Source organism: Urocitellus parryii, chromosome 14 (assembly GCF_045843805.1).
Source record: "Urocitellus parryii isolate mUroPar1 chromosome 14, mUroPar1.hap1, whole genome shotgun sequence".
Lineage (NCBI taxonomy): Eukaryota > Metazoa > Chordata > Mammalia > Rodentia > Sciuridae > Urocitellus > Urocitellus parryii.
Window position 1 is genome coordinate 53,359,466 of NC_135544.1, and position 144,179 is coordinate 53,503,644.

The window sequence follows — 144,179 nt, forward strand, 5'->3', positions numbered from 1 at the left end:
ACTGTGGTGGGCTTCTACGTGCCGCATTGGTGTGCATATTACTTTTAGAATATTGATTGCTGGGCCATGGAGGCTTTTATGAGACTGGAGCTCTAACTAGAAGCTTCTAGCTAGATCATCGAGTTGGAGAGTTTCTAGGAGGAAGTTATAGAGGGTAAAGCTGACCCTCCCTGGGCGGGGTCTCTTGGTGACTCTTTCTAGGATTTTCCCAGCAGGGATCCACCTGGCCACGGGCTGTTGTGACATGCTGTGGTCTTCAGAGTTTTTAGAACTGAGGCCTTAGCTCCTCTTCCCATTTATTTCTTTACATCCTTCCTCCCTGCCTCAACCTACCTTTCTGAGACTTCCTTTCAATTCCTCCCCCTCCCACGTTTCCTCCACCGTTTATCTATTGCCCACTTTAGGGCAGTTAGCAGTTGGACACTCTCTCCTAAGGCTTATGGCCTGGTGACTGGGGAGCCTTCTTGTTATCCAACCAAGCAAACCCCCTTTACATCCCCAGACGGAACCTGGCTCTCTGGTTACCCTGGTGCAGACAAAGGTCACAGGAGGTTACAAGGAAACCTGGGAAGGCCGGGAAGATAGAGCAGGCGACGTACTGCATACACCATGTGCTCCGTGTATATTGTGGAGCAACACAAAGGCCTGTGGACTGGAGGTTGATGGAAGAGACGGCAGAATACGTGGGGTTCTGGGATGACGGGTGGGGTCTCTCTGGCTCAATTCATTTGGGGATTAGAAATGGGTGATGTTTGTGAAGAAGGTGGGTTGGGTGGAGAGAAGGTCATGCAGGAGAGCCAGTGAGCACTCACAGGTTATTGTACTGGTTGGGTCAAATTGTGTCCCCACCCTCCCCAAAAGTTAAGTTGAAATCCTGGAACCTGATGCCTCAGAAATTATTCTTATTTGGAAACAGGATCATCACAGATGTAGTTAGTTATGATACGTCAGAACAGAATAGGGTGGGCCCTTAATTTAATATGACTGGGACCCTTATCGAAGAGAAGAGATGCCAGGGGGACGTCATGTGACAACAAGGGCTGTGTTTGCAATGAAGCATCTACAAGACACAGAGTGCAGAGGGTTGCCCGTGACCCATCAGGAGCTGGGAGAGGCAGGGCCAGGCTCTCGGAAAGAGCCAGATAGTTGGAAATACTTTGCTACGGCAGACCTAGGAAATGAATGCAGTTATTGAAGGGAAATTAGATCTCGTGCAATCAATATATGTCTTTTTCCCACATTAAGAGAAACAGAAATATAAAGTGATGAGTGAGAAGCTCAAGAGAGTCAGGAAGCAAGGCAGTGTGACCAAGTGCCACTTCTCCTGGTTCTGCTCATGACAACAGTTGCACTGTCTCTGGTGAAATTAAAACACAAAGAATAGTCAAGATCATGTAGGATTTTTTTTTTTTCTGTAAAGCTAAGGGAAAGTTCCAAATACATTGGACTTTTGGACTCTATTATCTCTTGTCCTAGTAAACATAGATATACAATTTTTATAAATTATATCAAGAAAATCAACTCATGCAAATGTAACTTACAACCCTGCTGTAGTCTATAAATTTCCTGAATTTGAAATTTTAAAAATAGACAGTATCTGCTCTTTTAGGATGCTGGTGAAAGATTGCCAGCTATGTTTTCCAGGAAAGAATGGTCTCATTCTAACAAGATCTCTTCTCATGTTTCCTTTCCATTTAAAATTCTTGATTGGTCTTTGAAAATCACTGTAACTTCTGTGTACACTCCAAGCACAATCCTTCGATTCCTGAATGCTGCATAAAGCTTTTCTTGATACCTCCACACCAGTGGTTCTTAACTAGGGTGATTTTTCCCCATGAGAGGACACTTGTTGGTGTCTGAAGACATGTTTTGGTTGTCACCTCTTGGAGGGGAAGAGCTACTGGCATGGGGTGGGTAGAAGCCAGGGATGCTGCTGAGCATCCTACAACATACAGGGCCATCTCCTCCAAACCAAGAACCATCTATCCAAAAATGCCAGTAGTAGCAGGCTTGCAAAGCCCTGGCCTAGACATCTAAGTTTTCTCCCTCGTGGTACTCCCAGTAGTATACTCCGTGTCTGGACTTGTGCTCACAGTGTCTCTTGTTTTATGTTGTTCTCTAATTGTTTCCATAGTTCAGTGGATGTGAGTCTCCATCCTACTTCTTCCAGCTGTTTGATTTTGGCCACATCAATTTAACTGTTCTGTACTTCAGAATCCCTGCCTGTAAAACGAAATGATGATATTTTCACTTGAGGGTTTTTTTTAATGATTAAAATTAATTCACATAAATAATGGAATAAGTGACATTTATTTAGTGGTTGTCATGGGCCAAGTTTGGTGCTATATTTTAAGTCTATTCTCTCCATGAATCTTTAAGGTTAGTGTAGTGATTACCCCTTCATTCAGTATAGATTCGGTAAATCATGGCCATTTATATAATTATGTTTCTTCTAGATGAGAGAAAACCTACCATGCAGACTCTTGGCCACGGGCATCTGCTTTGTCTGTCTTGGCTCTGGGTCCATGTCTATGGTTGGCAGGGAACTCGCTCAGCTCCATGTATCTCCTCCTTCCAGGACAGTGAGCTTGCCCAGGCATGTCCTTATGGAACAAGAGAACAAGCTTTAGTTAGCAAGTGCATTTATTTGTCACTCTTATTCAGAGACACTGAGCCAAAAGGATATATACAGAGATACTGTCATGCATTACGTAAGATGTTTTGGTCAACTTGAGACAACATTTAAGAGAGAGGTCCAATGGGATTATAATATAACCTGGATAAGTAGCAGGCTATACCATCCTGATTTGTGCAAGCGCACACTATGGTGTTAGCCAAAGAATAAAATCCCCTAATGATGCATTTCTTAGAATGAATTCCTATCACTCAGCAATACATAACTGCATATAGAAAGATTTATTATGAGTGAGTGGCTTACGTGATTATGGAGGCCGAGAAATCCTGTGATCTGTCAGGTGCAATCAGGACACCCAAGAAAGCTGAAGGTAAATGCCCATCTAAGCCTGAGAACCAGGGTGGGCATTGATATAAGTCCCACCTGGATGCAAAGGCCCAAGAACCAAGACCACCAAGGTCTGAAGGCAGAAGAATATGAAAGTCACATCTCAAGCAGAGAACACATGTGCTCTTTAGTTTTCGATCTTTGTGGGTCCTCACTGGATTGGAGGAGGCTCACCTGCACAGGTAAAGACCAGGTGCTTTCTTTAGTCCACCAATTCAAATGTCAATCTCTTGCAGAAGCATCCTTACACACACGTGCAGAAATAATGTATTAGCAGCTACCTAGTCATCCCTTAGCCCTGTGAGTGGCCATCACAAAGCCCATACATAGCCTAGGTCTGCCAACAGTCCATTGATCAGAGCAAGTCACATGCCTGACTCTAGCATAAAAGGACAGGACATGGAATCCCCCAAAGAGAGTTCACGCTGCAAAATGATATGGGAAAGGACATGGTTCAGGGGAGGCAGGCCTCACGGCTGTTTCTGCCACAGGTTTGCAACTCTGACCTAGGCAATCTGTCCCACTCTGGATGCTCAGAGGAAGCACTGGGCCTCTTGTCCACCAGGCAAGTCAGGAGAAGCTTTGCAAGAGGTTCCCTTTCTTGCTTCCCTCCGTGACTCAAGCAGCCCTTGGGATGGGATGTTGAATGTTCTTGGCCGGAGCCCAGTACCATCTTGCTGATGGGTTCCCGGCTGGGGCAGGCCTGCCTCGTATTTTCCAGGGAACCAGAGAAAAAGAGGCCGGGCAAACTCTCCCTTAGCCCCAGCTAATAAAGCATCTGAAGACACAGAGAGAGATATTAAGCCAGGAGGGGGTGAAAAAAAGGCCACTTTGGAAAGCCTTTAGGAAGCCTTCTCTCCCATCTGTTCAGCTCGTGGGAAGGCTCTGTTTCCCGTACTTAAAGGATTTGTAAATTCATTACCAACGAGTAAAATGTACAAAGCACACACAGAGACATCAAGGTCTGACTCACCATCTGCTGGGGAGTCACTTCCATGCAAACAGTGAGATGCAATTCCCCATCAGCGAGAGGCGTGGACACAGGCCACCCAGGCCCCAGATGCCAAATGAGGAAGGGCTCTTCCATGGCACTTCACCGCGCATGGGGAAGGGACTGTGTTCACAGGCCCTGGGTCCCCTCTCTCTCCCCTCTTTCCCTCTCTTCAACCCAGTGTGGCCAGAGGATGCCTATGGTTTGCCATAAAGAGTATCATCTTAGCTTCTGCAGACCCTGGGAGCACAAATGGAGCAGAACGCACTGGAACTTACTGCAGTTCCCAAGCTCTCTGTTGCGCTGGGGCCAGCTTGGCTGGATGCTGGGAGGAAGGGCTGCTGGCAGGGAAATCTTCTCTTCCCAAGCGTGATTCCAGCCTCTGTTCTTGCTGGTTCTGGAGGAGTCCATCGGGGTGGCCCCTGGCAAAAGTGTGAATGAGGCGTGTGTTTGGCTTCCTGCTTCAGTGGCCTCCTGGCTCCCTGCTCTCTCTTTTCTCTCCTAGTAGTTGCATGTGGCCTCTTGACCATAGTGTGCAGGGTCCGGCAGCTCTGGCATCGGAGCCACCCTGGCTCTGCCCTGGGGATAAGGAGCCTCTCTGTTTCAGGGCCTTCTTTTCTCCGTGTTGAGAGCCACAGTCGAAGGGGCCCCAGCCAACTTCCAGCTGCCAGCTGATTGGCTCCTCTGCAGTGATACTCATTGGGCTGTTTCCCTGCCCTTTCAGACCACGGAGCTGCTCATTGGGGGATTCTTTTGGCTCCGCCCACACGACCCAGCCAATCGGCCTCAAGAGCAGGCTCGCCGGAAGCCTGTGGTGGCAGTTGGGCTCTGAGGGAATTCCTGAAGAGCTCGTGTGCTGTGGAGTGTGGGTTCTAAAAATAAAGTTCGTTTCTGCTTGACAAGTGGCTCCTGAATTGTGTCCAGCCAGGCTGTGGCAGCTCCGCTCACCCTGCCTTCACGCCCCGGCTCCAGCACCCCATCTTTAGCTGCACCCATATTCACACTTGGCTCCACCAGGTGCCAATGGAGATTTCTGAGCTCGCATTTTGACGGAGGCCCCAGGCTGGGCCTGCCGCATTCTGGCCCATGCCTCCAGGGAAGGCAGGTCTGATGCTGAAGTCCAGACTGGCAGCTGGTGTCGGCTACTACAGCCACCTCGTCTGCCTCTGTTTCATGCACTGTCGTGTTCCCCCCAACCAGTAGGCAGGCCCTGTGAGCCTTGGAGGATCTCGCTGACCACCCGCCACTTGTCTCCTTCCTCTCGAGTCCCTTCAGTCGACTTGCCCATCGGGAACCCCTCACTCTGCCTGCAGATGCCCTGGCTGCAGATTCCTGCTCTGCCCTTGAGCATGCCATGTGGCCCCTGTCCACCACTCCTCAGGTTTCCTCACTGTGACACATCCCCCAGTTTGTTCCCCCTTCTCCCTCTGAAGGAGGATTTTGAATGTCCATGTCCCAGTAGAGGCAGAAGACAAAGTCCAGGGCCTGTTAATGCCCAACCCAGCCACTCGCTAGTCAAGGGACATTCCATTCGTTCAGTGTAATAATGTGAAGCACAGGGCCAGGCACCTTGCCAACTGGGCCAGCTGGGCAGGACCTCTGCATCGGAGCGTTTGCAGTTAAAGGAAGACAAGAAACAAAATTCACACTAGAAAAAAAATCCTCCAGATAATGATAAATAATTATATAAAGAAAAGAACCCACTGAGTAATAAAAAAAAAATACTGAGTCATTAAGCTGGGGTTAGAGGTAAAGGGGGAACTTGAGGTAAAAACCTAGTGAAGTTCCTTCAGGGTGCTTCCTAGCAGAGATCTGCATCATCAGAAGAAGGCAGTGACCCAGTAACCCCGGCAGGAGACTTCCAGGCAGAGGGATAATAGCCAGTGCAAAGGCCCAGAGTCAACAATGAGTTCTATGGGTTTCCTGGAGAGAAAGAAGGACAGGAGGGTATAGCAGGGAGAATGTTCCCCAGAGGTAGGCAGGGCCCAGACCCCTAAGGCATTAGGTGCTGGGAAACAGTTTAGATTTTATAGCAAAGAAGATGATGAGCATTTGCTAGATTCTATTCAGGAGAGTATTATGATCTGATTTACATTTTGAAGGGAACATTTTTTTTTGCTGGGCTCAGTGGCACACACAAATTGGGAGGCTGAGGCAGGAGGATTGCAAGTTGGAGGCCAGCCTCAGCAATTTAGTGAGACCCTGTGTCAAAATAAAAAAAAAATAAAATAAAAAGGGGATGTAGCTCAGTGACACAGTGCCCCTGGATACTATTTACAGTACAAAAATATGGGGGTGGCGGGGGTGAACATTCTCACTCTTCATGCACATGAACTTGCTGTGAAGTCTCTGGGCTCCATGTCTGTATTTCCCTTCTTGGTTTATAACTCTTTAAGGACTGGATCTAAGTTCCCAGATACTGGTAGAGTTTCTACTCAAATAAAATATTGATTTTTGTGGAATAGTTTGAGAAGTCGGTTCTCCCCACTGTCTTCCCCTGGGCAGAGCTGCTGCGTTCTCTGCTTTCAGCCCTGGCCAAATGCCGCTGTCCTCCAAGACACTTGATGAAGTCCTGGGTCACACTCAAGTGTCTTTTCCTCAGAATTCTCATCTTTCCTCACTGCTCTGCGAAGAGAAAAACAGGAGCAGGCTGGCCACACTCTCCTTAGGAAGGTCGGCTTGCAAGGGATGCCCTTGGCTGACACCCGGGACTGGGCTGCTCCCCAGTTCCCTTGCTTCCCTGGATGATAAGCCCCAACATGATAAGAATGGCTTGCTGTGCCTCCACTGTGTTCCCGGGAGCACCTGCTGTCCTGCTGGGAGGCCAGAGTTTGGAAACATGTGAAGCAGTTTGTGTGGCCCAGACCAGCCCCAATACAAGTCTTGGCACCAGGTCTCTAAGGAGACACACCAGGCAGGGACTGTGCACTTTGGTGGCTGGAGCAGGGAGAGAGCCTGAGGAAGCCAGCAAGGACTCCGCCTCTGCTTTCCCTGTAAGATCCAGCTGCGCATCCTCAGGACCTCCTCACAAGGAGCCTTCACTGTGAGCACGATTTCATGATGAGTTCCTTCAGCACCGAGTGAATATTCAAATGGGATCTTGGGAACCCCGACACATGCACATGAGGGCCCTTAGCATTATTGCGACATCATCTAACTGTCTTTTCCTGTTACGTAACTGATGCTTGGATAGACCTGTACTCTACAGGATCCTGAGAGACAGAAATATGCTTTGTATATATACACTTGAAGCCTCTTAAGACTCCGTGCTCAGGCCTGAGCTGCTGGCAGGTGTCCAGGAAATATCTGTTGGAACAATGAATAAATAAATGAAGGAGACATCAGGTCCACTAGTGGTTGGGACAGTAGCCCCATGGTGACTGGTGGGCAGGGAGTGGAGAAGCTTTAATGCTGTTGTTGTGTCTTATCTCTTGGGGCAGAGGAAAGCCGAATTGATCAGACTTTAGACCAGCTTCCAAGTAATTCCTAGTATCACGAGGCTCTGCTAGAACACCCATGAGCACAAAAGCAAGAACAAATAGTCATGAGACATCCAGATCTGTTTGCAACTGTGTATCTAGAGCCCAGGGATTCACACCCTCACCATTGTGCCCTGAACCAGAGGGCCACAGAACAACTGCTAGTTTGCATATTTGCATATTTGTATAGAGAGGGTCTCATGTGCATATGTACACAGACCCGTCTCTGTTTATTTCCCAAATTAACAACTGGGCATATATGCTTACATATGCATCAAAAACCATATTTCCCACATGCCTGTGTTTATGCAGGCTCATATGAATTTGCAAGGGCTTGAAGGCATCATTACATGAATTCATGCATTTGAAATGTGCAGGCATGTGTGTTTGCACGCACCCCTGCATACCAGAGTGAGCCTGTGTACATATGTGAACGTGCATACTGGTCTCTGCTTATCTGCTTGGTGCTGAGCGCAGACAGCGGCTTTAATAACATCTGCAGCTGAGCGGCTGCACTAACTGCTGTGGCCCCATAGTGCTATCAGGATTGCTTCAGCCCTTTCAGGATTACTAGTGCTCAGTGCAGTTTAAATATATCTCCAGTCCTAATCCCTAAACAAAGATGCAATGATTTCTGCTAAATGTGTTGGATTATTTATTAAGATAAAGTCAAGGATATGGAAAGCCATGTCTGGTGGAACGCTGATTGCCATTCAAGATGGGAGATCATGAAATCAGGTGCACCCTCAGCCCATGGTGGAGGGAGGGGGTTAGAGGAGAGGAAAGCAGCCAGATTCCTGGAGGCAGAGCGGCCACGACATGAATCTACAGCAGCTCACTCAGGCACATGGAGGTTGGGAAGAGGAGAACAACCAGCCTTCCTCACTAGCTGGGGTGCAGTGGGGGCCATTCAGTGAGGATCAGGACCAGGAGCCAAGCCTTGAGTGAGAATGCTCTGTGAGTACCAAGGAGAGGTCAGCAGTTCCTGCTTCAGGGCATCCCCATCAAGCATTGGACCAGGGAATGGAGGAGTCCCTGCCAGCCCATAGATCAGTTTTGGGCAAATAGGAGGATTCCTTCTACTCTCCAGGTGCACAAGGTCAGTCCTGTACTAGGAGGCAGAGTTTGGCAAGTGAATCCGAGAGGGTTCTAGCTCACCCAGGGACCCAGGGTGGGGTGAGAGAGCCAGTGTGGGTAGCTGTAGCTCCTTGAGCACATAAAAAAGAAGGCCAGAGGGGTGATGGTGAGCAAAGCATAGCCCCACCAGGTAGTAGAGAGGCCCAATTAGGAAGCTCAGAGAGCCTGGAGTCTCCACCTCTGGAGCCAAGGTCACTGAATGAGATAAGACACTTAGACACGACTCAGAAAGCCCATGTCTGCAACCTGTGCTAGCTGCCTTGGGGACAAAAAAGAAGTTACAGCCCTTCCCTGAACGGACATGAAATTCAGTTATTAATATCCTTGCCTTTAAATCTGTCATCATTCCATCTTTTTCCTACTTACTCCTACGTGTGATTTTAATATCTTCTTTTGTCCCAGGGGATTTTCCATTCCATTTTATCTCTTTTGTTGAGCTTTAGCTAGAGCTCTTTGTTGTGTTATTTTAATGGTTGATTCGGAAGTGATAGGATATATGTTGAATTTGTCCTTAGCTTCAAGCAACCTCATACCATTGCACACATAACAACTTTTATACTGTAGTATCTGCCCATTTTTCTCATTTGTTCAATGGTTGCCAGATATTTTTCTTCCACCTATGTCAAAACACACCATTCTACATTGCTAATATTTTTCTTTTAAACAGTCAATTATATTTTAATGTGATTTAAATTAAAAAGAAAGAACTTATATATGCTACCTACCCACATAATTATCATTTCCAATAGTCTTCACTCCTTGGTATCAGTAATTTTTTTTCCTGTGATATTTGTGCTTGGTATAGAATGCCAGGTTGGCAGTTTTATTCTTTTAGTGTTTAAAAGATGTTGTTCTACTCTCTTCTTGCTTACATTGTTTCTGATGTGAAATCTGCTATTTAACTTTATTTCCCTGTACCCCAAATCTCTTTACCCTGATTGTTTTCAAGTTTACTCTTTTTTTTTTTTTTCCAGTATCAGGGATTGAACTCAGGGCACTTGACCACAGAGCCACATCCCCAGCCCTATTTTATATTTTATTTAGAAACAGGGTCTCACTAGTTGCTTAGCACCTCACTTTTGCTGAGGCTGGCTTTGAACTCGTGATCCTCCTGCCTCAGCCTCCCCAGCCACTGGGATTACAGGCATGAGATACTGTACACAGCCCAAGTTTACTCTTTATCACTCATTTTGAGATCTTTGATAGGAAAAACATTTAGCACAATTCAATATATCATAAAAGCTTTCAGGGAAATTTTCAACCTGATAATGGCCAACTATAAAATTCTACAGATAACATCATACTTGATGCTTTCCTCTACCATCAGGAATGCTGCTCTCGCTGCTTCTGTTCACCATTGTACTGGAGATTCTAGCCCACACAATAAAGGAAGAAAAAGAGTTGAAAAGAAGGAAAGAATATATAGATGACGTAAGAAACTGTCAAAATGAAGATCCATGTAGAAAATCTAATGGGATATTAAAAATATATAAAATACTATTAGAACTAGTGAGTTTAGCAAATTGTAAAATAGAAGATCTGTATATAAATATCAATAGTATTTCTATCAGCAAATAACAATCACAAATTGAAATTTTAACAATGCCATTTATAATATCATCAGAGATATAAAATACTTAAGAATGAATCTGATAAATAATTTCTCACACACTGAAAACTACAAAAACTTGCTGAGAGAAATTGAATAAGTCCTAAATAAATGGAGAAGCATACCATGTTCATAAATCTGCAGATCAATATGGTTTAGATGTTGCCTCCCCTCAAACTGATCTTCAGGTGCAGTGAAATTCCAATAATAACCTCAATAAGTTTCTAGGTAGACATTGCCAAGCCAAGTCTGAAATTCATATGGAAATAGAACAGCCAAATGATTGACATAAAACATTTTGAAAAAGTTAAAAGGCTAATATTACCTGATTTTAAGACTTACTATAAAGCTGTAGTAATTAACAGTGTAATATTGGTGTAAAAATGTATGCATTTTCAACTGGACAGAATAGAGTGTCTAGAAATAGATCCATTCAAATAAGGACTGCTTCATTTGCTTTTACAAAGATACAAATGGAATTACTTAATAAAAGCATAGCCTTGTCAGCAAATGGTGCTGGAGTAGTTGAGCATCCACATACAAGAAAATAAACTTTGATCCATATCTCTCAGTATATTAAAATTTTAAGTAAAAAGTGACATCAATTTAAGGATGAACCTCTGAAGTATTAAACTTATAGAAAAAAAAACCTAGGGAAAATCTTTGAGATTTAGGGTTAAGCAAAGATTTCTTAGGCATGCTAAAAAGACTGATCCATAAAATAAATTGATAAAATGGACTTCATCAAAATGTAAAACTTCTGTTATTTGAAAGAATCTGTTAAAAGAATAATAAAGCAATCCACAAACTGTGATAAAAATTTGCCAAATATACACCTTATACAGGACTTGTACTTGGAATATACAATGTACTCTCCCAACTTTATAATAAGAAAACAAATACATTTTAAAATTGGGCTAGAGTTTTGAACAGGCATTTTACCAAAGAGATGTTCAGATAGGAAAATGGCAATTGAAAAACCACCAAATGATATTAATCAGAAATCATGTGCAAATTAAGAACACAGTGAGAAGCCCCTCCACACTTACATACTTAATTACAAGTTAAACCACAATGAGATACTACTCATAATTCCATAGAATAGAAACCATGTTACCACACGAAACTCTCATAAATTGCTATGAAGAATATAAAATGTAAAATCTCTTTGGAAAACCATTGATCCAGCCATTCGATTCTGAGATATCTACCCATGGGAGAGAATAGCATATATCCTTACAAAGACTCATGCAGAAATGTTGGTCGGAGCTCTATTTGTAATAGCCTCTTGCTGGCAACTATCTCAATGACCATCAGCAGGTGACAGAACAATCCCACTGTGGTCTGCCCACTTAATGTAATACCACTCAGCTACGAGAAGAAATAAGTCACTAATATACACATTAGCATGAATGAATCTGGAAAATAATTGCTGAATGAAAACACAGACCAAGAAAGGGGGTCTGATATATGATTTCATTTACACAAAATTATAGAATGTACCATCTAATCTATAATAATGGAAAACAAATCAGGTGCTCCTCGGGGAGCATGGGTCAGGAGAGTGAGGAAGAGCAAGAAGGAGGAGAAATGGCACATGGAAACCAGGGAGGATGGTATTTATGACTGTGGTGACAGTCTCACAGATAGAACGCACACAAATTTAACACGTTGTTCACTTAAATATATATGTGCAGTTTATTGTATGTCAATTATATGGACAGGAAGCTGTCAAGTAAAATAAAAATAAAATAATAGATGGTTTTTGGGTAATTGATAGCAGAGGTAAAAGGCTTATTATTATAATGGGCATCTACAGAGATGGTCTATTTAGGGACATACCTATTTCTTGATTTACTCAACATGTTATTTATATTATAAACTGATGCTAAAAAAAAAAGGCACCGATCTGAGCACTTATTGTTCGTCAATTCAACCTGTGTGTGGGAAGGGAACCCAAACAACCAGATGTGGGAAATCAGGCCAAGGAGAGGCTCAGATGATTATTGGCAAATTGGGGATGTATTCTAGGAAACTTGAGGATTTTTTTTTGAAAAAAGTAGTGAATATTACTTTTTTTGAAAAGACATCAAATAACTCGTTCCAAATCATCCTCTGCCTTGAGCGGGAGCCGAGCCTTGCCCTGCTCTCTCCATCTGGCCTGTTTCATAGGAGAGATGCAGGAAATCGTGCGTAACAAAAGAGCTCTGTGGCTCTGCCGGAAGAGCCGCCTCCCACTTAGACAGGCTCCCTCCTGCTCTGGGAGGAGCTACCCCCCCCCAGGACACCATGACTGGGGGACGGGCTCCCCCAATAGACAGCAGAACCCGGACATGTCATGGGAGTGGACGGTGTGGTCAGAGAGCCCTGCGGACTCCAGTCCAGACACCTAAGGATAGTTCCCAGCGCTGCTCAGGGCTCCCTTTCAGCAACTTGAAAATGGGGGAAGCCTGGGCTGTCTAGGAAAGAACCTGTTTTCCTGTGCTTTACGGGTTTCCTCACCTTATTTACCAGCTCATTGGTCCTTCTCAGCATTTCCAGGGTTGGGCTCCGTCCCCTTCTCTCTTGTGGTCTTAGCCTTAGCAAAACGAGTCCCTTTTAGTTTGATTTATCCTATTTAAAAAAAATATTTTTTTTTTGAGAAATAACTTCATTAGGAGATCCAGAGAAAAACAAAACAGGTTAAAGACAAAGAAATTGTGGGATAACAGAGCCAGGCGCTTTATCTTCTGGAGTCAGGCTGTATTAGTTACCAGAGTTTAATGGGCACCAGGGTCCCACTTCTTAATTTGATTGCCTAGGATCTCAAGGCCAGTTCTGGCCTCTCAAACTCCACACCCAAGGCTGATTTCAATTTGGGCTGATCCTGAGTCATAATTGACAGTGTGGAATAAATCAACAAACATGTACTTCCCTGAGTTCCTGTGAGTCCCCGGCTGGACGGCTGGACCTTGTTCAGGTGGACAACTGTTCCTCCTGGTGAAGGGTCTCCTTCAATCCTAGGCACTTCCCTATTCTGTCCCAGCTCCACAAGGCAGAGGTCATGCCTGTCTTCTCTGGCTCTATCCCCAGGTCCCAGCACGGCATTCAGCAGGCTGCAGGTATTCAGTAAGACATGTTAAATGCAAGCATACCTTGAGCTCCAGTTACCTGCACTAGCTCAGCCCATCTGCCTGTCCACCTCTCCTGTGGTCACTGGCAACTCTGGCTTCAAGAGCTTCTTACCTGACCTGCTGGTTATCCTTTGTGAAACCTGATTTTAAAAACTTGTCAGCCATCTATCTGGTTTGGCTTCCAACTCTGCCATGTACTTACTGCCCAATGGGGCTCATGTCAACCACCATTTGAATTCTCACTTTTCTGATTGGTAAAGTTGGTAGGAAAATCGTGATTTGAGTCATTTAGAAGACTTATAAAAAGATGCCTCTTCTAAGCTTCTCTAGTGTTTTATAGTCTGTACAGGACTATGCATAGGTTAGGTTTTGGAGAAGAAGATGTTTGCAGATCCTAGTAGGGAGCCCTCCAAGCCTCTGGGATTTCTCTGAGAGGTGAGTTCTGATGGGCCAGAGTGAGAGGAGGAGAGCCTGTGTGGCTCTGTTACAGGAGGAGAGATGTCCCCAGAGAAGGGTTCAAAGAGTCCCAGAAGAGAGGGGGAACTCAACTCAGAACAGCAGGGTTCGTGGCATACATGACAGAAAAGAATTTCAGTGTAAGCCAGACAAAGGCATAGACAGAGGTCTGTTTAGGAAGGTAGATGCACCTTCAAGGGAGAAGGCAGGCTGTCTGGAGAGGGAGAAGCAGCCCTGACTTGGGCTGGGGTCCAATATTTATAGAAGGGCTATACCAGGTGGTGGACTGGAGGTGGATCCAGGGTGGAGCTGTATAATTTTGCGTAGGTTTTCCCAGCTTGTGCATTGCCTTCATTTTACAAGAGCATAGGCCAAGGGCATGGGCCAAGGGCAAGGGCTAAGGTTTGCAACTGTGTTTTCAGTATCTCAGTGGCTTGATTCTGCATTTCAGTGGCTTAAGGGTGTCTCCCTGAAGGTTGCCTATTTTTCTCTCCTTATCCTAAATCCCTATCTCAGATCTGCTCCCCCCATCACCTCTCTCAACCCAGACTACCTGCAGGAAGCAGCTATTCTCTGTGCCTCTGTTCCATGTGTTTAGGGGAGCAAGCTCCATACCCAGAGCTGCCTGGGCTGGTGGATAATCCCGTCGAGGGTGGAGGGAAATAAAGTGGGCTGACCCCACCTGCTTGAGTTGTAGTTGCTGCCTCACTTTCATTGGTGATAATCGCATTGTTCTGTGTCTTCTTATCTGTCAGTCTTCAGGGCCTCTCTCTCTCAGTTCTGATTTTAGGTGGGGGAAAGAGATATTTTTAATTGAGTCCCTTCATTACCGACATGGGTCAGTTTTGATTATTCTTCTTAGGAGCCATCTCAGAATTCTATGCACTTGGAATCCTGGGAGTGGCCTGAAGCTACCCCTACTCCCGAGTAGCAGGACTTGAGTTAAAGTCTCTAGAAATTCCAGGCCAAGAGCAAATTGTTGCTTGGTGCCGTGGAGAGGGACCATAAGAGCCAGTTCTCTGTTTTCTCTTCCCCGTGCCCAACCCTGTCCTCCTTCCTTTGCCTGTGCTTACCAGGGTCCTGACCAGTCCACCCAATCTTCTCCACCATCCCGTGCTACACTCACAACCCCCAACCTTGATTCAGGTCTCTCTTTAAATCTCCCCCAAGGACACGTCCCCTTCTCTTGGCATCTGGTGATTGACGCTCTGGGTGAAGTGAGCGGAGCTGGTGTGTATGAAGGGCGCTCTGGAGAAATAAATTGTGCGGAGGATGAGAGAGAGCCCTGGGAGAGGTGCTGGCTCTAGCAAAAGACATAAGGACCCTGGAGGCTGCGCCCAGCCCTCTGGTGAATGATAGAGCTGTCCCGTCTGAGTTACTGCCACATGCCCGATTATCATTTTGAATAGTTCAACATGGCTGCAGGAGGAGCAGGCAGGAGCTCTCTGCAGCCATTTGAATAATCTCCCGGGGCTGAATTGGGCATGGGGTGCTCCCGGGCATATGGATACCATGACACAATTTAGCAAAAGGATTAGTAAAACTAATCACATTTTGAGCATGTTTGAGAACTTGGCAGGTGAGAAGTCAGAGAGTGAGCCAGAAAGTGGGCTCCCAGGTCCTTGGGTCCCCACACTTGGTGACCAGCTTTAAAAGCTGCTGTCTACTATATTGACAGGATACAGGTTAGATGTATAAGGGGACTCAATATTTAAAAAGTCAACTTCAGAGGTTGTGCCGTGTGGTCCTAGGATCACTGCAACCCGGGGTCAGCAGACTGGCTTGAAATCCTAGATTAGGTCCTGACTAAGCTATTGGACCCTGGATAAATCTCCAGACCTCACCAAGCCTCAGTTTCCCCATCTGTGAAGTGAAGAAGACTAGAACTGCCGTTCCTCCTCCAAAGTGACCTTGTGGGGATCCACAGAGATAAAGCATCTGAAATGACTTTAGAAGCTGTGAAAGCATTTTACAAACGTGACACACTGTAGGTTTCTGCAGCCATCTCTTGCCTCCCTTTGGTCCTTCTCTCCCTGCCCTTTCATTCCGTGGGCCTTCTTGCCACCCACTTAGTTTGTCCCAAGGTGCCTTATGCAGGACTCCTCCACTTTCTGCTCATATTCTCCCCAAGCACAAACCCAAACTTTTTTATGGTATTCATTTCCCTGGGGGTGGTTGGTTCCTCATCCATCCAGGGTAAAGGGTTCTTTCAGAGAAAGGCAGTAATGACACCATTGTCACTTTATTGTTTATGCATGTATGAAGGAATGATCCTTATAAACTTGAGAATTTGGGGCAGGGGTCAAAGATCAGACACCCTCAAGTCCTCCAAGCCTGGAGGCCAGGTTTGGTGAGAGGGCTCAGAAAACGAGAATCCACAAAGGTCACGCCATTCTGGAGCCTGTCCCCTGGCACATGCCCACTGTGGAGAGCAAAGGGGGTTTCCATGTGCATGTAACATTTTGGTCTCAGCGCAGAGTCTTAGAGAGCCTTCTGAATATTGCATTCAGGTTTGATTTGCCTTTGAACTCTCTAGTGTTTCTCCATACCAGGAATGTCAGACTGAAGACTCAGAACACAGTGCTGAAGCCCAACCTATCGCTGGTCTTTACATGCCCTGTGCTAAAGGGCCCACAAGGAAACCAAATCTTACATTGAAGTGGAGCATCGTTCATACTGTGGTGGATGCTGCGGATCGATCGAACAGGGAGGCTCTGGGGGAGCTCAGGCCGGGAAAGAGAAAATGGCATGGGATGCAGGAGAATTCCACCAAGACGGCAAGAATTCCATCTTTTATTAATCTCTTTTCTCATTGATTGGTGAATCATTCATTCCTCCACCAAAGTGCCTTGTCTTCTAGTCTATTCCAGCTGCAGGGATGCAGCATTTTAAGAAGAATGGTGAGATGTTTGAACTGAGCCTGGAGGGAAATGGAATATCTTAGTAGGAAGAGAGAAACAAGAGTGACGACATACTGTGGCTAAAGGGACATCCTTGGTGAGCTGCGGCTCAGGGTAGAGTGCTTGTGTAGCCTGTGTGAGGCACCGAGTTCAATTCTCAGCACCACATAAAACTACATAAATAAAAATAAAGGTTCATCCACAACTATATATGGAGAGAGAGAGAGAGAGAGAGAGAGAGAGAGAGAGAGAGAGAGAGAGAGACATGGAATGATACGTTAGTGGTTAAACAGGGAAAATGAGGGGAAAGAGAGAGAGAGATGAGGCCAAAAACATGGATAGAGTTAGAATTCAGAGGATGTGACAGATCAGACTCGGGAATCTGGGCCTTCTGATGCAGAGGGGAACCACCTGGGTTCTTAGAACAGAGGCATGACGTGATCAGACCTGTGGCACAAGAAAGCCAGTCCTGGGCACCACATCAAGGACGTGGTGAAGGGGTAGGAGAGGAGGCCCAGGCGGGGAGCAGGGTATGAAGACACCTGCTATCGTCATAGCAAGACGTGGGCAAGACAATGGCGGGGACAGGGTTGAGCTGGGAGCAGGAGATGCTCTGGAAGAGGAATTATTGTCACCTGGCAGCCACTGGGTTGTGAGGCTTGAAGACCAACTTGGATGACCAGAGGCATGTAGTGAGAAAACCAGCGTCAAGAGCGGGAGCAGAGGTGGAAGAAGAGGGGCCCTGTTTTGGCCACGCCAAGTTTGATGGTTTGCTCCTGAGATGTTCAAGAGAAGGTCTCAAAGCAGGCAGTGGGCAGACCAGCCTGGAGCCCAGGAGAGCGGCAGGCCGTGCACAAGGCAGTCTTTGGGGACGCTGGAGTCTCTGTCAGCAATGGGAGGCTCCAGTGGGGAAGAGGCTGAGGAGCAGACAGGAGCTACTTTCTTCCCTCTTCTCCTCTCCTCTTTCTCTGTGGCATTTTCTTTTCATTCATGTGATTCCTCAATTGAATCAGAAATACCTGTGCTAATTAGAGAAGTGCCAATTAAAACTACACTGAGATCTCCTCTCACTCCAGTCAGAATGGCAATGATCAAGAATCCAAGTAACAATAGGTGTTGGTGAGAATGTGGGGGAAAGGTGCACTCATCCATTGGTGGTGGGACTGCAAAGTGGTGCAACCACTCTGTATGGAGATTCCTCAGAAAACTTGAAATGAACTACCACTTAACCCAGTTATCCCACTCCTAAACATCTATCCATCGAAAGGACTTAAAATTTCATACTCTAGTGATGTGGCCACATCAATGTTTATAGCAGCTCCATTCACAATAGCCAAGCTATGGAACCAACCTACATACCCTTAACAGATGAATGGATAAAGAAAATGTGGCACACACACACACACACAATGTGTTACATACACATAAAAAAAACCCATCAGTGAATGGGGATGAACCCTAGCGATTAGTAGATATTTGTGAATACTGACTTCTTAAGATCATGGTGGCACTAGGGTTTTGTTTTGATCTTTTTTCTTGCTCTACTCCGTTCAACACGCCTTTTCTACTCCCCACTGGTCAGGTGGTTTCCATCCCTGGGTCCACAGCCTGATATGCCCCTGTCTGCCTTGCACTTTGCTGAAGCACTTTTTTTCATCAGAAGTCACCTTTTTTCTCCTCTTATCGAAGTCTTAGCTTCCTTTGGGATCAGGCACGAGACCCAGATTCTCCAATCATCCCAGCCCATTCCAATCGATCACTCTGTTCAATAGACAGATAACACACTCACGTGAATGTTTAATCATATGTCATCTGTATCTGCTTCTGAATGATTTTGATCAGTTGCCGTCTCCTTGCAGGGAGCATAGTCAGTCGTAACTAAATCCAGAGCTGCAGGAACAGCTACCCTCAGTCCTTACGCCTGCACGTCTCCTGATCTTTCCTTCCTTCTGTGTTATAGGGCTTTCCTGTTGTGTGGATCTAGGTCGTTGGTGGAAAGAATGATGAGTTCTAGAAAGTTCAAGATGTGATCATTAGAAAACTGCAGCTAAAAGAAATAAATGGCTCGAGAAAAGTTGGAGAAAGAAATGGAACAGCCAGAACTGCGTGGGCTGCACATGATTGAGTTTTTGAGAATCTGGGGAAGTGTGTTTGTGGCCGGCCTCTCGGCGGGAGAAATGGGGAGAAAATGGGTGGCGATGCCTTGGATATTGTAGTTTGTCATCACACGGCAAATCTTTGGGGCATCTTACAACTATTTAAATTGCTTTTTCTTTTGTTGTGATTACAAAGGGATGTGGTTGTTTTTCTATTGCAATTAATAAGGTAGGAAATATATTACAGCTAACTGTGTCAACAATATTTCAAACTCTTATTGTCATTGAGAGGAGTGAACAGTCCCTCGGACATTTGAGAAAACAGAAATCAATACAGTTTTTAATGAACATGGATCATGTGCCTTCCTTGTTCTAGGTACAGTGGGCAATTTACAAAAACACCATCACCCAATCAATAAAAATATTATTTAAAGTTTTGTATAAGAGACATCTAAAAATATACAAGCGAAGAAAGTGGCCATTATTCTCATGGTACCACCCAAAAGATGACATCTCAGCATATTTGCCCTGAGCCTTGCAGGAAGACAGAGAGGAGACAGTAGAAAGTCACCCAGGTCATGCTATCTGCAAATAGCGTCACATCATTCTAGAAGCTTCTGAACACATCTATAGACAGAAGGGACAGTCGGGCTGTATTCTAGGAAAACAGGATCACACAGAGTCCCACTTTAAATTTAATTTTTCTCGATTTTAAAAAGAAGCTGGTATTAAACTGCAAGGATTCTGAACTCCAAATACTTGTGTCATCACCCCAGGGCACAGCTTTTCCCAAAAGAATCCTTTAAGTTTAAAAAATAGAGAGTGAGATTAACACACATTAAGAGGCCAGTCATTATTTTTAAGTCATATTTTCCCATTTAATCTCTCTGTCTCTCTCTTTAAAATTTAATTTAATTTTGGTCATCTAGGTTCACGGATGATCATGTGGGCTCCTTTGCTAATGCCAGTTGTTTGATTTACAGAGATGTCTATTATGTTCTTGATTCCAAAGTTATTTACTGTTTGTGAATGGTCAGACAATTTATTTCTTTCCTTTAGAGTTTCTTCTTGCTTTTTATGTTATTTTATTGTCTTTTCCATGAGTTTGTTATTTAATGGTAGTTTCTTATTACATTATTTTATACTAGGGGTCAATGACCTTTTTATGTAAGTGGCAAGATGGTAAATTTAGGGGTTTGTGGGCCACAGTTGGAAGGACTCGGCTCTGTCCTGATAGCATGCAAGCAGTCTCAGGGACTACAGCAGTAAATGGGTGTGACCGTGTTTCAGTAAAACTTTATTCACAACCATGAGTGCAGGGCCATTTATAACTCCTGCCCTGGTTTGGTGTCTGATGGCCATCTTGTGTGTAGGGGAGGGAAAGGGGGACATTTTTCTTTTGAAAACTAATTTTTTTTAGAAAGCAAGAGAGAAAATTCGTAGAAGCAATTTCAACTGATTGTATTAACCCAGAAATGCTAAAGTGTTTTCTAGTTTTTTGGGTATCAACCTTCTGATTATTGCAGATCGGGCACTGTGTTGAGATGGGTTACTAGGCGGACCAGTGCTACCAGGGTTGTATGTCAATAAAAAAAGCTTGGGCCCACAAACATGAAGAAACTTGCCTGAAAATGCATGGAAGATTTGTCTCAGAGATGAAACTTGCTCTTAGATTTTATTTTATTTTTTTTGGCTAGGGTGGGGGTGGGGAGTGGTACCAGGGATTGAACCCAGGGATGCATAACCTCTGAGCCACATCCCCAGCTCTTTCTTTTCATTTATTTGTTTGTTTGTTTGTTTATTATTTTGAGATGTGATCACACTAAGTTGCTTAGGGCCTCACTATGTTGCTGCAGCTTGTTTTGAACTCTCAATCCTCTTGTCTCAGCCTCTGAGCCGCTGGGATTACAGACATGCTCCCCCATATCTGGCTTCATAGATCACTTTTGTATGTGTGCTTGTTTTTACATTCTTTATATTAAGGAGAGGCTCACAAAACATAAAATTATGCATTTCATTCTGGAATTTCACAGTGCTGCTTGCCCCCACCTCTACTTAGCTCACGAATACTTTTATTATTCCAAAAGAGGCTCTGTACACATCAAGCGTCCACTTCTCATTCTCCGTTTGCTCCAGCCCCTGGAAACCACTGCTTTGCTTTCTGACCTTATGGATTTACCTGTTCTCGACATTTCCTATAAATGGGATTATATAATACATGAGCTGTTGTGTCTGGCTTCTTTCACTTCTCACGATGTTTTCCCTCCATCCACATCGTAACATGTCTGGGTTCTGCACTTCTCCCTTCATTTCTGGCTGAAAACATTTCAGGGTACTCACATACCATCTCTTGTTTACCCATCTCTCTGCTGATGGACATTTGGGCTATTTCCACCTTTTCTTGATTGCAAGCATCACCGCTGTGAAGGTGTATGTAGATGTATTTGTCTGAGTCCCTGTTGTCAACCCTTTTGGGTGGATCCTAGGTGTGGGATCGTTGAAGCATATGGAAATTCTATGTTTAACAGCTTGAGGGACTGCCAGATTTTCCCCCAGAAGCTGAATCATTTTAGATTCAATGTACGAGGGTTCCAATTTCTCCACATCCTTGCCAACACGCTATTTTCTGGTGTTTTGTTTTGGTTTTGGTTTTAGTTTTGGTTTTGTGAACACAGATTTTGATTTTCAGAGCTCTTATCTCAGGAGGTTACCAGATTTGTCTTCAATGTTTTTTACTAGTTTGAGTTTTGTAATTACAGCACCTGGCATATTTCAAAACCAGATAATCCATATCATTAAATACTATATTGATGTATTTCCTCCTAAAATTATGAATTCTCATGGAGTGCGTGCAGATCTTAATGACAATAAATTTCAGAATGTTATCTGAACAAGTTATTTGTAATTTACTTTAAAGTTTAAGAGTTGTGTTTAAAATAAAAGCTAAACCCTTTTATAATTCTCCTTCTAAGAGAAATAGGAAGGCCGAGTGCCCATCTGCTGGGGTGGATGTGGGGGTGTTTACTTCCTTGGGTGGATATTGGACAAGATGGTTTCTATCGTCATTTTCCAACTACATTTTTAAAATTAGAATTTGAATATTTATCTCTTTCTGAGAATGTACAAAACCCCGAGAATACTCTAGCACATAACTTTAAAAACTAAGTTTTGCTTTCTCGCCACACGAGAAGAGAATGGAGCTGGTGTCCAAAAATCCAACCAGGGTGGGGTGGTTATGAGTCAGGGTGCTGAAGTTCACTGCTCCATGGATAAGGGCCTCCCCAATCAGTGGAGTGTTCCAGACCATCCCTGGGATCTGGCAAAGGTTAGCTGGCCCATCTCTTCAGAATCTGCAACTTCACAAATCTGCCAGGAGAGCTGGTCAGGCACACTGCAGCCATGCCTGACCCCCCGCAACCCCCACTCCAGCAAGGTGACCTCCAGCTCTGACACACTTGGACCTATCCTGGAAGTCACCTGGCTCTTTGAGAGGACATACCAATTCTCCTTGGTCAGACAGCCTTGTCCTAGGTGCCCTGTAAGGACATTTTCAATGGAAACCTTCTTGGAGGTGGACGTTGTCCCAGGGAAGGGAGGTCTCTCCCTGAAGGTGGAACCATTGGAAAGCCCCATGGCCATTACAAAATATGGGCTGGCACCTACCTCTCCCCATGAACGGTGCTGCAAGTCAAGTAGGCCTTTTGCAGTATATACATATGGAATGAGGTTTATTTATGAGTGGGAAGAAACCTATAAAGAAGAGTTATTAAGTCCAGGAGGAACTGATTTATATCATAGTAAAATTCAGACTATAGTTCAGCCAGGGAATGACAGCTTCTGACAGGTGTCCGTGAATAAATTCCCCTTCCTCTAAAGCATTTTCCTCTCTTTGCTAGCCACTGGCTAAATTCTTCAACGGGCTCAGGAATTTGCCCTTTCTGCCCTTCTCATTCCCCTCTTCTTCACGATGATCTTTACTGAGGACGGGAGCAGGACAGCCACACAGCCAGCCAGCTTTGAGGAAGCCCCAGGTTGGCATCACCCCATGCAGTTTTAGGAGCCTTGAAGTTGAGCCGTGTGTCTTCGGGCTGGGGGAGGCTGGCTAGGAGATCTGAGGAAGCCAGGGTAGGTGTCAGCAGAGATACCTGGCTTCTGTCAATAAATGTGCAGAATCACAGCATCCCCCAGGGCTGGAGGCCACGAGTCCTGCCTTTTAAGACAGTTGGTAAGAACTGTTTAATGAGATGTTGGCCTCCAGCTGCCGTGACCTCTGAGAAGCCCAACACACTCAGATCTTTGGCCCAAAGTTCTGCACCCGAGGATACAACGCTGGCTGTCCTCTGTGGACACAGATGACTGGGGCTTCTTTGGACTCCAGACTTATCTGCATTCAGGTGGGACACAGTGTCCTTCCGGCATCCACTGCAGTGGCTGGTGTCTGCATGTTTAAATGCTCTGAAAGCACAGACGCTTCTATTAAATGAAGTTGGGATGTGGAATGCATAAATATGGCTAGGCGTCATTCATCTTCCGTCTATCTATATCTGTATCTATTACCATCTATCTATCTATCTGTATCTATCTATCCATCTCATCATATTTATAACAATATTTATTGCCTGTGTATTTGTCTATTAACATGCATAGAAATACCAAGTCCATAACCAAAAACCTCATTACAGAGCCTGATCAAATGGAAACTTATGATTAACTACATCCCTTCCTTCTTTAAAACAGCTCGATATAGATGTGCTCATTGATAAGAGCAGGGCTGAATATCATACATAGAGAGACCCCTGAGAGGTTTCAACTTACCCTGGTAGTAGCCTGCTCGCATTAACATTCCCAACGTAAAGGATTGCCTGCAGCCCCTGATCCACTGGTGCTTCAAAAGGGAAGGGCAAGAGGTGGGTCGTCCTGACAGCTCCCACCTTGGGAAGCGTGCTCTCAGAACTCTCAGTCATTACTCAAATAACCATGACCCATCTAGAAAGAACGGAAGAGTCTGCTTGCCTTCTGTTGGCAGAGCTGATGCCCAGACTTGTCTTGGCCACGGCAGGTCATCTCTTAGGATGGACCATTTCACCATCTCTTTTCAATTCCAGGAAGCAAGCAAGTCACTCATATTCTGTTTTAGCTTTTGCCCCGAGCTAAAGAAGGGAGGCATTGCTATTTTCAACTATAAGGGTCTTGCTAGAGCATAAAACGTGTGTGGCTCCCCTGTGACAGGTTCTCCCTGGGAGTCAGCAGGAAAGGACCATATCTGTGACAAATCCTTGAAATTCTAGGTCATTTTAAACACAGTTCTGAGTGTGCCTAGCTAGGTGGTATCCTCTTCCCACCTGTGAAATGGGGAAAACTCAAGTAAGACCTCATCTTAGGAGAACCTTCTAGATCTCTCTCTTTTCCTCTGTAAATCCTCTCCATATTTAATGGATCATTTCCAGTTATCGATCTCCCATTAGCCTTTCCTGATCCCCCAGGCACAACTGACATCTCTTCCTGATTATCCACACCACTCATTATCTGTTCCAGAACATGTTATATATATTTTATTTTTCTCTTCAACTTTCCCATGTTTAAGTCTTAAGAGTCCAGCAAGTTGAGAGAAGACCCCTTGCCACTTAGACTTATCTCCAAGTTCCCCAGGATTCTACATCAGTGCTGGACGTGGAGTGAGTGGGGCTCTAGAAGCAAATCTTGGTACGGGTTGATCCTGATGCTCTGCCCAGGTTATCAGATGTCTGAGAATTATCAGCCAGAGACCATGGCTCTCATGAGGGTCCTCTTTTATTTTTATTTTTTGGTACTGGGGATTGAACTCAGGGCACTTGACCACTGAGCCACATCCCCAGCACTATTTTATATTTCATTTAGAGACAGGATCTCACTGAGTTGCTTAGCACCTCGCTTTTGGCTGAGGCTGGCTTTGAATTTGTGATCCTCCTGACTCAGCCTCCGGAGCCACTGGGATTACAAGCATGGGCCACTGCGCCTGGCTCCTAGTACTTCTTGATGTGAATTATTCTTGCCCAAAAGATATGTTGGCCTTGATGTCTTTGTCCTGAGAAAGACAAGTGTCTCTGCTATGTCCCCGAGACAGGGTCTTGCTGGAGGTTGGGAGTAGTGGGGAAGAAGCTCTAGAAACATCTGAGAGGCCAGAGAGGCTGGAACACAGTGAATGAGGGAGAGAACGGTTAAAGCTGAGGTCAGGGAGTTACCAGGGACCAGGCCACAGTGGACTCCAGGATGGACTCTAAGTGGTAGAAACGTCTGGAAGATTTTGAGCAGAGGAGTGATACGACCAGTCCTGAATTTTGAGAACTCCAAGGTCCTGTCCCCTTTGAGCTTCCCTGTCCCTCCTGGCTCTGGCTGGCTTGTGCAGGGCAACTGCCCCGGGCCCTGCCTTTCTCCTCTCCACATGGCAGTGGCCCACCAGGCCAAAAGTGACGCTCAGTGACAAGTCCAGTCCCAACAAAATGGTGATGGTAGCAAAGTAGACTTTCTATCTCTTCTTGTGTTCGTTTGTTGACATTATTTTGTTGTTGTTGTTGACATTGGACATTGTTGGTGTCCCCTGACATGACTGGGGACAACATAGATGACCAACGAGGCAGACGGAGGGTAGAATGGGGTGTGTGGATCTAGGTGGAGGATGCTGGAGAGGGCAGAGATTCCAAGCTCCTGCAGGGCCGCCGCAGGCAGGACCTTTCCCATTCTTTCCCTCAGGGTGTCCCGTGTCCTCTGCCCAGGAGCCTGTTCAGCTCTGGGGAGATGGACTACTCCCAGACCTCTCCACCAAGGCCAGCAGAAGGCTTCTGCCTGCTCGGCCCCTGCCCTGCTCTCTCATCACTCCACAGCCTGGTGGCCTGGCAATCTCTCCCCTTCAGCACCGGCAGGGACGGCATTCTTTAGAGGTGAAAGTACAGTTTAATTTCTAGGCTCACCCAGGCGTGCACTGGGCTGCAAAGGACCCGATAATGAAATATTGCTGGTGCATATTTGATAGTGCGTTGAGCGTGCCTGGATGTAGCATGGGCGGAGTGAATGTACTCCCACAGGGGGCTGCAGCCCTGTCTCTCTGAAACGGGGTGACGGGAGGATGTTGGGGTTCAGCCTAGCCAGGACTTGCTCCCTGGGTTCTTCATGTTCACTGACAGCCCCTCCTCTAAGGGAGAGACCACTCCTTCCCATGCCTCGTCCCCCTGTGAAGGGAAAGGATGGAGAGAACAGAAGAGAAAAAACAACAGCTCCCCCCACCCCACCCCTCTGCCCCGCACCTCCTTGCTCTGCTCTGAACCGAGATCCTATAGAGAATGGTGTTTCTCTCATTGAGGTTTCCCAGTGACAATAGGGTCAAAGAAAGCATTTTTCAAAAAGAGCTTCTTTTCTCAATTTATGGCAGAGCATCCAGTAGCAAGCAGCAAAATGAAATAGGTCTCTGTTATCTCTCCCCCAAAAAGAGACAGCCCGTACAGGAGAAGGAGATAATTCCCGTCTGGCTTTTATATGCCTCATAAAACGCATTGTGCAGGCATGTAAAATATATGGCACTGGGCAGACACACATGGGGTGGGAAGGGACATCGCCTGGCTCCCCATGCATTTTGGGCTAGCAGACAGCAAAGTGGAGAGATTTTTTCCCCTCATTTCTTTCTTTTTTAAAAAATAAGGATATTGATAACAGAGAAGCCCCCAAACGCAGCCCTTGTGTTGATGTTCCCTGGAGGGTGGAGGTGGAGAGGAAGAGTGATCATAATAAGATGAGGAAAATCATAATGTAAACAACGATTCATTTTTCACTTTGCCCAACTATGAGTTGGCTCTCAAGGTGCTGGACCCAGCTCACACCCTGTTAGTGCCGGAGAGACAGGGTCACCTCCCTCGTGCAGTCTGACAGGGTTTGGTCTGCCTGGTGAGGGTCTACTTGCAGGACTCAGCTCAAGTCAGACCTCACACACGTGTCTTAGGTCGTTGGGCCCTCCAGGAACTCACTGTTGGGACTCTTGGAGGTGGCCTTGTGAATATGTATGCCAAGATCACAGCCACCTTCCAGGAGGGAGATTTGGGGACAGGTTACAAATGCCTGGCCCCCTGTGGGACACCCTGTCTTGAAAGTGCCTCCCACCGTGTTCTGTACTCCTTGCTCAAAGAAGATTAAATAAGTTTGAATGGTGATTGCTGGAGTTTGGATCTTTAGTAGCTCCCAATGGCCTATGTAGAAAGCTTTGGTCCCTAGGGTAGCACTAGTGGGAGGCGGTGCAACCTTGGAGAGGTGGGGCTTTGTGGGAAGTCCTCAGGTCACTGGGGGCATATCCTCAAAGGAGATGGTGGAACTCTGTCCCCTTCCTCTCCCTTTTTGCTCTCTGGCATGTGATGTTAGCAAGTTTGCTTGGCCCTATGTTCCTGTTGGGACATGCTGAGTCTCAGCAGGTCCAAAGCAAAGGGAGCCACTCAATGGGTGCCCTTGATCTTGCCCTAGAACCTCTAAAACCACCATCCAAGAGAAGTCTTTCTCTTGAAAAGTTGACTGTCTCAGTTATTTCATTATAGCGATGGAAACCTGACTAACCTAGTGGCACACCAACTCCTTCCTAAGAATGAACTGAGCAAGAGCGAATGGAATGAGGATTGAAGGGGGCAGAAGAACCTCTTGTCTTTGGGACTGGAATAGAGTCCACTCTCAGAACTAAAACCCAGGGATGAGGACATCTGGGCTTGGGAGTCCATCGGTGGGTGTAGTGAAGACGAATGAGAGGAAGGACAGGTGCTTTTGCCCCCTCCCGTCTCTCCTCCTTCTCCTTCTTTCTGTCTCCTTCTGTTCCTTTCAAAGTAATTCTGAGAAACCCACAGGCACAGGAGCTTATGCTGAGACTTAAAGGCAGCGTAGTCAAAGTCCTCCAGGAACTGGCCTTCCTTGATTCTTTAATTCTCTTAAACTGTGACTCAGCTAAGGAGGGAGCTTTCAGCAGTACTGGCTCACAGTGCATACGTTCTGGTTTGAAGTGTCCCCAAAAGACCATGTGCTAGAAACTTAGTCCCTAAATTCATTTCAGTGGTGTTCAGAGGTTGGGCCCTGGAGAGGTAGTTAGGACTAGATGAGGTCTTGAGAAGGGGGCCCCATGACGGCATACATGACTTCATAAAAGGAAGAGTCTGAACTGGCGTGTTTGCTCTGTCATGTCGTGTGATGCCTCTCCTGATGTTAAGATGCACTGTGGTGTCCTCACCAGATGCTAAGCAGATGCCATCACCAAGCTCTTGCACTGTCCAAACTCCAGAACCATGAAGCATAAATTTCCAGGTCTCATGCATTTTGTTATAGCAACAGAAAACAGACGAATACACCTCGTTGACCAACAGGTTATCAAAACGGTCGAGTCTAGTATTCTTTACCTTTAAAGTGGCACAGGGATTCTGATAGATAGTTGGTGTCAGAATCACTGCTGTTCTCCAGCTCTGTGTTCCCAGAAGGTATCCACTTCCCCAAACCAGCACATTGAAAGGACACAGAATTTGGGTTGAGCAGGGTTGGAATTCATGCTAGTGCTGTAGTTGTCTGCTGTGGACCTTCCCAAAACTCCGGCTCTTTACCTCTCAAGTGGAGATGATGGTAGCACCCATTTTACAGGGCTTGAGTGATATAATCTATGTGAACATGCTTTCTAAACCATAGAGAGCTTTGCACACCATCATTCTCTCTGTCTCAATATCTCTTCATGTTTTCAATTGCTCTTATTTCCTTAAGAAAAAGAGGAAGCACTACCTTGATATAGGGCTGGACCTGGCCCAGATTTCTAGGCAGAATTCTACCAGATTTCTACCCTCCCTCTACTGTGCCCATACCCCTGAGCAGGACCACCCTTCCTGGTCACACTCAACATCTTCTCTGGCTCCTTTCTTTGCCCATACACAGGCTTCGCTCACCCATTAAATCCCTTTCCTTAGAACTATTCTTCTCTTGGCTACCATTTTATCTTTCTCCTTTCTTGACCAACAGACTTGAATATACAGGGTTCCTCTTCTACACCGTTTTCTATGTCCCATCACAACTTCTTAATGACTTTCATGCAGTGTCTGTACCCTGTGCTGAAACCGCTCCCCCAAGGCTCAACTGTGGCCACCAACCACTGGCTGACCAAGAGTTCTCCTCCAGTCTCCCTGCAGTGGTTCTGTCTTCTTCGGAGCATTCAACCCAGCACCTTGGCTGCATCTCCATCTACTGCTCATGCTTTCAAATAATGTCAGCTGATGCTATCAGCTCTGTGTTTTCCTTTGAGTCCAAAGACCCCGGCAGCATCTCCAAACGATGTGTGAAGAGGCTATATCAAAAGGCAGGGAAATGGCCTGTTCCTAGTAGAACACCCATAAAGAGTCATAGAAATTCATTCCAATTGGCCTCCAGACAACTCACATTTTTTTGGATAGAAACCCATCATATGCCCTGTCTACACCACTGATGGGCAAGGGGAATGGGAAGACTGTATTGCCTCATTCCCTCCCCAATCCCCAGGCAACTCCATGGCATCAGGAAGTGAAAAAGAACTGGAGGAGTGGGATGACCATGGATGGCCATCCAAGAGGGCCGCCCATCATGACCACCCCCTTAAATGACAAACCCTCCCCACCTCCCCATCTCTACCACTGCTGCTCCCTGGGGCCCCTCACCAACACTTCCTGTCCCTTTTCTCCCTCTCCAGCCGATCACACAGTGTGACCTCCATTCCCTGAATCAGGAGTCTGCTACCTCCTTCTGTTATCTGCTAATATTTTATCCTGGAAGATGGCGAGGGAGGACTGGGGGGGGTGGTGTCTTCTGCAGACTCCATGGCATCCTACTTCATCCTGGACGTGATTTTAGCATAGCTCTGATGCACCCTTCCCAGTGCTCACTGTGGACACTGCTTTCTTGAAGGGCAGGAACCTGCTGATTGATGGTCTGTGGCTCCTGCTCAGCACAGATCAGCACGTCATGGTTTCAGTCAGTGAATGTTGGGTCAAAGAATCAGCCAAGGGGTTTACCATGGACAGCTCTATTAGGTAGGTCACGGCTGCATGTCTGCAAAGTCAGTTCAGTCCCCTCCTCTCTCTCTCTCTCTCTCTCTCTCTCTCTCTCTCTCTCTCTCTCTCTCTCACACACACACACACACACACACACACACACACATTCTTCATTCAAGGGTCAAATGCCATTCAAATCATGGGGCCCAGGTAAAGAGCTCAGCTTTTCCAAAGCCTGCACATAAACAAGACAACATTTTGACTAGATAATATTTGGAAAGAAACTTAAAAGTGAATAATAGTCTGGAAGATGACCTAGCAAGTTTATTTTTATCTCCTACAAAAGTCACAACCATCAATATTCTCTAAGGTCTCAAACCTCAAGAGAACCTTACCATCTGCTTTGGTCAATCTTAGCAATGAGAGAATTTTTAAGAAAAAGTGAGTTTTAAAAATCTTCCTTCCTTCCTTCCTTCCTTCCTTCCTTCCTTCCTTCCTTCCTTCCTTCCTTCCTTCCTTCCTTCCTTCCTTCCTTCCTTCCTTCCTTCCTTTCTTCTGAGCAGCATGAACAATACAATTTTCGATCCTGCAGAGGAAGCACTACCTTGATGTAGGTCTGGACCTGGCCCAGATTTCTAGGTAAGGAGCTTTACTGTGCACACCTGCCTGTGTGGCTCATGACTGCTCTGAGCCTAGGCCCCTAACTGGAGGCTGGGACCTCGTGCCCTTAGCTGGGATTGGTTGGTTGGAACATGAACGGTCCCTCAGGAGCCCAGCAGACATCGTGGGGAGTGACCTACCTTTATTTATTTACCCAGATTGATGAGGGTCCCTGCAGGTACGGCTGGAGGCCCCCTGTGCCCTGTGTGGCTATCTTCTGTTTGCACGCTGTCCCCAGGCCAGCCAGCTGTGGCTGCTGGGGCAGGGCTGCTTGCTCTAATAAATCACTCTGCAGCAGCCTTTACGGCTTGTGTAGGAAAGAACTAGTGGGACCACTTTTCCTTTAAAGTGTCTTGTGCCCGTGGTGGGCACTGGAGGGTTTACGGTGCACGTCCCTCCCCCAGCTCTCTGGTACACAGCGCTTGGCTAATGTGGATTGGGAGATATGAGAACCAGCCAGGCAGGAAGAAAACAAGGGGATAGGCTGGGAGTTTTGTGTTCAGATGCCTTTCCCACACCTGCCATTTCTGGGTTTTTTATCTCACATGAAACTCCATCTCTTCTCCCTCTCCCTGGGTCACTCATCTGTCCCGGGCAGTACAGCTTTCAGAATGTGCCATGATCTTTGTCTTTTATACCTGTGCATGAGGTGGTGCCCTTCTTACTACATCTTCCAGGGATATGTGCCAGTTCTATCTGCTACCACGTGTGGAATGAAAGACGTTGGTGCCTGTTGAGGTTCTCAGCACCAGTGAGTGGACACACGGCAGGCCCCGCACACGCACCTGCCGGCCACACTCAACCCTGATGTTCTGTAGCCTTTGGTCTTCACGTCACCTGCATGAGCCAGAAGAGATTCCCTTTGCATCTTCATTTTATATAAAATAAACCAAGGTTCAGAGGGGCTTAGTGCTTCTTCTAAGTCACCGAGGGAATCCAGTCAGATTCCTACAATCCCAGCCTTGCCATTTAGTAGCTTTGTAACTTGGAATGGGTATGGAGTCCACTGGGGAATCCATGCCTGTTGGATGGTAAATCTATCTACATCTCCACTCTCAAACTGGGCTCCTGGAAGTGACTCCACGTCACTTCTGCCTCCATTGCCAGTTCTGGTGTCTCATAGAGGATACTAAGAATGCTGGTAGTCACAGTGGTCAGCCAGTTCTAAAAGATTCTTTTTTTAACCCAAACCTGCCAATCTCTTGCCATCATTTTGCAGAAAAGAGATTTTCCTTGCTCCCCCTTTGATTTCTCGACTTCAGAATTCTATGTTCCCACTTGCTTCTGGTTTAAAAGACCCTCTGAGTATTTTTGTCCCCCTAGGAGCACTGGTGAGTAAGGAGTATGGACAGGGTGTGGACGGGCCATCTCCCCTCATCATCCCAATCATCAGCATTAGGAGGTGTCACTTATGCTGGTAAATTGCCAGAGACAACTGGGGAAAGCAAAGAAAAAGTCCTTTTGGAGGCAGAAATGACCTGAGAACCACTGTGCTCCGTGAAACCGATAAGCAGAGAGCTGTTTATTCCCTGGGTGGGTGAGGCCTGGCTTAGAGGCAGATAAATCTTTGCTGGTAATACAGTACTTAAACCAGAACTGACACCTTTTTATATCAACTGCGGAGAATTGCTTTTGTGAAGCTCTGATACAAAAGCTGCCTCAGCTCCGCCTTGCATATCAATGGCGTGGCAGCCTGTTGCCTGTCTTAGGCACCTGCCCCTAGTCCCCAGTGGGCCTCAGAAGGGCAGGAATGGGTGATGGCCCCCGAATTCAAGGCGCCACTGGGAAAAACAGGCAGGCTTTGGACAGAACGTGAGTGTGGGCCTGTTCTAAAGATCTTCATCTTTATCACCCCCTCCCCAAATTCCTACACAGGGAACATTCTGGAACAGCTGGCAGGGCTGATCAGATGCATCTAAATGAAGCCAGTGTACAAGGCCCTGAGGAAAATGGACGCAGATAATTTTCAACTTAGTTTTTTGGTCAACCACTAACATGGACTTGCTGCAGATAACTTAGATAATGCTGGTAAGTAAAAAGAAGAAAAAAACCAAACCAGCCCATAATGCTTTGTTGTCTGTCCTTCTAAGGGAAAAATGCATATTTTTTAATAAAAATAAAAGCATGCTGTTATGAACCAAAAGTTTATGTCTCTCTGCCAAATCCCTATGTTAAAATTCCCCTCCCTCAATGTGACCAAACTGGAGACAGGGCCTGTACGGAGGTAATTAAGGTTAAATGAGGTCATAGAGATGAGGTCCTGATTCAGGAGGATTAATGTCCTTCTAAGAAGAGACACTGGAGTGCCTCATTTGAGGACGAAGTGAGAGGTGACCACATGCAAGCTAGGAAAAGGCCCCTCACCAGGACTGACTAGGCTGACACCTTGCTCTCTGACTTCCCAGGGTCCCCACCCATGGGAAACAAGTGTCTGGAAGCTAAGCAACTCACCCTAGGGTCTTTTGCGCCTTTTTATTGCGGGGGATGGGTTACCAGGGATTGAACTCAGGGGCACTTGACCACGGAGCCACATCCCCAGCCCTATTTTGTATTTTATGTAGAGACAGGGTCTCACTGAGTTGCTTAGCGCCTCACTTTTGCTGAGGCTGGCTTTGAACTCGTGATTCGCCTGCCTCAGCCTCCTGAGTTGCTGGAATTACAGGCATGCAGCATCGCGCCTGGCTCTTTGGCTCCTTTTCCCCCCACACTCTGCTCACTGGACCCCCCATTACTCCGACACACACTCTCTTGCAAGCCGTGCAAATTTCCCCATGTGGTTTCCTCGCCGAGGAGCTGGCTCAGATCAGCCTGTTTCTCTGTTTAGCTAAAGGCCCTCCTTCGTCTTGCCCTTCAGCCCAACTCGACTTCCTCCTGAAGGTAACATGGACCCACAGATGTGGTTGGGAGCGTGGTCTACTGCTAACTATGTGACTTTGCCAAGTTGATCTCCCCCAGACTTAATTTCTCTACCCAGAGAACTGGCTAGTAACTTTGACATCATATGAATAATATAAAAAAATGAAAGAAAAAAAACTAAATAGGATAATGCTTGCCAGCCTAGAGCGAGTAAATAGTAGATCTTCAATTTTGTAAAATGTCATTTTATGTCTTTTGGAACATTCTCTCCACACTAGTGTCTTCAGTGTCCTGTGGTCCATCCTGTGGAGCTGTAGCTGGTGCACCTGGCTAGGGACCCCTCTATCTAACTGATTTCTCCCCCAGGTCTGGGTTGACAGGGCCCATTGCTTTGGCCTGCTACCCTTGTTTCTCTTGAGCTTTTGTTGACAACTCTGCTCTCCAGGGTTCCTCAACCTTCAAGGTTGTCTAACAGAGAAGGACCCTTCCTTACAGATTTTATATAGTTCCCTAAGCAAATTCACAAATTCCCCTTTTGATTTTGAGGTTCATGGCCTATTGCTTCAGGGTAGATGGAATCAAGTAGCAAGAGTATCCTACACTAGGGAAGTCACTTTGCTCCTAGAAACGTGAGTCTGAACTTGACTACAACTAGATCCTTACTGGACCCTAATTTCCGATGGTCCTTAGGAAAGATTTCTTGGGCCATCATCCTGGGAATCAATGTTTCCTGGCCCAGATATGGGTGTACCGGTCCTATCCTGAGCCTCTCTGCCCTCTTCCAAAGCACTGGCTGGCGCCCGGGATAAAATGCCACTTGTAGCAAAGAACCTGTGGCTGTGGGTACTTGGCAAAGCTGGAAACCCACGTCCCCTGCCAATCTATAGCTTCTTTCCCAAGCAGCTGCCACCACACAATGGAATTAACATAAAACACAACTCAGTAGAGGCGCATTTAATTTACGGTGATTATACTATCTATTATACAACACAGTTTTAAGTACTACAAGCTCCCTGGAGAATGGGAGGAAAAAAAAAATCATGTAAAAAGGACCCAACCCTCTCTAAAATCACATAATGACAGAAGAATCTCAGAAACAAAATACAATTCATGGCATGATAAATAGTGTGTTTTAAAGTACTTAACATTTTTCCATTCTCTCTTTCATTCCCATCAGGAACTCACTTTATTTCTAGTGTGAGAAAAAAGATGTCTATCAACAATTTTAGATTCTTAGAGACAATTAGAGCTGAAGAGGGGCTCTTGCAGGAGATGATTGGTTGGTTTCCAAGTGGATGGAGCAACAGTGTTCTGCTGGTGTACAATGGCCAGCACTGGGCCTGGGCACCACATCCTTGCCTGGGAAGAGTCTAAGCCTAAAATAGGGATACACACCTCCTGGGCCCTGACCTCTAATTCTCAGGCCTGTAGAGCCAGAGGCGAATGGCATCAGTTCCCCCCATCACATTCCCAGGTCTTCTCCATGTGGGAGGGTCAAGAGGGGTGGCACTAGGAACAGGAGCTCTGAACGTCTCTAGTCCTGATTCCACTGCTCACTAATGCTGGGAAACTGAGGGTCTTAGTTGTTGCATCTGCAGAATGGGAACGATACCAGCCACCTCCCGTGTGGTATGAGTAGCTAGCTGAGTGCCTGGTAAGGCAACAGGAGCTCCATGGTCCTTCATTCCTTTCCTGCTACCTTTCTGCTTGCCACTCCCTTTCTTTCTGGAATCCATGGGAGACGATGCTTTCCTTAAAGGAAGGAGTCATGCAAAGACGGCTGCCGGGTAGCTCTGGGGAGATCTTGGAAACAAAGAGGAACTCTTAGGCAACTTTTAAGTTGCTCCTGAGCAACTTGAAGGTAGCTCAGAAGTGTGTGTTGGTCTGAGCCTCACTGGAAATGGGGAAAAGTCCCTCCTGTGGCTCCAATCCATTAGTGTGTGAGAGTGTGGGCAGAACAGCAGGACGACCCTAAGCTGGATGGCAAAACAGACTGGCTAGGGCCCTGAGGAAAGCACCCCAGTCCTCTGGCTTCCATTTGACAATCACCCGAGCTCTACTGCCCCCGGGACACATCATATATTGTAGACACAAAGTTGTTCCAGTTCTCAAGGGAGCGGGCAGAGGTCTCTACCTCCTTTCATTGGCTTGCTTACCAAACTTCATTGCCAAGGTCACCTCTACGCAACCCATGTGATACTTAAGGACAGGGTCCTTGGGATGAGGGACAGACATGGAGTCAATCCCAAGTTGATCAAGACTCTGCTCTGGATTGTGGCTTGCACCTTCCAAAAAGAGCACAGGAGACCAGATCACTGCAGGGCAAGGGTGTGCCTTCACAGAGCTAGAGTTGCTCTCCTCTCTGGATGTGGAGGGCCCAGGCTTCAGCTAATGAAGTCAGCCATGTGCCTTATTGCTGTGGCAGGGGTGTGGCTCAGTCTAATCCTGGTATCACACTTTCTGTGACCTTCTTGGGGCCACGCTCAGAACTTGGGGGCAGAAAGGGAGACCTCAGCAATATTCTCTATGTGATGTGACCTTCATTGTATGAGGAGCAGTATCTTGGCCATAATCATTCTCTACTGAGAGAAGCAGATACCAATCTGTCTGCACATGTTAGATTCACTTTGTACATATCTGGCACCCGGAGAGAGAGTACCATAGGGGATCCAACATAACCAACGTGTATGGTGATTAACAGCTACAGAACATTTTATCACCTATTTTATGATGCGATCCTCACAACAAACCTGTAGGGTCAGGCAAAGACAGCTATTAATACAAAGATAATCTCACATGCTATTTTCATCTTCATTATTACAGTCTTCATTTGATAGAATGAATCCATGAGCCACATACTTGGTAATTTCATGAAGTCTGGTCTTTATATTCTAAATCCTAGCCTCTCTTCACAATTCCATTCTGTCTTACGAATATATGCTAGCAGAGGTACGGTGTTTAAAGATTATTGCTGAAATATCTAAAACTGTATGTAGCATGAATTCCAAAAATCTTGCTGACCCCTGGGTTTCATATATAAAAGAAAGGGGAAATAAATCATCCTTTCTTCCAGGAAAGCTCCAAACTCTGAATATTTACTCATCTTAATGAAAGGCCCATGTGGTCTCTGGTTAACCCTTGCATCAGCCAAACTACACCCTGCTTTCTCTCTGTACCTTCTTTTCCTATGTTGCTTTATAGAGTTGTTACCCCTGACCTGGAAGTAAAATCTGGCCCTATGTCTCCCCTTCCTGCTCATCAACTGCTATCCTCACACTCCTCGTGTGCTCAGGCTTGTCTGGGAGTGGGCCCACAGATGGGGCCAGGAGGTAGAACACATTGTCCCTGTCAATGTAGTACGTGGAGTAGATCGCATTTAAAACTATACCATTTGGCTTTGTAGAATTACAAGTCTACCTTTCTGGATTTTTCTTCAGAGGGGGAACAACTTTGACAACCATTATTCAGCTCACCTGCATTAGACACGAAGAAGATTCTCAGAATTCAGCCCTCATCTCTGACCAACAGGACAATGACCATATAAGGGCCCTGGTCTCCAGAACCTGTCGGTGGAATATAGGTCTGAAATGAGTGGGGGGGTAGGCTTGGGTGACAGGAGTGACGCTGCAGACCGTGGGGATCCCAGGAGGATTTTACTTGGAGTAAACATAGTATAGCCCGGCTTGTTGACAATTTCCGTACAGTAAATATGGAAGAAGAAAAATAAGACCTCCATGTTTAAAGCCCATGGAACATCAGAACCACTTATCTGAATCATGAGGAGGGAGAAGAAGTCAACTTAGCAAAGACAGGAAGTTCAGGGGTGGAGGGGATCTGCTTTTAGTTTCCTATCTCCATACGTACATGTGTCTGGTATACTCTGGGAGTTCAGTAAATATGGAAGGTTAAGAAAGAAGGAAGGAAGGAGGAACTGGAGGGAGGGAGGGAGGGAGGGAGGGGAACCATCTCATGAAGAAGTGGAGCTGCTGTGTTCCAACCGGAAGCGAGAGGCATTGCCAAAGTGCTGTGGGAAGGCAAGAAAACCCACAGAGGAGGACATCCCACCATGTTTTCCCTCTGCACAAACACTAAAAGGAAGCAGAGGACAGAACACCTTTTTTTGGGGGGTGGGGGAGGAGTGGAGGAGCAATTCAGAAAACGAGGGCAGATATCTAGGGCTTTCTTGCATACTGATTGCAAAAGTTGGAGAGGCTCCCGGGAAGAGAGGCCAAGAAATAAAAGAAGGAGAGGAAAAAGAGGTGGTGGGATAAAGGAAAGAAGGAGAGAGGTGTAGAGAAGAGGAGGCAGGGGAAAAAGAAAGGAGAAAGGAGAAAAATAAAGAACAAAGAGGGAGGGGAAAAGGAGAGTCATCTGGGGAAGAAAAAACAGGACAGAGAGAAAACTGTGGCTCCGTTGTCACCGCGGGGGTGCCAGTGTTGTCAGAGAAGAGGAGGGGGTCCAGGCCATTGTGCAACTCTTATTATATAATTAAGTCTAATAACTGTAATTCACTGGGAGAGGTCACTGCCTGCTTTGTGGATGGAATCTGATTTGATGAGACTGTCACTTTTTGTATTCACGCTGCCTGACGGGGGGCCAGGGGAGTGGGAGAGCCCAGATCGGAGGGATGAAAGGAACAGGGGATGAGTCTCCTCCTTCCCCCTCCAGCTCTCCTGAATAGAAGCTGCTCCAGACTCAATCACATTCGATTATCCCCATTTATAATTCTCCCAGTCACTGCCTTGTCTCTCCATTAATTATGGCGATTAGCTTGAACTATTGTTGATGCTAATTAGACTTTGAGAAATGTGTTTGGGCTGCCCACTGGTTGGTGTTTAGAAGGGGGAGACAGGGTGGAGGAGGAATGGGGAAATGCCAGGCCTGCCTCTGGCCCGTGTGGCCAAGCAGCAAAGCAAGAGCTGTGGGAGCTGAACCATGGGAGGAAGAGGACCAGGGCTGTCACCCTTCCTTCCCCAGGTGGCCCCTCTTGGTCTATTACTGTTTGCTCGTCTTCCCTTCGTATTTTCTTCCTACACAGACTGAGCACGTTCCCTTTCCTGAGCATTTGTTCACCGTGTCCCTCCCCCTCTGCAATGCTCTCTTCTTACCCATCCCAAACCCAAATTCCAGCTGGTGACTTCCTATCTTCTGGGTTTGCCAGCTTCCCATCACTGTGGGGAAAATACCTGAAATAATACACTTATAAAGAGAAAAGGCTTATTTGGGCTCACAGTTTGGAAGTTCCATGGTTTGGGCCTGGAGTGAGGCCATACATCATGGAGGGAGCCCAGGGTAAAGGAAGCTGCTCATCTCAGGGTAACCAGAAAACAAAGAAGCCACGGAAGAGGAGGGGCCAGGCCCCAATATCCTTCCTGAGGACATCCTATAACTTTCTTCTACTAGGTCCCATCTGCTGATGTTTTCACCACCTCCTGATAGCACCGTGGACGGGAGGCCAAGCCTTTGTAGACCTTTGGTGACATTCAAGGTTCAAACTGCAGCACCTCCATTAAATCTCTCCTGACTCCTCTAATTCCAACTACTGTTTCTCTACTTTAAATTCTGTTGTTGTTACTGTAGAGTAGTCTCATTAAGAACCCAGGATTTAGAGTTAAGAAAATCTGCCTTGGATTCCCAACTCGGCCATTGCTAGCTGTTTGATGTTAGACAAGTTACTTAACTTTGCCAGCTTGTTTCCTACTCTTTATAACACTGAAAGAGTAATATTATCTCCAAGTAAAGTTGAGAGAAGGACTCGTATCTCAAGACTACTCTATCCAATTTTGCTCAATTCTTGGGATACAGATTATACTTAATAAACCCTTGGAGACTGAAATTTATGTTCTGAAGTTTTTAATTGTGAGGAACTTTGGAAAAAATAACTTTGGAGGTGAGGAGAGTTGGAATAGAAAATTATGTAGGCAATGCAAGATGGGAATTGCTACTTCCTGACTATTAAAAAACCTTGGAGCAGTGTTTCCTCCATATGGTTATTGTCAATATCTACCCAGGAGACAAGAACGTTGGGACCAGAAAATCTTACCCAAGGTTGACATCTGACAACCACTAACCTATGGGATTCTTGCTGCTTAGGAGATTCTGAATTCATACTTAGAAAGAAAGGGATGATAAGAGAAATAAAAATTTCCTTGTAGGTTTAGAGTGGGGAAAAATAGTCCCTAAAAAGATGCTATCTATACACTATAATTTATTGCATATTTATGTCCCCAGGATTGTGATGGGTTTTGTACGGAAGCAAGAGGGGAATAGGGTGGCTGAATTTCTGGCCTGGTTTTGTTTTTGTTGCTTAATTTCAATTCTTTGACAAACATTTAACAGGTGCCTACCATGTGTTATTTACTGGGCTGGAGAGATTCAAAGTGTCATAGGAAACCCTTCCTGTCCTCATGAGATCAAGGGGCAGAGAGAGCTCAAGCTTCCGTCACTGGGTCTGCTATAGGAGGGGAAGTCTCTTTGGTAGCTTACTACTCTGCTGAGCTCAAGGTGAGGTCACTTGGCCCCTGAGATCATCAAAACCTGGCTCTAAGTCTTCAAAGAAGCCTCTTTTGTAGTATCTCAGGACACCATGAGGTCATCTGGTCCATAGAGGACTTGTCCTAGGATTCAGGCTTCAGCTTTCTGCCAATCTCTCCTGGCTTGGGTCTCAGAATATGCTTCCAGACATTGATTCTTGCAGTTTTCCAGCCTTGCTGAATCTTCCTGGTGGATTATTTGACCCTGCTTAGCCCCTAGCTTTGTTTTTTCTTGACAAGTGTGGCATCCAGCCCACCTTTCCAAGCATCTAATCTCATTAATTCATCTGTCAAGCACCTACTAAGTGCCTTTCATATACTCAATATTGGTAGTGAAGTACAGTGATTCGATTCATAAGTTTTAGAGTCAGAACAGATAGATACAAAACCTCTTTCAGCCACTTAGCTGTCTGTTTGACAAAAGTGCTTTCCATAGTACCCGGGACATAGTGTTAGATACATTACAATCATCCTTATTTCTAGGGTTGGGAAAAAAACTAATATGGGATTCTATAAATAAAAATTAGGCAATAAAAAATTAGAAGTATTCTAACAGCAGTCTACATAGGATACTGAGTTTGTCAAGGAAAACTGCAGGATTCCACCTGGAGGGAGAGGAAGGAGTGGGACAATGAGGGTAGGATTCAGAGAATCCAGGATCAGACTCCTGATGGTGAAGAGGTGTTCTTCAGGTCCACAGAGAGGGAGTGACATTCAGGGGTTGCCAGGACACGGTCAGCAGAGGAGGAAGGAAAAGTGAAAAATAAATTCTTAAGGGGCATATAACATCAAGACATTTGGGGCTGGCATGAATGGGGCTTAAAATATGATGTTTGGAATAAAGGCCGCTGTGCATCCTGGGAGAAGGTCTGCAGAAAACTAAGGAGAGATCTCACCAGGCTGGAGGATTTGAGTTCTTTAACAGTATCAGGAAACCACTAAAGTAATCTAATTATGGCAGTAATAAGTTCATATTTGTATTCTAGTCCAATAGCTCTGGGAAACTCTATTAATAAGTAGAAAGACAAATAAAGTCCAAGACTCTTAGGGCAGATAAGAGAAAGATGAAAGCTAAGTCAGGGCAAGGGGAGTGAGGGCTTGGCAGAGAGAAGGGAGGCAGAGACGGAAAGCGAGCATCAGGGAGGAGAATGCACCTCCAACGTGCCGGCTGGCTGCCTGTGTGCTGCCAATCACTTAGAAACAGGGAGGAGCAGAGATCTGGAGGACGAAATTGCCTGGTTCCAGAAGTGTTCAATTTGGAATGCCTATAGGATCTCAAGAGAGCAAGGAGGGGCAGGGAGTGACACCCTCAGTCTGGAGCCTCAAAGACTGGCCTCAGTTCTTTAGAGATAATGACTTGGGAGGTAAAGTTCTATAGGGGTAGTTTAAACCATGGGGAGGATGAAATTGCAGAGGAAGAGCATGTGGACTGATACAACAAATGACCAAGAACAGAACCTTAGAATGTACTACCGTTCAGTGTTGGGGACAGAGGGAGGGTAGGAGAAAACAAGACAAAGCAGAGTTGGTCAGAGAAGTCAGAGAAGATGCAAGAGAGCATTTTTCAGAAGCCATCCGAGGGAGGCTGTTGTCAAGGAGGACGTGATCAGTGGTGTCAAATGCCACAGAAATAACAGAAGAGGAAGACTGGGAGAGTTGACCTGTGGCTCAGCCTGGTCCCAGGTCACTGAGAGCTGCAGGCAACTTTGAAGGATTTTACTCCCTCAAGGAGTAAGAACATGATGGGACAATAACAGAGTAAGGCCTTCTACTTGACAGTGATTTAGGAGACTCAGAAATCACAGTCCTCCTTGGTCCTTACCCTTCTTACCTGAGGATCATGGCTGCTGCCAGCCTCTGAGACTTCCCTCTACTTCTTCTGGAAAATGCTGGGGTGCGGGGGAGGTGGGGGGAGACAACTAAGCTCTGACTTTGGGTTGGGCAGAACACTGCTGTAGTCTGTGCATTAAAATAACTTCAAGTATTAGAGCAGCATGAATATCAAGCTGTCGTTGTTGGTGCTAGACAACAGCTGGAGTTTGGGAGAGGAAATCCTGACCTGGAATGTATGTGAAAATAACTTTGCAAACAGTAAAGTACCTAACTAGCGTTTCTCCCGATGGCACTGATGATGTCGACTGATCCAGCACAGTCTGCAAAACAATAGCAATCCAGGGTCCCCAAGAAAGTATAGATCTCTTGTTTCCTAAGACCTCTTCCAATAATTAGACAGCTTCTCCTCTTTGAGGTGTGGCTGTACCAGACCAACTTGTGAAATGCTAGGCCAGTGCCAGAGACCACACTCCCAGAAGGGGTGAATCCTGCACATGGATCAGAGGAGAAAACAGACAAAGCATAATGTAAGCAAAGCATCTTACCTGTCTGAAACGAGCCCCGCTGTTGAGCAAATCCAATACGCAGTCTGTCTTCATACAACATCTTTCTTATTAATAATGTAAGCATGATGGAGGTTGCTATTGATCTTCGATACCTAAATCTTACTTCTCTATGAATAAAAAATGTAATAAGATCTCAGAAATAAGCTAAAGACCACAGCCTGGGTCTAAATGACAGGGATAAATTAGAGTACACTGCAAAAAGACTGAAAAATGTTAATGGATGGTGGTCCCAGTTTGCTTACCAGCTGGCTTAGTGCAGCCCGAAACTGGAGCAATTGGAGAGCCAGCAGAAAAGATCGCTGACCCCAGGCCCTCTGTGGCCTGCAGGACTGCACCAGATTCATCACTGTCAAAGGCCTACAATGATAATAGCCAAGCTCCTTTGGTTTGACATACTTCCTGACTTCCATTTTTATTCGTGTGTGTGTGTTGTGTGTGTGTGTGGGGGGGTAGGATTATGGCTTTTCTTCTTTCAGTAGGATTTAAGATATAGTATAAAATTAAGTATGATATAAAATGGGAAAATTAAACAGTAAAATATCAAAGGGAATGGTGAAATAGACATTGCCAAGCACCTAAGATATGTTATCTACTCTAGCCGGAAGTGAGTTTAACTCTGTGTTTCATTGCTTCTAAAAATATCTATGTAGTCTACTGAAGGCAGTGTCTCTGTGTTCTGGCCTGTATACTCCCCGAGTCTTCACTGTTCTCACTTTATATTCTATATCACTGTGGTCCAACCCACAGTTTAGGTGCACTGCTTAGCTAGGATGGCAGGGGTGGGGCTGGGGGACCTAGGCCATGTGCAATAGAGGAATGCAATGAATATAAGCCACTCTTCAGCTCAGCTCTGGTTGACACTGTTCAGTATCACCACTGTTTCCACAGGTAAGGTCACAGATTTATTAAGTGGGCTTTCTCACTTAATATTCCTTTCTTGATTGTCAGTTCCAGCAAGGCAACTGTGAGCCTCCATTTTGACCTTGGAAGAACGAGGTCATTGCCAATGTTGGCAGACCTTCAAACTCAAAATACTATGCCTAGCTTCCCAGAATCTCTCTCCCTCTGTCTCTCACTGTCTCTCTCCCCGTTCCTATGCCCCTGCCCCTTTGCCTTGCCCACCTCCATCAAAGATCCACATCTACAGTGTTCATCCACTCAGCTGGTCTTTGTCACAGCCTCTTTCCTCTTCCCTCGACAAGATCAGTTTGTCTCTCTCTCCAATTCTGCTGTTGTTATTGATACAAAGAGCAGGAAGCAGGAATGTCTATGGTTGTATACCCATGGTGTCTATTACTGGCCTCATTAACCAGCTTTATGACCTTGGGTGAGTCACTCTGTTATATTCTGGTCAGGCAAGTGAAGACTTCAGACTAGATATATCTAAGGCTCTTCCCAGATCTGAGAAGCAGACTTTCCCTTCACCATTTCCCTGAAATTACTCTTTCAAAGGTTACAATTATTTTCTAATTGAAAATCCAATAACTTTTCTCACTGACCAACCTAATTGACCTTTGGGGCAACATTTAATTATTGATTCAGTTTTGCTTCCTTTGCAGTCAGGTCTCTTGCTTATTTAGGAATTCTCATCTGACACTCTTCTTATATCCTGTTTTCTTTTCCACATCACTGAGTATCAAAAAATCATAGAAAATATACAGAATATCAAAACCAAAAATAAAACAAGAAAAAACAGAGGCCAAAGAATCCGTATCATCATGAATTGGCCTTCGTAGATAAGAGTCCCAGAAAGGTTTTTCTATATTGTTTCAAGAATATTACTACAAAACTTGTCATTTATGAATTAAAATAATTCAAATAATTGAAGAAATAATGAACACTAGTAAATGAAATGCTTAAAAACAATGATAGTTTTGTAAAAATAGAATTTCCCATGAACAATAAAACTAAATCAACATAGAATTATCTCACAATGGTTATTTTTATAACTAGAAAACATAATATAAATGTCAAAAAGTGTATCTTTAAGTCAGAAATATTCAATATGAATAGCATAGTGAGTAGAAGAAAAAAATTAGGGTTGGATAAGTTTTATATAGAATAAAATTAATAAATTTAGTTTTATTATTAATGTTGATAATTAGGAAAACTCCTTCAATTATTATAAACATTACAATTAGAAATTATAAGGAGAAAAAAGAGGGAAAATTGTTAAAAAGAACTATAAGGAAGTAAACACAATGAATCATAGAGCTAGACAACAGCAGATAGGTAAAATATATCAGCCTTCAAAATAATTATTAGCAATCATGGATTTAAATGTAAAACAGAAACCATAAAACTACTAGAAGAAAACATTTGAGAAAATCTTTAGCTCTAGGTGTTCTTGGATCTGAAGAATTTATATATGATACCAAAATATGATCCACAGAAACATTAATGAATTGAATTTCCCCAGATTAAATTTTTTTCTATGACATGCCCTAAGAAGAACTTGAAAACATAAGCTACAGACTTAGAAAAAAATATTTCCAAACCATTCATTTCATGATGGATTTCTGTCTTAGAACAAACAAACTCACAATTCAAAAGTAAAAGACAGAAATACCAAAGAGGAGATACGAATATGAAATAAGCACATGAAAAAATGTTTCAACATCATTAGCCTTTAGCAAACCACATATTAAACCCACAACATGTCACCGTGCATGTGCTAGAATGGCACACTTAAAGAGGAACATGGATAAGGTCAAATGCTGAAAAGGATGCAAAGAAGAGAGATCTGATGGGAATTGTTTGTTGGAATGTAACATGGTGCAGCCTCTTGGGAATATAGTTTGGCAGTTGCTTTTAAAACTAGGCATGTACTTACAATGCAATTCAATTTTACTCTTGGACATTTATCCCAGAGAAATGAAAACTTATGCTCCAATAAAACCCATGCATGAATGTGCATAGCAGTTTTATTTGTAATAACCCCAAACTGGAAGCCACACAAATGTCCTTCATTAGGTGGTGAATGGTTAAACAACCTCTGGTAAATTTATTCCATATAATACCATTCAGCAATGAAAAGGAACAAAGCATTAATGCATGTAACAACTTGAATGGATTTTAAAGATATTTTCCCTGGTGAGGAAAGCCAATCTCAGTATGATTCTATTTATATAATATCTTCAAAAGGACAGAACTACAGAGATGGAAGACAATTTTAGTGCTTCCCAGGCACAAGGATGAGGTTGGGCTATGGCCTCCTGTAATGGCTAGCATGAGAGAGATCCTCTGTGGTGGTGATAGTTCTGCATCACAGGTGGGTTCACAAACCTACACATGGGATTGAATTGCACAAAACTGTTTCAAACACGTGTACACCCCCCCCCCCCCGCTCACACACACACAAATGAATGTGTGTAAAAGATGATGAAATTTGAATAAGCTTTGCACTCTGGTCAATAATGTGGTACCAATGTGAATTTCCTGGGTTTGGTTTTTCTACATCAGGAGAATTTGTCATCATGGTAGAAAGCGGGGGTGGGGGGGATCCAAGAAACTTTATTAAAAAAGATAAAGTAAATAAACGACTTGATTTTCTGTTCTTTCTTTCTTTTTTTTAGCTGAGAGGGCCAGATGCCATGATATCTTAGTTCTAACAAGCACACCCAGGGTCCAAACCTTAAATTACCTTCCTGCACAAAAAGGAACCAGGGCTCCCTGGAGAAAGGATTCCGTTCCAGACAGGGGAAGAAAATACACAAGAAGAGAGTAGAACACCTCATAATGCCAGAAGGGAAGGGAATGTTCAACTATCTAATAAACAATGCAATGAAAGGGTTATGTCACTGGGCACAGGAGCCAATTGCAAGAGTCCCAGTGGAACAAAGCTGCCAAAATCAGAGCCACAAACACAAAAATACTGTTGGGCTTAATCCAAAGTAGAAAATAAATAACACATAGTCCATTCTGATAGAAACTAATGATTGGTCCAGTAAGTACATAGAGGAGCCCAGGAAAATCACCTGGGCAGAAGAATTCCAAATACTTCAACAGATCTTCTACCTATAAGGAGGGTTCTGGGCACCTCCCTAGTACTTATGTGGCTGCTTATGGAGGCTGCCATCTACAGAGGACAGTGTGAAAAGAGAGACCAAAGAGCAACTGGTCAGCAGAGAAGTGTGTCTAACACTGTGGAACCCAGGCCAGTATGAGCATGATCCGTGGTTGATAGAGGACGTTCTTAATATGATGGGAAGAGAACCAGTTTATCTCTATGGACCTTGTTCCTCAAACTCATTATCTAAGTTTAAGAAAAATATCAAATTTCAGTTGAAGAAACTTGACTTCTCAAAACTGCCCAGGTCATCAAAAATAAAGGAAGTGTGATGTCACAGCCAAAAGGAGCCTAAAGAGAAAACATGATATTATGTGGTATCCAGGATGAGACCCCATAGAGAAAAAGATATAAGGCAAAAATAAATAAATAAATAAATAGATAAATAAATAAATAAATAATAACTCTGGAAAAACCATTCATCTTTAGTTAATAATTGCATGCCAACATTGATTCATAATTTGTGACCAACATATTATGCTAGTCTAAGTTTTAACTGGTAGAAGATACTGAGCCTGAGGGAAATGGGATCTGTACTTTCTTTGCAACTTTGCTGTAAGTCTAAAACTAATTTAAAATAAAGCATTTACATAAGCATGTGACCAGATAAATATCCAGTTTAAAATACAAGGAATTTTAGACTGCTAAAATACCACAAAACATAAAACCCAACTTCATACTATTTATAAAACATAACTACAACAAAATTACTTACAAAATTTTCAAATAAAAGTATGTGCAATGGTATACCAAGTCAACACAAATAAGGAACAGTTGTTATTAATAACAGCAAAGGAGAATTCAAGAGAAAAAAGCAGTTAGCAGGTTAATGAGGTCATTCTTCACATTAAAGATGTAATGGTCATTAATGTTTCTGTTGTAAATATCATGAAAATGACTTTGGAATACATGAATAATCAGATCCCACAAAGAGCCTTTATATAGCACTTTCAGTCTTTGATATATCAAATTGACTCAAATAAACAGGGAAAGTGATGATTGAATAATATAACAAGCAAGATTAATTTTACATGTGAATATCAAAATGTATAACCTAAGGGAATACATTTTTTCCAAATAAACATGACGTGTTTATAAAAAATTGATCATACTCAAGGTCACAAAGGAAACTTCAATGAATTTCAAAGAGTAGATTTCTATGACCATAATTTCTGATTGTCAAATAATAAAGGCAAATTCAAATCTCAATTGCTTGCATAAAATAAGAATGAATAAAAATTTTAAAAACTAGGAATTCAAGAATTTTTAAAAGCTGGAAGAAAATAACAAATGAAGAGAAAAACAAGACGTTGGAAACAACAGTGGTTGAACAGGAATTAATGAACTATAAATTTTAAAAAAAGCAATAGAAATTGGAAACATAAATCCTGGGGGCATTTAAAAAATATCTGATAAGTATCATAAAGACCAAAAAAACTGGGATTAAACACAAACATTCTCAAGATAGGTTATAAAATTCCAAGAACACTTATTAAAACTCAAAACAGATACAGTTTTAAAACAGCAATGAGTTGGCTGACTCTGGTTAAATGCACTTACCAAAAGAAGATCTGGAAGAATGCACCACCTTTGTTGTCTGCAAAATTTAAAATACTTTCAGGAATTATCTTACGGTCTCGTTATATAGGAACCAACTTCTTTCAGTGTTTCTTGTTTTCTTCTTGTCTCATTCTCAACTAGAGAGAATTCCCCCCTTCTGGGTGCATTTCCAGCAGCCGAAGCCCCGGCAAACTAACATGGCTCTTTTCCAAAGCTAGAATATTCTAGAACACAGTGTTGAATGTGCCCCATCTGCCCAGGTTTTGTAGGAACTACCACATAGAATTACAACTCGAGAGTATTCAAAAGTTGATGGAAAGGTATCTTCTGTTCTACCAGAGACCAAAACCATATATCAATAGGTAGGTCATATGGCCAGTCAGGAATTTATTCTACCTGCACTTAGAAAATTTGTTGCATCTCTGATGCATGGGTTTGGGTGTGTTCCACATGAGGAAGAGACAGAAGAAACACACAGAAGGGACACAAATAAGAAAAGGTAGGAAACCAGAGAAGCTGAATGTGAAGTCACTATTGGGCAATGAGCCAAGCAAAACAAATGGAGCAGGTGGAAAGCAGGTTTGTACGACGTATTCCAATGTCACTCTCTTATTTCATATCCAGACCCTGAGCGATTAAGGACACGGACTGAGAAATATCTGAAATTAGCAAAAGGGATCTGATAAAAATAAATAAATACAGAGACTCAGACCAATGTAAAACAATGCTGGCAAGATCAAAACACAGCAGAAGAAATAAGAAAGAGAAACAGTTTTGTGGGTAGAGATTTTCTCTCAGGTACATATTGATAAAAATTTTTGATGCTTCCAAAGGGATAAATAATTTAAAATCTATATCAGAATATCTCCCACGTCAGAACATACAGAAATCTCCTTCAGAATGTATTTAGTGTGTTTTATGTCCTTTTGTTCAATAAATGGTAGGATAATATATGCATAGATCTTAATGCAGAGCATGGACTTAATCATTCTCTGGTATTCACTTTATTAACTTTTTAAGAGTCAAGGCATAAAACAAGTCATCCAGATATTGTTATTGACTATGATCTTGACCAAGTTTACCCCCCATCTCTGAGAATTAGAGTCATAATGTAAGACTCATTTCAGAATGGGATCTAAATCATGGTTAACCTGTCTGACAGTGCCATAAACTTAAGTAGCCTGACATACTCTTTCTATGTCAAAGGCAATACTAGTTTATTAAATCTCGTTTTCCTTTCCATGATCTTATAGAAAGACTGCATTTCTCAGCATGCTTTGCAGTCCCATGTGACTATTCTGGCCACAGAGCTTTGATATAAGTGGGATGAGTCACTGGGCCAAAGGATAAAAGAACTGTGTGAGTTTTCCATCTGTTCTCTCTTCCCCTGCTCCATTTGTCATGGAATTAAAATATCAAATGACAGAACCATGAGGTGAAAATAGCCTGGATCCCAGAACTATTGTTTGAAGGGAGCAGTCCTGGAGAGATGGAAGAATCTCCTAAAAAGGTTTTGTGTTAAGTCACTGAGATATCTGGGTTTACTTGTTATTGCAGCCTTACCTAGCCTAAGACCTTGGCCAAGACCTTTTGCCTCCAAGCTGGTCATGATCATCAATATTATTCTCCATTCAATACATACTGTTCTACATTTTAAAGCAATTCCTTGTTATTGCTAAGAATGTCAGGATTTTTATTATCCCACAGCTGTCCTTTTGTATGCCATGTATCTACTCTAACATCTCTAACACTAGTCCCAATTATCTGGGGGTTGAAGAATGTACAACAAATATATGTCTATGTCTCTCCTCAGTTGTACACCCTTAGTTATTTTTTCTGCCTAACATGTTCTTTCCCCAGATATCTACTTGGCTCACTTCCTTCTCTTCTTTAACTGTTTGCTGAAGTGTGCCCTCAGTGAGGTGACTATCAGAGTTAATACTAACTGTACTAACACACTCCAAATCCTTCTTATAATACTTCATTTCTAATTTTTCCCATAGTATTATTTACCTTCTTGTATACTATATAATTTCCTGATCATCTGTCTCATATCCATCTCTAATGGTAAATTCCACTGAGCATAAAGATTTTCATCTGTTTTGTTTACTATTAGAAAAGTGCCTCTCATCAAGTAGGCATGTGGCAAAGATTTGTTAAATGAAAAAAAAAATAATTCATTTCGAGCAAGGCCTGGTGCTAGGCACTGTGAGAGGTACAAAGACTCACAGGATTCCATTTTATACTTGGCCTTTATGAGTGTAAAATCAAGCAAGAAAAACAAGTAAATTGCACACATCACTACAAAGGTAAGTATAAAATGTAGTATTATTCCACCCTAAAGTAAAATAAGAAAAAAAAAAGAACAAAAATCCTGTTATTTGCAGCAATATGAATAGAAATGGAGAACATTATGTTGAATAAAATATGTTAGTATGGAGAGGCATACATTGCATGTTCTCATTTACATGTGGAAATTTTAAAAGATGATTTCATAGAAGCAGCAGATAGATATTGGTTCCCTTAGGATGGGAGTATCGGGGCTGGAGAGGGAATGCCCAATAGGTATGGGGTGCAGGTAGATAGGAGAAACAGCTTGCAAGGTTCTATAGCACAATGGGGTTACTATGATCAACATTAATTGTAGATTCAAAATACATAGTAAAACCTGGGCAATGTGGTACACACCTGTATTCCCAGCAACTCGGAATGCTGAGGCAGGAGGATCTAGAGTTCAAAGCCAGCCTCAGCAGATTATCAAAGCACTTAGCAACTCAGTGAGATCTTGTATCTAAATAAAATATGAAAAGGGACTGGGGGTGTGCCTCAATGGTTATGCACCCCTCGGTTTAATGCCTGGTACCAAAAAAAAAAAAGTAAAGAAGATTTTTTTGGCGTGGCGGGGGGGTACTAGGGATTGAACTCAGGGGCACTCAACCACTGAGCCACATCCCCACCCCTATTTTGTATTTTATTAGAGACAGGGTGTCACTGAGCTGCTTACTGCCTTGCCTTTGTTGAGGGTGGCTTTGAACTCGAAATCCTCCTGCCTCAGCCTCCCAAGCTACTGGGGTTACAGGCATTCACCACCACAGCTGGCATAATAAAGAGGATTTTGAATGTTTCCAAAACAAAGAAATGATAAATGTTTGAGGCAAAAGATTGATTTCTCTGATCTGATCATTACCCATCATATACATCTATGGAAATGTCACACTGGTCCCATAAATACGTACAGTCATTATTCGTCAATTAAAAGAAACTAATTCGGCTTGTGCAGGAAAGAGAAAAGTGGCTACCCTGGTCCACTGGGCGTGCTGCATTTGTTCTGATCCTTTAGAGTTCTGAGAGCAGTGTTCCTCTACAGCTTGTCCTACTCCCTTTGACCTTGTTAAATGTATTCATTCAGACCCCAGGTAGGTGTCACCGCTGTCCCCTGACCCTCAAGATTAGTAAAAGAGGCGTGTTCCCGGGCAGTGGACAATTCGTCCGGAACAAACAGGCCCGAGGTGCCCGGGGTGGAGCCTCCTCTAGGAGGCTCCTGGAGGAGGCTGTACAGCTGTGGAGCGAGTTGGAATGTGCTCTGTGGGGCCCAGGGAGAAATTCAGGGAAAGCCTTCAGTAGTATCTGGAGTCGTTCTGTGTCTGCTGAAGGGTCGGTGTGTTTTTGTCGTAAGGACGGTATGAATTGCGTAATTAATCGGGTTTTCCTTTCCAAATCGTCCGTTGAAAGCTTAGGGCCCAACGTGGGATTCAGCTGTCACCCAGGCCGGGGCCTCTCTGGCTTGTATTTCACCCGGCTCTTTCCCACATTCCTGGTTCCATTTTCCGTCTCCGCCCTTGCTTTGATTTTTTTCTTCTTTGTCGCCTTCTTTTAAAGCACGTTTATTTATTTATTTTATATCCCTATAAGCTGCTTCAAATCCTTTTTGAAGGTAGTTAGGGGAGACATGAAGAGAGCAGTTGGTATGTGTCTGTGCCAGGCCCCTCACAGTACTGGCTGAATGAGAGGCAAGACAAAGAAAGACCGGAGGAAAGTCAGTGGGCCAGGAAGAGGGGAAGAGAAATAGAAAGAAGACAAAAAGGTGACACCGCCCCTGCCCTCAAGGAACTTGAGGAGTGATGGCCCAGGTATCCGCGAGTGGCTTTAGTGCACATTGATTTCTCCCCTTTCTGAACTCCAACAGCACTTAGAGTCAATAACACCCAATTTAGCGCTGGATGATATACTGCCTGCTACTGTCTGCTTATTGTTTTATGTGGCTAAGTGTTGCCTTTGGGGCAGGGACCTTGTATTAACTCCTCCTGTCTCCTTCTAGTGAGGAGTGCAGTGGTTCAGGAGATTGATGGATTGAGAAGCCATCCATCCTGCCCAGAAGGATGGTCCAGAGCCCTTCGAGTATCGTATCCAATGCTGCCGGCCCCCTTACACCTGCTAGTCACACAGCAGCATTGGCTGCCTGATTTATCCTTGCTGTGTGCAAGGATCTTTGAGGAAATGGAGTCTTGCATATGGTTCTATGTGCCAGCCTTGTCTAAATGTGTTCCTGCCATTCAATGACTGTGAACCGAAATGGTTTAACAATAATTAATCACCCAATTCTTGCATTTGGCAGAGATGTTCTGATGGCTCATTCTGTGGCAGCCACTGCAAAATGTTTGGGTAATACATCAGTAAACGAAACAAAGGCCCCTGCGTTGGTGGTGCTTAATTGTGTGCAAAAATTGTGTGTTGGGACAAGGGCTATACATCCAATATGAGATCTAAAAATAGATAAATTATCTAGCATGTTAAAAGGAGGTAAGTGCTATAGAGAGAGAAAAAGGTAGATATGAGGAAGGAGATTGGAGGCACAGCATGAAGTAAATGCAATGATAGAGAAAGGTCTCACTGAGAAGAGAATCTGAGCTGAGGTAGAAAGGAACCGAGGGATTGAGTCACGCCCACCTGTCCTAAGCAGAGCTCCTCCATAAGTCCTGAAGAGAAATGTGCTTGTAGGACAGAAGGAAGAGACAAAGGCCTCTGTGATTGGAACAGAGAAAGCCAGGAGAGGACAGTAGGAAATGAGAGCAGAGATCAGAGTACCAGCAGAGATCCCAATCCAAATGGCTCTCTAAAATATTGCAAGACTTCCAGTTTACTCCTAGTGGGTTGGGAAGCCAGTCACGGGTGAGAACTGAGCAGAAAGAACAAGGATGCAATCCCACCTGCTTTGTTGGGGGCATATTCTGTTGCTTGGTTGAGATTAGACAGAAGTGGGCAGTGGTGGAAGCTGGAGATGGACTAGGAGCTGATGGCAGGTGTTTAGAGGAGAAGAAATGGCAGGGTCAGACCTGGGTCAGCTGCTATAAAAGTAGTAGCAAATGGGCAGATTCTAGAAATGCTCCTAAAGTTGGAACAGGAAGTCTTTCCTGGTGGTTTGGATACAGGATACATCAAAGATGATGCTAAAGTATTTCATCATTTAGTTTATTCATTTTATATGAATAAACTAAAGGATGGAAATGGCCATCCCACTGAGCTGAAGAAGACCACAGAAGGCAGAGATTTGCAAGAGCAGATAAGAGGCTTAGTCTTGAACTCAGTAACTGTCTCGTGTCTATTAGTCCTCAGGTGGAGGTTGGGTATGGGAATGAGAGATTAAGGGCAAGGTCTAGAACGGACATGTAAAGTTGGGAGCCATTGGAATGTAGATGTCACTTAAAGCCATGAGGCTGTGGGTTACAGATGATAACAGCAGATAGAGAAGAGTGAGTCCAGTAAGCCCCCATTGTTGGTCTGCAGAGCAAAGGGAAGCGGCCACCAATAGGATCTAAGAAGGTGTGACCAGCAAGGCAGAAAGACACTCTGGAGAGAGTGTTGTCCTGAAAACCAAGAAAGGATGAATGAGGAGGGTGGTAGCCACAGGGTCAAGGTCTATTGAAGCGTCAGTTCAGATGAGGACAGGGAATTAATTCAGCAATGCAGAGGTCACTGGAGACCATGATACCAGCAGTTTGAATGGACTGGTGTGGCCGCGGGATTGGCTGGAGTGGGTTTAGGAGAAAATGGTAAGAGGGGCTTAGAAGGCTGTGAGTAGAGATGTAGAGATAACACTTTCAAGGATTTTGTTGCAAAGGGGAGCAAAAAATAGGTTCATAGCTGGCAGGGAAGGGAGACTTACAGGATTTTTTTTTAGATGAGAAGATAGAGCAATATTTTTGCATGCTGATGGAAGCGTTTCAAAAGAAAACGGAAAAAAAAAACGATGATGTTGGGGGGTTGCAAAATGGGGGAAGGGATGTCCTTGAATATGCAAGAGGGAAGTGAGCGTGGAGGCTGGCTCTAGACAGGGAGAGGTCTTGACAGTGGGGCAGGACCAGGGGACAAGTGAAGACAGTAAAGTGCTGTGGGTGGTAGAATTAGTAAATAATGGGTAGTAAATAATGGTCACTTTTTGTTACACACATTGGGTGAATTAAGCACTTGCAATGGTTTGAGCGTCACTCCAAAGTCCGTGTGTTAGGATCTTAGTTCTCAATGCACAGGAGGCAGAGGCTTCAAAAGCTGATTGAGTCATTGGAGGAGCTGAAGCCTTTCTTGGGGACTAGATCCGTTACCGTGAGAGTGGGTTGTTACAAAGCAAGGCCACCCCTGTTTTCTCCACTCCATGCATGCCCTTCTAACTTTCTGCCAGGTCATGATGTGGCATGAGGCCCTCACCAGATGCCAGCACCACACTCTTGGACATCTAGCCTCCTCCAGAACCATAAACCAGACCCACTTCTTGGTCAATGATCCCATCCCATGTTTTCTGGGATAGGAGGAGAAATGGATTGAGACAACACTTAATATACACAAGAGAATCACAGAAATCCTTGTGAGGTGGTTTCATCCTTTATACCCCTGGGGAGGAAACTGAGGCTGAGAGAGTAGAATTAACTTGCTCAAAGTCACAGCATGGTTGGCAACTGGAAAGGTGGCAATGCCCGCAGTCGCCAAGCCCACAGCAGTGACCTCTGCTCTCTGCTGCTCCTGGGAGGGTCAGGGTGGGTTGTTGTCCCTTGGGTAGGGGGTTCTCTGGGAGAATAACTAACTGGCTGTCGCTCCAAAGATCAGTGAGAGTCCAGCAGGAGGCTGGAATGAAAGGGGAGTGAAAAGGGCGGAAGTCAGCCCAATTTGTCATCTCTGGCCTCTTTCTACCCGGACGCCAAATTCCAAATAACCACAAAAGAGAAGTGCGAGGGAAAAACCTGCCCTGAGGATGTCATTAGCATTTAGTGTTTCCCTCCAAGAATGAAGAGCTAGGAACTTGCCTAGAAGCAACTGAATAGATCAGAGGAGGAGATGGGAGAGCCAGAGAGAGCTCTGCCACACAGCCTCTGGTAGAACCTGTGCCCGGGGCCCTCGGCATGCTCACCTTAGTTCAGCACAGGATCTGTGTGCCATCCCCTCTGTCCTCCGTCTCCAACTTCTGTGAGTGGTTTCCCATAGAAACTCAGTGTCAGCAACGCCTAAGGCCAGAGATGACTTAGTCCAGTCTCCACCCAGTGGGAGTGCTCTTGGAAACGACCCACCAGGCCCCTCCTGGACAAGGACCTCACCGCCTTATCAGACACTTGGCTCCATTATTAGGCAGCTACGATCATTAGGATTTTGCCTTTGATCACTCTAATCTGTCTCTTTTTTATCCTCCACCCACTGGCTGCAGGGATGTAGTTGCACCTGCTGAGAAGTTGGTCTTCGGAGTGCCGTGGATGATTCATCCTAAATAGCTTCCATGGGAAAGAGAAGAAAAGAACAGTTATTTCTGTAAGCTTCTAGCTCCGTGTGTGGTCATATGAGCAGGAACAGTTAATAGCCAAGGGTCTCTGCTCTATGGAGCACTGTGCAGTGATGCTTTTTAATTTCCTAGTGAGGCAGAGAGACAGGTTTGGTGGAAGGTCTGTTGGTACCCAGTGCTGTTTCTTGGGCGGCTTGGTTTCCTCCCTTCACGGGGCCCTGCTCCACCACAATTACCCTGGCCGTGCTTGACTGGAAGATGGTGGACCAAAAGCTTCCACCATCCCTCCCCTCTATCAGATCTCTCTCGCGCTCATCTTGAGCAGTACTTGCTTGTAATGCCCTACCCTGGGGGGAGCCCTGACTTTCTCACCTATCAAAGCAAATGCACAGCTTGAGAGAGAAGCTGTCAACTCTGAAATGCCATCTTCCTTGCAGAAAGAAAGAAATCTGTGAGGTGCCGGGGGCAGTGGCAGTGAATGGTCTCAATGTGGCTCGTGCTCTCCTTCCTTGTCAAAGAACTGAGGGGGGAAAGCCATTATCAAAAGCTCCCCAGAAGTAGGCTCCCCGCTGGGACTCAGGTGCTCCTGCAGAAACCCGTTGCTATGTTGAAGTAGAAAAGTAACATGTTTTCTCCTCCTTGTATTTGTTTTTTCCTGGAATCTCCAAACTGCCTCTATCCACTGTCGTATTTTCTTAGGGACAGCTCTAGGAACAAAGTCACAAATTAGTAGGACCTTTTCAAGGTCCCCTTGGAGTAGTGTGGAGTCCCTCCTTCTGAAGAGTGCAGAGGATGGAGGAAATCCAAGCTTGCTGGGCTGGCTGCCTGCCCGGGGCTTCCTCCCCACACCCCACTCCACACTGTGGGCAGAAGCCACCAATGACTAAGGTACCAGCGGCTGACAACTGGTCAACCAGACTTTGAAAGGCAAAGAGAGGGTGAGATGCATGGGAATCGAAATGAGGAAAGAGCATCCTGGGGCCCCGTGTGTGCTACAATCAGTAAAAACATTTCCAACACTGTGAATCCCTCTTCCCCTCTGAAAAGACTCCAGGAGTTCTTCATGACCTTTGACCCCATCACAAAACCAGGATCAGCCATTGGCTCAGGGTGCCAACAGTTATTTCTCTGGTGCTTCCTGCTGGGTGACTAATCCCAAGGAGGAAATTAAACAAGTAATGAACAGCAGACCATGTCCCAGGTAGCATGCTGAGCACTCTCACGTGCTAGCACATCCCATCCCCCTCCCTGCTGAAAGCAAGATAGTATTAAGTCTTACAGATAAGAAAACTGAATTTCGTACAGGGTTGAGCTCTGATTGACTTAAGACTTAGGGCACCATATATTCGATTTAAACATAAAGGTTTTCCTCTCTGCACATCAAGTCTTGTTTCAATGAATTCTAAGGAATCCTCTTGGTTCTTCTATAGATTTTGATTGTACTGTGCATTAGTCTAAAAAGCAGGCCTTGCATGGTTCATGGTAGATAGGGACTGGGTATGTGTAATTGTTCTTACAATTGCCATCAGAACCACCTCTGGAAAGCATATAAATGCCAACAAATGCACCTGGACCTAAGCATTGCTTACGGCTCAACTGAATGGGAGTATATTAAGCACCCATTGTTGTTCTAGCCCTCTTTTAAGGGAGGCCCAAGTGTAGACATAATTTTCTTCCTTAAGAAATTTAGAAATCACTTGAAAAGATGGAATGTTCAGCCGCCGCACAGGTACACATAGCCGTGCAGGCAGGGTGTGTGTAACACAGTCTCCGTGAGAGCTGTAGGAGGTCACGGGTCAAGGAGTGAGAGAAGGAGCAGCTGCAGTGTTCAGGCAGCATTCTGTGCAAGAGGGAAGCTTGATGTGACCTTGAAAGAGCATCGTGTTTGCTCTTAGGAAGAAAAAAGCAAATAGAATTTCTGATGGTCATGGAGAACCAGAAGAGTAGGCTCTTGAGCAGGGAAAGGCCGTAAGAAAAGGAATGGTCAGGAACTGGATCTGCAAGGGCCGTGCAGAAGACGTGGTGGAGCCAACTCTGATGCAAAGAAAGCCACTGGGGAGGTTGTTGGTGTGGTTCAGAGTGATGAGTGTCTCTGTCAAGGTGAAGGTAGGAAGGAAAGGATGGGCCTGGGAGGACCCAGCTCTTGGACAACAGGCTCAGGACTGAGCATCACTGGAGGGCAGAGGAGGGAGGAACCAAGGGCACCACCTTAGTCTAAGCCTGGGTACAGTCCAAGCATCACTCCCAGCAGGACTTTACTGTTGGGGAGGAGACAGTGAAGAAGCCCTGGGCGCAAGTGTGATCTCTGAGCTAGTTGTAGCCAAGTTTTCTGCCTAACACCTGTCTTCACATTCTTTTTACGTAAAGCAAAGGCACCTGGCAAAATACTTTCTAAGGTCCCTTCCAGGGGCTCTGTGTGAACAAGGCTGGAAATGCTTGTCTCCCTGCTCTTCAGGGTCTCCTCGCCTAGGAGAGATTTCTCTCCAACAGGCTGGAGGCTCCAGTGGCCCCATTTCCACATGCACGAGCCACTGTCTCCATTGTGCACCACCATGGGCTAGTTTAGCATTTATGCTTATGGACAGTGAAGTTAACTAAGAATCGGAAAGACTGAGCTGGGCATGCTGAGCCTCATTAGCTGTGTGGTTGGGTCACGGTGCCAGCCCGTGAGGATGTTAAATGGCAGCCTTGTCAGGATGAGACAATGTAACTGTCTGACTACATTAACAACCCATCCATCCCCAGAGCCCTTCTCCCCCAGGGCAGGCTCCCTGGGGAGATGGGGTATGAAGGCTGGCTGTCTACTGATTCAGGGAAGGTTTAGATTGAAGAAAGCTGAGACCTGGGGTTTCACCCCATGATGGGTTCAGCATAAATAAACACAATAAAACGACTCTAGGTGGAACCTAACTTCTGCAGCCCTGAGCAACCTCTTTTGTCACCTTAAGGGATAGAGTGTAGGGAAGCAATGGGAAGGGTGGGTCTTAAATGCAGGGAGAGATGCCAAGATTTCAAGGCAACAATAAACGACTGACCTGTGCAAAGATAAATCCTTAGTGTTCTTAAGTGAAGCCTAAAATGCTTACTATCACCCATCCATTACTCTGAGAAATTGTAACTTTTGGTCACCAGGTGACAAAGGTTACCTCTTTTCAAATTCCTCAGAGACATAATACACTAAATCACTAAAAAGTATCCTGTATGTATATTTGTTTCTAGTCTGTTATTAGTTAATAATGTCACTTAGCATCAGCACCATCATTTATATACACACACAATACTTTTTAATATTGAAAGCTATCATAAGAAATGTCAATAAGTCTTTATTTTTTTAAAAAAGATCAAATATACCATATTTTATTTCCTCAATTAAGTACTCTTTGGTACATGTTAAAGATTCAAAATTAGATATGTCTTACAATTGATGCACAATACAGTTTCTCTCCTATCTCAAAAACAAAAACAAAAAAACAACTATCAGAGATAATCACAAAGAATGGAGGGCATCCAGGGTTAGCAAGCTGATCCACTGGCAGTGCCCTGGAATATGGACTTTGACCAGTTAAGTGTTGATGACATAGAGAAAAAGTAAGATTATTGGACTTGGGACCATAGTAGGTGACGCCAGGCAAGAAGTCTGAGGGCTTCCAGTTCCTTGAGAGTAGAGATAAAGAGTGCCCAAGGAGGTCTGAGACTGAGGACAGGGAATCCACAAATCTTTTTGAATTAGCATCAAAAAGAATTAAGTGTATAATTATTCATGTAGCATTCCATCCATCCTACAATACCAAGCCCTCCACCATATACCTAGCACCTTTTATTGATTATCCTATACAACACCTTAGATAAACATTTTGCAAATTGACTTGACCACTGTGCCCTTATAAAAATATATTTAACTGATGGAACAAGAGTTTAATAGAATTTGTAAATTTTGTTTTAATTTTCCTTCTGTGACAAACTCACTGTGAGAGAGCTAGCTCGCTCTGGAGCTGGACTGCCTGGTACAGTTAAATCCTGCTTCTACCTGGGTGGCTCTGGGCAAGTAATGCTAATCCACATGCTTCAGTCCTTCTTATTCTTGCCTTAACCAAAATTTCGCCAACTTTCACCAAAATAGAGATCTGTTTGCTTATACCCCTTGTATGTCAAAGCTGGGAAGTCTGAAAAACATTGTCTTCTCCTCCAGTGCTACTCCAGCACATTTGTAAAAGTTTGTAGACTTTAAGGGTCAGTCCATTTGACCATGCCTTCTCTAAATAATCCCCTGAGGATATATATCCTCAAAATAATCCTTTGAGGCTCCTTGCTATGTATCCTTCTTCTTTGAGGCTTAGCATTTGGCTCATCATATTCTGCTGTTTAACTCGTACCCTTGTCCCAGGCAAAATCAGCATCCCTGTGGACCAGGCATTATACATCTGGCCTCATCATTCTTTCAATTACTCATGTCCAATGACCATCTCTACTTCATCTAAGTCATATTCACTCCATGATGCCATAGTGGGCCACATCATCAATAGAAATGTTCCCACCTCCAATATCATGAATTTGAACATCTACTTTAGTAATAAAATCTGCTATCCTTCAACCTCCATTGATGAAATTCTTCCCCTGCATGGGGATACCAATCTAAAACTTTCAATCCATGGAGCCCAGGTTCCATCCATCAGTCACCTCCTGTCTTCATGTCCCACTTCAAACACCTTCCTTTGAAAATAGTTAGCTTCCATACCCAGGGGTTCCACATCTGTGAATTCAACTGACCATGGATCAAAAACATTCGAAAAAAAAATGCATCTGTACTGAATAGAACATGTACAGACTTTTTTGTTATTATTCCCTAAATAATACAGTATAACAGCTATTTACATAGCATTTGCATTGTATTAAGCATTAGAAGTATTATAAGCAATCTAGAGATGATTTCAAGTGTATGGGAGAACGTGCATAGAATATATGTACATACGATTCCATTTTATAGACAGGCTTTGAGAGTCCCTGGATTTGGTCTTCATGTGGAATGAGGAAAGGTCATGGAACCAATCTTCTGTGGACACTGAGGGATGGTTGTACTTAATCTAGTGCCTCGTCTTGGGTGGGTGATCTTTGAAGGGTACTGACCTATGAGATAAAGGTCTTCACCCCATGGTAAAGATTAATCCTCAGTTACCACTCCATTCTCCCTCATCCCCATCTTATAATCTGTTTTCCTACAAGCTCCACACCACTCATCTCTGCCCCTAAGGTCCATATGTGGGTTTTACTTCAGACCACTATAGAAGTGGACAGCCATTCAAGATGGACAACCAGCCATATCACCTGAACCACCACTTGCCAGGGGGAGGTCTCTTTATTGGTCTTTCAGGACCACCCTGAGGGTGCTAGAGGGTTACAGAAGTCTACTTTCAGTTTCCACCCCCACACCAAACCAATCCATCCTTGAACACGTTTAGACTTTGTGCAGGTAGTTGTTTTCCAGGTAACAACTGGTGCTATATGTGTGAGCTGAGAACACAGACTCTGTACCACTGGTTGCACAACTTATTTGAACCCTCTGACTTCGCTTGCTTCTGACCCTGAGTTACTTTCACCTTAGAGAAGTTTGTTGCTGATCCTACCTAAACTTAGTACTTGGCAGATATGATAGAGCTCAGCTCATGAAGGGCAGTTCTGACCACTTGATGTCCTATGGTCAGATGCTCAGTTCCTATTAGTGTCCTTTAGCAATGGTTAGTTTTTGAGTAGTGTATTCATCTCTGAAGTACATGGCATGGCCTTCGTAGAGAAATCTGAGGTCTTCATTTTGAGTCTCTTCCTGGGAATTGCTATAAACTCCATGTGGTATCATTTTTCTCCATAGATACCTCCTATACCATAGGGTCTGCCAGGTTTATGGCACAAGACTTAAGACCCCATTTAAAATCTCCCATTTCATCCATGCAATAGGGAAGCGTGGTATTCTCAGGTGTACCATCTGCTTCCCTCAGCACCAGATGAGATCTATTAAGCACTGTGCTTCCTTCTTATTGTTGAGGATTAGAGAAGAAGAATTTGCCCTTTATTTTGGAGAAAATGTCCTGGCACATCCGGGAAGCAGAACTCCTAAAATTTCCAATAATGTGACAAGTCTTTTCATCTTCCGAGCTCTCTGCAGGTCAGGCCTCCAGCTGGCTGCCACACTGACCTTGCCAATCATTATGACATTGAAGCCACCTTGCTTTGGATGGTGAAGCCACCACCTGGCCTCTATTATTTGAGCATTCTCCCATCCCGGGTGCATAAACCCGGGTCTGCAGAAGACTGAATTTTTAAGAGTCTTGGTGGCCTTCTATATTAGTCAGCTCTGAACTGCCATGACAAAGTACCGCAGACTATATGACTTTAAAAGCAGACATTTATTTTCTCTTAGTCTGGGAAGCTGAAAGTCCAAGATCAAGGCTTAATCAATTCAGTTTCTGGTGAGGGCTCTCTTTTCCTGGCTGGCAAAGAGCAGCCTTCTTGCTGAGACCTCACATGGCAGAGAGAAGCAGGGGAGGGGGAGAGCCCAAGAGGGCACAAGCTTTCTGATATTTTTTCTTATAAGGACCAAGTCCTCTGGGATTAAGGTCCAACCTCTGTAACCTTGATTTAAGCATACTTACCTTCTAAAGGCCCAGTTTCCAAACACAGTCACACCGGAGGTCAAGGCTTTACCATAAGACTTTTGGAGGGCCACAATTCAGACCATAGCACTTACTTTCCTGTTCATTCTTTATTGCTTCAATAAATGAAGCATCTGGAGGCCTTCATCTTGAGGCCCATGAAATATGTTAAGCCAAAGGATTTTTCTGGCTTTATGTAGTGTATCCATCCTAGCATGGCAACGTCTCCTAACTTTAATACTGTTTCTTCCATCATCTACCATGACAGTTTTTGCATTGCTACTTTATTTAGTGATGCCATACCTTGTCCCAAGCTTCCTAGAGACCTCTTGGTATACTAATAGCACCATTCTGCCTAATGCTTATCTGGGTGTCACATCCTGTGTCCTGGGGAGGACACTTCCATCGCAATAAAATCTCTGTTATCCAACTTTGTGTTCTGCCACCCTTGACTCCACACTCTTAGGAGATGGTCTAGTGCCTACTTTCCAAGCTCCTGCTGTGGCCTATGGGCTATATACCATAGTCCCTCTGACATATAGTCCCTTTCTCCCTTAGTAGGCATAGCACTTTCTTTGTTAGTTTATGCTGTGATGTGACCCTAACTATTGGTCTTGTATCTAATAAGGTGGGTGGGTTATATCCAGAGAGTAGTCTCTGGGGTTTTCAAACAAGAGTCCTCTGCAATACTTTTTGGCTTCCAATAAGGAGTGGGACACTTCTGCAGAGAGCTGGAGGGGAATCTGGGGCTTTAAGCTTCCTGAGTAGATCAATACAGATGTCTCTTTCCAGGACTCATGCTCCCACTCCTTCCCAATGTCCGTGAGTTTGGCATAGCAGACTGCCCAGGCTGAAATTCCAACTGTTGTAATATTTTGCTACATTTGTAATAAAGTTCTTGGCTGGATCCTTCGCCTTTCCTGTCTCCCGCTGCAGGAGAGAGGAGTTTTTTTAATATGCTGCCATGGAGCTCCTCTGGATTTCTCACTTTACCTGAACCTAGGTACTTCATCACCCTTAGCCTTTACTATCTTTATCTAATGCATCAGTAGTACCCAGCAACAGCCATCAATTCCAATAGTTTGAAACTTGCTATTTTCTGACGCTTCTCAAGTACTTGAGATGTTCCACCCACCCATGCTTTCCCTTCTGCTGGTATCTCTTCCCAGTTCACCACCAATAAAAGTTTTAATAACATGGCAATATGGCATGCCAGGGACCATCAGTCCTCCAGCAACCATCAATGACAGAACCTCATTTGCAACTGAGTCTACAGAGAGAGCTATGGACTCCAAAATCCTTTTTTAAAAATCTGTTCCTTGATACCAATTATCTTAAGTCAACTTCCTTGAAAGCAAACTTTGAGATGGAAATTTGCATGCAGGGGGTTTATTGGATTATATCCCCAGGAGCCATGCCTGGAAAAGTGTGAAGGAGGCAGGACTTGGCTAAACAAGCAGATCAAGGGAGCACTTGTGGCTAAAGCCTGGCTACCCCACCGAGAGCATGAAGCTGAATTGTCCCTTTAGAGTTGTCCCAAATTAACTTTAATGGAGTAATATCTACCAGCCTTTCACCTTCTGGTTTTTGTGCCTTTGGAATTATAGTTAAGAAATTATCCTGAACTGAAGGTAACAGATTTTTTAAATATTTTCTTCTCTTCATTTCTATAATTAATTAACTATAAATAAATAAATAATAAGGACAAATTGTCTGATTTATCTAAACTAACAAAGCCTCCTGGACACAATATCACACTTTGAAGTTGTTGTCCTTGCCTACCTCAGGTGATTCTTGGGATTTTTGAGGAATTTTGAAGCATGAAGAAGTTTTTGGAGACCAGATGGACAGTGTCAATCTAACTTTTCAAAAGAAAATAGAAAATAAATTCCAAAATGAATTATTTTTAAAAAAAGACAGTTTAAGAATATCCAGAAAAGGTAGCAGAGAATTTAAAACCCAGAGTGAGTTCTGTAAGAGCATGTCATGTCAGACTTGTCTACTTCTTTCTTTTTTAAGTAAGGATTTTAGATTGGTAGATTAGAAAAGTATATTTCTGGATTTCATTTATGCATTCTGAAAAAAAAATCATATCACATCACTTCATTTCATATCACATACCGTATCATATTATACCCTAAGATATATTAAGAAATGATAAAAGGGTTCTTAGGCAGATAATAACTTGGGGAAGGAGCCAAAGATTTGGACCAATGATAAATTGGAGAGAAGTTTCTAGTGAACCTCCCCACGGCTCTAATTTCAGCTCAGTGCTAGTCAAAATTTTAATCAATGGCTTCTGTGAAGACAGGAGCCATAGTCATCAAATCTGTGGTTGACAGGAATTTGGAATGGGTAGCAAATATTCTGGATGACAGAATCAGGTCCATAAAAATTCTTGACAAGCTGAAAGTATGGAATGAATCCAAAATGATAAAATTTAACCAAGGAGATGTAAAATCTTATATTGGGTTTAGAAACACAATATCACAGTCATAGGATGAGACCATTATAATGTAGAAATGGTGATTGTGAAGGGTACATCTTTCTGTCTATCAATCTATCAATCTATCTATCTATCTATCTATCTATCTATGTAGGACGTGAAGAGCAAATTCCTGATAGACATCTAAGAACAGATGGAGCCGTGGCGACTGAATGTAACTGTGGGGTTTAAGGAGCAGGCACCTACCATCTTACTCTATCCTTTGGATTATGGGTTCTGGACACCATGTTGTGCTATTCTGCTTTGACAGGAGGGGAATTAGAATGGTTTTTAAAATCCCCAATAAAACCTTCCGTATAGGGAACTAGTTTAGAAGTTGGTGATGTTTACCCCAGAGAAGGTAGGCCGAGAAGAATGCATAGTCCCTGGCCACAGGTATTTGACAGGATACCCTGGAGGAAAAGGCTGGCCTTTATGCTCCCTTCGAGTGTCTGAGGGGGGAACCAAAGGTTGAAAGCTACAGAGAGTGAGATGTAGTTTCAATACAAGAAAGTACTTCTCTTCAGAGTTCACTCTGGGTGCTCGGAGACCCTGTGCCTTGTGGTAGGAGTTCCTGGTCACCAGCTGCTGGGGTAGAGACTAGATAATGATGTGGCATGCGTGTTTAAAAAAGGGCCAGATGCCATCGCATTGGTTATTGGAGGGGACGGGGAGGAGGGTTACTTGAAATCCTGAGATTCTGTTTCAGTGAGCTGAAAGCCAGAATTCCTATGGATTTTAAGCAGGTCACTATTGGAATGTGGTCTGCTCAGAGCACAGAAAACATCCCCAAATGACTGAAAGGTCATTGAAGGATGACATTTTAAAGAAGGACCCTTTGGAAGAATTCAAACTGCTCAGGTGCTGTGCCTGTGTCTAAATATTTCTGAGATGGAAGCAACAGAACAGAACACTCCACCTCTGTCCTCAGAAAGCTGTCAAAACCCGCTCTTGGGTTCTTTATTCAAAGTCAAGCCTATGAGACTTAAAAATAGTTCTGAATGTCCTCAAGCCATTCCTCTAAGGAAGAAGGTTGCTGAGGGGTTAATAAAGACGCCTATTTGTTACGTACTTGCTGTATGCCAAGCGCTGGGCTAAGTACTTGATTGTATTTAGTCATTTAGTCTTCGGGACAATCCTCTAAGTGGATGTTTTCATTATTCTCAATTTCCAGATGGGAAACCAAGGCTCGGAAAGTCAATAGTCATAGTAAGTGGCAGAGAGGAAATCCCTACCCAGTTGTCAGTCTAGGAAGAAAATGATCCACATTGTTAACCACAATACTAACTCTCCAAGGCCAAGAGAGGATTCTAGTTATGTGAAAGAATTCTAGAGGCAACATTGCTTGCCTTCAGCCAAAAAGCTGAGCAGAACTAAGACTGGAGAAGACAGTGTGGTTTAGACAACCAAGAGACCATTACTCAGTGTTGACTTTTTTTTTTTTTTTAACTATCAACAGCCATGATCTGCTCACATAAATTAAATCTTATTTTAATTGGCTCATTTGCTGAGAATCACAACGACATGTACCTATGTGGATAAACACAGAAAGGACCCAAAGGGGAGGTGGGGGGGGGTGGAAAAGGCATTTTTACTCCTATCTCAAGAAAAAAAAAATCACACTTATTCTGATTTTTCTTTTTTTCTTGTTACAAAAGTAATATCTCCTCATTGTAAACCAAATTAGAAGGCACAGAAAATCACAAAGAAGAAGGTATCATTTGCAATCATCCCAGTGCCCAGAGGCCAGATGACGGCTGAGAACAGAGTCGTACACACACTCCGTCATGGAGGCTTAGATGCGCACATGCATTTATGGAAAATTACGAATATTTTTATTAAAATGTGAACATTCCATGCACACTGTTTTGTAGTTTTGTAGTCTCTCCCTCTTGCTGCCTCCCCCCCTCCCTCTTTTTGTTTACCGAATGTGTGCTGTGAACATTGTTCCACCTCATCAAACTCTCTTCCACCCCATTATTTTAAGTGGCTGTGTAACAGTCTCCGGCGTGCATACACCATGATTGGAATCTCATTTTTCACAAATGAAGGAATGAATCACAGGGACACTGTCCTGTAGGTCAAGCACAATGCTTTAAGAGGAGGTGGACGCTAAGGCCAGGGGGAGTTGAGGGAGCAGGGAGCAGGGCTGGACTTAGGGATTTAGGATCTGTCTGGAGCTTTAAGAAATGGAAGTGAGTGGATGATATTTGATGCAAGAAGGGAGATCACCCCAGAGGGAGGGAGAAGAAGATAGTGTTGGATTGGAAAGGGTATTGAGATGGGAAAAGAGTCAGACATTGGGGACAGAAGAGAGACGCTGTTTGGGGAGGGGAACAGGACTCCTGGTCTAAAGAGAGGGCAGACACAGGTGTGGTGGGGTCCTGACGGAGGAGAAGGCCGAGGACACAGCCTTGCATCTGATCTGCCGTGTACAGACCCATGACCATGCTGCCCCGTGGCCCTCTTAGGAAGTCTGCTTGTGGGAAAGCCTGGACCTTGGCTGTGGTCCTGAGGGCTAGCTGTCCCAGAGAAGAGTTACAGAGATCATGCAAAGATGTGTCTCCTTGTGATTCTCCAGGGGGCAAACAGTGGAGAATGGTGGGAAAGAAAGAGAAGAGCAGACCTTGCTCCTTGGACCACCTCAAAGTGCCGGCAGCCACGGGCTGTCCTCTGGTCCTTCTTGGCAGTCCTCCCCCACTCTCAGGGACCAGCCTGAGTGCTGTTCTCTCCATGAGGGGCTCCTGGTCTTCAGGTGAAGATGAGTGCCAAGAGGGCACTCCTGGAGCCCCTGTGGCCACGCTGCCCATCCCTCAGCAGGAGGAAGCCAAGACCAAGTGTCTTAGGAGTGAGCCTGCGGACCCAGAAGGAGGCCAGAGGCCTGGCAGCCGGAATCTGCAGCAGGAGGTGGCAGGGGTGTTTCAAAGTGCCTCCTTTTGACCTGTCTTTAAAGCATGTCTGAGGAGGATCTCCCCAGTTCCCCACTCTGGTCAGTCCTTGCGAATAGCATGGAGGGGAGCAGAATGGGGGCCCCGGAACTCCTATTTGCCCTCGTCAGTCCTGTCAGGCTCACTGAACGCAGGGCAACTAGTTCACATCAACAAGGGCCTCGAGAGGCCTGTGGAGACATGGCAGGGGTACAAGATGGACTGGGTCTCAGGCCTCTGGCCCCTCCAGCCCATTCTTTCTCTGACATGGAAAATCAACTTCTCAAAACAAAGGGGTGAGAATCACAGAATCAGAACCAAAGAAAACAGTTTTATGGCTCACCTATGACTGGCGTTGGCAGCCCAGGGCATCTGTTTCCATAACAGACATCTCCCTGTCAGAAGGACGGACACTCATCCCGGCCTGACAGGCAGCCATGGAAGAGGTCTCTCTTCTGGGAAGGCACAATACAATTGATTAGATTTCTTCTTACCAAATTACAGCCTCACTCCATCTTTTTTTCCTCCCTCAGATTGCTCCCAGATCGCCTTGCCTGGAGTTTTGGGTGCTCCCAAACACTCCAGTCACACAATTACAGATAATCTCTGCATTTACTTTCATGGTTGCCTAATCATTTCCATTGTGTGCAGATTTTACTAGGTTTAACTCTCAGGGAACAATTGTATTCCCTCATCATCCAGTTCTTGGGGCCCTCAGCATCTCACTGTCACTCTGGAAGAGTGCACACACACAGATAGGAAAGCAGTCAGAACTACCTACGGTTATTCAAACACTGGGGTCCGTCGTCATTATTTGTTGTTAATAGCAAAGCCAAACGGCAGATCTCAGCTTTCAGACTGGGGCCCTCCTCACCAGCAAAGCCTTCTCTTTGATCACCTGGCAACAAGGACAGGCAACTATCTGGGAAGTGCAGGGGACACCTACTTAATCAGAAGGGTTCGATATTCTCTCTTCAGATTCTGTTTGGCTTCACACAGAAGCCTTATGTTGTAGCTGATCTCCCGTCGTCTGTTAACGTTAGTTGCTTCCAAGGTTGCTGCTGTCTTGTTTGGGTGCAGAACATTTGTCAGTGAATCGTATAAATATTTGCTTGATGCCTACTAATTAACCAGGTAAGCACAGGAGGCCACAGCCTTAAGGTTATGGTCTTTGAAGAGAAAGCCTCTGAGTATTTGACCAACAGAAACGATTAGTGATGGTAGTAAAACTGGAGTTTTGAGAGGAAACTAGATTCTCCACATCTGCAGGCAGATGGGGTTGGTGCAAGCTGCAGGCCTCACTGATTTCTTTCTGGGTTCTTGTATCACAAATCTGAAGGCTAGAATCCACAGACAAGAATGAAAGGGAAGGGTGAATGGAATAGGGTTTATTTAAGTGAGAAGAGATGGAACTCCTGCAATGTGGGAGGGGACCTGATAGTGTTGTGGGGATGGGGTCTTTCAGGAAACTGAGGCAGTGTGAAGCCCCCCCCGCCCCCCCCTTCAAACCCTGATCTTAAGATCAAGTCAGAAAGATTCCAGACATGTCACTTAGGGTAATAGGCATGACTTTACTGGAGAGATAGGAAAAGGGAAAGGGGACAGCTCTCAAGTGAAACAGTGGGTCCTCTGAGAAGAGAGGGATGGAGCGTCTCTTCTGTACTCCAGTTTTAATGGGGATCCCAGAGAAGTTTCTAGAGAATTCCACCCAGGCCCATCTCTTGACTTTTGACTGACAGCAGGATGACATCAGACTTTCAGCTTCCCACTGCCATGGCAACTCTAGGTCACCTTGGCCCATGCTGACCAGTTCTAATTGGACTCTTAATCATACATTTGTACAGGTTTTACGGTTAGGAGGAATTTTCCTTTTCTTCTGGGATCTGGTCCGTGAAAAGGGTCACCAAAGTCTGTCCCTTCAGGGCAACTTGGTTTCCTCTTATCAACGTTATTCTCTGCCTGCATTTACCTGGCGGACAACAGATAGTTGGCTGAGGAATGTGACATCTCTTGTCAGGCAGGGCTGCAGGAAATTGTTTCTTAGAAAAGAAAAGCGTGTGGGGGGTGGTCAGTACAGTGGCCCCATTTTATAGAATTTTCCCCTTACCCCTGTGTTCTCTTCCCCCTCTCCCATCAGCAGGCCGTGGAATCTTCTTGGGCTGTGGGGCGGGCTTTTTGCTTTCTGGGTATCTCAACTCATTAGGCCTCTTGTTCCTGATGGTCATGGGCAAAAGCTCCAGGGCAAACCCTTGAAGGCAGTTCCTTGTGGTTTGGAGCAGCTGAGCCTGGACATGGATGTCATGGCCCCTCAAGCAGGTCCTGCCATTGCTCTTGGCTCCACTTATTGTCCTGTGCTCGCCCTGGCCACTGCAAATCTCTCTGTGGACTTCCAGGAGGTGACACGTTGGCTCTTCTCTCCAGATCCCCACAGGGAGGGGGATCCTTCTCCAGTGCTTCCCACAGGGGGGCCGCCATGTTGCATGACTCAGCACTTTCCCCCACAGGGAGGCTCTGGGGCCAGTCATCCTGAAGGAGTATTCCTCCTTCCAGGGCCTGACCCTCCCTGGCCACGGTGCTGAATGCTTTTGCCTAGACACTTAACAAAATGGGGGCGTCCGGTCCCACTGAATGGCGTCCGGTGGTGGGGCGTGCAGAGGGAGAGCGGTGTTGTTTGTTTCCATCACACACATTAAAATCGATGGTGTTTGCTCATCTGGCGGAATGACAACTCATTCCTCTGGACAGGCTGGCTTCACAATTGCCCGTTCAAGGGGAAATCTGATAAGAAACAATAGCCTGGTCTTCGGGAGCATTAAACCGTTGTATTCTAATTTAAACTTCAGGCGCACCGACTGTCTGATTTGTCTTCTCCTGTAGTGTGTGTGTGTGTTTTCTCCCCTCGCATTATTGATTTTTTGATTCTTTCTTTTTTTAAAAAAGAAAGAGATCCTCAAAACCAACAGGCCTGATGAGAAAATTCAGTCAAGTTATCACAGACCGACCATCTGAAAAGGCAGAGTCCAACGCACACAGCTTGGACAACATTCAGATGTCAGGAAAGAAGGAACCGCCAGGCACTTCCCAAGGCCCTTGGGAGGGAAGAGGAAAGGGCAGAGCAGACCTGGGGCCTGGTTGTCCTGCTGCTGGGGTGAGGCTAGTCATTGGGCCTAAGAGGAAGTTTGCATCCGTTCTGCCCAAACGCACAGCTCAGAAGCGATAGTTTTCTATCAAAAAAAATTTTTTTCTATTAAAAAAAAAAAACCACCATGCAGAATAATAATAGTAACGATCAACACAATCCTGATGCTGGGTGAAGTGCTACCGTTTTCCCTGCTCTTTCAATACATTACTTTATTTAGAATCACGGGATTATAGATTATTGTGCAGGAAAGAATGGTAGAGAACAGCTAGTTCAAACCGTGCTTTTTGCAGATGAGGAACTTGCAGCCAAAAGACATGAGGTGGCTTGCTGAAACACTCACCCTCACCCCCAGAACAGCCCTGCGCAGGTGGCAGGACAGGCAGGTGTACTTGTGTATTTTCTAGACCTGCTGCTATGTAGCAGATGCTCTGCTGGGCTCTGAGCATATCATGGTGAGCAAGGCAAAGCTGACCTTGGCCTTCACAGAGCCTAGAGTTGGGGCAAGAGGCAGATAGGTAATTACTCCACGTGGTGTTGACCATGGCAGGTTACTATGCAGCCTCCCACAGACTAGGATAAACCAGAGACATTTCTTGGACCAAATGACATCTGTAGGAGGAGCATGTCACAAAGAGCTTGAGTTAGCCAGGTGAACCATGGGGCTGGAGCCTGGGCATGAGGGTAAAATAGGCAAGGAAAAGCTGAGCGATCAACTGATTCTCTCCCCAGGCTTAGCTTCTGAGGGATGGAAAAGGGTCTATTCCAAGTGCTTTCAGCACAGTGACCACGGAGCCAAGAACAGTGTGATTCACTGTGTAGCACCTTTCGTGTTATAGTCATGACAGCCGTGGGCAGAACATATGGAAGCTCTACCAAGAGGAAACTGAGTCATTGAAACAGCTCAGTGGCATCAGACAGTTGAGTCGAGCCTGGGTTGAGAACAGATTTGCTCTCTGAGGGACAGTTAAATAAAAGTGCAAAAAAGCTGCAAATCTGGGTTGGGTGAAAAAAAAATGTCAGGCAAGTGAAACATCAAATTCTGGTTGGCTCAGGTATGAAGTGATTGTGGTTTGGGGTCCCCATGCCATTCACAGGATTCACAAGAGGAGCATTAGGAGTTGACAGGATTCAGAATACTAGAATTGCAAAGAAGAAACTTCATGACCTACGAGGATTTGTATATGCGTTCGGGACAGGATCCTGACCCTGTTTTTGCATACACGTAGAATCTGCAGTTCTCCTAAGAGGCATTATGAAACCTTTAAAATAAAAGAAAATTTAAATAGAATCAATTTAAATCAATTTTACTTTAAAAAATTCATGCACGGTACTTTTAAGAAATGGGAAGAATGCAGAAATGAGCCATCTGTAGCCTCCCAGAGAGGCTATGAATCTTGCCTGTTTTGTGTGCAGTGCAGGATTTAGGTGGATCGCCGCCCGGCAGGTAAGAGAGGACTTTGGCTAGGCTGGGAAGGGGCAAGGCACCCTCCTTCCTCACCCTCACCTGCAGAAGCCCAGGACCAGGGCTTTCTCCCTGAAGCTTCCTGGATGTCGTCTCTGCCTTGGGATGTTGGAAGAGGAGAACTGGGGGATCATGCCATGTGTCACTGGGCCCATTCCCAATGCTGGGTTCCCTGGCCTTGTTTTTACATCATCTTACTTTTAAAGGGATATTTCAATTGTATGAGGACTTTCTCCCTGACCTGTCCTCTTGGTGAAGTGGAGAACCCTGGGCTTTGCCACCCAGCTCTCCTACTGCTTCCTGTGCTGCGAGCAGTCTGCTGAAGTACCCCAGGTTTGAGGTTAGTAGTTAAGTGGAGAAAATGCTTTCTTCACAGGACTGCTGCAAAACTTGATTGGCTTAGGGGATGCAAAGTGTCTGAGACAGGGTGTGGCACACATTAAATGCAAGGTAGAAGTATTATTTTTCCTACTTCCCATCTTGCAATGTTGACATGGAAATTTGGAAGACTTCCTGTGTATAGATGAAGAAACCAAGCCCCAGAAAGGTATAGTCCTCCGGTATTGTCACACGAATCCTGTGACTGGAGATGGAACTGGAAAACTAAGTTTTCCTAACACTCTGGTCCATGGTCTTTCATCCAGCTCCTCATGCCTCCTCTAAGAGAGGGCTGGCGACTCTGTAGCACTCATGGAGACATTGACTGGCACTCCGTTTTATCCTAAATTTTGGTTTCAAAGTTGTTTTTAAGATAACATCAAGAACTACTTCTGAAGGCTGGGGAAAGAGGTCATTTTCCAGACAACCTCTTCGAGCAAACAGAAGCACAGTGCTTGCAGGAGACCTGCAGCTGCAGCCAACAGGACTCGAGTACCCTGGGCTGGTGTTAATGAGGAGCCAGGAGTCCAAGGCACAGCCCCAGCCCCAGGCTTCCAGGCCTGGAATAGGAGCAGAATCCCAGGCAGGAAAACCTTCCAAGCAGGAACAAGAGTCTGGGCTCCTTTAGAAGTCTCCAGTAGTGGGCTGTCAGGGGGAAGTAGCTGAGGAAATTGTTGGAGTCAGGGTGGTTTGAGGGACATGAGTGGGTTACCAGTAAGGAAACCTGGGACTCTATCATTGACAAACTGGGCCCAGCAACTTGACCTGCTTTATGTAAGATGTGCCTCATCTTACCTGCTCTGCCAACCTCAGAAAGTCAATGTTGAAATGAACGGGCAGGTAAAGGGGCTTTTGCAATGTGAAATGATGATGTATAGCTCTGTGGGGTGTGGAGGTTGTGGTAGGGAACACACTGACCTTGAAAAAAGAGCCAAGTTGAAAGGAGACTGACCTTGGTCAGTGTGGATGGGAATATATCACACTGTTGAGTAGGGGAAATATAGACTCAGTCTTCAGGGTTTTAAGAAATTAATTACTCATGGATCCTGAGATGAAGCACATATGGCTATGTTCTCAAAGATACTGACAGATCAGATAGAGAAGTCTAAGTAAAGATATATTTTAGTGCATTCAGGGAAAAGTTTATATTTGTTACCTAATGCTGTGTAATAAAGTGCCCCCCAAACAGAACATTTTTAAAAACTTTTATTTGATCTTTTTAGTCATACATGATAGCAGAATGTGTTTTGACAAGTTATATTTACATAGAGTATAACTTCCCATTTTTGTGGTTGCACATGATGTAGAGTGACACTGGTCATGTATTCATATATGAACATAGGAAACAAAACGTATGTCCAGTTCATTCTCCTGTCTATCCTATTCCCATCCCTCTCCCTTCCCTTCTTTCCCTTTTGTCTGATCTGAAGTATTTCTATCCTTCCCTTACCCATTATTGTGTGTTAGCATTCACATATCAGAGAGAACATTATGCCTTTGGATTTGGGGGATTGTTTTAATAGTCTCCAGTCCCATCCATTTACCGGCAAATGCTCTAATTTCATTCTTCTTTATGGCTGAGTAATATTCTGTTATGTGTATGAACCATGTTTTCTTTATCCATCCATCTGTTGAAGGGCATCTAGGTTGGTTCCATAGCTTAACTATTGTGAATTGAGTTACTATAATCATTGCTGTGGACACATCACTATAATATGCTGATTTTAAGCCCTTTGGGTGCAGACCGAGGAGTGGGATAGCTGGGTCAAATGGTGGTTCCATTCCAAGTTTCTGAGGAATCTCTATACTGCTTTCCAGAGTGGTTATACCAATTTGTAGTCCCACCAACAATGTATGAGTGTATCTTTTTCTCCACATCCTCCCCAACATTTATTGTTACTTGTACTCCTGATAATTGCCATTCTGACTGGAATAAGATGAAATCTCAGCATAGTTTTAATTTCCATTCTCTAATTGCTAGAGATGTTTTACATTTTTCATATATTTGTTGACCAATCATATTTCTTCTTTTGTGAAGTGTCTGTTCAGTTCCTTTGCCCATTTATTGAGTTATTTTTTTAAAAACTGAGTGTTTTAAACATCAATGAACTTTTATTATCTCTCACCTCTCTGTGAAGGAATAGGAGCCTTATCTGGGTGGTCCTGGCACGGGGTCTCACATGGGTTGTAGTCAAGATGTTGGCCATGGTCCCTGCCATCCAAAGATTTGGCCCTGGCTGGGGGATTCACTGGAGAAAATGGCCCACGTGTAGGCTGCTAAGTTGCTGAGGTTGCTGGCAGAAGGCCTCAGCATTTTCCCTGGATTGTCTTTCCCAGGCTGTCTGCAGGTCTTATGACATGGCGGCTAGCTTTTCCAAAGTGGGCCATCAAAGGGGACAAACTGGAAACTGACTATCTTTTCTAACTTAGTCTTAGATGTCATACACTTTCACACTGGCATCCTGTTGACTCCACAGGTCAGCTTTAATCAGTGTGGGCAGAACTAGACAAAGACACAGATACTCTTGGACTGAGAACCCACTTGGAGGATGTCTTCCTCCACTGTTGCGGAATTATGAACAACGTAACTCAGGAGAACTGAGAGGGGACCTGCTTATCATACCTGGGCTTTGACAAAGCTTTGAATACAGAGAGAAGTGTGCTGGTTTTTGAGGGTGGGGAGCAGCACTTCAGCTGAGGAAAGTACACTCAAGGCAAAGAGCTTTGGAATGGACTGTCACGTCTGGGGCACTGCGAGCAGGGCATGTGGCGGAAACTGTGCACACTGGGGCCAGATTATAAAGACCTTAAATGCATTTGAATCCAAACTACGTGGGGTTCTATCCTGGATGGCAGGGTGACATGATTTGCAGGATTTTAAGGAAATTGACTGAAGAAACATGGGAGTGGATTCAGTGGAGGAGAAACCTTGGATTATTGAAGAGCAAGGTGAAAGTGACAAGAGTCAACTTTAGAAAGTGACAGTGAGGATGGAGGGAAAGCCCTCTTTGACAGCCAATTTTGGAATTTTGGATTCTAGAAATCACGGAACTAGATCTTCTTTCTATAACTGGGAAAACATTGAGTAAGAGAGATGCTGCTCATTGAAGGAGAAGAAATTTAGGTATAGCTTTTTACTACCTTTAGAGTTCTAATCACAAGGTAAAGGAAATGCCATGGTTGGTTGGACTGTGTTCTCCCAAGTCCATCAGCTGGATTCTCAACCTGCGATGCTGGTGTGGGGCAGTTGAGCTTCATGAGTGGTGACTGGGTCATGCGGATTCTGCCTCCTGAATGAATTAATGTGGTTCGGACAGGACTGGCCGTGGTAAAAGCAGTGCCCTCCTGCTCCTCCCGGGGGAGTGCTTGCTCCCCTTCAACCTTCCACCATGGGATGTCCTGGTATGAAGGTCCACCTCACCTGCCCTCACCTTGATAGGAGATTTCCCAGCCTCCAGAACCATGGGCCAAATAAATGCCTGCTCTTTGTAAGCTTCCCAGCTTCCAGTATTGTCCGAGCAGCACAACACAGAACAGAGAGACACACAGAAAGAAGTATGTGTGTGAAGAACTCAGAGAGAAAATAAGGTGATTTGGGGAGGACCTGAGACCCCCCCCCCTGACTTGGAGTAATCAATGATTAAAGGACTACGGGAAGCCTTTACTGGGGCCATCGGCTGAGGTAGGGTCCTCTTCTGATAGCCTCTCACAGCTCTGTCTTCAACTTGTCTCGGTGCATTATGGGTAGGTGTCCCTCCTACTCACACTCCTGGGGAGCTCCTTCCAGAGGACCCATCCCTCAGTCATCCTGCATTCCCCAAAATTGGTCTAAGTCCTGGTACACCTCAGGGGCTTGGGGGTGCTGATGGGAAACTGACGGAGAACTCCAGCCATGGTTCAGAGGTTGGGCTGGTTGCATCTAAGGTTCATCTCAGAGCCATGGTTCTGGACTCCCAAGAGGATGGCAACTGGCTGAGGTGGACTGTGGGGTAGAATGAGCTCAGCAGAGTACAACAACTACAGTAAGGAAAGGGACCACCAGAACAGGCTTCAGAGTCCAGCTCTAGACCCTTTATGTCCTTACCCTAACTTCTCATTAAGTGAGAAATGGTCATTCTAGAAGACTCCCCAATACAGGCAGTCCCCAACTTAATAGTGATTCAACTGCTGATTTTTTTTTTTTTTTACAAGACATTCAGTAGAAACTGTACATCAAATTTTGCATTTTGATCTTTCCCTGGGCTGGCAACCTGCAGTGTGATCATCTCTCAGGGTGCCCACCGGCAGGCAAGTGCTAATATTCTGAGCACGTCGAAGGCAGGCTGGGCGAAGCTATTAGTTCAGTAGGTCAGGCGTGCGAAATACATTTTTGACTTATCGTATGTTCAGTTTATGGTGTCAGTTGAGGAGCATTGGGGTTGTGTTGCTCCAAGGAAGAAAGGACAACCTGAGGGGGAAACCAAGCATGGGGCAGGGATCTGGGCCCTGGGGGCCAGACTGAGGCCTTTGTTTGTGGGGTGGGGGCAGGACTCACCCAGAGACAGGCTGCACAGCTCGCCAACATCATCTTGGTGGGATGAGAGAGGGGCAGAAGACCCGAGTGTCCAAGAGCCCTGGGACCCAGGCTGAGGCTGCCTGAGTCAGTGACAGCTGTGGGGCCAGGAGGGAGGCAGCTAATATGTATGTTAAGCATATGGAAATGAGAGCAAATAGTGGAGCTGGGGAGACAAATATTGAACAGGGTCTCCGTCTGAGACTGAGCCAACATGGGGAAATGAGAGGTCGCTGGAGGAGATGAGCTGCAGAGAGGAAGGGGGCGGGGCAGGGGGGAGGGAGGCCGAGCCTGGGCCTTCAGGACGGCCCTGAGTCTCCCGGCTTTGCTCCCAAGAGTCTGCACATGCCCAGTCAGTGCCAGGCAGCTGTGAGTGGTGCAGCTCGCCATCTTCATAGATGTCCCCCTGTTTTTTGTACATTCGCCTTTCCTTAGCACCCTGTTCCATTTCAGGGAGTCTTCTTGTGTCCTCCAACCCTGATCCTGTCTCAGATGAGACATGTCTCCCTTGGGTTATAGGGACTGGAGGTCCGTATGGCTCAGAATGTCCCTATAGCAGAGGCTTGGGGGCAGCAGCCTGGGGGGAGGAGGGGAAGGGCTTGCTGAGTTTGCACAGTGGCCAATTGTTCACCTAGGGGGTCGTGTTCAGACTTCACTGTGCGAGAATGGGATGGGCTGGGCTTCAGAGCCAAACTTCCTCTATTTTAGAAGAAACAAGTAAAATGGCAGTGCTGCCCAAACCTCCGCTCGCTAGGGAAGGAGTATCCTGTCAGAGAGCATCTAGCTCAGAGCCAGGTAATTGCTGGAACCCTGGGGGACAGAGCAGTGTGTGTCACAGTCGGGGGGGGGGGCAGCTCTGATCTGGACAAGGGGAAGCTCTGCCATCCCAATGGAGCACTGTTTTCTCTTGTTCCTACAATCCAGTAGTTTCTGTGACCTCTGGAGGCGAGCATGGAGGTAGAGGACATGGTGGGCAGGAGCTGAGGTCCACCAAGGCTTTCCTGCATATCCCCATGCACAGGAGCCACCCCTAAGGACAGTCAATGCCACCTGACTGGCCTTATTCATCAGATCCAGGTCTGCATAAAATAGTTGCATCGTAGGGAGCTGCAACTCAGGACGGATAAGTCTTCAGAAGGTCACAGGGTCAGAGCAGACAGCAAGTCAGGCAGCCCTGGAAATCAGGGCGTGGCCTGGGGTCCTGGAGTCAGAAACATGGACCCAGAAAGGAAAGTGCAGACTCCAAATAATGGGCCCACTTCAATGTTTCTCCAAAGCCATTAAGGTAAGGCAGCTTTGGTTCAAATTCCCAATGGGGGGTTGTACCCCTGCAAGGCTCTCAGGCCTCAGTGAAAATGCCGAGGACCTCCAGGTCCCTGTCCCTCCAGCGGGGGCCTTATGAAGTCTTCTCATTTTTCAGTTTCATGGTTCTATCCCATGTTAGAAAAAATGTCGATCAATCTCAACTCCATTAACTGCAGAGCGTTTATGGTATCCTCTGGTAGGTTCTTCTCACAGGGGAGAATCACATCATATATACATCACTACTTCTGTCTGGGAGGCAGACTCATCCACAAGTGGCTGAGACCCAATTGAATAAGCACTAACATGTAAGTTGAAAATGGGAGCAGGCTGGGGAGGACGGAGTTAACTGGGCTCCAGGCAGGTGCAGAGGGCACAGGATATAAGAAAGGCCTGACTGTCAAGGGAGACTTCCAGATAGAGAAAGGGAAGGGTCCGCAGACTGAGGAAAGGAGAAGGGAGAGGGAGAGAACCCATGTAAACTCCTCCCTGCAGCTTGGTGGGTGCCAGGAATGAGGGCACAGAGACAGAGCCCAGTGGTCTTTCTGTGGTAGGATCTGGGGTTAAGTCCACGTTGAAGGCATGGTACAGCACAGGTGAGTTATGAAACCCAGGATGAGAACTGCCCTGCCTGACCAGCACACCTGGCCTCTCTGAACAGCACACCTGGCCTCTCTGAACAGGCCGACCTGTTACAGATTGCTGTGGTTTAGCTATAATTCGAGTGTGTCCTACAAAGATGCATGTGTTGGAGGCCAGCTCTCGAACCTGCTGGGTGGGGCTCTGGGCTTTTGAGAAGTGAGCCCCTAGGGAGAGGGTTTGGTGCATTGACCTCGGAAGAGACCCGTGTTGGTCTCCTGGGGTGAGTTCTCCTGAGAGTGGGTTGTCATCAAAGAGCCAATCTGACTTCCTGTCATCTCCCTCTGCATGAGCTGCTGACATGACACCATCCTCCATGATATGATACAACCAAGGGAGCCTCACCAGATCCAAATCAGTGGGGGCTGCCTGATCTGGGACTTTGAGCTGAAACTTGTGAGTGAAACAAACCTCCCTCTTTTAAATATTTTATGACTTAAGGTATTTGTCACAGCCAGAGAAAACTAATACAGAGACTGTTCATTTCTTCAAGGACACAGGAACTGTGATTATACAGCTATTACCTGGTGAGCCCAGGTGCCAATTTATGTCCCTATCCAGGAAAAAGAAACTAAGGGGACTGAGAAGAAGTCTATAATCCATTTAGATGAGTTAATTTACACAGGGCACTCAGCAAGTGACTGGAACCTACTAAGTGTTCAGTAAAGACTACTGCTGTTATAACTGAATCTTCATCAGAACCGGGTGGAATAGGTTTTGTGGCCCCATGACTAAAACTCAGATTACCTTATTATTCCAAGATTTTGTAGGTAGCTATTGGAGGTCTAGCCTTTGAACTCTGTTTTGATTTTAAAGCCTTGTCTGTTGCCAGGGAAATGTAGTGGCCAAGTGAGGACAAGGATTCTTGGATCTTGACCAATGGGCACTGGGACAGTCCAGGTGCCAGGCTAGAGAGGTTAAGAGGAGTTGCTCATCCATAAGATTTTCATCACTCACTTCTGCAAATCAAAACTGAATGGTCCTTGTAAGCCCCTTCATGAGGAAGCCATGCCCACCATGGGTCAGGGAGCTCCCTGAGTATCCAGTGAAGGATCATGCCTGTAAGGGCCACCTCTCTGCCCTCTGCAAGAGGCACCTCCTGGGTTTCTTGACCCCGGATGGCATCAGGGTGGATTCTACCTTGACATGTAACGATAAACAATTGTGTATTTCTTTTGCTTTCTTCCTGAGACAACACTCCTGCCCCCCCTTTCTTCTCTGCCTGAAGCTGAGGCCACAGGGTCATTATTAGAAGCCACATAAGCCCTATCTTACCTATAACCAAACCCCCGGCCGACATTCTTTGCCAATTCTGCCCTAAGGACCAACTGCGAGAATTCAGTATCCAGGTGATCATGCTGCAAACATTACTCTGATCTTCTGCCCTGGCTCAGAGAGGATTTGTAGTGGTTTCTAAGGCCAAACCCCTATTGGTATACAGGTGCACCTGACTCGAAACATTTATCTGGACCCTTTTTCTGTCAGCTATTGTCTCAGGGGTGGATCTCCATCTCGCTTTCTTTACCCATCTTTGAGTAATGGTGACATCTAGTTGTATTTTCACCTCCCCATACCCCACCCTCCGAATCCCATCACAGGTTCCCCACCTGCTCTCTACATTAGTGGCCATGGACCTGACTGTGTCTTCCCCTCTATCTCTTTGGACCACACCTGCCATACAGACCCTCTCTTCTTGTCTGAGCTTTGGTTGGGGTCTACAAATCTCTGATTCTCCTGTTCTCAATCTCAGCCAACAGCAGGAACCTTCGTGCCACGGCAGACGGGACTCCCTGCACTGGTGGTCACTGACTGATTTGGAGCCCTATTAAAAATTTAAATTTTAAATCCCAAGTGATCCAAGCACACATTTTAGGGAAACTTGAGCAAACTTCATATTCCACCAATATTTGCAAAGTAAGAGAGAAAGTCAAGTCATTATAAAATGATATCCTATTAGCTTACATAAATGAAAACAGCGTAGCACGGAGCGGTTCCTCTGGGCCCAGACGTGGCTGCTGCCGGCCTGGCAGAGCTGCCTGGTACCTGGTCTGTGCAGGTCTGTGAAGAGCAGTTTCTAGGCAGCAGCAGCAAACAGTTCCGCCAGGCTGGAGGCAGGAGAAAGTGGGAAGCAGCAGGTGGGCTGTCTTGCTGTGACTCTCAATCACTGGGCTCCTGACAGGGACCAGAGATGCAACCTGGGGTGAAGGATGTAGTTCTGCCAGTCAGGGCCAAGTGCATCTGAGACTGTCAGACATGGAAACACCTCACATCCTGGTTTCACGGTCTTCTCCTTCCATGCCCAGTCCTTCCACCCTTCCGCTGCCTTTGGTTTTGATTTATGACAACTTCCTCCTTTCCTTCACAGGGCTATTTTAACCTGATCCCATCTTAGAACAGACATATTGACAATAAGATCCAATTGGGATATAGAAGACTAAGATTTTCCTCCCCTGCCCAGGGCTGCCCAGCTTTTGGCTTCCCCATGAAGGCCTGGGCTCATTTATCACCGCTCTCTGCAACTTCTACCCAAGACCCTCCAGCTATCTTTAGAGTTCCAGCCACAGAGCCTGCCTTGGCTCAGGTGAGACTGGCAAGCAGTTGAAATGACATTCAGCTGGTTAACGGTGGCCTTGGGGACTGAGTAGAGAAAGGGTGTCTCCATTTACCAGAGAGCTCTGTGGCAGAACTTTCCCTGGGAATTTAGGGGCACAAATCTGTATAAGAACATCTGCCATCAGATTAAGAGGCTCGGAGGCTCAGAGATGATAATGATCCTCGGAGACCCTGGCTCCTCCACAGCTGGTCCTACACAGGATCCACCTGAGATACGCTCAGATATCTGCCAGGGCCCTGAATTTCCTTTGTTGGAGTCACTCATCTGTCTCAGCAAGTCAAAGCTGGATGCAATTTGGAGGTCTTTGATTGCAATTATTCTCACTCCTTGTCTGCTCAAAGACCCCTCTGAGAACCCTATGGAAAAGTCCCCAACTATTTCCCCAGGTGAGTGCGCATGTCCGCCACGCACATGAATCCTCACATATGATTTGTAGGGAATCTGTGGATCCCCAAGATCCATTCATGGGTCCCAGATTAGCACTCCTTGGTCTATCTCTACTACACATTTCTTAGAGAAAGCAACAGAGAAGCAGAGCTGCTAAGAACCTGGCCCAGGTCACACTGCCCAGTGATAATAGCTGAACCACAGATATACCCAACACTTCCTCCTTCAAATGCTTGTGTTTCTCTAAGTCTTCCTTCAATGCTTGGGTCTTGAGCCTTTTACAGTCCTCCTGTTTGTCCTCTGAGAAGGCCAGTGCTTCAGGCTAGCAGGGGTGGGTAGACAGAGGCTGAGGGAAAGGCGGAGGAAGATGCTGTCCATTCTGATCCTCAAAGAAGCAGCAATGCGGGGCTGTAAAGCACGTGGCTTTACGGGTTAATTAATGAATCATTTTCTGAGACTCAAATGTTTTCATTTCCAAAATGGAGGTGCTGGCAACACCCATGATGAGTAGACAAAGCTCACAGGAAGGGTCAGCCAGTGTCCACCATCTCCAGGCTTCACCGAGTTCTCGGGAAGGCCTCAGCAGCCTGGTCCCTCTCCTGCGCCTGGACATGGCTGTGAGCCAGAGGTGCAGGGGGCTCACTTGATGCTTCTCCTGGAGTGGTTCTCAGGTAGCTCAGCCCTCTTCCTGGCTGACGCTGCTGAGTCTTAGGGCTCCTCAGGAAATATGATGCCAGCAGCAGAGAAGTTTGGGCCTTAAGTAACCGCCTCCCCTCACAAGGTTAGTCACTGTCACTCTCCCACCCCTCTGGCTGCCTGTCTCTGGCGCTCAGGCTGCAGCTGCAAGGCCAGCTTGCCCCCTGCTGGCCGTCCAGCCCTGGAAAGCAGTGGGCCTTGGCCAAGCAGCTTCCCTGCTGAGGAACTGAGAAGTCAGCAGCCAGCCTTCAGCCACAGCTGGAGTCCGGGCAGAACAGGATTGGGGGCGAGCTGCAGTACCCCCCCCCCCGCCCCGCCTCCACCAGGCTGTACGTCAGGGGGAAAGCCGAGTTCCTTCGCATGGACCTGCAAAACACTTCCTCCCTTGCAAGATGCAGCTGAAAACTCTTCCCCAGAGCAGCTTGATGACTGAGAAATGAGAAAGAGTGGGTAGGTGGTTTTTTTTTTTTGGGGGGGGGGTCCTGCAAAGAGAAGGAGGGGTGCAGGGGAAAGGCACAAGTTACATACTGATCTCCGTCCGTTTCCTGGGTGTGTCCCCTCCACACACCACACACACAGGAGAGACAGATAAAAAGACACAGAGAGAGGCAGGGACAAACAGAGCAAGTAGGAATAGAGACAGAGGCAGAGACCCAGGGATGGGGAGAAGGAGCAGGAGAGAGGGAGCAGGAGACAGCACACAGGTCCTCGTTTAGCACAATCCAGCAGCTCCCCTTCAGGGGCTGAGATCACATCTGAGATGCAGCCTGGGGCTTTGGAAATCACCCAGGTGCCCACTGCAGGACACAAAGGCCACAGCAGTGCCGGCAGCCGCTGAGCAGGTGAGCTGAGCTGCTCAGGCCCTCAGCGCCCCCTCAGTATCGCGGCTCCCAGATGAAGGGACCTAAGCAAGCGCATCTCTTATCTTTCCTGCACAGTGAAATCCCCCCACACGCAGCACAAACAGAATCCATCCCTGCACGCCTGGGCTGCCCCTTTCCCAGTTAGAGCCGCGGCTAGCCTTTCAATTCCGTCTTAAGATGCGATGGATACAAATTGCAAAGGTCTGGTCAGCTTTTGAGCGGAAAGCAAATTTTATCGTAGGGGAAGGGGGAAGTGGGGAGGTGGCGGGAAGCAGAGGGAAAAAAAAAGCTGAAATAGAAAAATTGCCGAAAAGCCTCCTGCAGCCTGTCAGGAGTATTAACTTAGGATGATGTAGGAGAAACGACTAAGTGGTTTTTGTGTCAGCTACACTGAATCAAACTTGTTCAAATATATGCGTGTGAGTGTGCGTGGCAGCCAGCGGAGCCCACCTCAGAAATGGAAAACAGCCTCTTAGTTTTAAGGGTTTCTTATGTTTTGCAAATAAGAGAAAAGCTATGCATAAATTAGATTAGAGAGGACCGGCGGGGTGGGGGAGGCTGTCGTGTCAGGTTTCTGCAGGAAGGATGGAGGGACTGAGAGGCCAGGGCTCTGGCTCCTGAGACCCCACACCCATCTTCCTCAGTAAAAGGGAGCTGGGGAGAAGCGGGTGTTCATGGAGCTGCAGGGCACACGGGCAGCGAGAGGTCAGGCCTTGGGTGTGAAAATAGGTCAGACGCCCAGGAAAGAGGGATGGAATGTTCCCTAATACCTATAGAAAGCTTCACCCCAAATTCCAGAGGCCTCAACCCAATCCTCCATCTCCCTGCTCCCTGAGGAGCAGGTACCACCTGGGGAAGCGTGCTGGTGTCCAAGGGCACTAGACCTTTAGCCCCGGGCAGCTGACCTGCGGCAGTTGCCCCCTCATTCAGTGCCTGCTGCATGGCAGACATTTGTCATCAATTCAGTAATTTATTAAAAAAAAAAAAAAGAAACATTTAGGAAACACATACAGTAGACACCCGAGCATTACTTTAAATGCTTTACAAATAATGAATTACTAACCATCGCCATTATTGTAAGGGAGATGCGATTGTAAATCATCATCTTACAGAGAAGGAAAATAAAGACCAAGGAGATGGACTTTCTCAGCCACACCTTCTAGGGTGACCGGTGACGACCATACCTTTGTGGAATCCAGGGGAACTTCCGATTTGCTTCTAACCAATAAAACAGAGCAGAAGCGATGGGCATCCCCCCGGGATCATGCTGTTACGTCAGACTGGGGAGTCTGCAGAGGCGCCATGTGTGGGAAAGACCACATGAGAGGAGCGTGTGGGTGACCTTTAGGAGCTGAGGGAGTTGGTCCTACAACTACCAGTAACTAAGTCCTGCCAGCGCGTCTGGAGCTTGGGAGAGGACCCTGAGCTCTGGTCGGGGTAGAGACCCTGGTGACTCCAGCTGGTGAGACACTGAGCAGGGCCCATGGCAAAGTCATGCCTGGACTTCAGGCCCACAGACTCCGGGAGCTAACAGACATGGGCTGTTTTCATCCCCAGGTGCGTGGCATTTGTCACATGGCACTAGACACCCAACGCAGTGACAGAGCTGTGGCTTCCCTGCTCCCTGCTCCCTGCGTCTCTGGGGGAGCCGTTCCTTCCCAGCGTCCACACAGCAGCTCTGGACGCCAGGTTCTTGTGTCCCCCTCGATGACTGAGGAGACAGGCTGGGGCGTGAGTGGACGGTGGCAGCCACTCAGGGCGAGGTGGGGATTCCAGGACCCACAGTGTTCTCGCCTTGTTGGTTGGCTCCCGGGCTGCGGCCCCCTCTGCATCCGATGACGGCTACGTCACCTCCCTCTGGAGGCTGCTCGCCAGCGTGGGGTGTTCTCACTCACTTTCCCTCCTACCTTCCTTCTTCTCCTGGGGCTTTTTGGGCCTGTTCCTTCTCCTCACCCTGCTCTGTCTTCCTCTCTTTGTGCCCCGCTTCCTGATTCCTCCAGTTCCCCAGACGCCCCCACTTGCAGCCTCTCATCCAGGCCTCTGTCAGGGCCTAGTGCGCACCAGACCCTGAGCTGGGCCTGGAGGGGGGAGGCGGCTCCTTCTGTCCAACCTTCACTTTTACGTCCTCACTTCTGTCCTTTCCGTCACTCACGCCATGTCTTGCTCTTGGCATCCTCACTGCTGGTCCAGAAGGTTAACCATCCGGGTCGGAAGGTTCTGCCCCTCCTTGGAATGTGGGAGGGGTGTCTGACCAGGGTGGCTCGAGAGCTGCTGTCATTCTTTCTGCTGGCCTGTCACTCCGAGATGGCCCCTCCCAGCCTCTTCCCCCAAATTCACATGGTAGCCAGCACTGCTCCCCCAAAGAGGGCCCAGACCCTACCAGGACCCCTCCCCCACAGTTCTTCGTGTTTAACATCCGGTCCTAGCACATGACATCATCTTAGCCGAACTGCTGTCCAAGTGCCAATCACCAAAAGCTGACAGCCTGGAGGAGCGCCCAGGGAAAGGCTGCCTGTCCGCTCACCTCCTCCATCTGGCCCCTCTCAGACAGAAGCGGGGAAGATGGTCAGTGGAGAAACGGTCCCTGGCACCTTCGTCAGGAGGTGGGTAAACCATGCCAGGATTGCTTGTCCCCTGGCCAGAGGATGGGTGGCACAGTGCCCAGGAGCTTTTGAGGGCCCTTGTAATGATACGAGACAATGAAACCACTCTCAGCCTTGGATGCTTTGCAGTTTACCTTGTCCCTTACCAGCCTGGGGCCTCACCACAGCATTCCAGCCAGTTCTCAGTGCCTTGCTTGTACATGCATTCACAAGCACACACGTGTGCCCCCATGCACACACACACACAGGCATACACACAAATGCATGCACGCACATATGTGTTTACCACCTACACATACACATAAGCACATATACAGACCTTCGTGCATCCTCCCACACACAAATCAACATGCATATCTCAGTCATATGTTCACATGCAAGCACACATATATGGGCACACACATACACACATGCACACACAGAAATGCCCACACACAAACAATACATACGGGAGCACACATGCATGCTTGCCTGTGCACAGGGGCACACATGTGTGTCAGGCCCAGAGCCCAACCTTTTGTTTCCTTGCTAATATTTCTGCATAAGCTTTAGGTACTCCAGCTCCCTTCTGAGAACTTTTCCTCTGCACCTGAAGCTCAAGCCTCCTTCATTTGATACTGTCTTCTATGCTCTGATCAATGTACATAGAATAAAAACACCAACCGCAACACAAAGGTCTTATCAAGATCAATGGAGACTGTGGGTGTGCATGTGTTTCTGGGTGTAAAGGGCTAAACAAGTTAAATGCAGCCACGTGCCCTGGCTGAGCTCATTCATTGGCCATTTGCACAGCAGGTGAGATGAGGATCAGGGCTGCCATTTACATACTAGTTCTGCACTAGGGCTTTTATAAATGACTGATTTTTTTTTTTTCTTCTTTTAGATCCCAGGAGGTTCACTCCTCTGCATCTAATCTTGCTGTTGTGGCTGGGCGTGGGACCCAAAGAGCCAGGCAGCCATGGTGAGGAGGATGGTGGAGACAAGTAGCATTTCTCCACATGAGTTCCAGCCGGGGAGGAGGGCACAGCTGCTTCAGAAGCTGGTCTTTGTCTATCTAGGTCTAAATGGTTCTGCTGAGGAGTCTAGGGTCCCAGAGTGCGATGCCAGCCACCTATCCACCTGGCTCACTCAGAGCAGGGTTTGCCTTGGCACTCTGGGAGCTCCCTGTGGATGCTATGGACAGAGACCAGGCAGAGCAGGTGTCCCCTGTCAGTTCTGTGGGGGCACTGAGCCAGCACGGTCAGGACAGAGGCTCTCCAGCTGCCACCTCCTTCAGGCCTGAAACTGTTCCTGCACCCATGAATGGTGCCTCTAGGAATTCTCAGACACTATAGGGAAGACTTTCAGGGGCACTAAGATGGAGTGGTGGGGGCACTGACCATGGCCATTTCAGGACCCTTCTACCTGCAGGAGGTAAAGCTGTAGACATTCAGTTGTAGATTATTATCATTTCTAGTGATCCCCCAAAGGAAGCTGTGCTGAAGACTGAGATTCTGAATCTGAAGACCTGTTGAAGATTTGGGCTCTGCTTCCTGTCTGTCAACTTATAACCTTCTGGCCTATGACATCATTGGTTTTTCCTGACACCAAGATAACCTAAAATCCAGACTCAGGACCAATGGAATCTACCTTCAAACATCTATCCAGCACCCCTACTGTTCCCAGAGCTGCCCGTACTGCAAGAAGCACAGGAGGGTCTTCCTTCCCTGGGCACCACTGAGAAGCAGGAAGCTGAGTGCAAATTGGAAGAAGGAACCCCCTTGGGCCAGAAAAATGGCAAAATCATGCCCCCAGTTACAAAAAGGCCTCTACTTGGAGCCAAGAATTAAACAAAGGGATCATGCATTTTTGGTCTCTGCCCTGCCTTTTGTTAGACTCACATTGCACAGAGATAAAAATCCTACTCCTCTCACAGGGATCTCCCACTCTACTTACTGGGGGGGGGGGGATGAGACAGACAGAAAGGAACTTGCACCTGACTGCCCGCTGCTTGCAGAGGTGGTGTGTGATGAGGGCTGGGGGTCCCGCTGCCAGCCTTCTGGAGGGGGATGGAGGTCGAGGATGCCTTGAAGATTGGGAAAGGTAAGGACTGAGAGTTGACCTTGCTGGATATTTTTTTTTTTTCTTCACATCAGAAAGAAAACAATCACCCTCCTAAAAACTTCAGAAATGCTAGACTGGTTCTGGGCTCAAGAGCTCAGGATTCTGTCTTCTGTAGATACCTGCTTAGAAAATGGGTGAAATATCAAGGGAGTCAGAGTCCATGAAACTGACAGCAGCAGATAAGGGTTGTATGTTGAACTTCTCCTAGGAATGGCTTTGCGATGCCATAGCAACAATGCTGAAATAATAAAAAATCAGAACGTCTACCATCATTTGTGATATTCGTAGAGTGCTTGCTACTTTCCAGGCAAGTGTGCTGTATGTATTGCGTATGATATCTCATTTAAGGCTCCTGACACGCTTACAAAGCATATATTAGGTTTTCCAATTTGGTAAACAAGTAAACAGGCTCAGAGTAAAAAAAAAATGCTGAGAAAATGAGCCCTTATACGGCGTTTACCCTGTGCCAGGCACCATTATATTTTTACATCATTATGTTTTTATTTAATCCTCACAGCAACCGTATGAAGTAGGTGTGCTATTTTTTTCCCTATTTTATAGAACATAGGAAAAACCGTGGTAAAGAGGATGTCCAATTACTTGCCTAAGGTAAAATAACAAATAAATAATAAACTCAAGGTCTCAGACCTGGCAAATGAAAACCCAAATTCAAAACTAAGCTGGTGCCTTTTCCGAAGCCCAGGTTCTCGGGTCCTGATATGGGGCACCATAGCTTCAAGTTTTCACCCAAAGAGTCTTAGCAGCAGAAGCCTGAACACATACCCCCAGGGGGCTGGGAGTGTAGCCTCAGGCAGCTAGCTGTCAGTGAGAAGTTTCTTTGAAGCCCTGTGTTTCATCTTGGAGAAATTTTGTGAATTTTGCATTCTACTTCATAATTTCATGTTTTTAACATGAAAATGATGTTTTGATTTGGGCTATTGTTGCCAAAACTTTGAGGAGGATGCAGGAAGAAGCCATCCTCTGCTCACCCCATGCTCACCTCCTAAGCCCCTAGGTTTCCCGTACCCCATGGTGAAAATGGTGGAGGTAGAAAGAGGGTGGGTTTCACAATCTGCCAGATCTGGAGCTCAGATCCTGGCTCCATTTGCCACCATGTGCTGTGACCTGGTCTCTGAGCCACAGGCTTTTCAGTTCACTAAGTCATAGCTAATGATATAAGCCTGTCAGGGTCACATTCTGTAGTGAAGTGAGGCACCTTGTTCTTTGGAGGACCTCAAAAAGTGGTCCTATTCCAAGTGGCTATTTATGGCTAATTCTGCCTTCATCACCCAGTAACTAGCTCAGGTCCAAAACTGGGTTGAGCAGATCATCTCTGGGCTTCAATAGCTGTTTTTGCTTTGGGGGGTCATGGAGTTGCTGCTCAATCTCCTGCAGGGAGGAACTCTGTATGCATTTTATGTTTCCAATATACCTACTGTATCCATGAGGCCTAGATGGGATTGGGGTCTCTCTCTCTCTCTTTTCCCCCACATTTAGCTCATCTCTTGGCTAAGACAAGGACTTGTTTCCTATTGACTGGTGCTCAGAAGAAAGACCAGCTTGAAGCGAATGGATAATATACATATATTCATATTACATTCAGATATATTCATGTCATATACATGTTATATTTAAACCTCTGTATAAACATCTTCCAAAACCCTCTGAATATCCAACCAAGATTTAAGCAGAGAGGAGACTCTGTTGATCAGGTGGGTCCAGGAGGGGTCAAAAAGAGGTTCTATTGTCATTTTGCCAGCTTTACATCTGCAAGAAAATCAGTTAACCATGCTGATTTATTTTATTTATTTTTATTTTCCTCATTTGTAAAGTCACACTAATGTAGCAAAATATGATCTTTAGGAATGGCTTATGTACATTACGATGGCCTTTATAAAAACCAATAGAAAATAACAATAACGAATGTTGGTGAGGATGTGGAGAAATTGGGGCATTTTGTGCATGGTTGATGAGAATGCAAAATGATACAGCCACTGTGGAATTCCTCAAACAGCTAAACATAGAGCCACCATATGATCCAGCAATTTTACTTCTAGGTATATACTAAAAAGAATTCATAACAGCAACTCAAACAGGGACTTGTACACCAATTGTTCATAGCAGCATTATTCATGATAGCCCAAAGGTGGAAACAACCAGCATGCCCATTAACAGATGAGTGGATAAATAAAATGTGGCACATGCATACAATAGAGTATTATTCAGACTTAGAAATAAATGAAATTCTGAGATATGCTACTACATGGATGAACCTTGAAAACATTATGCTGAGTAAAATAAGTCAGAAATATTTAAATCACCCCTTGGGTGAGAAAAGGACTTATTTATTGCTAAGTAAAATAAGCCACAGATATTATATGATTCTACTTATATGATATACACAGAGAAGTTAGATTCATAGAGGCAGAAGTAGAATCGTAGTTGCCAGGATCTGGAGGAAAGGGAATGGAGAGTTACAGTTTAATGGGCAGAGGATTTCAGTTTGGGATGGTGAAAAATTCTGGACATTGATAGTGATGATGGTTACAAAGCAATGTGAATGTGTAATAGTTCTTCTCTGACCTGCAGTTTTGCCCAGTTGCCCAATGATTGAACATGGCCAAAAAAATTTAGTGGTAACATCCAGAAATAAACAGTTCATTAATTTTAAGTTGTGTGTAATCCTGAGTAGTATGATGACATTTTGTGCTGTATTGCTTCTCCTACGCAGGATGGTTAACATCTATTTATCCAGAGTATCCATCTTTTATATACTACCCTTCCATTAGTCACTAGCAGCCATCATGGTTATCAAATCAACTATCATGGTATCACAGCACTTGTTTTTAAATAACTATTATTTTCTTTAATTATGGATCCTAAAGACTAAAGTAGGGATGCTGGCAATTCAGATACGACAAAAAGATGTTGCAAAGTGCTTCCTTTAAGTGAAAAAGAAAAATAAGAAGCTTTGAGAGAAAGAGAAAAAGAACCACATTCACATAACTTTTATTACAGAATGTTGTTATAATTGCTTCATTTTATTATGAGTTGTTAATTTCTTACTGTGCCTTATTTACATATTCAACTTTATCACAGACATCTATGTATCAGAGAAAACATAATATAAACAGGTTTGCTACTATGCATGGTTTTAGGCATTGACTGGGGATGTTGGAATATATCCCTATGGATGGCATAGTGGGGTGCTCTATTAATACGACTTAACTGCATACACTTAAAAATAGTTATAATGATAAATCATATGTTATGTTAGGAAATTTTTTTTAGAAGAATGCTTTATAATTAAAGCAAGTTTGGGTTTTTTTCCTCCTTTCTATTCTTCACTAGAAGATTTGGAAGTTAAATCCTCCCCTGTCTTTGAAGATAAAAGAAAAGCACCCTTGGGTGTAGCAGGTCCCTGGCCATCAGAGGTCATTGGGGGTGTGAGAATAGCATTCAGCAAAGCCCAAACTGAGGTCTGCTGGGTGGCAGCCTGGACCTGACCTTGGGAAGCTGGCCTTGACCTGCCAGGTTCTTGGTTAGTGCTCAGGAGTGTGATGGGTTGTTTCCAGTGACTTGCTCCTGCTGAGCAGTCAGGCAGGTAGCCTGAGTCGCCAGAAGCATTGGCCAGACCAGCAAGGGACAGTCAGTCCTGGTAGGAGGGACAGAGGGGCTGCTTCTCTTTGCTGCCAGGGTCTCCACACGAGGTGCCTGGCATTGCCAACGGCAGTGTGACTCCATGGGAATCTGAAGACCAGTGATGTTCACCCCTCCACCCATGGTTGTCATGGCACACATGACCCCTGGGAAACCCTTTCTGATGTGTAATGTGCAGACTTTGGGGTTTTCTCACCTCCATACTTTGATGCCTTTTCCCTATTGCGATTGGCACTGAGACGGTCCAGCCAAGGTCAATTGAGAACAGACAATCGAGGGGAGGATGGTTTTGTAGAGGAGGTCACAGAGACGGGGCTGGTGAGTATGCACCAAAGGCATGGAGACGAGTCGGGGAGAGCAGGACTGGCCTTCCTTCTATGCTTCTCAGGCTACAGGGAGGAAGGTAGAGGGAAGCGGAGTGTGGTCAGTCTAGAGCCTAAGGACTGTGTGCCCATCCCTAGGGAGTGGAGGTGGGCTTGAGGATTGCCTAGCCCCAGGTCTCCAGCAGGCCCTACAGGAAACAGAGACCACCACGGGGTCCCACGAGCCCCTGGAATGCCTGTTATCTTCCCCCTGTTATCTGACCATTGTTTTCCTTGGGGTCCTGTGTGGGTGACCCCTCCTCAGCAGCCTTGGATGGGGAGTGGGTGGTCTGAGCTTACCCTGAGATTTTGCCCAGTTCCTGAATGAATGACCCATATGGACCTCTTCCTCCTGCCTCATGAGGAAGAGGACACAGCATCCACCAAGTCCAAGGTCAGGGGGACTGTGGACTTCACCTAGAGTGAAGAAGCACCTGGATTAAACCTGCTAGGAGACTCTCTCATGGAAAAGAGGATGCCCCTAAGATGATACCTCTACTAATGGGGGCAATCATCATCATCATCGTCATCATCATCATCATCGTCATCCACCATAGCACTGCTGGAAGAATTCAGTGAAGAGAGGAAAGGGTCTTGGCATGTGTCACCCACTCCATGTTTGTTCACTCTCCTCTTTCTCCCCAAGGAAAAGTAGGAGCTACGTCAAAATGCTCTCCCGACTCCCCATCACCTGGATGGCTCCTACTTCCCTGGACGCTTTCCTCATCCCCTTTCATTCTGCTCTCCCTCGTTCCTCTTCCCCCGACTCCACAAGGTCACAGAGGTAAACTGAGCCCAGGCATTTTCCCTTCTTAAAATCCTCCTGGCCACAGCGCAGCCAAGTGCTCATACCCGCACCTCTCTCTCCTAGTGGAGGAGACGGTGTTCATCACCCCATTCATCTTCACAGGTTTTCTCTCTGGGATTAGAAAGATTTTTCTGTGTGGCACAGGAAAAACTCTTCAGGGAAAAAGAAAACCAACCCTCAGAAGCATGTTCTCCTTGCTCCGTCGGCCCCCCGTACGTTCCATTTGGATTGATTGTCTACTTTAGACTGTGAGCTTTGGAACATCAGATTCCAAAATGAAGCATAAGAGAGTGAACATGAGTTGAGCAGCTCGATTCTGCCCTCCCTGCTGGGGACATGTGTTCTTGAAGCAGAGGAGAAGGAGGGCCATCTTGTCCCTCCCGCCTACTTGATCTCCTGGGCTTCTGACGTCTGTCCTTCCTGTGGCCCTGACAGACAGGTGGGGAAGAAAGCACTTGTTGGAAGCTGATCACTGTACTGGACAGTGGAGAGGGCACCTGGGAGTGAGGATGTGGGGCTTACACAGGTGGTCTCGCCAGTAAGATTCAAGATGGATACACATGCACGATCTCAAGGATCCAAGGAAATGCTGAAGAAATAGTTCCCATCTAAATGCTAAAGGAATGGAGATAATGATAGCCTCCAGAATGTGGCCTCAAAGTGACTGTCAGAGAGTGTGACATAGGAGGTATGGAGGTTTACAGGATGGAAAATGTACCTGAAATGTACCAAGATCAAGTCTGAACTTGCTGCTCTCTGCTGGGACACTCTTTGTTCTCTGGCAATTCCCGCCTCTGTTCAGAGCACTTGATGTCGTCACTCCAGCCAGCCACCTGATTTCTCCTTCTGCTTCACCCCGGCCTCGTGGTCATGGATGTTCTCCTGATTCTGTCTCTTCAATGCCTCTAAAAACGAATGTCGCTGCTTGGTTCCCTGCCCCCGTCTCTGTCCAGACTTTATCCCTGTGACTTGGGTAATTGCAAAACCTTCTAACTGTTCTTGTCGCCTCTCCCCTCCCCTCCCACAGATTCCTTCGTCTCATGGCTGTGGAAGTTGTTTTTCTGGAAAGCAAATGTGTCACTCTTAAATTCCTTAAAGGTTCTCTCTACCTTTAAGTTAATAACCAAACTCTTCAATTGACATTCGAGGACCTACATGATCTGGCTCCTGCCTACCTCTTGGATGTCACCTCTCGTGGTGCACCCACACCCACCGTATGCCTCCCCTTTTCCCTTCTACTGGAAGTTCCTTAAATATAGCCCACGTTCTTTCGTGCCTGCTGCACAAACTGTCGATTCTGCCTGAACATCTTCTCTTGGCGCTCCCGTACTTAACTCTCTCCTACCTAGTCTTCAAGATGCCGCTGTGCCCACAGGAAGTCCACCTGGACACCTGCTTCTTCCTGTCCATCACATGGGTTCACACCCCTGTGGCAGCACTAATTGCTTTGCATTGCACTGGGAGATGGTCAGTGTTCTCTAGGAACAAGGGCTGTGTTCTGTGTGCCTTTCCCTATCCAAGTCCCTGGTGAGGAGCAGGGACTTCATAAAGGTCCACTGAAGAGTAAGGTCACAAAGTGGGGTTGGGGGAGATAGGAAGCGTGAGCAAAGCCAAGAAGGTGGGAATTAGATATGAAACCTCAGAATGCCGGGACCAGAAGAGACCGTGAACATTTTCAAACCCAATATTTTAAGATTCTAACTGATGAAGAATGTGGGGTTTAGGGAGAGGATCAGCTTTCCCCAGTTGAATAGGTGGAGTTTGTTTTCACAGGTGGCTTCAAATGCTGCAACCTTAAAGCAAGAGGGAGTCAAGTGGCTCATGGAAATGAAACTAAGGACCCAAGTCTAGCATAAGGTGAGCACATCAGGTTAGAAAGAGACCCAGGAGAAACCACAGCGTCACTGAAGATGGGAAGAAAACGGAGATCCAGATACAATCCCAGCAGCAGGGTCAAGAGGGCTGAGCTGGATGTCTCCATGGACCCAGGAACATTCTGCTTCCAGCCAGGGAGTGAAGGGGCAGCAGGGCACAGAGTGAAGGAGGCTAGGGGTGGGCAGACCCAGAGACAGAAACTGCACCCCACACCAGTTTCTGAGAGGAGATTCCTAATCTGAGTCTCTCTTGATGGTACGCACTCTGCTTCTTACATCTGAGCCCAATTTTATCTTAAATAATTGTGCTTCATGACTGGCATTGGGTGGGACCTGGCAGTAGCCTATTAAAGGAGCAAGTTTAGTAGAGGGGTTATTAGTGAGCATGATCCCTTTGGATGAGAGGAACTGTGCTGGGGAAAGGGAGCCTGGTTAGTCCTGGAAGACATGGGATATTGGACTGAATAATTTATTCTGGTACATAAATAATAGGCCGTCAGCATAGGCTCTTGACCTGGAGAAGGGCTGGTCACAACCTGGCTCTTTTCCATGGAATATCATGGAAAGGTCTTTATTTATGCTTGTTGTTCTTTCTATTTAGAATGTTGTTTTTTTTTTCTCCAAATGCCCTATCAATTCCTCTCTGATCTCTTCAGGTTATTGCTCAAAAGCTATCAGTAACACATACCCTGAATATTTGAGTTCAGCTCATTCTCCATTCCCTGTCCACCAGATTCATGGTAAGTCGCTTTATTTATTTATTGCTCATCTCAGCCTTTGATCCACTCTCCATGTTTTCCTGGTCTATTTGTCCAATGTCTACCGCTGCCCACTAGAGTGTAAGCACCCTGAGGACAGGTGGGTTTTCTTTGCCTATTCCTGTCTCTCCAGTTCTAGAATATTTCCTGGCACATTGTTAGTGGATAAGAAATATGTCAAATGAGCATAGATCTGTACACTTGGGAATTATTGGATTGGGGAGAGTTTGCAGTATTGTTCTGCCCTGCTCTGCAATGAGATTGCAGCAAGATGACCCAGGGTACAATTAAGAGATTGCCACTTTCTGGGAATAGGTAATACCCACAGCATCTGGATTTCACTATCTCCATCCTGGGTCCACCTTAATTCCTAAGACTGTCCCTTCTCATTTTAACACCTTACAGTGATTTTCAGCAAGCAGGAATTGTTACTAGAGTGTTCCTTCTCACAAATTATATTTAGGCCCACAGGCTCTGCTGAAGTAAAACAGAAAGTATAGAGAGGAAAGAGGAGAGTCCTCTCCTACTTGCTTTTGGTCTTCTGATGGTAAGAATCTTTTTTTTTTTTTTCTTAATCCCCCATGACGTAGAGGGATTCTGTCCAGGTAAAGAATTTAAAAGCAAAGACCACTCCATTCCTCTTTGTATCCATAACAACTCTCCCAAGGCCGAGTCCCCTTGTAGGCACTTACTCAACACGCAGGCGCTGACATAAGGAAGAGAGCCCTGGTCACGTCCTGGGAGAAGGAGATCTTTGAAACAGGTAGGTCCTCTCCAACGGTGCCGTCTGTGCAGCACCTGCTCTCCCACCTGGGACCTGGAATAATGGATGAGTTTCTCTCCCTTTCTAGCACATCTTTGCTAAACTTTGAGTGGTGTGTGCCTACCTGGCGGCCTGAAACACAAGGGTGTGGGCAGAGAGGGCCCGACTCTGGCCCTTTCTTATTTGTCATGTTTTATTTTTCTCTTTTCCTCCTTTTTAGTCAATGTTACCTTTCTCAAAATTCATGATCTCGTGGTTAGTCATTCCCAAGAGGAAGGGAAACACTCTCCACTGAGGACTTCCCAGCAGTTCCTCCAAATACCCCCATGATCCCATGATCCCGGAGCTACCCGTTCTCCTTGCCCGTGGTAAGGCCCTTGACTCTCTCCTCAGTTGTTTAGCTTTGCTTATACACTGCAGGTCACTCTCTGTGTCCCTCTCATCAATTTAACATGCAGCTCTTGGTTACCTCCAATGTGCCAAGGACTGGGGATAGGTGAAGGAAGTCAGGTCTGGTCTCTGCCCTGTGACCCACTGGGACCTGGGAACAGTCACTCATCCACGATGGGCTGAGCTCATTACAGCAGGCAGGAAGAATCTCAGTGAGTGGTTAGCCTGCAGTGACAGGGACACCTCTGGGTGGGGCGTCTGAAAGGTGTCTCAGGGAAGTTCATGGCTGAGCAGGGTCTCCAGTAATCTAAGATTGCTTTTGCTATTTGACTTTGGAGTACTCTTTGGCCCTGAGAATCTCGAAGCACACTTTTCAACCCCTGGATCTTCAACAGGCCCCCCACAAAATAATTCTGTCTCTTTCCGTCAATTTTCAGAGGCTTAACACATCTCAGCGCTCTTGCTTCATTTCTCTCAGCGCTACTTCACTTGTCCCTTGGTACTTTCAGCCTGGCATTCAAGAGCCTATTTATTTTCTCCTGGGTACTTCACACACTAGCAGGGTGTGCAGCCATCTCCTCCACACTTCATTTTCTTTGATTACCCTCTCTCCGAGGAGGTGAGCTGCAGAGTAGACATGGAGTGTTTCCCACCATTGACAGATGGGCCAAATAAAACTCCATTCTGTTCTGTCACTCTGCCAGTCATTTGGTCCACTGAGGAGTTGATCAATCTGCCTTGTTCTTCTGTGGATTCCTGGTTGGATGTCTTGTTCCTGGATGGAAGGGAAGAATGGAGATCATCCCTTCTGACCTATCCCTGCAAAGCAGGGTTCCATAGTTAGGAAGGAATAGAATAACATCTTGAGTCTAGTCCTTCATGGACATTTTTAATGGGAGCAGAGGTGACAATTGGCATGAGAGGTGAGGCTTCTGGAGGTAGTGTTCATGGAGAAAAATGGCCTCTGGCAGGTGTCTGTGGCTTTAAGAACCTTGCTAGAAAGGATAGGAGTCAGCATGGCAGAGTACCCTTTCTCAGTCATTGGGGTAGTAACAATTCCAGGAAGAGGGAACTGAGAGTCTTGGTAGCAGATAATCAAAGATATTGTTGTTTGCTCCTCAGAGAATCCAGATATCCAGTGGCTCTGCAAAGGGTCTTGTTGCTTGGTAGAAACGGTGCTGCCTGCTGGCTCCTTGTCCCTCTGACAGAACACCTTGGGCAACTGTGGAAGACTTGGCACCAGTGGACACAACTGCACACAGATCAGAATCTGAGTGTGTGCTTGAGGTGGCCTGCTTCATCCTACCACTCAGCACAAGTCAGGGACCTTGGGAGAAAGTAGGGGTATGTGGTGGGAGGAAAAAGTTCTACAGCTGTGGGAAGGGTTCACTAGCCTGGAGGCATGAGATTGGGCTTCCCTGCAGCCCCAGGGCCTTGGTGAATCTGATCTTGGCTCCAGATGGCTGGGGCTGTGCCCTGCTGAAGAATGAGTACAGCAAAAAATTAACAGCATAGTTTTAACAGCAAAGAAAATTCTCAATCTAGCAGAAAGGGCACAGGTCTAGGAGTTAGGAGATTCCAACCCAGCCCAGGCCTGATCCTCAGGGACTCTGGAGTCTTGAGCAAACCCCTCAGGGTCTCTGGGTCCCATTTTGCTCTTTCAATGGAAGTAGAAGATTGTTCCATCCAGAGCATAAGGCAGTCACATACCGTAATGGTTAATTTGAATTGTCAACGTGATTGGATTAATAGATGCTGAAGATTAAGAGGCTTCTGGGTATGACAAAGAGGGTGTGTCTAGGAATGATTGGCATAAGGGATAGCAAACTGAAGTGGAGACTCTCCCTAAGCTTGGGCATTGCCATCCAATAGGATGGGGGCTCAAACGAGATAAAAGTTGGAAGAACAAGGAAGTAGATGCAAGCTTGGTTCTTCTTGAAGGGGTTCTTGATTGCTCCTGTGATCACCTGAGAACACCAGACTCACGCTCCTTCATTCTTCCAAAGAGGACTCTGACAGTGATTTCCTAGGGAGTTCCCAGGGCTTTGGTCTTGGCCTGGGGTAGCACCATGGATCCCTCTTGTTCTGAGGCTTCAGCCTCTTGGACTGCACGGTGACTGGTTTCTATAGCTCTCCTGCCTACAGTCGGCCATTGTGGGCTATCCAGGTTCTGGTCACGTAAGCCAATCTAATAAATCCTCTTTTTATTATCATACTTCCTGCTGATTCTGTTCCTCTATAGAACCCTAATAACGTGTATAAAATGGGCTGCCCCAAATCTGCCCGCTGCTCTCTGGGAAGAACTAATAACTGATTTCTCTATGTCTGGGCAGAAGTGCCTGGAACAACACAGATGTCCCTTGACTTAGGATGGGGTTAGGTCCCAGTAAACCCATCATCAGTGGAAATATCATAAATCTACTTATGTACTTAGTGCACCTAACCATCATACTGAGCATCATCACCGCAACACAACTCACTGAAAACGGTCTGTTATCCCCTGCCCAGCTTGGCAAGATAGCGTCGACCACATATCAAGCCCAAGAGAAGATCAAAATTTAAAGTACGGTTCTGACTGAATGTATATTGCTTTTTCACCATGTAGAATCAGAAAATTATGAGTAGAACAAAAATGAGTTGAGGACTGTCCTGTCTAATAAAATAATGTTAGTATAGATGTACGTAGTTTTAAATTTTCTTTATTTTTTTAAAAAATTAGTTTTGATAGACAAATAAGAATTATATATACTTGTGGTTTACAATATGGTGTTTTGTAATATGTATGTATTACAGAGTGGCTAAAATCAACCAAGCTCATCGACATATGCATTATCTCACAGGCTTACCTTTTTTTTTTTAATTTAAAATTTTTGAAAGCCATATCTTGAAATGCAAAGGGATCAGAAACTTTAATTTTACTAATACATTTTGCTTAATACAATGTAGCCCCAATATCAGTTCCATATATAGTCACTATGAAAAATGATTGATGAGATGTTTCGTACTTTTGTTGGACACTAAGTTTGTAATCTGGTGAGTCTTTCACACTTAGAGAACACTTCATTTTGAACTGGTCACATTTCAGGTGACTAGGAGCCAGAGTGGCTACTGGCTACTGTGTGGTACAGCACAGCTCAGAGGACTGGCGTGGGGCTGGCTCTTCAGGCAGCTCTGCCGCTGGCCAAGCCCAAGAACTCCTCTCCCTGCTTCTGTTGGAGACGGCTTCCCGAGAAGGGGAAGCTGTGATTGAGTCAATAGGAAGGGAGTGGACCTGGGAGCAAAACTCCAGGACGAAGAATAAAGGACAATGACAGGCAGGTGTTGGAGAGCATGACCAGTCTTCTTGGGACACTCCCCACTGAGGCTGTGAGCCTCTTTTTTTTTTTTTTTTTGCACTGTGGGTCCAATTCCACCCCCACTTCCGGTTTCCAGCAACTAGTGTGCCCTTGTTTGAAGCCTGTGTTTGTCCTCTCACTCTCTCCCCAGCCTGAGTGCTTGCACAACTGCTAGAGATCCATCCATTTAACCCCTGCTTTGCATCCACTTAACTCCCCGTTGGTTCGCTGTGTGCCTTCTGCTTCCCCCATCTAGGCCCTTTTGTCTCCCGGCATGGAAGTGGCATTAATAATGTCCATGCTTTCCCATCCTGGCCCCAAGGAAGCGTGTAGACACCACTGGGCATCCACAGGTGTGGAAGTGGTCGGAGCAATAATGAACAGGGAGCTTCAATACAAAGTGTTCAATAATTCATTTGGCTTTTTCCAATCTACACACTTAAAAAGGTCTCTGGCTTGAGGACTTCTGGCATCTATTGCACTGACCTTCCAAGTAATCTGTAGTGTCCGCATTCTACATGCATCTGCGCTGTTCAGGGAGATGTTTGAGAGTCGTCTGATGGAGAAGACAGGCTGATTCTATCACCAGCATCTCAGTCCCTACTGGGCTTCAGTTTGCATTTACATGTGAGAACTTTCCTCCCCTGAAATGGGAACCACCTGTGACCTTTCAGATTTCAACCTCCTGGAAGAGCCTGTTATCCTTAAAAACTGTGGTGTGCCAACCGCCCCCCCACACACATACACAATCCTCTCTGACCATCACCATTTTTAAAAATAGCATTTTATGGAGCGGATGGGCTTTGTTTATAACATTTGCCTTCCTCACCCAGCAGCTTAATTGGATTTTTGTTTGGTCGCTTGTACAGGTCTTTTCACTGGAGGATGCCACCCTCTTCTGCAAAGGAGCCAACAAGCCCTCCATTGATGGAATCATAAATAGACAAGTGGCAGACTCCCCTCATGGAAAAAGCCATGGTTTGGGGTCCTCTGGCATGAAAAATAGTACCCCTATTTTTTATTTCCAGAAAACTCATGCAGCTGTCCCTTTCACGTCCCCTTTCCTACCCCCACACGAATACCAGATTCTCCTCCTTTGTTTCTTTGCTTGTTGCTTCCCATGGAAGAGAGACCTCTGGCATAATGGAACGGAAGGTCCTTCTTGGACCAGTTTTAGAATAGAGAGTCCCAGCCTTCTCATGTGAAGCCACTAGCTTCAGGAGATGCCAACTCTCTGCCTAGAGGACTCGTAGATACCTGCCTATCTGAGGCTCATGATCCCTCTTGAGTACCCAGCCCTGCAATTATAATCTGCACAGTGACGTTGAGAACCGTCGTGCTGTTGTGGTAGACTGGGTGAGTACACATGCAGGAACGTCCAGGTGTCTGCGGGGTATGAGTGACTCTCCTGATCTACAATTACCAGAGTGCATTTGTGTGCATTTACTCATCACACTTCTATAAGGTAAATGTTCTCATTCCCATATTTACGTATAAGGTCACAGAATTTACAGGAAATTAAGGAAATGACTTCAATTGAATGGCTATTTGGGGGTTTCACTGGCATGAATGAAAGGTACTGAAAACTCAAAAGAGAGATGCCTTAAAGGAAAATTAACTTTGCAAGGGTATAGGGAACCAGTTCTTTGAGAACAATGCCAAGAACCGGAACCCAGATCTTCCTAGTCAAAGCTCAGTGTTTCCATTTTGAAAACCCTATGCACTCAGGCATGCCCTAGGCACACTCGTGCACACACACAGTTCATCCATAAGTATCAATGTACTTGGGATCTCTCTGTGCTGTTGTCATTCAGGATGTCTACACAGGAGGCTGCGTGTAGGAGGCTCTGGCTCCAGGAACCAGATCAAGGTGATTCTTGAGCATCTCAGGTGGTGCTCTGGCCCTTTTCCTTCCGATGTACCCGGGATCTGTCCTCAGATCTTTAGAGGAAACTTGGAGGAGACCCCTTCAGCTTATTCCCATTTAGGATGAAAATGGGTATGGTCTCAGCTTGTCGAATGGTAAGAGCCTGCAAAGTGATCTTGGTCTCTGCCCAGGATGCATCGAGAATGAAGCACACTCTAGAGGATGACTGAGGATACCTACTAGAATGAGGTTGTCTCTGGGACACCTGAAGGAAGCAACTCCAGGACCAGTGAAAGAAGAGATGGCTTTACAGGTTAGGAAAGGGGCCTAAGGAGGTAACTACCGTAAAGAGGACCATCGGCTGGGGCATGGGAGAAGTTTAAGCAAAGACAAGATGAGTGACAGCAGGAGTGGCTGGCACTGGGTCTTGGGTTCATTCCAGCCCCCACACACCACGCCTGTGCTCCTCGATGGCTGGGGAACTGTGCCTTTGGGAATTTTATGTCCTGATGTTTTGCTTTTAGGTTGTGGTATTAAAAATTGCTTCCAGTTTTTCTTCTGCTTGTCTCTCATATCTCAAAGAGCATCGGGGTATCCCAGGGAGTCCATTTGCTGGACTTGTGCTAAAGTGCTGAAAAATGGTCTCAGTGCTCCTGTCCACTGGGAGCACACTGATTGGGAGAACGGGCGTCCTGGGAACAAGTTCGGCCCTTGACAACCAGTTACTTCATTCATCCTCACAAGCTCCTGGAAGGCATCCCCAAAGCAGAGAACAAGCATCATTATTTTTTGACACTGCCAGAAGCGAACGCCTGAGAGCTCAGGGGCTTTGGACGTTAATTCAGAAACTGGGAGGGGGCACTGGTAGTCTGCGACTCGGGCCCATCTATACGCACCAAGGAGAAGCAGTGATTGCCTGTGGACAAGGCCCCCAGCCCCCTGCATTGCCAGCTCACTGGAACCTAATTTTGCTGTACAGCAGCTCCCCTGATATCCTCCTGCCCTGAGCATGGGTCCTGGGCTCCCAGCTGGATGAAAGGTGCCAGAGGGAAGCTGGGACATGTGAGATTCTTCAGAAAGACTGGGAGGTGAGGACGTGGTGCCACACACCCCACTCTTTCCTGGATCCTCAATTACTTGGCACTAAATTTCATGTCTTCAGGACAAAATTGTCTTGTTCGGTATCTTTTCAAGCAAAACAGAAATGGCAGCAAGATTTAAGCCCCAGAGCTTACTCCACTTTCCCACAGGTGTCTGTCCCTGTACGGGAATGGGGCCTGCAAGGACTGGTTGAACAGACATCAGTGGCATGGGGGGCCACGTGAATGTAAACTGTCAAAGAAGTGCTGACAGGCCTCAGACAAGCTGAGAGACACCCTCATTAGGGGACATTTGGACAGGCTGTCACCTGTTTACACTCTTCCTTCTGTCCTTATTCCTGTTACTAGCAAGGGGAAGGGGAAAGAAATGGAAAAGAGAGATGGGGAGAGACAGAGGGAGGGAGACAGAAATGGAGAGACACAGAGACAGATGGGGAGACAGAGGGAGAGAGACAGAGAATGGAGAGAATGAGAGAAAGGCAGATAGATAGAGGGGAAAGAGAGAGAGAGAAGCAAAGAGAAACAGGGAGAGAGCAGGAGAAAGAGAAGAGAAAGTTGGGGGGCGGGTGACCTACTTCCTCCCACCTGTCCTTAAGCTGATCCCCCATGGTCTGGGCTGCTGTCCCCAGCTGGGACATGCTTTCCATCTCTTGTGTCCTCCTACAGCATTGCCAATGGTCCTTTATGAACTTTTTGCTCTAGACTCTGGAGCCAGGGTGCTGTGGGCTGCTTCTAAACAGTTCTACCACTTCCTCTGACCATGGCCTGGGGCAGCCTATATCACCTTCCTCACCTGTAAAAAGAGAGAAAGGTGGAACTCACCTGGTAAGCGGTCATTCCATCGGAGCTGGTGCCTGGCCCATAGCAATTGCCACGGAGTGACAGGTCAATGATTGTGTCCTCTGGCCCCACAGGACCTGACCCTGCACCTGGCTAGAGCTCTTTTCTGGGCACATGCTCTCCTCACACTAGTGTGTGCTCCTAGGCAGGGAAAACCTTACCTGGCCTCCCTGGTTTAGGTTTCTGCAAAGCCGCGTGCTGGGTCTTTAGGGGTGCTGGCAGGACCAGCGGGAAGGAAGGAAAGAAGTCCTTGGCCAGTGCAGTGCCTGGCTCAGGCTCAGGTCCCCTGCATCCTCTGTGTGTTCTTCTGCACACCTGCTTTCCTCTGCACTTTTAAAACTTTGGGCTGTTTGAACTTTCTGCCTGTGTGATTTGACAAATTGCTTGGCTGGACCTCATCTATCTAAATGTGAAATGATTTTCTCCATTTCCTTGCGCTCTTATCAGTGTTTCCTGATCTGAATATGTTCTTGCTCCCTGAGCTGAAGGTCCCTGACTCTGGAAGACCCACCGGCTTACTGCCCCAGCATCATCCTGGCCTCAAGCGTCTTAGCCATTGCTCTGCCTGCGAGCCCCATGACCAGCACAGAGTGGTCCAACACACACTCGGCAAGGCCCGACAAGAGATCCTTAGTAATAATGGATGCAGGATTTATTCGGAAGCATCACTGTCTCTTTAAGGATCCTCTGAGAAGGCTGAGCCTCCAAGGTTCACTGTTTCCTGCCTGCTCTTAATAAAATTCTCCATTAATTAAGCAGAGCGGCGCAGGCTGCAGCCCTGGCCACGGTGTTTGTCTTTTTATTTTGTAGTTACATGGCAGGATCTTCAGTGCAGGAGCTCTGGAATTATACACTGGGCCCCCATATTTCAAGACCCAACAGGAACAAATATGCAATTATATAGTTCAGTGGTGCAGTGTACCGCGGAGGTGCAGGGAGGGACGGGGCGCACTCCAGCTCCGGTGGAAAGTCCCGTGGAAAGGAAACTCAGGCCCTGCGCTGGACTCCTTTCTAAGCCAGGGACCAGCTGTTGCCTGTATGAGCCTCCTCCTGAGGGTATCTTTCCAGATGCCTCAGGACAAAGGGGATGAAGGGACAGGGACAGGGAACTCACCCTGATTGTCACGCATGTCTCTCAGCATCCTCAGGGCAACCCCCAGGCTGGAAGGAGGCTGTGCAGAAAAGTGGCTGTGGAAGTGCATGGCTTGAGCTCATCTGTGTCAGTTTGGGGAAGTCCTCATTATGGCTGAAGCTGGCTTTCCTCACCGCCCAGCAGATGCAGTTGACTCTGACACCTCCATCAAGGATGCATCAGAGGATGAAATGAGGTCATCCAAATCAAAAGGTGTTTTTGCTGTTGTGCTCCTCGATTGATAGATGAAGAAATTATGACTCAGAGAGGGTAAGGAATTGGTCCCAGGTCACACAGCTTGTAAGCTGTGTTAGTCACCGTTCCAGTCTCTAGGAAGTTTAGCCCAGTTTCCTTTTTCCTACCCTCTGGGGGAGAAGTGGCCTAGTCAGTTAGTGGCACATCTATTCATTATGGCCCTGGACTATGGTTAGGGAGGGAGATATGCTGTTCCCTGTTCTATTTGCAAAGAACGTTTAGGATCAAAGGAGCTGGAAGGGACGTCCCACTCCAAAGAAATCTTGCAAAAGTCATGGGATTCCTCTTCTCTCCTGTGGCCACAAAGTGAGAAAAGAAAGCGAGAGCAGGAAAGTCCAGCCCTTGAGACAGCCTTTCCTGAGGGCTGTGTCGGCTGGGTCAGGGAGAGAAAGCATTTGTGTGAGCACGTGTGTAAATGAGTGTGAGTGTACAAGCGTGTGAGTGTGCACATGTGAGTGTGCCTGCCTCTGCGCGTTGTGTGTCTATGTGAGCGTGTGTTCCAGGGGACTGTCTGAGGGTCCAGGAAGGAGTCGGAGCCAGAGGTTTCCATGGTAGCTGAGACACCCGCTGGTTCTTAAATAATTAACCAGCCAGAGCTTTTAAATACATTTCAAAACAAATACTCATTTCCCTGTAACTGGGTGCGATTCCCCCTCTCTGCACTGCCCGAGGCTATGCAAGCCTGACTGTAATTCTTCCTCTGATGGTGGCAATGTCTTGGGTTGTCCTGGGAAGCAGCTCCTGTTGGGGGTTGGGGAGGAACAGCCAGGGACTTCCCCTCATGGGGGGGTGGGGAGAAGGGGCCACGGGAGGAAGTGCCCTTCTGCTCCTTTCCCAGGGTGGCATGAGGGCGTCCAGTGAGCTCATTGGTGTCTGTCCAACAGGCGCTTCCTCTGAGTAAGTCCCCTGCCTGCACCTCCTGGCACAGGGTCCTGCTCATCTTTTGTCCTTTGATGGGGGAGTGGACCCACCTCCGCACCCTCCCTGCTTAACTCTTTGTGTCCCACTCTCATCGGGGTGACTCCTGGCCTAGGTAGGTGCTCTTCAAAATCTCTACTTCCCATGGCCACCGAGGAATCCGCTCCACGACAAAGCCGTGACACCATTTCTGTTCTGATTCCTCTGAGCTTTAACACGGGCACTCTGGAGACCTAGAGCTCACAGAGCTGGGTCTGGGTGTGTCCGGGGGGACGAGGAGGACAGGGCATGAGCTGGCCAGTCTGAGTCAGCGTGGTCTGGGCCAATGTCTCACCTTTGGGCTTCACTGTCATTTGGATTAGCTGGAGACTTTTGGAGAATCCCTAAATGGTAGCAGGCATACCACAGCTGAAGAACTCCAGGCACTGGACACTGGAAGACTGACCTGGCAGGAGGCCATCTAAGGAAGAAGTTGAGAGGCTGTGGGTGAGGCCCAAGTGAGCCCAGGAGGAGGACCGTGAGCCTCAGACTTGGTGGAGAGCAGGGAGCTGGCAGGTACAGAGCACATCAAGAGGAGGCCAAGGGACCGGACTGGAGGGCGACCCCCCAGCAGGATGGGTAGGGAGCCAGAGAAACTAGGGGTGCCAACTGCAAGGGGACATCTGGAGAGGAAGGGGTGGGAACTGGGGGTCCCTGAGTGACTGCTTGCCAAGCCCCAGATGTGAGGAGCGGAGAGTGGCCACTGCTCATGACCCTCACTATGTTCAGTCGGCTGGTCATCCATCATCCCAGTCGCTCTGGGCCTACGGGAGAAGGACGCTGTGATCCTGGCTGTGAAGAGCTGGAGAGAGAAGCACAGAGAAGACCAGGAGAAGACTCAGTGAGCAGCTCTCCTCACTGAGCATCCACCCTGGACAGCACCCTCGTTGCTCTCTGGACTCCTCCTTACGCTCTCTGTTTTTCTCCTCCCTCCTGTTTTTTTTCTTCTTGATCTCGTCATCCTGAACTCATTCAACAGACATTTACGGAGCACACTGTCTTCAAAGAAAGGGAGGCCTAAGATTAAAAGAAAACACAGAAGTTTGTCTTGCTGCAGATGAAGGAGGCAGAAGGGTTGTGTTGGTTAATTCCGCACATTGACATGACTGGGCTAAGGCAGCCCGATAGCTGGTAAAACTTTATTTCTGGCAATGTCTGTGAGGAGAATGTTTCCAGAAGAGATTAGCATTTTAATTTTTAGACTAAATACAGCAAATGGCCCTCCCCAAATGGAAGTGAGCATCATCTAATCTATCCAGGGCCTAAAAGGAACAAAATGGTGAAGACAGGGGCAATTCCCCGTGTTTGCGTGAGCTGGAACACCCATTCTCTTCTGCATTAGACATCGGCAGTTCTGGTTTTGAGGCCTCCAGTCTAGAACTGGGATTTCTACCATTGGTCCCCTGGTTCTCAGGCCTTGGACTTGGATTGGAACTATGTCAGTGCTCTCCTGGGTCTCCAGCTTGCAGATGTAGATCATGGGACTTCTCAGCTTTGTAGCCACGTGAGCCAAGACCTCATACTAAACCTCTTCCCATGTATCTGTACATGTCATGTTGGTTCTTTTTCTCTAGAGAACCCCGACTCATACCAGGAAGAGATACCTGAAGAATGTCTCCTTAGTCTTGCTCAATTTCTCTGCCTGCATCCAGACACAATCAATCCTTCCACTAAGAGTTCTTCCTACATCTCTCCACTCACTTTCTCTGTGAGACCTTCTCTTCCTAACTAACTCTGCCCATTTCCCAGGCACCCAGCAGTGAACATCCCGTGGTCAATCAATCAGTAGGTCACGGGTAGCTTAGCACTCACTTCTCATGAGCTGGCTGGCCTAGACTCCCTCTTTCAATCCCTAATTTTGACCTTGAGGAGGATGTGCTTTGCCACAGTGTCTCCGAAAAAGAAGACGCAGTTCTTCCCCTCTGGAACGCACACTCTGTTTGGGGAAACAACATGAGAGGACTACCAAATAATCCCCAAGTAAATACCACAGTGATCTGTGTGTTCTAAGTGAGCTGTTACGTAGAGACAGGAGAACTGTCAGCACAGTCTGAATTTGCAGGGCTTGCTGGTTCACACCTTTTCACTGGTTTATTAAGACAAGACATCCCTGGGCCATGACTGTACAGTCATCCTCATTTGGCAGGTAAGGAAACTAGGGTTCTAAGAGGGCCAGTGACTTGCCTCCTTCTGGACTCAGCAGTGAGCCGTGATCCAGAGCTCATGCCTTTGGACTCCAGTTCCTGAGGACCTTCCCCCCACATTCACATGAATGGGTGAGAGAAGAGAAGCAAGTCCAGCAAAGAAAACAAGCTCAAGGATGGCACCAAAGTGGAGGGATCCCAGTAGTGGGAGGTCCCCAAGCAAGTTCACTTCCAATTTGAACCCCTGCCCAGGCTGAGGGGACAGTAGGCTTAATATGTGACCAAGTAGAATTTGAGAATAAAATATCAAAATGACATAGATGCTTGGGGAAACACACAAACTCCTAGGCTCAATGTCTTCACGCAGTGTCTGTAATACCAAGCCAACACCAGGAACATGGAAAACAGAAGAATTCATGCTAACTTCACATCAGTTTTTTCAAAACATTTTACCATGGAAAACTTCAAATACCTACAAAAGTAGGAAAAATCCCATCCAACTCTTAAAGATATATTTTGAGATAATTATAGACTTACATGCAGCTGTAAGAAATTGTACAGAAATATCCTGTACACCCTCCACCCAGTTTCTTCCAAAGATGACACTTGGCAGAGCTACAGGATGATAGAGAAACTCGGAAGTTAACATTGATAGACCTGCTGAGGTTACCCACAATTTGTTGATTTTATGAATACTGATTTATGCGTATGAATTTAGTTTATATAATTTATAGTGTGTATGAATTCTGCATGTTCTGGGATCCATATGACCAGCACCAGAACTGGGACACAGCATGGTTCTATTCCAGGAATCCCTCCTGCTTTCCTTTTATTGCCACATAACCTCTGGAAACCACCAATCTGTTATTCATCTCTATAATTATGCCATCTTAAAAACCTTATGTGAATCAATATGTTAATGTACTATATAAATATATAATTAGTATGTTATATGAATTAATATAAAGTAAAATTCAGAGGAAAGAAACTTCCTGAGGCAAAGGAGGACATTATGTAATGAGGAATGTATAAATCCACCAGGAAGAAGCTAAAATCTTAAATGTGTGTGCATCAAACAACATAGTCTTCTAAAAAACCCACGGAAAACAAAGACAAACAAACAAAACAAAACAAAAAACCTGCCAGGCACAGTGGCACACTCCTGTAATCCCAGCTACTCAGGAGGCTGAGGCAGGAGGATCAAGAGTTCAAAGCCAGCCTCAGCAAAAGCAAGGTGCTAATCAACTCAGTGAGACCCTGTCTCTAAATAAAATACAAAATAAGGCTGGGGATGTGGCTCAGTGGCTGAGTGCCCTGAGTTCAATACCCAGTACTAAAAAAAAGAAAAAACAAAACTTGATCTAGAACCAAGGATAGACAGACAATCTTCCAATTATGGTTGGGGACTTTACCACCACATTCTAAGCAATTAATAAAACTACTATGTAGAATATCAACAAGGATATAGAAGAAATGAACAATATAACAAATCAATAGGATCTAACCGGCTTGTGGAGAATATCATCCAGCAATGGTGGAATATAATTTTATTTTCAAATACCCTTGTGACATTCATCAAGATAAACTATAGGCCAGGACAAAAGAAATAAAAGTTTAAAGTATGAAATAATTGAAATCAAGAAGGGTAACTGATGTGATACAGCAATCTTTATACGGGGTAAAATTGGGAGTTCATAACCCACTTGAATCAAACTGTGAAATATGATGTATTAAGAACTATGTAATGTTTTGAACGACCAACAATAAAAAAAAATGATTCATAAAAAAAAAAACATCACTTCTTACCACATTAAAAAAAAAAAGAAAGATTCTTAACATCATTAGCCATTAGGAAAATGTAAACTAAAATCGTGAGATATGAGTGTATACGTACCAGAATGGCTAAAATAAAAGAAAATTAAAATGGTGACTATGCCCTTATGTTACGCTATACAAAGTGCTAGCCAGGATCCAGGGAGAGTAGATCACTCACACACTGCTGGTGGAAATGTTAAATGGCCTTTCTGGAATTTAGTTTGGTCAGTTTAGTGCTTTCCTAGAAAGCTAAAAATGCACTTATCCTAAGATGTATAAATTGCTCTTGGGCCTTTGTTCCACCAAATGCAAAACCTGTGTTCATGCAAACACCTGTGCATAAGTGTTCACTGCAGCTCTATTCTTAACAATAAAAACTAAAATTGACTCGATTTTTCCAATGGATGAATGGTTAAACAAACTGTGTATATCCCCACCATGAAATACTAGTAAGCAATAAAAAGGACCTTCTATTGAACATCTCAAAGACACTACGCTGAGTGAATAAAATAATCTCAACAGGGTACATGCTGTGTGACTCCATTTTTATAAAATTCCAACCTTTTTAGGAGAAAATACTGAAGAGTGTTTCTGTGAGCCAACTATCACATCTAGCTTTCTACAGGGACCATGGTTCTGGAACAGATGGAATTCACTGCCCAGTGGTCAGCTTGCCCTTCTGTACCCTTCCACTGCTATTTGGTGGACATATCCCCTTCAAATAGGAATGGCTCTGGATCAAAGCCAATATATCTCAATCAATTATAAAACAAATTTCAGAGTCATGGTGTGCAAGACAGAGAGAGGGACCTCAGAGACCCCCTGGTTCAGTAGTTCACAACCTTGGCTGAACAGCGGCATCGCCAAAGGAGCTTTAAAGTAGGCTGATGTCTGGGCCTTCCCCCGAGGTTCCACTTTAATTGGTTGGAAGAAGCATCCAGACATCACAATTTTTAAAAAGCTCCCAGAGTGATCCTAAAATGCAGCCAGATTTGAGAACTCCTGAAAAATCCAAGCTCTTCATTTTACAGATGAGGAAACTTTAGGCCTCCAGAGGTGACATAAATAGCCCCCAGTAGTCACATGACTAGATTGTGTTAGAGCTTTCTCCTGGTCCTAGGACATTTCCCGCTATGCAGATGAAGCTTGCATATTAGTTGTCATATTTATTCCTATGTAAGCCCTTGAGTTAGGAAGCACAATTATAATTATTCCCATTGTAGGGATAACACAACTGAGGTACATGGGGAGAAAAATAATGTGTATAAGACTTTGCAGTTTGCAACAGAGGAAAACCACAAATTTGGCATCTCAACCTGAGACCAGCAGAGGCTCCTGCAATAAAATTTGAGCATTTATTTACCAAGACCTCATGACTGAGAGACACACTACAAACCCAAGCCCAGGAAGGGCTACTGAGCTCTTGAATCTGTTCAACCTAACTCATTAAAGTATTCCCAATTTTCATAGATCCTCATCTGTTACTGTCAGCACCTATTGGATCTTGATTTGCACCCAATTTATCTCTGCCTTTTCCTGGGAATGAGAACAAACAGCCCCTGCCCTTCTTGCTTCTGAGGTTGCTTATTTACAGTTGCATGTTAGTGTAGATGGGCCCATTTATTCATTAGAGCTAATGCGTCCCTTTCAATGCCTACTTATGATCAGACATGTTGTCATCATTCACCATAGCATTCTGGGTGGTCTCTGTGTTATTAAATATGACTTGTGACAGTGGGAGTGGGAATGGGGGTGTGGATGTGGAGACAAAGGTTGGCATGAAGGGAGGGTAGCTAAGTAAGCAACAGGCTCTGGTCTCTTGGAGTTCTTGGCTTCTGGGAACTCCCAGGTAGATCCTGGTCAAGTGCATGGGAGTCAGAGGGCTGTTGTTCCTCGATTATTCTAGAGGGGAGGGAGAAGCCCCAAATGTCCAAATAGGAATGAAAATCCTCTCTAGTGTTCATGCAGATGCACGCCCTATATCTTGGTACCATCACTACTTAGAAATTAGATGCCTTCACTTTTCTTTCTCAGCTACATCATTTTATAACAAGAGTCTGTGAACTTTGAAATGTGTATCAGAACCTGTCAGGGTGTAATTCTTGGTCTGTGTCTTGTCGTGGCCTGCCTGCCAACCAACCTTCCTCCTTGCCTTCGTTTATTCCTTCCTTCCTTCCATCCTTTTTTCCTTCCTCTCTTCCTGCTTGCAAGTTGAAAGGGGTTCTTGTCTCCAATCCAAGTGAAAGGGTGTATAATATCAAGGGAAGGAAGCCTTGGGAGGGCAGTCTCCCTAACGGTAGCCTGTACCTGTGGAAAGACAAGATTTGAACCAGATGCCCTGGGCTTGTACCTGGCACTTACCAGCCTTGGGGCCAATTCTCCTCCTCTGAGTAACTGTTGTACACACAACTAGGTTTAATGCCTGAATGAGACTTGTATGCCTGCTTTCCATACCAGCTTCAGAGTATGATCTTTAAAGAGCATGTGCAGATCTGGTTAAGAAGGATGAAGTAAGAATCATGATACCATTTCTAGCTGAGTCTAGTTAGAATACAAGGTCATGTCTCCTTGCTTTGAATTTGCAGGGTACTAAATCTCCTCTACGTCTGGTCCTGATAATTTATCATCATTGCACCTTCATAAATATTTGTTTGTTCTTCTGTTTATCTATCTATCTATCATCCATCCATCCATCCATCCATCCATCCCTCTTTCTATAGCTTCCATGCCCTTTCTATATTTCAGGAAGCCTGGTATTAATGAGTCACTCTTCAAGATGGTCCCTCTGCTAGCCACAATGTAGTTCAAAGAACCAGGGAATCAGTATTGTACTGACTTTCATGGACCTAAGGCATTTGGCCTTCATTCAACTCCTTTCCTACATTCAAAAATTATGTATGTATGTGTATGAATATTTATAACTGTGATAGTATAAAGATAAATACTATGCAGTATATTCATTTGATACTTCTGGCTTTAAAAGAAATTAAATCGTTTTTGCGGAGCCCTAAAACTATTAAGGACCTCAGCTCTATGCCTATAGTAATGAAAGTTGAAAACATTCCTTCAAGCTAATCTCTGCTCCCAGATGCAAACAGTGCTCCTGTTCATCCTTCTGGGCCTGCTGTCTTTGGCTGGGAGACCATCTGGATCCAAAGGTGATTTCAGCTTCAAAACCCAAGTCCAATAACTTTCCTGTGTTCAACAGGAATACACAACCAGTGAAACTCCACATCATGTACAGCCACAAGAATGGGAAGTCATCCTGCATGTATGTATAATATGTCAAAATACATAGGTATCTAAAAAGAACAAATAATGAAAGAAAAAAAAGAAAGTAAGTAAGGACCACACAGTGGCATAGGAAGACCCAGTCCAAGGAGACACCCCCTGCTGACTCAATCGATGACACAGTCTGTCTGCTATTGGACAAATGTCTTTTGGTCTGTGAGTAAAATGATGTTGTTTACAAGCAAAATAAATAAATAAAGTGGCACAGAAACAAAACAAAACAAAAACCCCCCCCAAAACCCTAAGTCCAGGGTATTATTGGTGAGTGAAGGAATGTGTAGCCTAGACAAATCACATTGGGAGCAAGAGACCCAGTAAAATATTCACAGAGTGAGTGAATGAATGACTCTATGCTTTAAATGGGAGCCTACATCTCACCTGCACTTCAAAAGAAGATAATTCGGAAATTATAATCAAAGGCTGTTGTTTATCTGAAAAACACTGTCGGACTCCTACCTAATCAAACAGGTGCTAGAAATACTAGGACATACACATCCAAAGAAAGAATGGTTGAACACCTAAAGCCAAATGCCAGATATTTTTTTTATAGATACACATAGCAATTTTATTAGGTTAAAAACAATAATGAGCCAGTGCCACCATTTAATGAATCACCTACAAAAATAAGGCACTTTAAATGCATTATCTCCCATTCTTACCAAGGTAGATATTTTAGCTCTACTTTAGAGTTGAGGATATGGAAGAAGAGTGATTAAATCACTAGGTCAAGACTGAGGGTTCCTATAATTTTATTGCTATGTAGCGTTGGATAACTTGGCCTAACCTTGCAGAAATTTTCTTAGTTTTAAGTGCAGCTTGAGTTATATGTAATACTATACAAATGCAAAGGATCATAACATCATTTAAAATTGTAATTGAGGGAAGAATTGATAATAATTCTACTATTGAAAGTTTTCTACCAAAAGTTTTGTTAAATTTCAAAGCAAGTCATAAGCGAGTAAGAGAATGGCTTGGAACTGGGACCCTATATCACCTACTTACCTATGGAGGTCGAGCGAGGAGAACATGTGTGAGGAGACACTGAGAGTGACAAGCTTCTTACAGTTTGTGCAGGATCTGCTGAATTTAGCACTAGAAGTCTCGTATGCCTGGAAACTCCTTGGTTCTGGGCAAACTGGAATGGTTGGTCATGGCTAACACACCCTCCTACCTTGTTCCTAGATCCCATCGAAAGCAGAAACGGACTTATTGGTTGTCACACGTTTATTCCCCTCAACATCCCACCAGGAGTCTGTAGTTGCCCTCTTATTCCAGAATGGTCCCAGGGACCCTGCTATGAAATGGGGATCCTGGTCTTCCCTTACCTTGTGCTTTGGGAAACCCTTCCTGGCCTGAGTGGCCTATGGGCTGACAAAACCTGTCACACAAAACCCTGGGGTAGATGGGCTCTGATGGGATCCCCAGTGGCAATTATAGTACAATGACAAGGTGTCTAATTTGTACAGACAGGACATGGTTAACGTGGCGAAGGGTCTCCAGCTGCAGGATGAGACCATCACGGTCTTTTACACGAGAGGAGGAGGGAGGAAATTTGCTTGGAAGTGGATGGGAGGAGAAGATTCTCCGGGAGGCTGCCTGCCCTGCTTTATTATTAGGTTAATTGAAACCATAAAAGCAAACTCAGATTTGCATTAAAGCCCTGCCTAGCAGATGGTGACAAGTTCCGAGCATCATAAAAAGAGGATTGAAAGTGATAAAGCATCTTGGGCTCATCTGTGCCAGTGTACTGAGAGAAGTGCATTGTGGGAGATGGTCCGCACCCCTCTCTACCCTGCCAATCAGCCTCTGGGGTTGCTCACATCCAGTCCTGCACCAGCATCCCCTCCCCCACGGGACAGGCAGCTTTCTGCAAGTCCCCCAAGTGGTCAGAAACCTTTCTCTTTGCCATCTCTCAAAGCATGTTCCATATAAACTTTCTTGGGGGAAAAGAGGCTTGTCTTTTGTCCCTTTTCATGTCTCTCCATGCCATTTCAGCAGTTGGGCCTGCTATAACAAATACCACGACAGGGCAGCTTCGATGATGGAAAGCTATTGCTCATAGTTCTGGAAGCTGGGAAGTCCTGAGATCAACGTACCAGCTGGTTTCTTTTCTCTTAAGGGTTCTCTTCTTCATTAACATATAGCCTCCTTTTTTCCTGGGTCCTTACAAGGTGCCATGGGTAAAGAATCTCCCTGGAATCTCTTTTATAAGGGCACTAAACCCATCCATGAAGGATCCTCCCTCATGGCCTAATGACCTCCCCAAAGTCCCCACCTCCAAATGCCATCACACTAAGGATTAAGGATTTTGAGATAGAATACAAATATTCCGTTCATGCTCTTTCTCTTTTCAACCTAGTGTTATTCCTCCTACCCAAGACAGCGTCCACCTTGTCTCTCTTCCCTAGCTACCTTTCCTTAGGTGGTCTCAGATTCCAGACATAACCTCTTCTGTCATATTTCTGGCTGGTATAACAAGGTAGCATGGCCAGCATGGCTTATAAAAACAGAAATGTCCATCTCATGGTTCTGGAAGTCCAAGATCAGGGTTCTAACTTCAACATATAAATTTTGTGGGGATGCAAACATTCTGTCCACGCATCTTTCTTTTTCCAAGTCCATTGAATCTGGTGCTTCTTGTTGCCTGTCTCCTAACTAGGTGACCCAGGTGGTGGCACTGATGAACTGACTCATGTTCTTTGTCCATGGGGAATACTTCTTGGTCTCCCTGCCCATCTATGACCCATTCCTCGTTTTCAGCAGATGACATACCTCCCATAATAGAATCCTTTGGACAGGAAGCTCTGAAGATACCAGTGTTGCCAGTGGTCCTTTCAGCACCCTCAGAGCGGGGACCCGCTGTGCCCTACCTTGTTCCTCACCCAACTGTCACATCCCCATCTGGATTTAGCTCCATGATAGCTCCCCTCCCGCACCTTTGATTGTCTTCTCTCCTGTGGCTCCTCGTCTACACACATGCCCAAAGAACGCTCCATCCTACTCTGCTTCCCCTCCTAGTCTACCTTCAACACAGCATCCAGCTCTCTGTAGAGTATTTTGTTTTTCCTGCTTCTGCTTTCTCATCTTCTGCTGTTTCGCTGAAATGTCACACACTTTACCCACTCCCAGCCTCCATGGGCCATTGGGATGCTTCTTCTAGAAGGGCCTCTTCTAAAAGTCTAAATATTGCCTCTTCCCTTATGCCTCCCAATGCACCAGGAGAGACTCTTTCTCCCCATAGGTACAATTGAAAAGCTCATAGGATTTTGTACACACCTCTGTAACCTAGCAAGAAAAGTGCTATTACAGGAGGCCTACCTTTCCAGGTTTTGTGTTCTGTGAAAGCAAGGGACTCTTTCTTAGTCATTTTGGTATTGAGTTCTGGAAAGATAGTCATTCAGGTAATATGCTGTAACTGAATGAATGGAAGAATAAGAGAATGGGATTTTCATGATAATTTTTATCATGATACATATATAAGAAATCTAAACAAAAAAAAACTTTTGGGGGAGGGCCTTCCCATTATGTTATTGTAAGGTCATCTCTACTAACCTGTCATCTATGATGACCTAATGGGTCACTCCTTTAGAATAAATCACTGTGCAAATTCTGTTTTCCAAGATGTGAAAGGAAGAGCAGGTAGGAGTAGACATTCATTGATCTTCTACTGTGTATGTGCAGGCACACCAGTCACTTTACATACGTTAAATCAGGTGATCACTGATGGGTAAATGTTTTAAACCACATTATTTTAAAAAAAAAGAGGAGATTGGGGCCAAAGAAGGTTAAACAACTTGGCCATCAGGGACAGAGATAAAACAAAATTGGCTATGTGTAGATAACTGCTGAAACAGGGTGATGGGTGAACAGAGTTGGCTACTAGTCACCTCTCGGTATCTGTGAGAGATTGGTTCCTGCCACCACCCCCTTCACACCCAGATCTGTAGATGTTTAAGTCCCTTAAATAAAATGACAGCACATGGTATATGTAGATAACCTACACACATCCTCCTATATGGTTTAGATCATTTCTAGATTCCTTATGATATACATAATACAATGTCAATTCTATAAAAATAGTTGTATTTTTCAACTTTGTATTATTTTTATTATATTGTGATTTTCCCCCATATTTTGATCAGAATTTGACTGAATTCATGGATATAGAACTTGTGAATTTGGAGGGTCAATTGTACTCCCCAGTTTTTAATGTGTGGTATTTGAGGTTTTTCTACAATAAAATAAGAAACATGTCTCCTGCCATCATGTAGTGTATTAGTTATCTATTGCTGCATAACGAATTATCTGAAACCCTATCATTCAATACAGCACACAACTGTGATCTCATTTTCTGTGGACTGGGAATGTGGGCTTGGCTTAGCTGGGGTCTCTGTTTTGGGGTCTCGCAGGCTGCTGTCAGTGTATTTCTGAGGCTGCAGCCATCTCTCATTGGCTGGTGGGGTGGGGTCGAGTCGTAAGCTCACCCGGATCAGATCCTCCCTGGCTGTTGTACAGGGGTATCCATTATTTGTCACGTCGCCTCTTCCAGAAGCCTGCCAACAGCATGGAAACCTGCTTCCTCTAAGTGAGAGCCAAAAAAGAGAAGGAAACCGTGGCGAAGATGGAAAACACGGCCCTTCACAACCTAGTCTTGGAAGTGACAACCCCTCATTTCTACTGAATTCTGTTCAAGGAAGAGAGTGAGTCCTGTCACACTCCAGGGGAGGGAACAACACACGGATGCCAACATCAGGAGTCAGGGATCCATGGGAGCCCCTCAGAGTGAGTAAGTGCTTTTGCTGGGCTCCCAACGTGTTTTTTCTACTTGACATCAAATCCATCTCGTGTTTTCTGCTGCTTTCAGGGACCTCATGGATTCACTATTGACAGGCAGCACTTCACTTCCAATTAGCTCATCAGGTTGATCCAACAGAATGCAGGGTGATACAGGGTGACTCCACATTATTATCAGTTGGTGCTGGTCAAAAACAGGCCCTGAGCCATTCCCACCGGGAAATGCAAAGCACCAGATGAGAAATCTAAAAACCTGCCCTGGGCAGTGGCCCAGTGGAAGCCCCCCCCCCCGAGAGACAGAGGGCAGGAAGAGAAGCCAGATTAGAAGAACTGGAGCCTTCAGCCGGGCACCGACTGAGGGTGAACCGACCGATCATTTTACCATCGGCCCTGAGAAGTGTCTAGTACCTGGTAAATGGTCCTTGACTCTTGGGGGAGGGAGGGAACCCCAGTGCACCAGGCAGTACCAGAGAGGGAAGGGTGAATCAAGAGAGGAGGTGGAGTCCTTAAGAACATCACAGAGTCCACTCCATTCTGAGGGTAGACTATGAAGTGTGGTGGGCAGGACCCTGGGAAGAGCAGGAAATGCCTTGACAGGGGCATCTGTAAGTGCTTGTGCAGGCCCAGCCACCCACCCATCGCTCGTGGTCTCCAGTAGAGTCTCCTGCCCAGCTCTCAGGAGAACTGTGCCTGACCCCAGGATGCAGCTGACATGACCAGCAGAGGACTTTGGTCACGTGATTTAACTTCTTTGTGGCTCAGTTGTTGGTTTACAAACTGGGGAGGGGGTAATTGTGGCATATATTTGCTTAGTCTTTTGTATACTTGAGATAAGTTATGTCATGAAAAATAGAATTATTATCAGTATCTAGAAAACACTCAACAAATGTTAATCATCAGAATAATAGCACTATTATTATGATTACTTAAACTTTTACATAGACAGTCTGCTGTCTTGGGATATGCCTTTCTGGGAGCTGGAGAGACGGGCATCCCATCCTTTCTTAGTGCAGCTTCAAGAAACGCTCCCCACTCACAGGGGCCCTGAGGGTCTGGAACCTTCTTTCATCTCAGAGAGGAGGAAGACAAGCACCATTCCAATCCCAGGAGGCTCTGAGTCTGGAGAGCAGGATGGATTTCTTCTTGTTTTGTTGTTTTAATTTCTGAAAGCCTTCCCCCACCAGCTGGGGGGAGTCTGAGGAGGAGAGGGAATGCTGAGCACCCAGGAGTCTGTGCGGCTGTGATTAGATGGCTTAGGCCCAGCAGCAGCAGCTGTTAATCCTGACTATTAATTAGAAGATGGGGGGGAGAGTACCAGCCGGTGAGCTCAGTTAAGCCTGAGCAGCACTCTGCCTTCTTCGGCAGCGTAATCCCCTTTGGGACTTGGGCAAGCTTGGGCCCCAGGAGAAGAGCCAGGAGGGCCAGCACCAGCAGGCACCTGGCATCAAAGGCTCAGATGTCTCTGCTCCCAGAAGTAACCATCGCTTCTGCTGGGACAGCACTTTAGAGCTTTCCAGGCCCCCTTGAAGGTGCAGCAAAGGCACGTGTTTTTATTCCTGTTTTGAAGACCAGGAAGGAAGCCCGGGAGTGTCAGTGGGATAACCACGGGCATAGGGACCAGGCTCCTCCCAGGTGCAGGTCTTCACACTTTGCACTCCGCAGGGCCAGGGGCAGAAGAGATGCTGGTGCTCCGTTTGCTGGGAAATCAAAGCCCATAGGATCCACCCATGACCTTGAAGATCTTTACATTGGACTTGATGCCTAGATGGAGCCCTGTCCTCTCCCAGATGCCTAGAGATTCCTATTTTGACTCTTAAGAGTCCCTGAGATTGGCAGATGAGAGACTCTTTACCTGGAACCATCCTTCTAGAAATTATAAAGAGAACTCCAGATCTGACCTCATTTTTTTCCTTGCCACCACCATGAGAGGAAGCCACACTAGGAATGCTGGTCTGTCCTTCTGAAGATGGGAGAGGACAGAGGGAGAATGGTGCAGGTCAGCTCATCTGAGTGGAAGGGCAGGAGCGTGATCCTGAACCAGGTCTGCAGGTGCCTTCAGCAGGACGTGCTCACCAACTCTTCGATACTGTTCTGCAAGTCGCTTTGCTCTGTCTTCCCTGTTCTCTGCACCTGACCCTGTCCTCTGTTTGCTCAGGACCCAACTCAAGTCTCCTCTTTCCCAGAAGGTCTTGTGTGATTACAGTGGTATCCATCCAAATCCTCTTTCCTGGACTCCCCTGCATGTCCTGGGTTCCAGGGACACATGATGTACCAGGAGGGGTGGGGGGCTCAGGAGACCGGCTGCTGTAGTGGCAGGGAACATGGAGGAGAAAAGAAGATGGGGCTCTAGCTTGGATCTTCTGACAAGCTGTGCAGCCTGCATCAACCTCTGAACTTCACCTTTCCTGTTCCCTCATCCATGAAGTAAGTGTGGAAGTGAGAGCCGGGCATCCAGGGAAGAGGTGTGGGAGAAGCTCTGCAGAATGCTGGTTTCTGGGATCTCACATTGTTAGTGGGAGTTGGGAACACTTCCGGGAGCCCAGCTAGCTGGAACTCGGTGTTCTTTACTTCTCTCTTTCTCGTCTTAGCAGGAGGAGCTTTGTGGGGTTTCCAAGAGACAATTCAGCAGCTCTCAGGGATGAAGGTTCAAAATATGGGATTCAAAATCTGAACATGCCAGGCTGAAGCTCTGGTTTGTCATTTGCCTTCTGGGATGGTGACAATGATGATGAGGATGGTGGCGATGAAGCTGATGACCACCATCTCCCTACACTTTTGGATGCTCATAATATTCCAGATTTTATATTCAGGCTTCACATGCATAATCCCAACTAATCTTCATAGGAAAACAGAAACAGTTTCATGTCAGTTTTACTAATAAGGAAACTGGTTTATAGAGGTTGAATAATTTACCATTCTGCTGGCAAGTGACATGGAGGGTTTTTAATTCACACTTTGCAATTAACAAAGCATACATTCGTGGTCAAGTTACATAGTCTTTTCAAGGCCCATTTTCCTCACTGACTATGAGAAGAAAAGGGAGGAATGGTGGAATGAAATTGGCCAAATTATGCTGTGCACATATGTGAATATACCACACTGGATTCCACCTGTATGTATATCTAAAAAGTACCAATTAAAAAATAATAAATTATTAGAAGGAAGTCCAAAAGAGTAGAGGAAGAAAAACAGTGGATAGAGGGAGGGGAGGGAAAGAGGAAGCACTGGTGTCTAAAATGGGGAATTATATTCCATGCATGTATGATTATGTCAAAATGAACCCTGCTGTTATTTGGGTCACTCTGAAGTGTATCTCTATTATTTATCCTTTACTGTCTTCAGGGCTCTATGTGAAATGGAAAACCTGTAGAGACAAGATGGCTTGAATGGCTCCTATAACAGGTGAGTCCTCTGAGACCCAGAAAGTCCGTGGTCTGATTCAGATGGCATGCCCTGTTACAGGCAGTGAAGAAGTTTGTCCTCACGCCCCTTGCTTCCATTAGAAGTATTAGACAGCAGATTGGCCGTGTACTCTATGTTTTGGGACTAACTAAACTTTTTATTATTTTGAGGTCATTATGGAGGCACATGTCGTTGTGAGAAATGATAGATTCCCTTGTACCCTCTACCCAGTTTCCCTGAATGGTAATTTTGCACATAACCATAGTACAATACCACAACCAGGGAACTGACCTTGCTATAGTCAGGATACAGAGCACCAACCCCTCTGCAAAGATCCACCATGCATTTTTTTAATACTATGTAGTATCATAAGTTAATTTAAAAAAAAAATTCACCAGGTATCTTTATATAGCCACACCCAGTGCTGTTCTTCCCACCCCTGGCAACCTCGGATCTGTTCTCCCTTTCTCAAATTTTTTTTAAGAAGTTTCTATGAATAGAATAACACAGCAGGTAACCTTGTAAGTTTGTTGTTGTTGTTTTTTTTTTCCTACACAGCATAATCCTTTGGAGGTTTGTCCAGGTTGTTGCACGTATTAATAATTTGTTCCTTTTTACAGCTGAGGAGTATTTCACCACACTATTATTGGTTTAACCAATCACCCGTTGACAGACATCTGGGTTGTTTCCAGGTTTTGACAGTTACGGGCAAAGCTTCTATGAACATTCTCCTACAGGCTTCTGTGTCAACATGAGTTTTCACTTCCCTGTGATGAATGTCCAGGAGTGCAGTAGTAGCATGTTTCGCTTTATTTTAAGAAACTGCCAAACTTCTTTCTAGAGCGGCTGAACCTTTCACTTGACATTCCCGTCAGGTCCTCAGCATCCCCGCCAGCTTTTGCTGGTGTCTCTAGTTTTCACTTTAGCCATTGCAATTGGTGCTTAGGGATATCTTATTGTGGTTTTAATTCACATTTGCCGATGGCTAATGATGTGGAGCATCTTTTCATGCGATCACTTGGCATTTGTATGCCCTCTTTGGTGAAATATCTTTGTATATTTTGCCCATTTTCTAATTGGATTATTTTCCTGTTGCGTTTTGAGAGTTCTTTGTATAATCTAGATGCTGGTCTGTTGTTGGATACATGGTTTGCGAATGTTTATGCTCCATCTGTGGAGTATCTTTCCCGTGTCTTAACAGAGTTTATGCTGAGAAAGATTTTTCACTCTGATGAGATGCAATTTATTAATTTTTCCTTTAATGTATTGTACATTTGACACCAAACCTAAGGATGTTTTGCCTGGCCTCAATCCCAGATTTCTTTCTTTCTTCCTTTTTTTTCTGAAATATTTAGTTATATATTTAAGTCTGTGGAACATTTTGAGCTATTTTTTTTTTTTATAAAACACAAGTTTAAGGTCAAGATTCATTTTTTTTTTTTTTGGCCTGTGGAAATCTAATAGTTCCAGCACCATTTGTTGGAAAGTCCGTTATTCCCCCACTGAATTGTTCTTGTACCTTTGCCCAGTGTCAGTTGGCTGAATCGGTGTAGTTGTGTTCTGCATGCTCTGCTCTGTTGCATATAGTCTGGGTCTGTCCCAACACAAGTCTTGATTACTACAATGTGATAATTCTCAAAATTGAATAGACAGATTTATTTCCATGTATACTTTCATTTTGTAGAAATTCCATGTAAGTTTAATGTAACTAAATTTTAGAATAATCTTCTCTACGACCTCAAAAGGTCTTCCTAGGATTTTAATCGGCATTGTACTAAACCTGTAAACCAATAAGCAGAGAATTGATACTTTCCTACATGGAGTTTCCTGGTCCACGTCTCTCTGTGTGCATGGACCTTTGAGTTCTTTCAATGGCATTTGGTATACAACAGTTTTTGGTATACAAATCCTGTACATAATTTACTAAACTTACACCTAAATTTTCAGTGCTTTTTGAGAGATTGTAAATAGCATTAAATTTGTCATTTTGGTGTCCATGTGGTCTTTGTACAGGAATGTGACCAGCTTTTACATTTTTATCCATGCACAGCAATTATATAGGTTTCATTGCAGCATATTCATACATCTGGTCAATTTCTCACCCCAGGACTTCCCCTTTTGCTCCCATCTGCCCCCTCGTGGTCCCCTTGCACTGTCCTGATGATCTCCCTTCGCAATCCTTTCCTTCTTTCTTCTGTCCTGAACTTCCACGTATGTGATCCGTGTGTCTCTTTTCTTTTTTGGGGAGGGGGGTACTGGAGATTGAACTCAGGGGCCCTTGACCACTGAGCCACATCCACAGCCTGTTTTGTATTTTATTCAGAGACAGGCTCTCAATGAGTTGTGAAGGGCCTCACCATTGCTGAGGCTGGCTTTGAACTCCTACTTCAGCCTCCAGAACTGCTGGGATTACAGGCGTGTGCCACCAGGTCTGGTGATTCCTTGGGTTTCCGAGTCTGGCTTATTTTGCTTAATTTGATGTTTTCCTGTCTCATCCATTTCCCTGTAAATGACATGATTTTGTTTTTGTATGGCTGATAGAATTCCATTGGGTAAATAGACCACATGTTCTTCTTTCATTCATCTGTTGATGACACCCATACTGATTCTGTAACTTGACTATTGTGATTTTGCTGTGATAATCATAGGTTAGTTTGTATTTCTAAAGTAGGCTGACTTTAATCCTTTCAGCTAAATACCAAGGAGTGGTAGAGCCGAATCATGTGCTAGTGTTATATTCAGCATTTTTGAGGAACCTTCATACTGATTTCAATAGTGCTGTACCAATGATATTCCTAACCAACAATGTGCAAGAGTTCCTTCTTCTCAGCCTTTTCACTTGCTGTATGTATTTTTTATGATTGGCATTCTGACTGGGGTGAAATGGAATATGAATGTAGTTTTGATCTGCAAGAAAACCAAATTTTGTATGTTTATCTTATATCCTGGAATCATCTTGAACTCACTCACTGATTTTTTTTTGAGATGATTTTGTACTTTTATTTTTCATTTGAAGGTTTTCTGGGTAGTCAATCATGTAATCTGCAAGTAGGGGTGGTGTTATTTCTTCCTGTCTGATCTGTATGTCTTTTATTTCTTTTTCTTGCCTTATTGCACTAGCTAGAATATCCAGCACCATATCAAACAGGAATAGTGGGAGAAAATGTCTCTCACTCTTCAGTCTTTCACCATTAAGTGTAATATAATCGATAGATTTTGTAGATACTCTTTATGAAGCTGAAGTTTCCTTCTAATCAAATATTTTCTGAATGATTTTATCATAAATGACTATTTAATTTTTCAAATGCTTTTGCTTCATGAATTTATGTGGCCGTATAATTTTTCCTCTTTAGCTGGCTAATAAAGTAGTCACATTGATTTTGAATAGGAGCTAATCTTTTATCCTTGGAATAAGCCCTCTTGGTTATGGTATATAATTTATTTTTATATTGCTGAACCCTATATACTCATATTTTGTGATCTATATTTATTAATGGTATAGTTCTGTGATCTCCCTCCCACCCTCTCCCCTTCCTCCACTTCTTTACTCTTTCCACTTTTTATTCCTTCTTTTTATGGTCTTTCTTTGGTTTTGGTATTAGTAATACCACCTTTATGAAATGAATTGGGAAGACTTTCCTTTCATCCCACTTCTATTTTCTGTAAGAGATGATGTAGAACTGATGTTAATTCTACCCCAAATATTTGGTAAATTTCTAGTAAAATGTTTTGGATCTGGAGTTTTCTTTTTTTAGGAGTTTGTGAACTGCACATTCGATCTCTTTTGTTGTTATAGGAATTCAAATTTCTCATTTCATATGGGGTGAGTGGGTCATTGGTATTTTTTGAGGTATCAGTCCATTTTATCTAATGAGTAAATCAATGTGTCTAGATTGCACATTGTATTTCTGAATTATTTTTTCTGTGCAGTGATAGCCCATGTTTAATTCCTGATAATGACACTTTGAGTCTTCTCTATTTTTTTTTCCTGTTGTAGCTAGCTAGAGGTTTGTCGATTTTATTCATCTTTTCAAAGAATTAGGATTTTTTTTGTTTCATTGAGTTTGCTTTTTTATTGTTGTTGTTTTGTTTTAGATTCTATTGATTTCTACTCTTCGTTGTTTTCTTCTTTGACTTGATTTGGATTTATTTCACTCTTCTTTTTCAAAGTTGTTGATGTGGAAACTTAGATTATTGATTTGAGACTTTTTCCCCTTTTTCCCAATAGATATATTTAGTTCCATAAGTTACCTTTTTGGTACTACTTTAGGTATGTACCACAAATTTTGATGTGCTGTATTTTGATTTTATTTAGCTAAATGTATTTTTAAAGCAGCCTTTGACAATTCCTCTTTGACCCATGGGCATTTAGGAGTGTATTGTTTGGTTTTCAAGTATTTGGAGTGTTTCTGGTTTTTTTTTTTTTTTTTTTTTTTTTTGCTATTGATTTCTAGTTTGATTCTGTTGTGGTCAAAGAACACACTATTTATGATCCCAATTCTCTTAAAACTGTTGAAGTTTATTTTATGGCCCAGGATATGGTCTGCATTGGTTCAGTTCCAGGAGAGTTTGGAAAGTACATGTGTCCTACTGTTATTTGGTGGAGTGTTATAAATGTTGATCAGATTCTGTTGGTTAATGGCATCATTGAGTTCTTTATTCCCTTTCTATTTTTTTTTTTTGTCCAGCCTTTATAACAATTGTTGAGAGAGGTATGTTGAAGCCCTGAACCATAATCATAGATTTGTATATTTCTACTTTCACTTCTATAAGTTTTTGCTTCCCCTGAATTGCAGCCCTATTGGCAACACAGACATGTGTGGGATTGCACTTTTATTCTTATGTAACGCCTCTGCCTCTGGTAATTTGCTTTGCTCTGAATTCTATTTTATTGAATATCAATAGCCATACCTATTCTTTTCTGATTAAAGCTTGCATGATTTATCTTTTTCCTTTTCATTTACATTCTACTTACTTATGTAGTTATACTGGAGATATAACTACACACAGTGTATATTGGAGTCATGTTGTTAATAGATTTTGCAAATTCTTTTTAAAAGAATTTGGTATATTTAGATTATTTGCATTTAATGTAATTATTGATATGCTAGAGGCTTAAGCCTGAAATTTTGTTGTTTCTTTTCTCTGTTTACCTTTCAGTTTTGTTTTTCCAGCCTTCTTGTGGTTTAAGTGAACATTTTATAGAATTTGATTTGAGATTTATCTATAGTGTTTTTGAATGAATAGGCTTTTTAGTGTTTCCCTGGGTATTATGTCAAGTAGATTTATCACAGTCTATTGGCACCATTGTACCAGTTCAAGAAAAGAAAACTTACTTCCCTATATCCTAGTTATTATATGATTATTTTAAGTGCTGTGTCTGCATGCATTTAGAACTACTTCAGACAGTGTCATAATTTTACTCAAACATGATTTAGAAAACTCAGGAAGTAAATGGAATGCTAAGGTATTTTTCCTTACCATGTTCTTTCTTTCTCCTGAATCCTTTTTCTTTAGAGAATTTCCTTTGGCCATTCTTTTAGGACGCATCTGTTGGCCAATTCTCCAAGTCTTCACTTACCTGAGAACGTCTTATTTCGTGAAGATTTTTGCTTTTCTGTTTTATTCTGGATGTAGCTTTCAGATTGAGTTATTTTCTTTTAGCATTTGAAAAATAAATCACTTCTTTGTGGCTTTGGTGTCACGTACGTGGGGTTCCCTCGTGGTAAGCCGTGGTTTCTTCCTCACTGCCTTCAAGGTCTGCCTTTGGTTTTTCAAAAGTTTGACTCGTAAGTTTCATAGATCACAGTGGTTTCAGGGGAGGGCCTCGTTAGGATTCCCTTAGTTCTCTGACTTTGTAGGCTGGTGTTTTCTCCTCAATATGGGATTCTTTTATTCAACCAGTATGACTTTAAGTACCTTTTCAACCCTGCCTTCTTTCCCTTGGACATTCCCATAACAGAACTTTAGATCATTGCCACAATCTCACAAGTCTTTGAGTATCTATTTTAAGTTTTTTTTCCTTCTAGTGTAGATTTTTTTCTCTGTTCAGATTAAGTAATTTGTACTGTTGTCTTCCAATTTATGGATTCTTTCCTTGATCTCTTCATTGAGTTTTTTTAATCATTGCATTTTTCAGTTCTAAAATTGCAGTTATTTTTCTGCCCAGCTCCTATTTCTTTACTGAGACTATTTTTCACGTAAGTGTGCTTATAATTGCTTAGCGACACATGTTTATGATGGCGGCTTTGATCTCTTTGTCAGATAATCCTGCCGTCTCTGTCATACTTGGAGTTGGCATCTACTGACGTTCTTTTCTCATTCAGTTTGAGACCTTCCCAGTTCTCAGTATGACAAAGAATCTCCCATTGAAACCTAGACATTTTAGGTGTCACGTTCGGTGACTATGGATTTTGTTTGGACCTCTTATTTTAGCTAGCTTCCTCTAATACGGCGGCCCATCTCCTTACTGCCTGGTGGAAGTAGTCTGGGTTCTGCACTGATCCTCTGAGGATATCCAAGAAGAGTGCTGCTTGTTAGAGTTGAGTGGCAGCTCTGCCCCCTGCAGGCCCCATTGATAAAATCCTGGTTGGGAGGGGTTGGGCCAACTCCTAAGGCTTCCCTCTGTGTTCTCCACTGAGACTCTGTTGAAGGTCCAGGGTGGCTTATTACCTCCTCACAAGTCATCCCAGACGAAGTTCTGGCTCCCTGCTTTATTTTCTCTGACACCACCCAGAGTTAGAGGTGCCCATTATTAGGAAGGTCATAAACCTAGGCTCACTAGTATGAGTCCAGGTAGGACCAGAGACGCAGATGCTTTTCCTATAGTGTTTCACTGGAATAAAGCATTTATTATCCAAAATTTTCTGTCTTGCTAAAGTATCCCTTTCTTGGTCGTTGGACTAAAGGTAGCAGACGTTTGTTGAAGGTTTTTATTTCTCCCCACCCACATGCTTTTCTGGGTTGCTGGTTTCTTCAGCTCTAAGAATGAACACTCACGCACAAGGAGATCCAGGGAACACGTACATCACCATGTTGTTCCTCAGATCCGGAGGTCCCAAGCCCGTCTGCCTTCTCTGCTCCACCTTTCATTTTTTTAAAATGCTTTGTCTATGTATACATGTCCAGGGGTTTTCATTAGGCTTATTTGGATGAAAAGGGAAAACCTATGTGTCATCTATAAAAATCCCAGCTATATATATATATTTTTCCTCTCCTGAGAGAAATTTCAATGAATTAGCCAAATTCTTAAAGAAAAACTATGAAGAATACATAAAAGGGTGTCAGAAATTGTGGAATTTGGCACGTCCGTCCAGCAACATTTCAGGTAGAATTTTTAGCCTCCTCCTCCCAAACAAAGTGGGTAGATTGACCCCATTTAAGGTCTGTGAGTGCTCTTCTGGAGTGTGAGTTGCCTGTTACCCATCTTTTAAATCATCTGTCAAGCTTTGAGGTTAGGAAATGCCTGTGTTCATCTGTAGAGGTGACACCCTTTCCAGGAGAGTCCCCAAGGCCACATGCCCCCTCAGTGTTGCCTTGTTCCAGAACACCATGGAAATGCCTCCTTTCCAGGACACTTAGGCTTTTCTGTCCCACGCTTTGGCACTGTGCCACAGAGAGGCTCCGATTAACAGTCCCACAGACGTCACGGCGGCGACACTGCCAAGAATGCTTCCTCTGTGGCCTGGGTCTCCCTCAGGAAGACCCTTGGGAGAGAGTCTCCTGGGCCCATCAGCCTGGAAAGCTGAGTTCTGCTTCTCTGTGACAACTGGCTTTCTTTCAAAATTGTTTTCTCCCTATTACAGAGAGTCTGATTTCTGTAACTGTGTATTTTCTCCTGTCTTTCTCTTGGCTGTTGGGAGGCCCTGGGTCACATTTTGGAGCTGTTGGTGGTAGTGTACCAGATCTTACGCTCAGCATCTGAGAGTCTGTAAGTTTATTTTACCCTTGATTTTCACTCCCCAATTTTCCCCTCAGTGTCTTCTTAGGCCAGTAATATTTTATATTGTGGGCATTTTAGAAGGTACTTCAAATACTTATAGCAAGAGGCAAGGACAGATAAATAGGGAGAGAGAGAGAGAGAGAGAGAGACTCTCCAGTAGTGCTGGGTCTATTTTGCCAAATTCCATGGCATGGGCACAGTGACGCAGCTGCTCCATGGCCAGCCTCACTCCCAGTGGACTTTGTCCTGCTGCACATGGGTATGAATGAACACTGACCTTAGGCTGAAGGCCTGCTTTACCCCCAAACCCCAGGTGGGTTGGTTTGAGGACGTGAGTGAAGAGGTACTTCCTTAGGGAGTAGGGTGCACCATCAGTCCTGGACGTCCCGTCCCTCTCTTCCCATCAGTGCCACTTGCTGCCAGTGTATTTGTCACCAGAGCTGCCACAAACCCTTCTTTAAAAGGGATCCTGAATATACCAATGGAGCAGAGAAAGCCACCTCTTCCTATGCTGCCGAAGTTCTGTCTAGTCTAGGACTCTGAAGGGACCACTTTTGTGACTCTTTCATTCTGCTCCTTTCTCCCCTGTCAACCTTGGACTGTGTGGGCAGAGAGGGGGCCCAGGGGGTTCTCTGCCACCATGATCTGGGCTGGCACTTACCTCTGTACTTCCTGGTTGCCTAAAAATCCATGCAGAACTCCACACCCTGCACACTCTTTTAGGATCTAGACTGTGTGTCGTCTCCCTCCCCGTGTAGAATGGAGATGATGGAATATGAGCCTCCTCGTAGGTATAAAATAACCTCTAACCCCACCTGGAATGCTCATCTCTAAGCCTTACCTGTGAACCTCACAGGTAACCCTCACCTATAACCTCATCTGCAAGGATCTTAGGTAAGGAATAATGTAATTAAGACTGTCTTATCTCTATAAAATTCCAATGTCATGGTCCTAAGCACACCTGTCTTTCCCACCTCGGAGTCTCCACTCACGCTATTTGTCCGGAGTCTCTCGTTTTCCTGGTCTCATCCCAGCCTGTCTCCTGCCCCCAATACTTCTCCCTCCCCAACCTGTCAGTGGCGTGGCTGCCTCTCCTCTACATAATTTTTGTTCTATACGATTTTTCAGAATTAAGCTATTTCAAGTGGTTCTTGAACTGCAGTGCGCTGAAGAGTCCCAGGAAGGCTTTGCTAAAGTGCAGATTCCTGAACCCCACCCCATCTGCAGCAGGCACCTTGAGGGCCTCAGATACAGGTAGGGTTAGTTGAAGCCCAGGGGGAGGAAATGTAGGTCTCTGGGGTCATTTACTAGGGTCACCATAATAACGTGCTATAGACAGGGTGAATCACAACAGAAACTTATTTCTTCACGATTCTGTAGGCTGGAAGTTAGAGACCAACTTGTCAGCCATGCTGGTCTTCTCAGAGAGTGAAGGCAGGATCTTCCCTAGCCTCACTCCTTGGCTTAGAGATGGTCATCCTTTCCCAGTGACCTCTTATTGTTTCCTCTAGGTCCTTGTGTCTGTGTCTAAATGTCCCTTTTTATAAGGAAAGCTGTCCTATTGGATTAAAGTCTGTCCTAATGACCTCTTGGTAATGTAATGACTTCTTTTAATACCCTGTCTCCAAATATGGCCACATTCTGAGTTACTACGGGTTAGAACTACAACATAAGAATTTTGGGGGAACACAATTCAGTCAACAATTCATCCGAGGCAGTGTTTCTAAAAACCCTTTGGAAAAATGGATATGACTTATGTATCCCTTAAGATTTTCAGCTCAACTAACAGAAGACTAACAGCAGCAGCTTAACAAATAGAAACTATTTTTTTTTTCACCCAACAAGAATTCTAGGATGGAGTCTAGGGCTGGATCTGCGGCTGCAAGATGCCACGCAGGAGCTGGTCTCCTTCCATCATTCCGCTCCACCATTCATTTCGTGTGCCTTTCCTAGAAAGCCAGAAAATGAACTCTGCATCCCTAGACATCTTGTCCATTATGCTCAGGGAGAAAGAGTAAGAATAAGGAGAAAGGTATATGGCCCACTGAGTCAGCTATTAAAGAAATAACAAACATTTGTATGCGCATGTCCATTCAGCCTTCTGTTTTCCTGGGTTCTCCATCCACAGATTCAACCTAGTGTGGGTTGGAAATAATGTACTAAACATGCATGTACTTTTCTTTCTTGTCATTATTCCTTAAACAACATAGCATACAATTATCTGCACAGCATTAACATATTAGAAACAATCTAGCAATGATTTAAAGAGTACAGGAGCATGGGTATAAGTTGTATGCAAAGACAGCACCATTTGTATGAAGGACTGGAACATCCACAGATTTTGTTATCAGTGGGGAGTTCTGGAACCAATCTCCTGTGGAGGCTGTATACATAAATACGGACATGGAAGTATGTATGAGGGACAACTGTGTAATATGATAGACTTCCTGGACGCACAGCTAGGAGATACTTACTGCCATTTTATGGGGTAGAACTAATCCCCATATCTATGCAGCTAGGTGGGAGGAAAGATGCCAAATAAGAAAGAGACAAAGGAGGCAGCATAGATAAAGTCAGATGTTAGAAATCGAGGAGAAGAAATAAAGCAAAACCAAGAGACTGGGCAGAAAGAGGATTGGGTCTCATTAGAGGTATAGACAGTAAGTGTTCTTTGTAAAAGACCAAGAGCAAGAATGGAGTTCAGCATTATGGGGCAGCCATTTCTGTGCCATGTAGCTCTGATGAGGACCTTGTCAGTAGGAGGCTGGATTGGCTTTCCTAGATAAAAAACAATTAGGCATCCTCAACCAGGATGTGTACTTGCCAATACCAACTCCATCTACAGATAACTTGTCCTATAATTTACCTGCTGTAGGTTCCTAGTGGACACCCACTCTTGCCATGTAGGAGACATGGCCAGCAGTGCTGAAATCTCCCCAAGGTTTGTCTCTGGAATTTCTGCCCTGACAAGATGGTGCTAGACAGGAGGCGGCAGAGACGCCCACTGGCAGCATGGATTCTTTCCCCTATAACACACTGGGCTGAGACAAATGAGAAATTATGCCTTGACAGGCTTCTTTCTCAAAATATCTTATGAAGACTCTGCTACAGAAGTTTCCTCTTCAAGAATCATGGCAGCTGCTGCCGGGGTCCGCCATGATGTTTGGTCGGAGGTACAAGGAGAGCACAGCAGAGAGGTGGCTCAGCTGAGAGTCAGTTGAGAGTACCTATCTTACCAGGAGAGAGAACAAACACTTCTCTTCAGGAATCAATCCCCAAATGTCCACCACCCAGAAGGAGCTCTGCCACTGTGATCCCAGGTCTAAACCATGTAACCTTCAGATCATGCACTAGTTCCTTGGGAGATGCAGAGAAAAGTGGGCAGACAGGGTTGGCACAGAAGTCCCTCATCAGGCTCCAAGTCTATTGGAATGTGGATCTGCCCTGGACGCCGTCATTGCTGGCAAAAAACCAGGTTCAAGAGCAGCATTATCATCTTGATGGAGGTTCTTATGCCCAGCACTCTTTGCTGGAGCGCAGAGGAATGTGAGATGACAGAGACCACCATAGAAAGAGCTAGAAGCCCTGAGCTCTGTAGCACACCTGGAGAGGCCTCTTGCCAGTCACTTTTTCTTTGGCTTGAACTTGATACTTTCTTGCAGCTCCAGGATACCCCTCTTCTTATCCTCCCTGGATTTCTGCCTCATGACATTTTTCCTTGGCAACACTCAGCAGGAAAAGGGGTGGAGAGATGAATGCACAGTGAGCTGAGATAGGCAAAGAGGTAGGACAAGTACTGAAAGCTCAGGATGACCCGGGTGAAAGAAATGCAGGGTCTTGGGTCTGAGTGCAAGTGGAGAACCAGTGGAAGGATGTCTGCAAGTACAAGTGGCAGGAGAAACCAAACCGTTTGTCCTTCTTTCACGCTCAATACTCACCCAACACTTCACTTCTGACACTAGGTGTGTGAAGGTGTTTCCCCAACACTAAGCAATTCTCCAGGTGGCTCACCTGAGAGTTTAACGATTCAATCCAATTGTCACACCCCTGTCAGGTCTCACAGTGAAGGGCTCATCCCACAAGTCTGCCCCTGCTTCAGATGGCAGTGAAAGCCCCACACTTGGACTTGGACTTAGCATTGAAAACCTATAAATCAGGGCTCCCAAGTCTCCTCCCTGGGTGGATGGCTCAGAGCACTCGGGGAACCCCTTACTTATATTTATGACTAAGGGTACTTTAAAGGATACAGATGACCAGTCAGATAAGGTAGACACACAGAGCATGTATGGGGACAGGGAGCAGGGAATCTGTACGTGTTCTGCAACCCAGAAATCCTCGAGCCCTGTCCTTTTTGGTTTCTGTGGAGGCATGGTTAGGAATATGTGACTGCTTGGCCACTGAGGATCCACTCAACCAGCAGACCCTCTCATCCCCCAAGGCGGATGGAGGGATCCTAAAAGTTAAACCTTCTAATCACATGGTCGTTTTTCCTGGCATCCAACACCCATTCGGAGGCTACCAGAAGCCCACCAAAGAGTGCTTCATTAGAACAAAAGATGCTCCTATCATCCAGGAGATGTTAAGGGATTTAAGAGCCCCATGTCAAAAGTTCCTGTCACTCAGGGAATTACAAACTTAGGAGTTCTGTGTCAGGAACTGGGGCCAAAGATCAAATAGTAGATTGGCCAAAATATTGCTTAAAGGGAGCCCCTTGTTTGTACTGAATGGCTATCCTGTTGGACATCAGTTCAGTGCTCTAGACCTTCAGATTTTTTGATGACTGTCAGATCTGGATTTTGTTTTAGAAGATCTCTAAGAATTTAAATATTGAGTTTAAGAGGAAAATCACCATGAAACACAAAATATATCAGTAGGCAGCCAGTCTGTGACTTCCATTACCGGCAACAGTAGTACCTATTTTTTGGGGAACTGAAGAATGGCCAGAGTGAGGATTGTCACGGAGTACTGATTTTTCTCTAAAATAATAGACTGCATAAACATATCCAGGTTCTATAGCATCCATCACTTGATACATTCAAAATACATGGCTGTCTGCAGGCACCCCCTCTACTTTTGCAGGCAGTATCGACAGGTGCCTGCAGCCCTCAGCTGCCTGGTGTCCACAAGTATTTCCCAAGTGTATGTAAGGCTTGGTGGGAGAAAGTAAAACATTTTGACATTAGACTGAGCGTCTCTATTTTCCAATATACTATGCATGCTATTCCCTCTAGGAATCAATGCTCATGAATTCATTAAGTCTTGGAGACTGTGATATTTGCTGGAATAAAAAAAAATAACAATTGTCTCCAACCAGAACATAAATTGCAATGTAGAAAAACTTTTGTAATTTAATTTTCCAGTGAATATAAAGAGGGTGTACATGACTGCTGCTTCGATGCACTAATAATCAGATGCAAATGAGATAGGAACATAGTCATACTCAGGAGGTGGGCTTGTGGGGGGAGACAGCTTGCTGCCTGGAGAAAGGACAACCCTGTCCATTCCATATCTATGGTGAGCCAATAAAAGGAAAGTGCAATAAGTACCTTGGCTATTAATTACTGATTTAATATTAAAATGCAGATATCCTACAGCTGAGACATCCAGCTTGGTTAATTTAATAGTAAGAGACTGTGTGTGTGTGTGTGTGTGTGTGTGTGTGTGTGTGCACGTGCATAGGCATATGTGTACACATGCACTGTAATTTTTGGAGACTTCCAGCCAGCTTCGCAGGCGGCTGAGTGGACTCCCTAGCTGACTCAGCCTGGGTCCATGTGAGCAACCCTGCTTGCTCATTTGTATTGAAGACTCTTTAGATCTGTCAGACTACTCTGCTCCCCCCCCCCACCCCGAGGAATTGCACTGAGTAGATAAACTAAATCTGTATTTTGGCTCAATGTAGGATGAATCATTCTTCCTCTTAAGGGCTCTTCAAGTTTGTCCCCGGGAGGACACAACACTGGGAGGTCCTTTAAGACAAGGCTGCGTGATCCACTGTGCTGGGCAAGCCATGCCGAGAACACCATTTTTCCTACCTTGATTTCCTACAATTCCTCTGCACCAGGGTTCAAGCTCTGGGTTGGGCTGGGAGTTCACTCTGCTCCTTGAGGAACTACTCAGGCCACAGAACAAGGTGGTGGACGCCTTCAGGACCACAATCTTTTATCATTTTGCAAAAACTGTAGTCCAGCAAGTTTGCCCAACCTCCTCTACTCACCCCCAAGGCTTCTGATTTTAAGCTCACCCTTTACCATGCTCTTCCTTAAAATTCTGTTCCTACCTTGCCCCACCTTGGGTCTCCAATGTTGAAATAATTAGATTTTCTTGGGAGCTTTTGATGGTGTGTGTGTGTGTGTGTGTGTGTGTGTGTGTGTGTGTGTGTGTTATCAGCACACTATAGTTATACATTATACTGGGGTTAATTTTGACATAATCATAAAAGCATGAAACTAAGCTTCCAACTCTTACTACCCACAGTTATCCATGAGGCTGGAGCACATAGGAGGGGAGGGCAGCTCCAGCCCACCATGACACCTCATGGGATGAGCATCCCCAATCTTTTAGAGATGGGGCTGTGGCTGGAAAAAGGGACAGGACTGTTTCTTGCACCTCTGTCCAATACTCCTTCATTACCCCATCCTATCTCACACACCCATGCCCTTACTACTTTTAACTCCCCTTTTTTCTGGAAGAGTCAAGTGCTTTCTTGATAGAGAATCTCAACCAAGAGGTGAGATTCTTGGTTGCAGGGAAGATTAAATGAGGAATTTCATGTAAAGTATTTCAAATAGTGCCCACCACCTAATAAGTACCCCGTGAACATTCGCTACTCATACTATGACTAGGTTGCCTCTAGAGGCATCTGTGTTTTCAAAGTGACCTGAGAATGAGAGGATGATGCTTAACCCAGCAGAGGCCTTAAGCCTTTCTTGAGCACGTGAATACCATGCCCCATCAGAGGTCTTTATTTTTGAACGTAGACTATGGAGCACACCAAGCTTCTCCCAATCTAAACCTGGTCAGTGTTCATCATGCACAGGACCTGGCCAATGCTGGGGCAGACATTCAGCAAGTGGGCCAGATTTGGCTATTTTTGTGAACCACAAATTAAGTAGCCAAGAGAGAAACCACAGTGACAGGGACCGTGGTTGGGAATTCTGGGGAAGTTGGTGGCAACCAAGGGCCTCAGGCTCTTGGAGCATTCTTTGCTCCTTCTGGAGATTTTTCCAGTCCTAAGCAGTTCTATTTTTCAGGCTTGGGTTTTGCTTGACATTTGAAGGATGAGCTATTAACGATACTAAATTAATAACGGTTATAGAGTATATTTGAGAAGATCATAAAAAAATCAGTAATGTCATCATGTCAAGCAAAGTTTCTGATGGTTTTTTTAAATTATGCATGTCTTTTATTTTTTTTCCCTTCCAACATTGATCCGAAGCTTTCAGAGGGACATTAATCTACCTGACCACATCAGAATCCTTAATTATTCACGTCCAGCAATATATCTAATTCTACAGAAATTCCCTGAGGACGTGCCATTGTGGAAGCGGAATCTGGCAGCTCAGCTGTGGTCTCTCTGCTGAGCCCAGCACAGCCCTGCACACCCCTCAGAGATGCACAGCTGGGGTCTCTCCTCTGCGGTGCTTTGACCTGCATAGGAAGCCATCTCAGCTTACAATTCAGGGAAGGACAAGTGAGTGACAGGTCACACCTATACAGGAGTCTGCTTCTCGGGGCAAGTCAAGAAGGGGCTGACAGAAGTGTAGTACATTTAGAGATGAGACCTTATCTGCCAGACCCTGGAGCTAGGTGACCCTGCATAGGTACTTCAACCTTGACCTCAGCTTGTCTGGGGGGACATGAGCTCTGTGACTCCTTCCCTGTGCTGTGTACTTTGATGACCAGTTAAAGTCACAACATAAAACAGACTGGCAAACCTGGGCAAGTGAAAAGTAACAAAGAAAATACCAATGCAGGTCATGACAGTCAAGATAGCAGAAGAGTGTCCTTGGGCACTGGGAGAAAGAGTCCAGAGGGGCTGAGAGCCCAGAGGGACCGAGTGCTTCACTACGCAGGGTGTTTAGAGGAAAAAAGAGGTCAGATGCCGTCACTCTGAAGAAGGCTTTTACAGGGGGCTAACTTCTCAATGGGCTCAAGTGGAGGGTGTGGGAGGGAGACTGCACAGAACAGATCAAGGTGGCAGTGTCAGTGAGCCCAGATGCCCCTTCCTCTGTCCTCCCTACTTGGCGAGGTGGGAAAAGCAGGGCCCACCGTCAGTTCTGATCTGTCTTTATCTCTCTTCTTCCTTTCTATTAACTCCCCCATCTCTTCTTCCTTCCTTTCTTCTTTTGATCAACCTCCACACACACAGTCTGTTACATTTCATTCAATAGATACCTGGGAAAATGTTTCACCTGGTCGTTTGGAGAATGGAAATCAATGCTATGGGGGAACTTGGAGCCCATTTGAGTAGCCAGGACTCATTCGTGGTTACTGGGACCCAGGGATCTGCATCCCCATGTTGGGGACCCTGACTCTTCAGGGCATCTTCCTGGAATTATTTTTTTTGCCTAAAAAAAAAATTCAAAGTTATTCCCTACTAAATGGTCAAAATGTTTGAAAATGGAGAGTGGACTCTATGATAGTTACATTGGGGCCCACATAAAGAGGGGAAGGACTCTGAGCATGCTCTTGGTGGGCAGGGAACTGGTAATAAAGGAGGAAACAGTGGGACCCCTCTGGCTCTGCCTGGAACCACGAGTTAATTGACAGAGGGAGGGAGGAAGCTTTTGTAGGTGGGCGGGGAGAGGCCCATAAGAAGCTCCCATAAGAAACCACAGACCAGGCCAACAACATACTCTTAGTTTCTAGAGCACAAACTCAGTATATTCTTGTAAGTGGATAAATGTGTTGCAGGAAAGACTTCCTGAATATAAAGTTTGGAACAGTGAGATGCACATACTAAAAAGGCAAAGCTACGCAATGGCCTAAAAGTACTTAATTCGGAGAGGTCCAATAGGGAGGGCGGGGTGAGGGATGGCCAAGACAACCACAGTCACCAGTAGGATAAACTGGCTCCAGCAGCTTCACTGATACCTGTGACTGGGACTGGGACCTAATTGGTCTGGGGTGTGGAGTGGAGTTTGGATATTTGATGAACTTTCCAGGTGATTCTAGTGCATGGAAAAAAATGGAGGGCTATCAGTTTTGAAGGCAACAGGACTGTCATTGGAGCCAAGGTTGGTATTGAAAGTCATGGTAGGATGTTTTATTGAGTGACCTGTGAAAAACCCACTTAGTCTAGAAAATGGGAAGCCTGGGAATTTAGATTTGTTCTGAAAGGCAATGGGAAGCTTTCAGCAAACCTTGGTTCTGCGTGCCCAAGGACAGCTCCCTGTAGTATTTTCTGAGATCAGTCACGTTCTTACACAATCCTGGACTCGAGTCACTATGTCAAGTCCCAATCCCAGCAGTGACTTCCACTGCTCACCTGTCTTGGGCACAAACAGGGCCAAGCCGCCTGTACTTTATCATGAATGTGCTCTGTAACCCTGAAGGGCGCGGCTGGTCTGTGCTCTTTTTTCAGAGAAGGAAACCAAGCCTCAACTGCTCTTCCTAAAACACTGATGCTGTGACACTTCAGGCAAGATTTGAACCCAGCTCTAATGTCGATGCCTATGCTTCCTGCAGCCCGAGCGATGTCCCCACAATACGTTGCCATTTACTGCCCTTCACCTATGAATGGCAGAGGGGGACAGCATGGGCCACCATGATTCCTTCCCATGAGGTGACCAGATGCTTGCATAGAGTGCAGTGAAATCGGCGTCTGGTGTCTCCCAGTCCTGGAGTGTGCAGCCTCGTTCCCCAACACAGAGAAAACTGCTCTGACCCAGTTTAGCAGTTCTGCAAGCCCACAGGCTCCGTCTTCCTGTGGGACTGGTCCTGGGACTGACCGACAGCAGCCCTGACGCAGCCAGACCACCTTCTCCCCCAATAGTCCTTGTCCCCAGGGAGAAATTGGGGACAATCAATCCCCAGCAAACAGGGCAACGAGCCTTAGCAGCACCCTTAGCTAGCTCTGGAAATAGATAAGGCCTCTTAGGCATGGAATGGGATGGACCTGAAGACAACACTAGACCAAGGTCAGGTTAGGAGACTTGTGACCGAGTTTGTGTTCAATAGGTACTTGAATCTGAAAAATTCCTTGACCTGTTGTGACATTAGGGGAAAAAAAGCAGAAATTCTGGATCTGTAGAGACTTGGAGTTATCTGACGTGGGGAAATAAGAGCCTATACTTCTACTCCGTGTCAGAAGCTGTCTATGGAGAGAGAGGCTTCTGAACCGCCTTTCCTAGATAGGACTTTCAGGAGGTGAGGACTCAGGGGCCATGGTGTCCAGCTGGGAAAGCTCTCCTTCACAGGACTCCCTGGAGCCAGAGAACATTGGCACCCAATCCTGGCATCTGCATGTCCTTATTGGAAGAAATCTGCTAATTACTTCTAATTACCACCCCACAATCTGCCTCCCTGGTTGGTGTCCAGGGATGGGGGCCCCTGGGCTTCATCGCCTCCGTATCTCCACTGCCCAGCACAAGCCTTGGCTTAAAGTAGCTGCTCACTAAGTCTGGGAGGAGAGGAAGAATAGACATAAAAGAATGAATGAAGGAAGGAAGGTAGGGACAATGTTCCAGCTTCAGGCACTGGGGTAAGTGGGAGGAGAATTGTGGTGGAGAGCAGAAGCCAATCCCGATGTGGCAAATGCCCCTACAGGGTGGCCACCAGGGAAAACTCATCTGAGCAATTTGTAACAAACGTGCAATTCTTCCTTTCTTGGCCCCTGACAGTCTGTTTCCCAGTCAGCTCTGCAGGGCTCTGTGGGAGCAGGCAGCCACAATTCTGTCCCCACTGTCCCCAGGGAGTCCATCTGAGGCTTTTGCAAGTAGCTGCTGCAGTGGAGGCCTGGGCTGTGCCTGGCCCTCATTCCCAGGTCCTGATGCTGCCCACCTGCAAGCACCTCATCCCATCTGGCATCAGGCACCTGCTGACCTCACTCTGGCCCAGGCCCTGCTGTCCGTTCACAACGAGCACACGGGATCTGGAGCAACATGAGCTTGGTGCAAGTAGAGGGCTCGTCTCTGAGCAGCCAGACGACCTGGAGCTGGTCTTTTAATCTCCACGGCTCCCTCCACCACATCTATAAAACAGTGGGTACTGGTCTTGAAAACCAGGATCGGATCCCCTGCTGTCAGGTTGAAGGTCAAACACCCGAGACAGGCTGAGGCAAGAAAACAAGTTTTATTTAAGGGATGGAACCTAGCAAGAGGGAGAGTGAGAGCAAGAGCCAGAGGTGGGGGTGGTGGTGGTGCTGGAGCTTTCTGGAAAGGAAAGGGTCCAGAGTCCTTCCCCGAGGGAGTGGGGTACCTTGCCCCTTTATAGATTTAGCTTTCTTTTCTTCTCAGGACCACTCTTCCTCTTGTCTTGCCTCTGTGGTAACCTGAAGGGAGAAGAGCCATCCAGGGCTGACGGCTTGTGTTGGAAAATGTGATTCTTCCCCTCCCTCAAGGGCTGTCAAGGAGGCTGTGAACAACCTGTTGAGGTTGACAGGGACGTGCTCTCCACCCATTTCCTTGTCTTTGACAACCCGCTACCTGTCCTTTGCTCTGGCCTCACAATGACTCCGCTCAAGAATTAATAGGAAGAAATGAGTCAAATATCCATTGAGACAGAAAAGCAAGTGGGCCTGGAGCAGGGCTCCGTATACACAATGCTGCCAACAAGTGCTATCTGAATTGGCCTCTCACTTACATCAGGCCTAATGGCCATCATGCCCCATCTAGGAGTGGCTACTGACCTGGGGGACTGGGTGAGGTAGGAGGTGGCTGCTCAGAGGAGTGTGGCTGCTCAGAGGTGGGCCCTCACTCTTCCTGGTGGTGGCTGGGCCAGTCATTTTATCAGCTCTATGTGTCCAGCCAAGATTGCACCTGAGCCTGGCTCTGCTGGCTCAAAGGCCTGCCCCCTTTCACTCTCTCATGCCATTTTCCACTCTGTCTATCAGCTTGCCTGGAGGCCCCCTGCCCCACTCACTGTGCCAGCTCTGGTTCCTCATGTGGGCTTCACTCTCCCCCACTGAGCAGCAGAGGGAGGTGCACTTGTGGGGCGGCAGTTCCAGTTCCACTGTGAGCTGGGAACCCCAGCCTTGGGATCTGCCAAGAAGACCTCATCTGCTGTGGGACAACAACGGAGCACTCATCTGGTCATCAATGGCCAACTGCAGGCCCATGCCAACATGAAGAGATGACCACCAGCCCAGCAAGAGAGGCTTGCTCCTCCCTAGGAGCTCTGGCCCTCAGTGATGCTCACAACCCATCCTGCTCCCATCTTCCCCTGGTATCGTTTCCTCGCTGCCCTTCATATATTGACATTATTTTGGACAATTCAAATTTTAAATACTCTGCCCCTCTGTAGCAAAGCCTGACTGGCTTCTCACTTTAATGCGCCCTCTGCTCTCTGACATATGGCTGGACTACATTTCCCAGAAGCCCTTATGGTTGCATGACTCTGTGATGGAGAAGATGGTCTTTTAGACAAGGGACTGTGGGTTGAAGGGTGCATGGTTTCCTGGACTTGGCTGTGAAATCACCCAAGTGCAATACCCCAGGCCTGCTCTTCTCCTGTCTTTTGAAAGTGCACGCCCAGGGTCACCCTAAGCCACATGTGAACAAAGGTGGAGCCTGGCTACTGGATGAACTTCATGTGCACGAGCAATAAACCTGGGCTTTGATAAAGTGATGACACGTGGAGGTTGGTTTGTTGCAACTGTTCACAAGGCCACCGTGGCTGATTGTAAGTACTTTGTGCTTTTATGGGCTCCTTTATCCACAAAATAATTTAAACACTATTATTTTATGACTGCTGGTATAAAAACGAGTATAATTAAGTCTGAATTATGTTCATCTTTTCTTTCATTTTTCAAAGAAATGAAAACATTTTCATGGGTCCTAAAAGTGTTCTGGGTTCTACCTACTATGACTCTTGTGGCCAGGGGCTCAGCTGACCCTGGCCATCAGTCAGGGGGGACCACTAATGTTTCTGATTCCCACATACACACTGTCTTTTGGACTACATACCTCATTGGGGATTCTAGAAAAAGACCGTGGGTTCCATATAACAGTGCTTCTTGCCCTTCTCGCTCTCCTTTCCATGCTGATCCTCGGGCCGGATGGAATGCCCATGACTCCTCTCAGCCAGGGCCAGCAGACACTGCCAGTGCCCCATGTGGCCCACTAACCACAGTTCTCAGCCCTCTGTGTCTCGATGAGAACTTTCTCTGAAAATAACATGTCGGGGAGTTAATAGCAGGAAGCCCTGCTCATTCTGTGGCACCCTGGAGCTGGTGGGAACGCACCACATCCTCTCAGGGTTGAGCCCAGTTGCTCCCAGTGGCTGCCTGCATGGTGTCTAACCCTTTATCGGCCTTGATTCCTGGCTCACAGTATCTTCTTCTGCCTCGTGCTGCTGAGAGCATCTCTCTCACAAGCTCCTTTCGTCCAACCCTCCTCTTCCTCCAGAGTGTTCTGGCAGGACAACCAGCCGACCCGCCCTCCAGGCCCACTGCAGCCCCAGCTCCATGGCCCTTCCTGTGTTGTCACCTTCTCCTGTCCATCATGCACCTGAGACGGTGCAGCCCGAATCGCCTGCCACGTCCTGGTCCCTCGTGCTCTTCTGCAGTTGGGAGGGACAACAGCTGCTTCATGAGCCCCAGCGCTGGCTGGTGGGGCACTCGAAGAGGGTGCGACACCCTGATTTGGGCATTCAGGGAGGCACAATGCCTGCTCAGGAGAAAGGCCACGAGGGTCTTTTCATCTGAACGGGGCTTCGCAGTTTACGGCACTATTACTGTTACTTGTTTTCTTCCCTTTGATTCAAACAAGGAGCACATTTGTCACTTTTCTCCTTTGCAAAGTAAAGATGATGAGGCAGGAGAGGAACGGGGGGCTTCTTGTCCTGAGCAGGGTCCTCTTATTCCCAGTGCTACCTTCTTCCCCGGCCCAGGGTTCTCCATCACACACACAGGTGGCACCATAGGGTCTTCACAGCGACTCTACAAAGCTACTATTATCTCACTCATTTTGCAGATGAGAAAATTGTGGCTCAGGGTATGGTTTGTCCAGACACACTCAACCAGGGAGTGGCCAAATTAAGACTTAAGAAATAGTATGCCTTGCCTCCAGCTGCCCTCCTAATCTCTCTC